Source organism: Marmota monax, unplaced genomic scaffold (assembly GCF_021218885.2).
Source record: "Marmota monax isolate L192 unplaced genomic scaffold, Marmota_monax_Labrador192_F-V1.1 WCK01_AAM20220418_F8-fsc00086, whole genome shotgun sequence".
Taxonomy (NCBI): domain Eukaryota; kingdom Metazoa; phylum Chordata; class Mammalia; order Rodentia; family Sciuridae; genus Marmota; species Marmota monax.
This window is the reverse complement of record NW_026693086.1, coordinates 970854-1114712: the sequence shown is the minus strand read 5'-3', so window position 1 is coordinate 1114712 and position 143859 is coordinate 970854. Positions and strand designations below refer to the sequence as shown.

Genomic DNA, 143859 nt, shown 5'->3' with positions numbered 1-143859 from the left:
AATGGAGAAGTTGATTTTTTTCTGCCTATTTGAGCTAATGGTCTTCTCTTGTCCTTAGACTGCAACTTGAAGATTGGTGTCCCTGGTTCTTAAGCCTTCAGACTTGGGCTGGAACTTAAACTATTAATTCTCCTGAGACTTGGATAAAAACTATACCCCAGCTTTCCTCCAACTTCCAGCAGATCCTGGGCTTCTCAGCCTCTCATCACGTGAACCAATTCCTAACACTAAATCCCAACGCTCCTGTTCTGCCCTCAGGGAACCAATTATATGCACATTTATCCCTCCAATCTCTTCTCCAGTCTGCTTATCTTTTATCTTTCTCCCTCATTCCTTCTCTCTGGGCTTTACAAGAACTTCTTGATCTTTTCTTTGGATCCACTGACTTGATTTTATGGAGCAGTCTTCTAACTCTATCTACTGCCCTTTTGGACTCAATAGATAACATTTTTTATGCTCTGGGATAATTTTCTATTCGACATTGCTTTAGAGATGCAGTAGCTTCAGGTCTTGTAACTACCATTAGAAATTCCTCTTACATTTTGTCCCCTGAGCCTTAAGGGTGACTTATCCAGAGACTTTTGCTCTCGTTCCTCCTATCAGTATCCTTTGACCCGCTAGATCTTTGCATATATCCATTATTCTCTGTTTGCCCATTTTTTTACAGGAGGAGGCCCATGTTTGCTCAATGTTGGGTGTTCAGATGGATTAAAGAGTCTGTTTAAATTTTTTTGACTCAGCCAAAGAAAGGAGGGAAAAGTTTATGTTTACTGTACCTTTACTTTGTACTATTGGAGAGTCAGCAACGCATGGAGATAGGGAGGCAGCTTCAATGAGGTGGGGTATTTCTTCTTTGTGCCAATTGTCCTCGGTCACCTTCATGGGGGTGTTGTAGGAATCAGATTTAAATGGGGGAAATTAAAAAAATAAAACTCTTTTTTTTTTTGGTACCAGGGATTGAACCCAGGGGTGCCTTACCACTGAGCCACTTCCCCAGCATTTTTTTATGTTTTATTTAGAGACAGGGTCTCATTGAGTTGCTTGGGGCCTCGCTAAGTTGCTGAGGCTGGCTTTGAACTCAGAATCCTCCCACCTCAGCCTCCTGAGCTGCTGGGAATGACAGGTGTGTGCCATCATGCTCAGCCCCCAAATCACTTTTGACCTGACCCTGTTGTCATTGGGGCTTGCTCTTGGGGTTGTACGCTCTATGGGTTTGGATAAATGGCCCTTATTGCTTGGGTGTGACCCTGCTCGACCTCTCACAGCTCCTGGCTTTAAGGCATTTGTGGGTACTCTGGCAGGCCCAAGCTTTGCTTCTCCATAAACCACACCCCTGACCTCCTCTGTCCCCCTTGGAGCTGGCAGCGATCACAGGGCTACTTGGATCCCCTCTGCTGCTTCCTGCCTGACATGAATCATGGCCTGGTAGTCCCTGCCCTCACCTGGTTTGAGCTCAGTGTATGTTGCAGACATCTGCATTTCTGTTCCTGTCTGCTGGACGTGGCACCTCCTACCCTGCTTTCTGTCCGTCCGTCCGTGGGGTGGAGTGAGTTTTTCTGTTAATGAACCTTGCTCTCCTGGCCTCATCCTCGGATTGGCTGGTCAGCTCATGCCTTAGGCTCTACCTCAAACCTGACTTCCTCTGTGGGGGGGAGTGTTCCAGGAAGATCCCCAAACTAGAAACACTCTGAGGAGCTCTCAGAAATTCCTGCATTCTGCCTGCCCAGGAGCGCGTCTCCTGGCGCCCCAGCTCTGGCCGCTGAGCTGTCTGCCCCTGTAGTCCACAGAGCCTGGGCAGCGCCCGTTTATCCACTCGGGAAGCATTGATGGAGCGCCAGGTCGATGCCAGGCACAGTGCTGGGCCGTTCTCGCCTCGGCACAGCGTCTGCCACAGCTTCAGGGAACCAGGCCTGAGACAGCGAGGGATGAGGAGGACAGGGGGCTGGAACAGCACAGGGCGGGCCGTCGCCGTGGCCCCAGGGACAGGCATGAGGGGAAACTGAGCTTTTGTAGCCTGGGCTGTGCCCTGAGTGTGGCCAGCAGTGGGAAGCGCCTCACAGGGGCAGGGGGTGAGCCAGGGCCGGGCAGTGCCATGCTAAGAAATAAGAAATCTCAGACAGACCAAGGAAGGCAGTGTGTGTGTGTGTGTGTGTGTGTGTGTGTGTGTGTGTGACTTCTCCATGGGCTAGAATTTGCACAGATGAGCTACGAGGCTGGAGTGCAGAGAAGTGTTTGTTTATCCATTTAGGAGTTTATTTATCTATTCAGTCATCTTGATTGCTTCCAGATTTTCGCAATGATGAATAAAGCTGTTATAAATATCTTTATGTAGTTTTTTTTTAAGCGTTTAACCTTTATTTATTTACTTATTTATTTATTTTAATGTGGTGCTGAGGATTGAACCCAGGTCCTCATCCACCCTAGGTAAGCATCCTCCCACTGAACCATAACCCCAGCCCTGTATGTAGGGTTTTGTGTGAACCTAAGGTCTTATTTCCTTTGGGCAATATATATATATATATATATATATATATATATTTTTTTTTTTTTTTTTTTTAAACTTACCAAATAGGCAGGGATGGAAACACTTCATTGTGTGGTGGAGAGGATGTAGGGAAGAAAGGAACTCCAAAATAGGAGATACACGCCCTTGGGTGTATTCATTCCTTTTCTAGGAATCTGTTGGACCGGTGTGCTTGTACACACGCACACAAGTTTGCACAGGATATTCATCTCCGCAGTATTTGTTATAGCAAAGGGTTGGAAACAACTGAAATGTCCATCAACAGGGGACCTGCAGAATAAGCTATGGAACATCATTTCAGTGGACCACACGGGGCGGTCAAAACACACAAGGGAGATAAATACGGATGTGGAACAATATCTAAGATATCTGAAGTGAAGTAGGTCAGTTCTGGGATAGAACAGGGTAGACGATCATTTAGGTAAGTGAGCAGGGGTGTGGCTTTGGAGCCAGACGGCCTTGGCTTAGATCCCGGCTCCACCACTTTCTAGCTATGTAATCGGGGGACCGTTGCTGGTGCCTCGGTTTTCCCAGCTGTCACACTCAAAGATTAACAAGGATAGGAAGGCGACGTTCTTTTCCCTTTTGACCTTTTGAATGTTTTAAAACCATGCAACTGTGTTACCCTATATATTATATAAACTTGTGATCCTCCTGGTCTCAGACCTCCAAGTTGCTGGGATTACAAGAATGTGCCACCATACCTGGCTCAAGTTCTTAAATGAAATATTTTAAACTAAAATTCGCAAATTCGGACATGGAAAAGATGCTGAACATCATCAACATGAAGGATATAGACACTAAAACTCCAATGAGATCCCTGTTAGTCTAGCTAAAATGGTAAAGACTGGCAATACCAAGTGCCAGTGACGATACCGAACAGCTGGAAATCTTGCACACCCCCATGGGAATGGAACGTGCTACAACTATTTTGGAAAACAAGATAGCAGCTTCTTCAAAAGCTAAACATCTATCTGTGTGGTGACCCGCAGACCCAGTCTTGAGAATTTACCCAAGAGAAATAAAAACGTATGTTTACAAAAAGACTTATACGTGCTGGGCACATTGGCACATGCCTGTCATCTCGGCATACTACGTACTCTGATGCAGGAGGATTGTGAGTTCAAAGCCAGCCTCAGCCACTTAGTGAGGCCCTAAGCAACTCAGTGAGACCCTGTCTCTAAATAAAATATTTTAAAAGGCTGGGGATGTGTCTCAGTGGTTAAGCACCCATTGGTCCAAATCCCTGGATTTAAAATATATATATATATATACATATACATATATACTTGAATGTTTTTAAAAGTTTGTTCAAAATATCCCCCATCTGGAAGCAACCTCAAAGTCTAATAATAACTTGGGAATGGATAGCAAACTGGTAAATCCACACAATGGAACCAAAAGGAACCAACCACAGTTATCCCCACAGTGGTGAACCGTCAAAACATTAGCTAAGTGAAAGAACATAGAAATTAGAAAATAAAACAAATACCACATGATTCCATTTATTAAAAAAAATTTTAGAAAAGGCAAAATTAAAAACATAAAAAGGAGGTGAGCGGTTGCCAAGGAACAGAGGCGGAGAGGGACTGTCAGCAAAGAGACACAGGGAACCCTGGGGTGACGGAAAGAGTCTCTAATGTGATCTTGGTGGTAGTTACGTGACTTTAGGTGTTTGCCAAAACTTCAACTGGATGTGTAAAATTGTAAGTTCTATAAACAAAGCTAGATTTAACAAAAACAGGCTCAGTCTAGCCACGGTAGTTTTTTTTTTTTTAAAAGGATGAGCTGGTCTATAATGTTCAGTGACAGGAAAATTCAACAGGATGAGGACCGAAAGGGCCAGTCTGTCTAGTTAGCAGGTTTTGCTGGGGGTGTCTTGGCAGGGGAGGAACAGAGTGAATTCCAGATGAATTCAGGAGTTGAGAGTCAGTGGAGAGTGAAGTAGAGGTAACCAACGTCATCTTCCAAGAAATTTGCCTGTTAACAGACAGGGGATACACAGGAACCGACCTTTCTGGTTCCAAACAGAATGCAGATTAAAATGATAATACTGTGGTTCATCTGCTAAGTACAGCCTGGTAACCTGGGTGTGCCCATAGGTAGGAAATGGTGCCTAATCTTTGCAGAAAGCAACTTGAAAAGCCCCCTCCCCCATCCCCCCTCCCTCACCCCCTGCCCCACAAAGCATAAACGCTTTGACCTGACCCATAGGAATTTATTCTAAGGAAATAATTAGCTGGGCAACGGACGTGCCCAAAATATCGATGTTAAATTAGTGCCATTTATTTATTTAAAAAAAATGGACACACCCTAAATATTGAGTAATCAAGGTATGGCTGAGGAAAATGATTTATTCATCCCAGAATTTGCTTTTTGGCCTCTAACATTTTTTTCAGATCTTCAAAATATGGTAGGAAATAAAAGAATTGAGCATCTAGAAAATAGGGGTGAAAGAGAAATTTTGGCTACATACTCTTTCCTGACTTTTAAATATTGCACCTTGTGAATTTATCACCTGTCAAAAAGTTAAAATAGAGCTGAGCATTGGTGGCTCAGGCCTGTAATACGGGCGACTAGAGAGGCTGAGGCAGGAGGATTGAGAGTTTGAGGCCAGTCTTAGCAACTAAGCAAAGTCCTGATTAACTTAGTGAGACCTTGTCTCAAAAAATAATAGGGGCTGGGAAATGTGGCTCAGTGGTTAAGGTCCCCTGGGATCAATCCTCAGTACCAATAAAAAGTTAAGATAGAAATTTAAATTACAAAAATATGAGCTATAACTGCTAACATGGAAGACATTATAGTACTTAATGGGAAAATTAGATTGAAAGGCAGAATGAGTGCAATACATGTTACATATATTTTATGTTATATGTACATATACATATATTAAAAACATGGATATATCATCATAAGAGAAACAATAAAATTCCAACTGTAATTTCATATAGATGATGGGTTTTGGTGAATTTTTTTTCTCTTTTTATAACCACGCTTTTTAACTTTTTAAAAGAATGATGAATAGGCATTGTATAACTAAGAACATTTTTTTTTTTGGACATTTAGTGGTGCAACTGAATAAAATCTGGAGTTCACTGCATGGCGTTTTACCAATGCTAATTTCTTCATTTTGACAAACACACCGCGGTTCTTTGAGACAGTTCAATCGAAGGAAACTGGGTGGGTGAAAGGTGTATGGGAACCCTCCAGATTATTTTTGCCATTCATCTGTAAATGCTGAACTGAGAATGGAAACATAAACTGATATATACACATAACAGGACAAAAAGGAAAAAAAAGAACTCTTGATAATCAGCATTGGTGGCTTTTCAAAACATTATGCTAAGTGAAAGAATCCAGAAATTTAAAAAAAATCAAATTTGGTTTATAAATAATTCCATTTATTAAAAAAAAAATTGAGGGGGTTGGGGTTGTGGCTCAGCAGTAGAGCGCTCGCCTAGCATGTGTGAGGCCCTGAGTGTGATCCTCAGCAGCACATAAAAGTAAATAAATAAAATAAAGGTATTGTGTCCAACTATAACTGAAAAAATAAATATTTAAAAAAAATTGAGGAAAGGCAGACTTACAGAGAGAAAAGGCAGATTAGTGGTTGCCTGTTTAATGAAATCTAAACTTATTTCAGGAAAGAAAAGGCTTTTTTTTTTTACAAAATTTTTAAAAATGTGCCTATAACGTTGTAGGATATATATAGAGATGCAACCCGTCCCCCCCAAAAAAAGAAAGAAAAAAAAAAAAGGTTGGTGAAGGGATTAGAGAGAGAAGGTATAAGAAGAGGGAGATTTTAGGACAAGATGAGTTTGAACAGGCAGAGAAGGGGCCAGGAGGGTGGGAGAGGTGGGTGACAAAAGGGAGATGCCACTTAGGGGCTGAGAAAGGAGAGTTGAATGGGTCAAGATGGAGGAGGGTCCTTTTTCTCCAAGACCAGAGGGAAATGGACACAGAGGGACGTAAGTGGAGCTTATAGGCCGAAGAGTTTGTTCCTGCTGATCCACTTGAGTTTTCTATGCAAAGTAGAGACCAGCTCATTGGCTGAGAGTTAGGGGATGAGGGAAGGGTAGAGTTGGTGGCCCACAGAGAAGGACCGGAAGCCAAAGTGAGTCATGCAAACCAAACAGAAGAAGAGAAGAGTGTTTCTCAATCATCCTGAGAGATAAGGGCCATTTGGAACTTGTTAAAATTACATATCCTCTTGGCATCCAACCTAGACCTTCTGAATCTGAAATTCCACGGAAGATTTCCAAAGATCTTTAGGTTTAACAAGTGTCCCCGCTGGGTGTCACCTCAAGGATCTCCTGAAGAACACGTGGGTAAAGGAACGGCAAACCCTACGGGTTCCAGGTGTGCAAGGACAGGCAGCTTCAGCCTTACCTGGGAGCTGGTTAGAACTGCACGTCTCCTTCCTGATCTCACAAATCAGAACCTGCATTCCAAATTTGAAACAGGTGATTCCCGTGCACGTTGAAGTTTGGAAAGCACGAGGCTAAGTCACCATAGTTACCATAAGGATGTGACTTAGGTCAATTGGCACCATTACATGATTGTCCCCAAAGTGATTGGTGAGCCCACTAGCAGGAAGAGAAAATAACTCTCATTTGGACTGATCCAAGGTGGTGGGGTGGAAAGGTAAGGTGTTAAGAGGAGGGTAGTTGGAGTGTTTGAACACTGGGTGGAGGAGGGAGTGAAGATAGGTAGAAAGCTGATAAGTTGGGAGTTTAGGGAAGGCTGAGGGGCTCTGGAGATTATTGAGAATGAGTCAAGAACGAGGGTCAGGAAGGAGAGAGAGAGAGAGAGAGAGAGAGAGAGAGAGAGAGAGAGAGGAAGTGACTGCAGGAAGACGGATCCTTCCAGAACACAGCCCCAGGGACCCACCTCCTGCAGCCCTAGAGTTACTTCCAACCCAGTCCATTCAAACTAGGATGGACTGATTAGGTCAGAGCTCTCACAATCCAATCGCTTCACCTCTGAACATTTCTGCACTAACATGGGGACCTCACATCCAAACTGTACAATCAAGGGACTGTGAGATCTCCTGATGGAGAGTGTTGTTCAAAGTTCAAGTTCAATTTGCTCCAGACGAGGACCTCTGCTTACTTGTTCAGTCACTATGCTTTGGGGATCCACGTGACTTGGGTGGAACTCAAGTCAAGGATGGGCAGGTGACCTGGCCACGACCAATGAGAGTACACCATCTTCTGACTGCTGTGGTTGGTTCAGAGTTGGGCATGTGACTCAGGCAGGACCAATTAGAATCCCCGGCTGAGTTTGATCCATGTATGCTGCTGAGAAGAAGATCTCTCTCTCTCTCTCTCTCTCTCTCTCTCTCTCTCTCTTTTGGTCATGAATGAGCTAAAAAAAATCATAGAGACTGGAGGGAGGGGGGTGTCTCCCTCCCCCGTGGAGAGAAGCAGTCTGAGAATAAAGGCAAGATCAGGGAAATGGGGCAGGGGACAGGGATGGCACCCATGACTGAGGGACACCTGGGTCCATCATGCTTAGTGCTAGATGCACCTGCAAGTTACACAGAGGTGAGTGACAACACCCCCTCCCCGCTCCTCTGCAAAGCCAGGGTGAGCTGGGGTGCCTGCCACCCCTGATAAAGCATGGGTTCGTGAGGAAATCAGGGAGTAAGGGATGAGAGTGGGCCACGCAAGCAAGGCCGGGTGCCTGATCTGGCAGGACCCTTGAAGGAGGAGGGCTGTAAATAGTGGAATGGAGGTGGCCCGGAAGGTCCCGGAGACGGCCAAGCCCACCCGCAGGAGTGCTCATGGGCAAAGAAGCATCCTGACAGTGAGGGCCAGGCCACCGACTGGGCCCTGGATCCTGAGCACAGATGGTCCTGATGCTGCCTGGGCCAGGCCCTTTTCTGGACATATGCTGACACTCGACTCAGGCCCCTGCCAAACTCAGATCCTGTCCCTGTCAGAGTCAGTATAGAGTCAGAGCTGGCTGTTCCCGGGTGACCACAGCAGTCAGAAGATGGTGTACTCTCATTGGTCGTGGCCAGGTCACCTGCCCATCCTTGACTTGAGTTCCACCCAAGTCACGTAGTCTCTCCTGATTTCATAAGCTGCACGCTTCAATCACTCTTGGAAGCCTGGGACCAAGATCTCAGGCTATGGCCCAGAAAGCCAAGTCCGATTTTCTGTCTGGAGAATGAGTATGACTTCCCAAACACTGCTCTCTTTCCCTGGTGAGGGACACTGATGAGGACACTCTCTTGGCCCCCACTCTCTTGGTCTGTAAGCCCAGGAAATTCCACAATTGTTTGTAGGGGTGGGCTGGCTTTGTTTCTGTGCCACTTCCTAGATCTACAGTGACACAGGAGCTCCCCTGATGTCTAGGTGGTGATTTATCAGGTGTCCAGCCTTAAGCTAGGAAGTTTTAGTAATGCCAGACCCCAGACCACTGCCTTGACCCAAAGGAGTTGCAAAGCATGAGCTGCCTTTATTATTATTTTTAAAAATTAAATATAAGCTTTTTTAAAATGAGGAAGTCCCAGAGGACATATCTTGGTGGTCCTAAAAGCTCTTACAGTCAGAATCTGCCTCTAGGATAGCAGAGAGAAAAAAATCGTAGCTGGCAGTACTTGCCCAACATAGCCCACTCAGCTACCTGGACGTGGCCTTCATATGGTAAATATCTAAGGTTGGGAAAATAACAACGAACATTCAAGACTAGAATACTCTGTTGAGAATCTTACCTGAGCCCTGCTCTCAACAAAGCACTTGGGATCTCCCTTAATCTCATTTTATCCTCAAAACGATCTTATGTAGTAACAACTGAGGCACAGATGGGTTGAGTAACTAGCTCAGAGTCACACAGATAATAAGAGTTGGGACTTGGATTTGAACCAGGTGGTCTAATTTCAGAGCTTAAAAGGTAATTATTGAATAAGTGAGTGGTTGGTTGAATAGATGAATGGATGCATGATGGATGAGCACATTGATGAGCGATAGATGAATGGCCGAGGGTGAAATTTCAAGAAGGCATAAATTTGCTCAGGGGTTGGCAGGGATCTGGGGATTGACTGGCTCGTGAGGTTGACAGGGAACCATGGATTATCAGCCTTACTAACTCACTAAAGCACTGTTTGCTTTTCTTCTCTTTCTCATGTTTGCACTTGAATCATTTCACATTCTTGGGAAATCCCCTGCTGAATTGAATGCTCCAATTATGAAAGATGGCCTAGATGACGTATCAAGGAAGCCTGTCATTGTGGAATAATGGCAGGTCTTTATTTTGTTATTTATATCTTTCTGAAAATTTCCAATTTTCTGGTGGACAGGACATATCTATTATTTGGGGTAAATGCTGATGACACTTGGGCAATTGCTTTGTACCCCACTCTCTTTTTAAATATTTATTTATTTTTTATTTGTAGTTGGACACAATACCTCTATTTCACTTATTTTTACGTGGTGCTGAGGATCGAACCCAGGGTCTTGCACGTGCCAGGCGAGCGCTCTACCGCTGAGCCACAACCCCAGCCCCCTCCACTCTCTTTTGACGTGGCTCTTGAGAAGTGGGCTGCTCCATCAATTCTAAAATAAACACACAACCCAGACCTGACCTGTTACCATTTTGTCCCTTTGGCCACAGCAATTGGTTCAAGGAAAGAACCATGACCCATGTATGTTGAATGCAAGTTTATTATTATAATTCGGGGTTTGGGAATAATTTTAAGTGAAGCCCTCCCTTTCTTTTGGGATACTAAGGCATAGGATCTGGGACCTCTAGTATCTGTTCCATACACTGTAGGGCGAGAGTGACTGGAGATAACGTAAAGGAAAGCACAGGTGAGCAGTGGGTAATCAGAGTTCTTATCGTTTGAGTCCCTGGATCCCAAAGCTCCCTGCCTACCTAAAGCTAGAGACCCATGGATTTCTCAGTCACATGAGCCTGAGTATTTATTTATTTCTTAATCCAAGATGCATTTTTTTTTTTGCTACTTGTAGACAAGATTCCTAATACAATATTTATTATTTTGTGTGTAAATACAATAAAAATGCATTTAATCCTGTTATTAAAAAGAACAAAAGACAGTTGTCAGATTCCCCAGCGCACGCCGCCGTCAGCTAGCAGAGTTGACGGACAACAGAGTGTGTCAGATCAACACCTTGCAGGTCTGGCTGGAGGCAGGAGCCCTCAGCGAGGCTGGGAAGATTTCTCCCGGTCTGTTCCTGGAGGAGGCGAGGGAGCCTTTGAACAATTGGGTCTGTCTCACTCCACCTCCTGCTCCCTGGAGCTTCCAGCCGGGCACAGTGAGGCTCCTTCAGCCTGCAGCCTGCAGTTAGAGCACGTGTCTCAAGAATCCTGATGATCCAGGTCCTTCTCCACCCTGGGCTGGTCCTGCCTTGGGACAGAAGGAGCTGGAATGGCTCCTGAGTTTGCTAGGAGGTGACTAAGCGAGGCAGAGCTGGGCCAGGCAGGAGAGGTTCCCTGGGCACCCACCCTGGGGGATGCAGAGCCTGCCCCTTCATGTGGCTGCTTCAGGGGAGGAGGGAGAGGACAGAGCCAGAGACAGAGAGATGCACCTCGAGGGCGTCTCCTTGAGGGTCAGTTCATTGTGGTATGTCAGGTTGCTTTTAGGGTCCACATGATCTTATCTTGCCATCACTTTATTTTTTTAATTCTAATTTGTTATATAGGACAGCCGAATGCAATTCCATTCATAGTACACATCTAGAGCACAATTTTTCATGTCTCTGGTTGTACACAAAGAAGAGTCACACCATTTGCCTCTTCATGCATGTACTTAGGGTAATGATGTCCATCTCATTCCAACGTCTTTCCTACCCCCCCTCCCTTCTCCTCCCTCCCCTCTGCCCTATCTAGAGTTCGTCTATTCCTCCCATGCTCCGCCCCCATCCCCGTTATGAATCAGCCTCCTTATATCAACGAAAACATTTGGCATTTGGTTTTCTGGGATTGGCTGACTTCACTTAGCATTATATTCTCCAACTCTGTTCATTTACCTGCAAATGCCATGATTTTATTCTCTTTTAATGCTGAGTAATATTCCATTGTGTATATATACACCACATTTTCTTTATCCATTCAATCATTTTATTTCTTTTCTGAGGATTTTTTAAAAATCATGCACAAGAGACATATATGTGATCTTAAAAAACAGGGACTCACACACCGGCGTCTGTGCCATCACTCATGAGAAACAGCCCTTTGCCAGTCAGTCTTCTAAATGTCCTGGGTGCCCCTGACCACCTCTTTCCCCTGCCCATCCCAGAAGCTCCCACGATCCTAACTTCTATGATCAGTGTATCTTGTTTTTCTTTATAGTTTCACCTATTGCTTTTCTTTAAATCAACTCACCCTTCCCATTTAAATAATGTTTTGGAATGCTTTTCTTTTGGAAATGGAACCTCCCTATGTCGCCCAGGCTGGTCTTGACATTCTGGACTTAAGGAATCCTCTTGCCTCATCCTCCTGGTTTGCTGGGACTGCAGGTATGCACCACCGGCCCCAGCTTGGAAATTTTTTTACAGAGATACAGTTCATACAAGGTAAAATTAACCATTTTAGAGTATAATGTTGAACGGCATTTAGTACATTCACAGTACTATATGAGCACTACCTGGACCTAGTTCCAAAACACAAACCACCCTCAAATGGAAACCATACCTATCAAGCAATCAACACCTGTTTTCCCTGCCTCCAGCCCTAAGTCTGCATTCTGTCTCTATGGATTTGCCTATTTTGGGACTTTCAAATGGAATCACACAGTGTATGGCCTTTTTTGTCTCCTGGCTTCTTTCATTTAGCATAATAATGTTTTGGAGGTTCATCTATGTCAGTACTTTGTTCCTTTTGATGGCTGAGTAGTATTCTATCAGAAACTTATTCTGAAAGAAAACTTTTTAGCTGGATGCAGTGGCCCACACCTGTAATCCTGGATTGGGCCTCCGTTTTTGCACGGTGGAAAACAGAAAGGTTTGCTTATTCTGTCAGTGATTTGTAGTACTCCAACTTGCTGGGAAAGGAAAACCTATAGTAAGGGGTTTTTTTTAATTCTTTTTTTTTAATCTTTATTTTTTAGTTGGACACATATCTTTATTTATTTTTATGTGGTGCTGAGGATGGAACCCAGGGCGTCGCACATGCTAGGCGAGCGCTCTACCGCTGAGCCACAACCCCAGCCCTATAGTAAGGCTTTTATTTTTATTTTCTTCCCCCTAGTGCTGAGGATCAAATCCAAGTCTCGGTGCATGCTAGGCAAGAGCTTTACCATGGAGACATCCCCCCAGCCAAGGGAACACTGTATACAGAGATAGCGACATTTGTACCTGGTCTGGAAGGATAAGTGAGTGAGCGGAGAATGAGTGGAGGGGCCCACTAGTCACCAGTGGTGTGGCTATGTGGATTCTCTCTGCCTCAGTTTCTTTATTTGCAAGAATACCAAGCTGTCGGCTGGGTGCAGTGGCACACGCCGGTAATCCCAGCGGCTCTGGAGGCTGAGGCAGGAGGATCATGAGTTCAAAGCCAGCCTCAGCAAAAGTGAGGCCCTAAGCAACTCAGTGAGACCCTGTCTCTAAATAAAATACAAAATACAGCTGGGGATGTGGCTCAGTGTTTGGGTGCCCCTGGGTTCAATCCCTGGTACCAAAAAAAAAAAAAAAGCCCCAAAACAAAACAAAACAAAAAACCCAAGCTGTCAGAGTTCCATGAGCTGATGTGTGTGGAGTGAAACAGCAGAATCCTCAGCAAACAATAAGAACTCAATGAATATGCCCTTTTATTGTTTTCATTAACTCTACAAACTTTTCCTAGATGCCAACAGTTCTGTCCCAGTCTGGAGGCAGAGAGATAAAACCCCATTCCTGTCCTCTCGGAGCACGTGGTCTCTGAGGAAGAGACAGCCAAGTGGATACAATATTGTTTCTGGGGTGAAAATTTTAAAATGGTGGAAGTTCCACTTTGGGAGGGTGAAAGGTGACTCTGCAGAGGTGATAACGTCTGCCTCTGACCTGGACAGGCGAGGGGAGGAGAAAGGGCAGCGTGGGGCTTTGTTGGAGCCAGGCAGGGACACAGCCGGCTGGAGCCAGGGGGTGTCCCCGCCCGAGTGCTAAGGGACAGCCGAACCAGATGCTGACGGCCCTACCTGGGACACTCCCAGCAGCAAACCCAGCCTTGCTGGAAGTGTTCCCACGGGTGACATCATGCCCAGGCTGGTCAATTCCATGAATCTGAGGGCACAGCTAACTCCTCTGCTGGCCCCGGGGGTGGAGGAGGAAGCTCCTCTCTGGGTAGCACCCAGGTGAGCATCCGCTGCAAGTTCCCTGTCGGCACCGGCTGCGGCCACTCCTGCCCAGCCTGGACAGGAGCCAGCCAGCCGGGAGCCCTCTGTCATCTGGTGCTGACCTGCATCAGCCCTGGCTTCTGAGCCCCCTCAAGGGAGGGCTCTCCAGCCCAAGGTCACCATGACCTCCTCTCTGCTGACTGGTTTGACTCCTGACCACGGCATCTAGTGCACCCTGGCTGGTTGGGTTCCTGGCCAGGGTTACATCCCTGAGGACCAGGGGAACACCACATGGAGCAGAGGTTGCTATTGCAGCCACAGGCCTGGGGGTGGCTGGACCAGGAGTCCCCGGGTCCTCACAGCTGCTCTTCCACAAAGACTCAGGACTGTACTAGCAGCCATCCCTGTGCCGTGATTAGTCCTGAAATTAGTCCTCCATTCATGGTTGAAGGACCCCCTTCTGCCTGAAGAAATGCTGTAGACTCGGCTGGCTTTGCGGGTTCGTGATGTAACCCCTCAGCTCTGCCGTGGGAACCCACACGGCGGCCATAAGCAACGTGTAAGCAAACAGGTGTGGCTGTGTGCCAATAAAACTTTATTTATGGACACTGAGATTCAAATCTCATATCACTGTCATGAGAAACCCAGTATTCTTCTTTTGATATATTTTTTCCAGCTCTTTGAAAAGTAAAAACAATAGCCATGCATTCTCAGTTCATGAGCAAAACCAGGATTTGGCTTGTGGGGTGGAGTTTTGCTGTCCCCTTGGCTAATTTATAGAAGGGCTGAGAACAGTGCCCGGCCTCCTGTTCTCGGGCTGACTCTGCAGCTGGAGGGTGTGAATGCAAGCTGTTGTGTGGCTGGCAAGACATTGGAAGTGGCATTGGTCGTTCTGGCCTAGGGTGGTGCTGAGTCAGTCCAAAGCAAGAGTAGCTGAAGAAGGGTCAGGACACCACAGGACAGCAGTGTCCAGCTCTGCCCTTTAACTAGCCGGTCTCTGGGAAGGGCCCTGGGACCTGCCTTAGCTGCCCAGAGCAAGGCCCCAGCCCCAACCCCAGAGTAGACCATCCTACCACACCCTCCATTGCACCCCTCCCTACACACACTCCCAGGGCTGGGGCCAGCTCTCTGCCCTGGGGCCCAGAGGACACCTTGCCCCAGTGTTGGTGACCGAGGATCATGTATTTGCCAACAGCCCGACTCCAGGACTGGTGCTTCCTCCTGTCTTTGGTCATTGGTCGGTAGCCGTCCAGCCTTGCTACCTAAGGTTACAACCTCGGGCCCCAGCCCAGGACAGGGGAGCAGATGAAACCCTGGGCTTGGGGCTTAAAGGTGTCCTTCTCTCTCAAGACCCGGTGAAGAGCTCCCTTCTGGCCTTCACCTGGGCCAGCACGGTTTCCTCAGCCCTGTCTCTTGGTTCGGGCGTGGGATCTAGCACATTCTGGCTGGTAGTGTTACTGGGCAGGGTCCAACAGGTCCTCCTGCACCTGCCCAAGCCCTCTCTTATTCACAGAAGGCTTTCAGTCAGTGTCTCAAAAGCCCAGAGCGGGGGAGCAGGAGGGCCCCCTCTGTGTCTGGGAGACAGGGACTAAGTCCTCACACCACGACTAGCTCTTTCTTCCCATTCCCGCCTCAGGGCTCCTCAGGCACCTCGGTGTCTGACAGCTGGCTGGAGAAGGCCCTCTCCAAGCGCAGGGTATTGTATCTGGGGGGTGGTGTGCCAGGCACCTGGGCCCCCAGGGCTGGAGGCAGGCGTAATGCAGAGGTGAAAGTGGGCAGGTCATCGTCTATATCGAGGGCCGGATTGTCCTGGCCCTGCTGCCTAGGGGGAGGAGCCTCGGAACAGGAGGGTCCCTGCTTCCGGGCCCACCATTCCTTCGCTTTCTGCCATTGGCGACGGGCAATGATGGAGAAGGAGTCAATGAAGAACACCTCAATGATCTCGATGACGCAGACGACGGAGCAGCTCATCCACAGGCCCAGCTGGCCACCAAAGTTGGACAGAAGCATCTCGATCTGCAAGGGAGGGCATGCCCCACCATCAAGATGGACCCTACCCTTAGTTGGCCTCCCACAGGGATTCTGCTCCGGGCCTAGAGCTCCCTCCTGGTCTTTGGCTTCAGGAGGTAGCTGTACAGCCTTGCTTCTCAAGGTCATGTCCCAAAGACTCTGAACAAGCTTGGGGGAAGCAGCAGAGAGGCCTCCTGTCCCTTCTCTCTCTGCTGGTTTGTTCTGTCTTGGGGGCTTGGCTGGCTTCTCGGGGCCTCAGTCATTCAGGTGAGATCCCCATAAACTGACTCTGCTCCCTAAGGCCAGGAAGACGGGCACCTTTGTAGACCCAGGACAGGTCCCAGAAGGACACCACTCACACTATTGGCCGGGCTCTCCATGATGGATCTCTGGTTCAGGTCTTTGTAGAATATCAGGAGTTTGGCCAAATCCGTCCTGCAGAAATTCCAACAGGTAGGGCACACGCAGGTGGGTTGGCAGCCTTGGCATTCTCCCAGATGCCCAGCCCCTCCTGCCCTGGCCCTCAGCTTGGCCCAGGCTCTGAGCCCCCTGGGGATGTCAGAACCTGGTCCGTGGGGCCTTCTGGTATATCCCAGTGTGTATCTGCAGCATGGATCTGCTCCCAGACCATTCATTCACTCAAAAGCTATTTCCCAGTCTCCAGATTAAGTTGGTCCCTCCAGCCACACTCCCATGGCACCCTGTTCTCCATTCAGCTTTGACATTGGTGATTGTTTAATTGCAATCTCAAATACATAGAGGAAGACGAGCAAGTAATGTAAATGAATGAGTTACTGTGTTGCCAGGCACTGTCGTTAAGAACTTTATGTGAATTAACTCAAATCTCACGGTATCTCTATGAGGCAGGGAGGTATGTTTTAACCATCCCCCACTTTACAGATGTGGAAACTCAGACACAGATTAACTGACTTGCCCAAGACTGCACAGCTAATCCTGGTCTAAGCCAGTATTCAAACCCACACAGATCTGGCTTCAAGTTCATGTTTTGTTTTTGTTTTGTACCAGGGATTGAACCCAGAGGTGCTTATCCACTGAGCCACATCTCCAGACCTTTTTAAAATATTTTATTTAGAGACAGGATCTCACTGAGTTGCTTAGCACCTCACTAAATTGCTGAGGCTGGCTTTGAACTCGCAATCCTCCTGCCTCAGCCTCCGGAGTTGCTAGGATTATAGGCATGCACCACGACACCTGTCGGCTTGAATTCATGCTCTTAGCCACTGATCTAAGTTGTCCCTTGATAAGACTGCTGAACTGGAAGATTCCTGCTCTTTTAAAAGAAGCAGCTATTACCTAGCCATATGGTGCTAAGCAAGAATGGAGATTCACTGTTGCCAGAATTTTTTATCTTTCAGGAAAAGCTAGAAATAATGGGGTACTTGTATAGGGCTAGATTTGGCCTAGGGGGCATTGGTGTGCGATGCTTTGTTTAATGGTTTGGAAATGCTTGTTCTAAGCCTATCACTAGACTGAAAACCCCCTAGTGGCAGAAACCGTGGCTTCGTGGTCTCCAGATTGTTGGGGGCCAAGGGAGCAGACCCAGAGCTGGGCACTGGGAGGCAGTGACAACCCAGGGACATGTGAGATCACAGGGCCTGAGTGACAGAAGTGAGCTGATCTCTCTCCCTTCTTTATCTCCATCTGCTGAGGCCCCTGGACCCTGGCCTGGCTGATTTTTGCTAAAGCTCCCTCAGAAATGATGTGTGTGTGTGTGTGTGTTCAAATCAAAAAGAATTAGAAGTCACAAGCTTCCAAGGAATGCTTTTCCAAGTGGGTCGGAATACATTGGTAAGCCACGAAATAAATGTGTGGGGCTGTGACCAATACCTTTTACAAACTAAAGACAATGGGAAACATCAGAATGCATTCAAAGGAATGTTCAAAATATTTGCCAACTGAGATACATAAGACTTAAAGAATCAGATTAGCACACTGTGACCAATTGGGATGGAAATACTCTTGGCCTTCCCTCTGAATCTGTGGGTTCTGAATCTGAGTAGTCCATCAATCACGGGTGGAAATTTTCAGAAAAAAAAATTGCATTTGGATTGAAATGTACAGACAATTTTCTGTGGTCATTATTTTTCCAAACAATACAATAGAACAACTATTTACATAGCATTGACAGTGGATTAGGCCCGACAAGTAGTCCAGAGATACTTCAGTGTACAGGAGAATGCGGTGGACCATATGCAACTACTATGCCATTTTACATAAAGCACTTGAGCATCCCAGGATTTGGGGATCTACGGAGGCAGTGGGGGTCCTGGAGCCAATCCCCAGAGGGTACAGAAAGAGGACTGTAATAATTGGTTCGGCCACACCACTGTGTATCATCTGAAATCCAGCCCAAGGGCTTCCTAGAGCATAAGGAAGCTGTCTTTATTTCAGCGATATGTTCAATGAGCCACACTGCAAAAAAAAAAAAGTCTTTCATACCCGGGATCACGGTCCAACAAAAGTTTGAGCAGGGCCTGGTTCATGATATGAGCTTAACAAATATTTGTTGAATAAGTGATTGAGTGAATGAAAAGCAGAGGGCTTGGCCAGGAGGAAGGCAGCCAAGAAGCTTGTGCCCTCGGCCGACCGACAGAGGCAGAGGAAACCGGGTGGAGGTCAACTTACTTGTTGAACTTTTTGTTTATTTGTTGGCTTTGATCCCAGTTGAGGACAGGCAGCAACCATTTCTGTGTTGGAGAAAGAAAGAGTGGCTCTTGGGGATGCTTAGCTTGCCCCTTCCCTTCTCAGAAATCCCCCTTTCCCTAGACTCAGCGAGACAGCTCTCCCCCAAGTCACCCCCCAACCCCCCCCGCCGTCCCAGACCATAGCAGTGTGGATAGCAGGGAGGCTAAGAGTAGGCAGTGGGATTCACCTCTGAAACCTCTGATGGCCATTGTGCCAGGCTGGTGGTCAGGGTCCATTCCTTAAAGCTTAGGGGAGGAAGGGACAGAGTGAGCGTGGGTGGCCCCGGTCCACTTGCCCATCCCATCCCTCCGGGTAGGTCCACTCACCTGCAGGTTTCTCTACACACCGACTGGCAGCCCAGCTCTTCTTGGACAAAGGCCTGGTACAGCTGGTAGTAACAGTACACTAAGGGACAGGGTAGAAAACGGCATGAACTTTGGGGGCCACAGGGCCCTTCCTGGGGTCTTTGAGTTGCCCACGGAGTTCCCACAGTCTCACGTGGATTGTTTGATTATTTCGTTTGGTCCTTAATTGGGAAGCATAATGTCAGTCAAGCTTGACAACAAGAACTAAAACTTCAGTTTAAACATCGACTACTTCCCTCGAGCATAAGGCAGCGGGGCGGGGAGCGTCTCGGGGCAGGTGGGCGCAGGGCTGGGGTGTGCGAGACTGGGGTGGGTCACACTCACTCCAGTTAGGGTGCTGCTGGTAGTTGCAGTAGCTGGCAGCCGGAGGCAGGGGCTTGCTGTACTGGGCACACCCACATTTCTCCACCATCTTTGTCTGGAAGCAGGAGTAAAGGCAGATCTGAAAGAGGAGACCCAGAGACCCCTGAAACTCCCTGCATGTTGGACGCCAGGGGGCTCCCTCCTCACCTCATCGCTCATCCTAGAGGATCAGCCTCCCGCACCCGTGACCGACTGTGTGGATGTACCCTCTCGGGCCAACTGGGCCAGGGGTGGATCCCTGACTCCACAGGGACTGAGCCTGGGACATTTACTGGGAATTTGGAATGAGACACGGAAACCAGGTAAATGTGGGAACTGGAGCCGTTGCCAAGGAACAGAGAGAAACAAACACAGTCCGAGCATGTCCCATCCCAGGTCCAACCTCTTTCCACGCTGGATCTTTGGGGATCATAAGTTACCACAACATCCAGGAAGTGTGTAATATAAAGGCTGGCGTCAGGGGCTGGGAAGCCAGGCTTTTATTTGAGTTCAGGTCCTAGTTTTGCTACCTACCTGCTGTGTGGCCCTGGGCAAATCACTTGACCTCTCTCTGGTACTTTGCTTTCAGGTATACAATAATACCTACCCCGTGAGATTATTATGAAATGAATCAATCAGATAAAGTGTTGGTACACAGTTGCTTATCATTAAATATTATCCAGGAACATCTTTCCAATGAGCTCACCATTTTTTATTGTTGCTGCTGTTTTGCCTTAAAGTCCATTGGATTGCGTTTCTGTTTCTTTAGCCGGTGCCAGGGATTGAGCCCAGGGGTGCTTAAACACTTGAGCTATGTCCCCAGCCCATTTTTAATTTTTTTAAGACAGAGTCTCACTAAGTTGCTTGGGGTCTCCCTTAAGTTGCTGAGGCTGGCTTTGAACTTGCAATCCTCCTGCCTCAGCCTCCCGAACCACTGGAATTACAGGTGTGTGTGCCACCACACCCAGTGTCTCCACCACCTCTCATCTCCGTCCTGACGGAAGCTGTGTGGGGGGTGACTGGTCCTCTAGTTCTACCAGGATGATTTCCACGGACCTTCTAAGTATCCCAGTAAGAGGCCGATTGCAGACTCCCTGGATGGGAGATGAGGCCACACACGTCACTGCTGTCACACTTAAGAGTCGGCAACCTTAATGCCTGCAGAGGTCAGTGATGTTCCTAATACACTAGAGGGGGTGAGAGCTGCTGAGCCCAGATAATGCCCGGCTCCTTTAACAAGGCTCCCCCACTTTCTATGCTGCAGGAATATGGGCTCGGTGCTGCCAGATTGCCTCATTTCCAAGGTCAAGTGCACAGCTTGGAGGGCTTGGGAGCTGCCCATCAGGCGCCTCAATCTGACCCAACCTTCTGCAGTGAGCGAGAGACACCAGTGGGCCCGGAAGCCTAGCTGTTGACTCCTCAGCCACTGTGACCCCCAAACAGTTCCCCCCCTGTCCCTCACTTGCACGGCCCCTCTGGGAAGCAGGCCCGTCTGGCCTGTACACCGTGTTCCTCCCAACCTCAGTGAATCAATTAAGCTCCAGTTACGGACACACCGAAGAGGACTGGAACTAGCCGGCATCATTTGCTCCTGAGGTCTTTGGACCAACCCCAGGTGTCCTCATTGTATATAGTTCCTGGTCCCAGACACACCCCAACCTCGATTTAACTTTGTCCCTTGGGTCCAGGCCACAATCCAGGGCTGGGCGCCCCCGCCAAGCCCTACCTGGAGGGAGTAGGCAGCGTTGTAGATGTTTCTGACTGGCACGTCACCCCCGTCCTCTGTGCACTGGCTGTAGGGCTCGCTCAGCTTGAAGGACTCCGTCTGCAATCACAGAGACCCAGACGGGGCTTGGCTGGCTGCTTCCTGGGATCCGAACAGCCATCTGGTCGTTCCCAAGACGGAAACGTCCTGAGAGCACCTAGTAGGTGCGTGGGGCCAATGTAGACACGGGGGACACACAGCCATCAAGAAGACAATTCCCTACCCCATGCAGCTGACGTTCTAGAAGGGTAGACAAGTGGTTAATAAGCAAATAAATCACGAGCGGGTTTTGGATGTTGATCAACAAAACTGGACAGGGAGACGGCAGAGCCGGAGCAGGGGTAGGGGACACAGTCTTTCCCATAAAGGGATTAGAGAAAGTGTCTCAAAAAGGGACCTTTATGATGTTGTCAGCTCAATGTGAAATGATGACAAGAAAAAACTGGCCTTGTCAAGAAATGGGAGAAGAAGCCCGGTGTGGTGGCTCATGCCTGTCATCCCAGTGACTTGGGAGGCTGAGGCAGGAGGATTGTGAGTTCAAAGCCAGCCTCAGCAATTTAGCAAGGCCCCAAGCAACTCATATATAAATATTATAAAAATATATTTTATATTTTGTAAAATATAAATCAGGGCTGGAGATGTGGCTCAGTGGTTAAGCACCCCTGGGTTCAATCCCTGGAACCAAAAAAAAAAAAAAAAAAAAAAGTCAACAACCCAAACCTATCCATTATAATTTATTGTGGTTCACTGAGTTTGACTCTAGCTTCATATTTGGCACTGCAAATAAACAATCCAGGCAAGCCGAAAAGGGAAAGCAAATAACACAACAGGGTAGGGGATGGCTTCTCTGAAGGGGGAGAAAACACAAATATAGATGGTGCCCGGGCGGTGGCGAGGGTCTAGGCTGTGCGTGTGCACAGCGTTTCCTTGTTTGGAGACGAGAGGGAGGAGGGGTAAAGGAAAGAGGATGGCGGATTCGTAGGTGGGAAGAAAATGCTTTTCTCTATGAAGAAAGAATGATGATTAGGCAAAACCAGGAGAGAAGGCGTCTGACCCAGGTGGAAACAGACATCTGAAGAGGCCGGGATCTGGTTCTGTGTTTGCCTTGTAATTCATCTGCTGACCCATTAGTCTCCCTCAATTAACTGCAAGGGCCTCAAGGGCAATTGAGAGTGCTCATTTTGAAATGTTTAAATAACAAACAGAAGCCAGGAGGAAAGAAGCTGGCTGGCCTCTCTGCCTTCCCAGGGTCCCCGAGGTTGGATAGAAACAGGCAAACGTTCACCCGTTCACTCTCCCTTGCAATCTGTCCTTTTTGCTACCGATAACCAGCTTCTTTCCAGGCCAGTAAGGAACACACAGATTGAATCGCTGGGTAGCAAACCCATTGAGAGCTTCTCGTGGGCCAGGGCTGGGCTGGGAACAAAGATGCTGAGATGCAGAGATGCAGAGATGCAGAGCAGGGGCTTCCCCCCACCAGGGCACCTCGGTTCCTCCCTTGACCCCGAGAACCAGCTCAGGGACCACTGCCCAGAAACCGTCTGAAAAAAAAAAATCATTTCAATTTCTGTTTTCCAAGGACTCATTGGCCTTTGACTCTACAGTGATGCTTTTGGAACTTGGAGGTCATGGGTGGTTCAGGTTGAGGTAACCAAGGGTGGGTCAAAAGGGGACAGAGGGGGCTGGGGATGTAGCTCAGTTGGTAGAGTGCTTGCCTTGTATGCACAAGGCCCTGGGTTCAATCCCCAGCACCACCACCACCAAAAAAATAAATAAATAAATAAATAAAGAGGAGGTGGGGACAGAGCTTTTCTGGGTGGGAGAGAGGTCTTTAACTCCTCAAAGACTCCACTGAATGAACTCTCCAGAGCCTGGGACACTCCCACCTCCAACTCTCTGTTTTCCATAAATGCTAGTTTGCGGAAGGCGGGGCAATGTTTTGGCTTCTGCCCTGACCCCTAGGGGCATTAAGTCAAGAATAGGTGTATATGAATATGCACAAATTAATTGTGTATACATGTGTATTTATGTGCATCTGCACATGTCTATGTGGGAGTGTGTATTTGCACACGTGTGTGGTGGATGAGAAGGTATTTGTGCATATACACATGTGAGAATATGTGTGGATATATGCGGGGCGTAGGATCCATTTTTATCAAATCGAGTCCTAAGGAGAGAGAGACAGTTGCCCGGGAATCCTTAGCTCTCCTCTTTGAAGACAGAGGATAGGGCTGTGTTGGGGGCAGCACAAAGCCGGAGGAGTGGGGCAGCGGAGGGTGAGCAGGGTGGGAGAGCCTCCTCCTGCCTTCCCACAACCTTGAGGGACCACTGAACAGCATGCCGCTCCCTCTTCTGGGAGGTGGGCAGCTCAGCCAGGCTCCTCTCAGACAGGGAAGCCATCGGACTATTGTTTTTATCTCTTGGTGGTAACCACCATCCCCACCATCTCCAAGTATGCCTCTCCACAGCCCAGAGGTCCTCAAGCTGTTCCATCTCCATCCTGGTTTAGGGCTCACAGAGGTCTGAGCTGTGAGCAGGCTGCTCTCCCAGGCTCAGACCAGAGCACACCCGCATTTCTGTTCCCACCAAGTATATTTCCAAGCAAGACTCCCTTTGAGTGCAAGACCCTCCTAACAGCATAAAGGACACCTTTGCTCCTTCCAGCCCCTGAGGGCATGACAGAGATGCCTACTGACCCTAGTCAAAAGGCCAAAAAGGTGACCTGAGCTGTCCTAGCAGCAGGAGCCCTGGTCTTGCTCTGAATGCAGATGTAGATGCCTTGATGGTCACAGCCTGGCTGCTTCTGACAGCAGCGATAGTGGGGCTGGGGAGGGAGCAGGTGGGTGGTCTCCACCTGTACAGGCCTGGGAGGGACGCATTATTGAGAAGGCTCTGACTGCTTTAGGTCTCCAGTCTCAGGGGCATCTCCTGTGGTTCCATCCTGTCTCCTCTGACCATAGGGAGTTGGATTCTGAGCTCTCCTAAAGAGAGCTCTGGAAGATCCACGTCATGGTCAGTGTTATAGTCAATGGTCAATGGCAACAGGACAAGCAAAGTAGCTAAGGAGTCAGAAATACAGGAGGAGGCTGAGTGCAGAGGTGCACACCTGTAATCCCCCAGGAGGCCGAGGCAGAAGGAATGCAAATTGGAGACCAGCGTCAGCAATTTAGCGAGGCCCTAAGCAACTTAGTGAGGCCGTGTCTCAAAATAAAAAAAAAAAAAAAGAACTGAGGATGTAGCTCTGTGGTAGGGCGCCGCTGAGTTCAATTCTCAGTATAAAAATAATGATGAAAATAATAATACACAGGGCTGGGGCTGGGGCTCGATGGTAGAGCATGTTCCTCACATGTGCGAGACCCTGGGTTCGATCCTCAGCACCACGTAAAAATAAATAAGTGAAATAAAGGTATCGTGTCCAATTACAACTAAAATAAATAAATAAATAAATATTTTTAAAAATTAATAATACAGGTTGTGCCTTCAAATAATTCAGTCGCATGGAGCTGCCTTTGATCAGATTACTTGGCCCGCCTGAGCTTCCGTTTCTCAAGAACCACCATGAATCCTGATTGAACACTTACAATGTTCTTATGATAAGTATCTTACATATATCGACTCATTAAACCTCAGTGGCAGGTCTACTTTACGGGAGAGGAACATGAGACACAGAGAGATAAGATAACCTGCTCAAGGCAATAATGGCTGGTGAGAGAGAGAGCTGGGATTCAAACCCAAGAGGTCCCCCTCTCAACTTTTCTGCACCCTAAGCACGACTGTGAGGATCCTTTGAGCCTCATGCCTGAGAAGTGCTTAGCACGGGGTCTAGCCCAAAGCAAGCACCCTATGGAGGTTCATCTTAATTTTTAAAATAGGTGTATCTTCCACTCCTGCCCTCATGCACTCCCAATAGAGCAACTTGAATGACGGATGTCCCCAAGTCTGTCCTCCAGCCAGAGTCTTCCTGTTGAGACCCAACTGACCACTGGTCATTTTTTTTTTACTTCGGTGGTTCATGCATGCCTTAAACACACCAAACTCCATGGGCATTTGCAAAAGTAACCAGATTCTGTGATTCCATAAAAGTCTAGTTTCTACCACTTGAGTCTGGACTCGTCCTATGACTTTGACTGCTGAACTATTAAGAAATAAACCCTTGAAAAGTGCCTGCTCATTGGAACTTGCCTTCCCTTACAGGATATGGACCAGCATGAACAGGCCTGAGCCAGCAGGTTGGGGTGAGAGACCTGGTGGAGGAGATGCAAGGTGGCCCCCAGACACAGAGATAGACCTCACACGCCACCCTGAGTGAGCACTGGTCGAGATCGGCTGAGCCTGGTCCAGATCAGAAAACCCGGCCAGACGAACCAGCCCACGTGGCTGGCCTACAGATCGGGAGTTAATAAATGGTTGTTGTTTGAAGCCATTTAGTTTTGGAGGTGGCTTGTACCCAGCAAAAGCTAACCAACGTGATGTCTAAAACCGGACTCACCTAAAACCTCCTCCACCCACCACCAACCTGCTCCATCTCCTGTGTTTCTCACATTAGCTGATGACACCCCGATCGAACCAGTTGTCCAAGCCACACACCTGAGCACCATTCTAGAAATTTCTCTCCTTCCTTCTATTTAGTCATCAAGAGATGCTTAGGAGGTGTAACCCGTCCTCTCTCGCCCGGACCTTGGAAGGCTCCCAGTTGCTTCGGGGCCTCACACTTTCCCTTCCTCAGCATCTCCTCCACCCCCACCACTCACCCGTCTGAATCACAAGTCAGCTCCTATCACTAACTCCTCACTTCCTGGTGATTCAAGTTCAAAAGCACCAGCCCAGCCCTCCATCCCAGCTCCCCAGCTGGCCTCTGTCTATGTTTCAAGTTCCACCTCCCACTTGATTAATTCAGTCCAACAGATACTGTCCTGGTTCAATAATGGGAGGCCCTGTGTTACAGAGAAAGTATACAGTCGGCTCTCGGCATCTACAGATTCAACCAGTCGTGGATCAAAATATTTTTTAAAAAATTGCATTCCTATTTGTACAGATTTCTCTCTGACCATTATCCCCTAAACAATCAGTGCAACAACTATTTATTTACAGAGCATTCATATGGCATAGATATTATAAGTAATTAAAACATGATTTAAAATATACAGAATATATGCAAATATAACAGTGGTCACTTTATGCTTTGAATACGCCCTTCCTACTCTGCCACTGCAATTTATTTTTAAATGGATGTGTTTCTTTTTCTTCCTCTCTCCTTGATCCTCCCTAATCTCTCCCACTCCCTAAATCTCAGTGGAAACAGGATTTCCTTTCTTCCCCAACCTACAGAGAGTATACACCCACTGTAGGACTGTCCCTGAGTACACACCCACCATAGGATTGAGGTAATCCAGACTTTGGGGATGGCACTAGAGATCTCAGAAATGACTATCTCCCAAATTAACAAGTGAATGACAACTCCAACAGAGAACAGGTGGAATGTAGCCTTTGAATCACCTCTTTAAAAGCCCCCTGTTCCTGCTGATGGGAAGAAGAATCACAGCCTTTGGGACAGGAGCCCCCTGTGTTTCTCCTTGGCTAGCAAAGCAATAAACCTTCTTTTTCCTTTTTCTCAAAACTGTGTCCTTGCCAGGCGCACACAGCTATAATCCCAGCGGCTCAGGAGGCTGAGACTGGAGGATCACTCCAAAGCCAGCCTCCGCAATTTAGTGAGGTCCAAAGCAACTCAGTGAGACCCTGTCTCTAAATAAAATAGGGATGAGGATGTGGCTGAGTGCCCCTGAGTTCAATCCCTGGTACCCAAAACAAACAAAACAAAAACAACTGTGTCCTTATTATTGGATTGGCATCGAGGACAAGGACTGAGCTTTCAGCAACACAAATACTATGCTACTTTATTTAAGGAACTTGAGCATCCATGGATTTTGGTATCCACAGGGTGGTGGGGTTGGGGTACTAGAAGCAATTCTGCCTCTAATATCAAGGAAAATCTGTAAACTATAAGAACTTAGTATATGGCAATGAACTCTACATTTGTAGAACAAAATTGAACATTGCCATCAAAATTGGGACTGTGAAAGATGACTTAATGCCATGGAAATATGTCAATGATATATTTTGAAGGAGGAAACTGGCAGATTACAGAGGGGTATGCTCAGCAGATTTCCATTTTCATAACAAAACAAAAACAAATACATTTTAAAAATTAGAAGAGACTGGAAAGACTTGGCCCTACATGGGGTTATGGTGAGATAGTATTTTTTCTTTTGTTTTATAATACATTATAGATGTTATTTGTGTATGATAAAGTTTGCACTCCTGATCTATGGTGAGGATAAAAAAGGAATTACAAATAAATGAAGTTAGGACAATTTCTTAGCTATTAGGAGAAAGAATTAAATTCAATCTCTACGTCACACCTTGCAGAAAAGAAATCTAATGGGCTAAAGTATTAAATGAAGTAACAAAATAACTAGAAGAAAACTTATTTTAGTATCTGACCTCTAAAAGGGAAAAAAATTCCTCAATAAACATAATAATAAAAGAAGAAAACAAAGACTTGGACTATGTAAACACTTGAATTTTGCATATAATTAAAAAAAAACCTCTAGGGGGCTGGGGATATAGCTCAGTTGATAGAGTGCTTGCCTAGCATGCACAAGGTCCTGGGTTCAATCCCTAGTATCACCAAAAGAAAAAAAAATCTTTAAAGAAAACTAAAAAAGGAAACTCAAATTGGGAAATATTTTTAATGCATATGGCAAATATAGATTATTTATACATTTTATTTATATATATCTCCAATTCATAAAAGACAGGACCATGAGGTTGGGCACGGCAGCTCTGCCTGTAATCCCAGCGACCTGGGAAGCTTAGGCAGGGGGATCACAGGTTCAAAGCCAGCCTCAGCAACTTGGCAAGACCTTGCTCAAAATAATTAATTTTTAAAAAGTGCTAGGGATGTAGCTTGCTGATACAGTGTCCTTGGGTTCAATCTCCAGTACAGGGGGGGAAAAAAGGTACCAGAAAAGACAGGGGCTGGGAATGTAACTCAGTGACATACTGCAAAGAAAAAAGGGAAAAAAAGAAAAAATTTCCCTAATTCCTCTTTTAGTTCCCTTCAAACATTTCCCCTTCCCTTCACATTGCTTTCCTCAAAAGAGAGAGAGAGAGAGAGAGAGAACCAGTAATCTCTGAGCACTTACTACATGCCAACCACTTTCCTAAGTGCTTCACATGCATCAACTGAATTCTCACTAGCCATGAAGCGTCCCCATTTTACAGATGAGGTAACTAAGGCATAGAGATTACATAACCAAAGCACACAGCTGAGGTGTAAGATAGAAATGCACTGTTGGGTTTGCAAGGACAGAGGAACCGCCCTCTTCTCTGAGCCTCGACCCCACCCCCTAGAGTGACCGGCCCACCCCTGCTCACTTCCTCATCTCCCATTTACCATTCAACCCATTGTCCTTTGGTTTCTGTTCCACTCCTTCCACTGAAAACCTCTCTGACAAAGAATACCAGCGATCTCTTGGTTGCCAAACCTGGAGAACACCTTTTGCCCTTGATCTTGCTTGACCTCTCAACCACCGTTGGCACTGTGGTCAAACCTTCCTTGAATTCCCCTTCCTTGATTTATCTGATGCCAACTCTTTTGGGACTTCTGATGCTAATTCTCTGCCTCGATTTCTCTCTTCTTTCTGCTCATCTCTTCCACATTTGCGTGTTGAGGGCTGTTTGGGGTCTTGGGTGATGGTCTATATTTAAAAGTCTAGAATTTTCTAGAAAGTCCCAGATTTTTCTCCTGAGTTCCAGGTTCACAGCATCTAATTACTGGACGTTTTATTTTCATCTTGTTTTCCCAAAGGCACGACAAATTGGGTGTGACCTAAACTGAAGTGGTCACCATCTCTCCCTTCTTGGACTCCCTAACTCTGAGCCTGACATCCACCCCGCTGCCCACACCAGGACTTAAAAGTCCATCTGACTTTCCCTGACTCTGTTTGATAACAACTTTTCAAACCCTGATATTCATACCCACAGCCACTGCCCCAGCACTTCATCATTTCTTGATAGAATTCCTATAAATGTGCTGCCTCCAGTGTATTGATTACATTTCAACCAAAGTGGTTTTTCCAAAAATTTCAGTACATGGCTTTGCATCCTTTCTCTGGCCCTTTTATACTTGCTGTGCCCTTTGTCTAGGCTCGATCTTCCTGGCATTATTTGCCTGATACTTGTCCCTCAAGAATTCATCATTTAGGAAGCTTTCTCTGATAGTTTCTGTCTAATCATCCATCCACCTATCCATCCATCCATCCATCCATCCATCCATCCATCCATCCAATATTAATGAGGATATACTATGTTGTAAAAACTGAGTACAAAGTCTTTGTTTCCACAGAGACAAAAACTATTTTGCAAACGTGTGTTTTTTATCTTCCCCTCCGAAAGGCAAGCTGTTGGAAGGAAGGAGCTTGCTGTGTTCATCTTTGAATATGCAGTGCTTTGAACACACGGCCCCATGAAATAAGGAAGGTTAACCGACTTATGACTATGCCTAACAGCTTAACATGCCTATCAAAAATAAATAAATAAATAAAAGTTAAAGCAATACAAAAAATCGGAAGGAAGTCTAGTTTGTTTGGACTTGTTCTTAGTGACCCTCTGCTGACCCCTTAGTAATCCCTGCTTTTTTTGGTTGTTGTTGTTCTACATGCTCATAAATCACATCTAGAGCTGACTGACCCTGCTCTGTGGCTTTGATTCTCTACATCCCAAATTGGTGTGGCAGAAATCTCGCCCGGGTCTGTTTACTCGCCATTCGTGAAGGCGATATTTGCTCAACAATGTGGGTAGGGATGTCCAAGTTCAGAGCAAAAAGTCAGAGGGCAGAATTCGCTCATTCTTGAACTTTTGCAAGCTCTACTCTCAGATGCTTCGAGAGGTAGACGGCAGGGAGAGGGCAGAAGGGTAAGGGGTGGATGGGCTGCAAAACCCAGTAGCTGAGGCAGGAGGATCGCGAATTCAAAACCAGCCTCAGCAAAAGCAAGGCTCCAAGCAACTCAGTGAGACCCTGTCTCTAAAAAATATAAAATAGGGCTGAGGATGTGGCTCAGTGGTTGAGTGCTCCTGAGTTCAACCCCTGGTACCCACTCCCCCCACCAAACAAACAAACAAAAAAACCCAGGTCCTTCTTCCCAGTGCAGTTGAGACACTATGGGAAACCAGGCATCAAAACATCACTGTTGTCTTCTGGGAATTTCATGACTTCCCAGTGAACAGAGGTATTGGTGGTCTGTCTTTAGAAGTCTTTTGGAGTCCCAGTCTGAGCAGGTTGGGGGGCTCAGGACATTTTTCCCTATAGGAAATCAGCATCCACACAGCCCAAGCCGGTACATAACTTCTCTCCCGCATTAAAACAAAGTTCCTCCATGACATGCCTCTGGGAGCATCTGCCCTACCAGACAGCCATCCTGAGGATCTCCCAGTATCTAGCACATGGGAAACACTCAGAAATAATAACTGTTGAATGGGTAGTGATGGATGGCTATTTGAGCCCCCAATGCCCGCCACATTGCTTCAGAACCCAATCCAGAGCCATCCACAGCTGAGCAAGGTGGCATAGCTTTGGCTTCACTTTTACTGGAGTTTGAAGCCAATATAGATCCTTGTGCTTGTCTCCCAGAGATTCCGGTTTAGCAGATGTGAGCCTCGTGAGCTACTGGGTTTGGAAACCACTGCTCTGGAGGAAAAATTTGTGAGGGATGAAGGCTAGGAAGTTTAACATGGTGCATTAAGTTCAGATACAAATCAAGGCATGAATGAAGAGTCCACAGAGAAAATGCTTGAGGGATTTTTTTTTCCCTCCCACAAATGTTAAAATACCACCAAGAAGAAATGAAAAGTAAAATTATAATGGATGCTGTTTTTTTTTTCCTTGACAGATTAGAAAAGATTAAAAGTTGAATAATAGGGTGGGTGTGTGGTGGTGCATGCCTGTAATCCCAGTGGCTTGGGAGGCTGAGGCAGGAGGACCACAAGTTCAAGGGCAGCTTTAGCAACTTACAGAGGCCCTAAGCGACTTTGCAAGACCTTGTCTCAAAATATAAAGGGCTGGGGATGTGGCTCAGTGGTTAAGTGCCCCTGCTTTCAATCCCTGGTACTAAAAAAAAAAAAAAGTTGAATAATAAATCATGTTGGTTGGACTCCTCAGCCCAGATGTGCTCGTATTGATAGTGTTGAGCTTTGTTGCAATTCATTCTCCAGGATTTAGAGGGTTTTAAATCAGTGTGTCTCCACCCTGTTTGGAGAGTGTCTCAAAATTAAAAAAAAAAAAAAATATATATATATATATATATATATATATATATATATATATATATATATATATATATAAAGGGCTGGGGATGTGGCTCAGTGGTTAAGTGCCCCTGCATTGAGTATTCTCAGCACTCAGTGAGGTCAGAGGTCACAGACTTGGAGAAAGAAGAGATTCTAGATAAAGGTTAAATTGATGGGAGTCTGAGGGGCTGAAACAGAATTTGAATAGCCCAGTGGCTTTTAACTGGTCTTTAAATAGTTGTTTTCATGCCCTCACAGGATTCTAGAATCCTAGAAAGGAGGATGTTAATCTGCTCTATTTGTATAATTGACAAATATATAATTAGTGTCTGGCACTTTGCTTCTATCAAGTTCCATAAATGCTAGGGCTTTGGGGGGAGGGGGTTGGAGGGAACAAGGGAGGTTCCTTAAATTCTTAAAATGACATCCTGCCTTGTTCATCCCTAGAGAAGATGCAAAGAGAACCTCTGTGTATCTACCAGAATGACCGTTGGGGGGGTGACCACTAGAAAATACAGAACCGCGCTCCCTTTGAAATAAGCACCCTTTTTCCATAAGCTGTGCCTCACGTGGGTTACCCTTGCAAAAAAGCTGTCCTCCTCCCCAAGTATGTGGAACTCGGAGTAGTCTCTTACCAGATGCATTCCAATGGAGGTTGACATTGCGGTCTCGATCTCGGTTCCCACGTCTTCAATGAAGGGATATTCATCCTGCCGATGGATGAGCACCTTAGCCCCCGTGGAGGACACAAGGAAGGGGTTGTACTCTTCTTCGTTTATGTACAGGATGACCTGCAGCCCTGAAAAGATAAGGTTCTGTGGTCAAGAGTCCATAAAGCCTTCCCTGGCGGGGGGGGGGAGCGGACCCCCTCAGTGGTTTGGTAGGCTCAAATCCAAGGCCCAGCAGGCTAGATGGGAGGCAGGCTAGACCAGAAGCTAGACCGGAAGCTGTGTGAGAGCAGGAGCTGTGCCTGGCTTGCTCACCGCTGTGTCCTCAGGGCTCAGCCCCACGTAGGGGCTCAAACGCAGGAACACTGTCACAAGTCTTGCTCAGCACAAGTTCTTGCCGAGCATGAAGGAATGGCTGCTCTGACTGAGGCACACCAATCCACGTGGTCCCTTGAGATGAGAAGTTTGGCTGGACATCTAAAGGGACATGCAGAGCCATGGCTACTGACTGACACCCTCAGGGGATCACCCAGGGAAGAGAGAACCAAAAACGGGCGCATGATTGTTGGCTTAACTCCCCTCCTGGTCCCTGTCCTTGCTCTCTGCAATCTATTATTCTGCGCCCAGTAGCCATAAGGACCTATGGAAATTGGGAGTCGGATCAGATCAAGCCCTGGCCTGAGACCCCCCCACTCCCCAGGAGCAACTCACTGGAGCTGGATACAAGGCGTGCCAGAGAATCAACCCACTGTGACTGACAAGGCTGTGATAACGGAGCCCACCCACCTCTCCCTCCTCGTCCTCTGTCACTCTTCCCTTCAATCAGCTCCAAGCACACCGGTTTTGATTTCTGTTTCTAGAAACACAACCCATTCATTTGATTCTCAGAGCCTTTGTGTTTGCTAGACCCTGGAATTCTCTCTCGTGTGGACCTTCTCATCCTTAAATAGGATGACCTCTCCACGAGGACTTTCCTGAACCTCCTTTTCCTCCTCAAACCCCATCCTGACCCCAGCTCCTCTGTCTTCCCCTTTCTGCTTTCTTCTTCACATTCCACTCGTTAGTACTTGCAACCAGATAATGTCTATGTATGTGCTTGTCCCTTGCTTCAGAAGGCCGAGGGGGCACCTGTCTTGTTCACCGCTGCATCTCTGCTACCTAGAGGAGCACCTTGCGCAGAGCAGATATCAAACCAGTCAATGAATGAGTGTATGATCAGAGTCCATCAGAGGATACACAAACTGAAAGAAGATAACTTAAGAGTTATTCTGACATCTTCTGTTTATGTACAAAGGAACGAAAGCCCAGAGAGAGAGAGACAGTGATCAGCTAGAGGTCACAAAGCCCTGTGCAGTAGAGCCAGAACTCTGCACGTCTCCACGGTCAGTACCCAGATAGCTTCTTCCTCTGAAGATGGTGGAAGAATCCACAGAATCCCACTGTGTGCTCTGAACCAGAGTTTCTTGCAGTCTGGGTGAGAATACAGATTATACAATGACAAAGGTCTGGATTCCAAATGTGGACTTCCTGTATGACGGGATCTTGCCTTTCCTGGTGGGCGCATTATTTATCAAATCATGTTGCACAGGACCCTTCAATAATTCCTTTTGTGGGTAAGCCAGGCCAACTAGTTGGGGTTCCTAACTTTTCTACAAAAGGAGTAGAGATTGTAGTATTGGCAGGAGCAATGGCAGCATAGGTGGCAGTGGTCTTGTAGTCTTGGTACTAGGAAGTAATGACAGCAGCTAGCATTTATTGTGCATATGGTGTGTGTGTATGGCTGAATGGTCTCCTGCCTCCCCAAGTTCATAGGTCTTTAGCCTTAACCCCCAACGTGAGGGTATTTGGAAACAGGACTTCATTAAGGTCCAATGACATCTAAAAGGGTGTGGCTCTAATCTGAGAGGGTTGGGGTTCTTTGAAGACAAGGGAGAGACATCATAGCACTCTCTCCACTTGCAACGGAGGCAAGGTCACTGGGGATCCAGACAGAAGACAGCCATCTACAACCCGAGGAGCAAAGCCTTGCCAGAAACCAGATTTGCGTGATCTTGGAATCCCCAGCCTCCAGAACTGTGAGAAATAAATGTCTGTGGTGCAAACCACCCGGTCTACAGCATCTTGTTAGGGTAGCCTGAGCACATTCAGAGAGTGTGCAGCAGATTTCTCTGCGGGAGATACTATCATTAGTCTCACTTTACAGATGAAGGGCAGTCACGTGCCCAAGGTCACACAATGAGAGGTAGAGCTGGGTTCTGGCTCCAGAATCTGTCATCTTCACTAAGATAAAGGCGTGTCTACCTCCTTAATCTCCTACTCAGCACCTCCAGGTTGAACTCCATCGAGAAGCCACCTGCCCGGCATTACTCACCCCAGCCACAAGCTTAAACCAGAAAGGCGTCTCCTCAGCAGGAAGCCTGCGGTGTGTCCCTTGTGCCTCTCTCAAGGGTAAAGAAGAGAAGTCAAAAAAAAAAAAAAGAAGAAGACAAGAGACACCCAGATTGAAGAAAGTAGGCAACATGGGTGCTGATGGAGATGCTGGACGGATGGGGAAATTAGTGTCTGGTTTGGGGCCAGGTGGAGAGATCTGTATTTCTGGAAGCCCCAGCACCCCCGGGTTATCCTGCTGCCACCACACTCGCTGTCAGGGGGCCTGGGGGTCTCCTTACCGTACTCACTGCCCCCCATGGAGGTGCTGAGGATGCTCTCGTTTTCTCTGTTGTTGAACGTGTAGCAATTCCCATACATGGGATGGTGGAAGAGTGTGAAGTTCCTATAGATGGAGCAGATGGGTCAGAAAGGGCTGGGCTGGGGACTCCCCCGTGTGCCTCTCAGCTAAAGTCTGGAAGGGCAATGTTCATGGGGCCACCTCTCTCTGAGAACAATGGATGATAGCCCCCGACCCCCTTCCCATGAGTTTCCTCGGCTAAAGGGAACCCCTCAAGTCAGGTTCGTTAGACTCCGGTTTCCATGCTCCTCCTTAGCCCTTTAGCCAGCTTCTCTGTTCTGATGTGGCAGTCCCTGTGTCCCATGTTTGCTGAAAATTCCTCCACTCTTGAATTTCTCAGCCAACATGTGCACTTTTTTTTTTCCATTCAAATTCCCGATCCTAGGAAATGCTCCCCAGAGAAGAAATCCCTTATGGGATTTATGGGACTTATGGGACATAAAGAACCCATCCTTCAGAGAACTCTCATTCCAATCACTCTGTGTATTTTTCAGGGACCAATATGTCCCCTAACATATAGACAGGTGGCAGAGGTTTAGTGTTAAAAAAAAATGAGACAAACCCATAGGACAAGCAGGACCCCTCAGAATGTCCCATCTACTCCCGGTCACCACCAGGAATCTGAGTGTGATCTTCCAAGGGGAAAGGTTGGAAGGCTCACAAATGTGAACATAGGCTTTTCTTTATTCCCTCCCTCCCTCCTTGTCTCCCTTCCTTCCTCCGTAGGAGAGCGTTGGCTCTCAAACACTGGTCCGCATCCTAGTAACATGCAAAGTTATACACGCACACTCTCAACCACTCCAGGTCATGATAAGTAATTTCATGAGTTTAAAGCTAGTGTGAGCCCATGCCATGTACTCAACTCCCTGATTCTAGAACCGTCTCCTGTGTGCGTGCAAGGAGCCTGGCTCAGAGCTGCCTGCATCCAGAGGCTGAGAGAACTGCCTCCCCCGCTGACCTGGCATTGCAGGACATCCCATCAAAGAAGCAGGTGACCAGCAGCTCCTCTGCAGAGTAGCTCATGTTGATCTTCTTCTCCAGAGGCACCTGGGCCATGATGTTCATGTAATGCAGCTTGTACCACTCCTGGATGGCGTTGATGCCCGAGCTGAAGGTGTAGGTGGCACAGTCCGAGGTGTCGTTGGAACACTGTAAATAAGAGGAGAAGCCCGGCTATTACCAGGAGATCTGCTACCTTTTGGAAGGACCTTAAGGATGAGTAATTGAAACTTCGGGTCAGATACTCAGGGGAACGAGAGAGAAGCCTGGGATAAGAATGGTTTTCCTGCCAGGCAGGGTGATGCAAGCCTGTCATCCCAGCAGCTAAGGAGGCCGAGGCAGGAGGATCACGGGTTCAAAGCCAGCCTCAGCAACAGCAAGGCACTAAGCAACTCAGTGAGACCCTGTCTCTAAATAAAATACAAAATAGGGCTGGGGATGGGGCTCAGTGGTCGAGTGCCCCTGAGTTCAACCCCCTGTACCCTTCCCCCCTTTACTTCTGGCCTTCAGGATAGGAAAGAGGTTAGTGAAGAAGGACACTGAGTCCCACTCTTATGACTCCCTACTTCTGTCTGCCACAGGTAAGAAGCCAAACTACCTTTTTTTTTGGTTCCCTAGATATTTGGGGTTTGGCTCAAATGCTTCTGAGTTCCTACACAATCCATCCTGCTTCCTGCTACATAAACAGTTTAGAAACCTGGATTCTAGCCCAGAATCTGATACTACTTCTCTGCAGGATCTTAGGTGAGGCATTATGCATCCATTCTGCCACTTACAAAATATTGACCGAACTATCATCCTCACCAACCACACAGAGTGGCGGAGAGGACCCACGTCTGAATGATACGATAATGAGGACTTTATAAGGAAATCATGGTACATTCCTGGTGTTTTCTTCAGGGCTTGGAAAGTCTTTGGAAAGGATAGATATCAAGGAATTGACTAGAATATCCAAGAGAATCTTATGACTATCCTATGAATGATCTTAGTGATTTTTTTTGAATAGGGACCATTTTTTTTTTTCAGGATTTGACCCTCTTGATAAGGAAGTATCAAACAATTCAGGCTATAAAATATAGAAGCATCTCTGTCCTCAAGCGGTGGATGGAGCACGGGGTGAGATGGAGATGGAATTTATTTTCAGTGAGTTAATGCTTCCCAAAAGTCTCTCAAATGGGACCAGAAAGGGAGGTGACCAATCCGGCCACAGCACCTCATGAAGACCAGCAGTACCGGGGCACTGGTGTTTTGTAGTGATCTTACCTATTTTTTTTCCCTTTGGGTGTTTGCACTCTGATTTTGCTTTGTAGGAATTTTCTTTCCCCCCTTTGATACAGTCCTTGATTATCCTTCAAGATGTCCTGCCTTCCATTATTAGCCAAGAGGACATCAGGGTGACCCAAGCATGGCCAACCAGGTGGTCCCAGGATGGAATTTGTATGTTAAGCAATAATAAAAAGCCTGAAAGTAACTTCTTTTATTCAGCAGCAGTTTCTGAAATGATCTCATCCTTCCTTCCCATCTAGATTCCCAAATCATCTCTCATTTCTCTCTATTTGGGAGGCCCCCATGAGCTACGGGTCACCTCCTAGGACATTTCCCCCGTGTTCTAGGATTGCCTGAGTCAGATTCACTCGCTGGTAGTCCACTCACCCTCACCAGGTATATTTCTTCCAGGGGTCCTCCAGGAGCAAACGGCCTAGGAGAAGAGACCCTGGGCCCACCAGCCCCAGCACCTTCCATGCCCCCAAACTGCGAGCCAGCGAGTCTTACCAGTTGGAACCCCACCACCTCCTTGGAGTCGTGGACATGCACGACGTTGGAAGCCTTGTGAATGATTTTCCCGCTCACTTTCCGCTTCCGGCCTGTGATGAAGTCCCTGGCCTTGCCCCTCTCCTCCTCGTTGAAGACCAGCAGCGGGACCACGTTGAGGAATTTGGGCTGGATGCCTTCCCAGGGTTCTGCCTCCCGACGTTTCCGAGAGTTCACCTCTGAAAAGCCAAATAGGGACTTCAAGGCCTCTCTGGTCTCCTTGTCCAGGTCAGCCAGAAGGTCACGCACGGCACTGTACCTGCCAGGGACGGGAAGGTAGTGTCCATCAGAGAAGGCAAACCCCTCCGGCAGAATGCCATCCCGGCTCCGTGCTGTGGTCCATCAAGAGGCACCAGCTTCCGCCCCCCCCCCCCCGCCCATCCCTGTGGCCTTCCCCATTAGCTCCATCCGGAGTCACTGTTGCCTCCCACAAAAGGGAAAGGCACATGGGTGACCCTTGCATGACATCTTGTGGCTTCACCCCTGCCACCACTGTCTGCTTGCTCTCGGGGTGTGTTGATGAGTTTGTCCCCAACCAGCATTTCTGGAGTGGTGACCATCAGGTACCTCCCCTAATCCAGCCACAGTGAGGACAAACAAATATCTGCCAACCAGGGGGTCAGGCTCCATCTCCACCCCACACACCCTGCCTCTGCCAACCCGTGACCTCCAACCATAGCTGGGAGGGAGGAGGGCATGCCTGTTACCCTGACAACCCTTGAGAACACAGGGGAATAGTGACAAGTGTCTTCAGGCAGCCTGATGAAGCCATTTAAAACTTTTTTCCCATTGCCAAATATTCCCAGCCTCTCCCTTAACTCTCCCCTCTCTTTCCTCTCCTCCTTGCTCTGTGCATAGGCAACATAGCACAGGGATTCAGAGTACCAGTCCCACAGCTTAACTACCTGAGTTCAGATTTCCCATCCTGGTTCTTACTGGCTGTGTACATAGGAAACACACATATGCATAAAAATAATTTAATGGTTGTGATTATGAGTTAGCATAGGGTAGATATATTTGCACTACAGCATGAGCCAAGGGGTCAAAGACTGTGCGTAGGTTGCTCAATTCTATGCCTCAGAACCTAGGCTAGACAATTTTTAGATGCTGAGTAATTATGGAACTAATAATGGCTGGAAGGAGGGAGAGAGGGAAGGAGAAGGGAGAAATGGAAGAGATAAGGGAGGGAGGAAGAAAAGAAAGAGACTTAAGAGGTAGAGAATAAGTCTTAGACCTGATCTGGATCTTGAGCTTTTCTGACGGTTGATGACTGGCCAAGTCCGCTTCTTTGGTAATCATGATCATCTCCCCCTGCCCTCTGTTCTCTTCACCCCTGACCCCTACCCTGACAAAATTCTGCTGGATTCTGACCCGGCTGGCAGGTCAGTGTTCCATGATCCCAAGGACTCTGATGACCCATTTAGAACAGGTCCTGCAGCTGCCAATGGGGTAGCACCAACGGCTAATCCAGCCTAAAGCCCTGTGGGGCAGGGCTCACTCAAATGAGGCTTAGCAGAGCCGGGATGCTTCTGGAAGTTTCTGAGTCAGCCTTGAGCTTACATTTTGTGGAGATGGAGGGTGTGGATTTGGAAAGTTGGGAAGAGTGGCTAAGCTAAGGGTTTGGTGTCAGCGTTTATGAGGGGAGGGCAGAGGGTGCAAGTTCATTCCAGACCCAACCTCCAAGCTAAGCTGATCCTTGCAACCTCCCCATCTGCTTCCCCTGAGATAGCCCATCCCCAGAAGTAGGGGATAGACTGAAACCTTGGTACACCTTTGGAGCCCCTGGAGAGGGCAGTTCACCAATGTTGCCAATGAATTCAAATTCCTAAAAGCACATCTACAGGCTGCAGGGGCTTTGGCACCCGCGGGAGTCATGAGCTCCACGCCTTGACCCCTGCTCGCGCCTCTTACTTGTAGGGGTTCATGTTGCAGATGGTGACAGCGGGGAAATCCAGCTTCTGGAAGTGGACCTTGATGGAGACGGAGACAGTGTAGAAAGAGCACACGAGGAGCGCGCACTGCCAGATAATGAGGGCCACCGCCATCAGCGTGATCCCGATCCAGATGAGGCGGCGGAGGCGGCCGCGGGACACCACGATGCGGCGGCAGCCGTGGGTGTTGGTGTTGAGGCAGTACCACCGCATCAGGTCCTTGATGGTGGGTGCCTGAGGGCCTCTCACGGGCAGATTCTTCTTGATTTTGGCTTTGATCTTCTCTCCGGGAGCCATGGCGAGGATGGGACTTGGCGAGCAGGCCACTTACTGGAGGGACAGAGAAGAGCAGGTGAGCTCGTGCAAGCAAGCTGGCTGCTGGTAAGTCCCTGGAGGCGAGGGACCTCAGTGACCTCCTTCCACTTTTCCTCCGTGGGCTGGACAGTCTCCATCCTGAGGCCTTGGCCCCCTCTCCAGGATATTTGTTCTTGGCCACCACAGCTGCCAGAGAGGCTGCCTCCTCCTCTTAGGGCCCCCAGGCCTAGCCCTGTGAGGGCTGGGCCAGGTGGAACCCGCGGAGACTGGCCCGACTAGCCCAAGGACCTTTCGCCTGGGTTTCTGGGGCAGCAGCCCTCAGTGCAACCCAATCAGCTCCTGTCTTATCAGGTGGGGGTACTGCAACGTGCCTTATCGCTCCCACTCACCTGCCCTCCTGGAGGGCAGCCTTCCTACCCCAATAGGCCCCCTGGTGCTCAGGACAGTGTCTGGCACAGAGCGAGCGCTCAGCAAGGTGTTTCTGACAGATGAAATCAGCCAAGGGAGTTTTCTGGCAGCCCCTTCGATCACGTTCCTGGCCCCATTTCTTCCAGCTCATTTCCCTACTGCTTTCTTGAAAGTGAAATGATTTCTGATTAATTTCTTCTCTTTACAGACAAGCTCTTAGCGCTTCAGAGTCCCTGATATAGACGTTAGAAAACAATAGTCTACAACTGACAGCCACCTAATATTTGCAGAGCACTGTGCCACATTTTTTTTGTGTATTTATTTAAAGCTACCATTCATTTGGAGAATGCATCTTGATTTAATAACAGCTTCTGGGGAGAGTGTTGGAAAGCAAATTATTAGATTCATCAACAGACACGATCATCTCAGTCACAGAAACGTTACGGCGTGAAATGATATTCATTTTATAAATATACTAATATACTATACAGTGTATATAATATATACATATACTATGTGTGTGTATATAGTCATCTCATATTTATAATATATACATATGAGATGATTATATACATTTATAATATATACATATTGTCTCTTAAGTCTCATAAATTTATAGTCTCTATATTAACACACATAGTCTCTCTCTCTCTCTCTCTCTCTCTCTATATATATATATATATATATATATATATATTTCACCTCATGTTTCAACAATTCCACAAAGTAAACGTACTATTATCATCTCCATGCTACAGAGGAGGAGAATGAGCTCAGAGAATCAACTTGTATAAGATTGTACAGGAATCTTGCAGCCTTAACCACCATAGTCTATGTCTTTGAGGGGCCTGGTGTTGTACCGGGGACTGCTACGCCCCCTCATTAAAGCAAGAAGCTGGTTAATAGTACTCGAGACTAAAGGTAGAAAGAAAGAGAAAGAATCTTGAGGTATTTAGTTTCTAAATACTCTGGATAGTAAATAGTAACTATTTCTCAAGACTCATGAATACCAGTATAGGGGGAGGGGTATATGCAAACTCTGTCCCCTGTGTGTTCTACAGCACCAAAGCCAAATTAGGACATGCTCTGATTTGGAGGTATACAGAGTGGGCTCCATGTCCTCAGAGGTCCCTTGTCTAATACAAGGACTTAGGTGTGTCCCCATTAAGTTCTTTAGTCAGGATTCTGAACTTGTGGAATTACTTTTTTTTTTCCATTATGAATCCATGGAATAGAGTCCAAAATTAGGAGCTGGACCAAAGCTGGGGTCTTTCAAAATTAACAACACTAGTGGGTTTTAAGGCTTACAATGCAAAAGAAATAGAGTGTTGGGGATAGAGGTAAGATATCCAGAGTCAGCCAAACTGTTTCAGAGACTTCTGTGATTTTTCTGGGATGGAGAAAACCATCTATAATATCCCAAATTATGCTATTAGCCTCTTGGCAAGAGAAATAAAATTTATTTTAGTTTATTATTTGTTTATTTATTGCAGAATTGGGAATTGAACACAAGAGCGTTCTACTTCTGAGCTAAAGTTTTAGCCTTTTATAAAATTTAAAAATTTTTTTTAAAATATTTTTTAGTTGTCAATGGACCTTCATTTTATATACTTAAATGTGGTACTGAGAATCGAACCCAGTGCCTCACATATGCTAGGCAAGCACTCTACCACTAAGCCACAACCCCAGCCCCCTTTTTTACTTTATTTTATTTTGAGACAGGGTTCCATGAAGTTGGTGAGGCTCACCTTGAACCTATGATCCTTCTGCCTCAGCCTCTGGGCTTGTAGCATCACTTATTTTATAATTTTCAATATTACTCATCCTCACCTTTTCCTGTACAGCAATCCCAAACCAAAAAAGAAAGAATGTAACAATTGTTTTTTAAATCGAGGCCCAGGTTCAATGTCCTGCTAAATAATGCTGCAGCCCAGGAGAAATTTCCTACTCTGCAAATGTTTGCCAGAAGCTGTGATTCTGGAAACTTCTGTCCCCCATCTCATTCTTCCCACTAAAGACAAGACCTAGGGTCCCTCTGCCCATCAGTCCCTTCCCTGGGCCTGACCCTGACCCCAGCAGAGCAGAGGAGCCCCACCAATGCTCCCACAAATATTTCAAGTTCAAGGCAAAACAACTTTGGAGCTACTACTGGATTGTGTCACCTTTGAGGAAGAATTAGCTGCAGACGCCCTTCAAAGTGCTTTACAGGTATTACCTCATTCAATTTTCACAACAATCTTCTCCGGTAGGAATCAGAATCTCCCCCATGATACAAATGAAACGGAGACACCAAGGTTAAGTAGTTTGCCCAATGTCACATTGGAAAGTGGCTGAGCTGGGATTTGAATCCAGAAGTCCCTACTTTTATCTACCTGCTCTACTGCTCCTGAAATGACAGTGACAGTGGCAGTAGAAAATAATGACTGTCATTTATCAATCCCTAACTGTGTCCCGGCACCCTACTTAGTTCTTTTTACATATTACCTAATAAAATTCTCACTACAAATTATATGAGATATGATAGATCCCCATTTCACAGAGGAGGAAACGGAGGTGTAGAGAGGTAAGATAATCTGCCTTAGGTCACAAAGGTAGGAAGGATTGCAAGGATCCCCCCCCCCAAAAAAAAAAAAATTCCAGGGTCCTGATTCATGAGAGCAAGTCCCTAATGCACACCCCGGACTACCACTAAGCTCTCCTATTCCCCATGTCACAGTGAAGGAACCTGGGGAGGGGTGAGAAATTTGCTCCATGTCTTGGGCAGGGTTGGTCGCAGAACTTGGAAGCGACCAGGGACCTAAGCTGATGCGCGCCCCTGCTGCATGGAGATCCCTTGAGCCTCGGACCCGTCCCGAGCTCCTCGTGGGAGCCGCTGCAAGTCCTGCCCGCCCTTGCGCGGAGCGACTGGGCGCTGTCCTGTGGCCAAAGCCCCCTCTGTCCCCGGGCTGCTGCAGGACAGCTCAGGCCGAGTCCGCCCGCCCAAGAGAGCAGCCAGCCCGCTTCAAGTGTTTGCTTCTTTCTGCAACAAGAGTCCACCTCCAAAAAAAGCATTCCAGAGCGTAAAAGGAGCAGCCACGGTCCAGTCCACGCGCTTCACCGAGGCGGGGAAGGGGGGTCGGGGGAGGGTAGCTCAGGAATGACCATCGCCCAGCCCTGTGACCCGAGCCACTGCGCGAATAGACAAGAGAGCTGCATCGATCGCCCCGGGAAAGTGTCCCTGCATCCTGGTCACCGGCTAGCAGCCGCAGTGATGCCGGCAGGGCCACCGACCCACCGGGCTATCCGCGCGTCCGGGAGGCCACCGCGTACCGCGGCACTCTGGTGCCTGAAACCCTTGCCGGTCCGACCCAGCCCGGCTAGCTCACCTCTCAGCTCCGAAGGATGGGGGTTCGCGTGTGCACCATCCGGGTACGCTCCTTTTCTGCTCTCCTCACCAGGCAAGCATCCCCAGTTGGCGCGCCCCAGGGCTCTTGTGGGAGGGCCTGGGCCCCTCCTCTAGAGCCCAGCCCCCTCAGGTTCTGTCCCCTCCTACCAGCCCAGGTGTGTTCCCGAGCCCGCCGAGAACTGGCGACCAGCCCAGAGCAGGCCACGACTCCGCAGCGCCACCTGCCGTCCCGAAGCAAGCTCTGCGCCCCAGCTGGGCTGGTCCTGAGCCGTTCTAGGTGGCAAAGCGAGGGCCTGCTGCCGCCCGAAGGCCACCCTGAACCTTGCATTCCCCTGGGTCTCGGTAGCACCTCCCACAAGGCACCTCGCAACCCCTCCTGCTGCTCTGTTACTGACCCGGGCCTTTCCTTCTGCTCCAGATCACAGGTGCCTTCCTGCCCCAGCACCAGCAGGAATCTCACTCAGTCTTTTGTCCCCCATCCCCTGAGCATTGCTCCTGACTTGCACCGTGAGGCTGCTTTAACCAGGCCACCCATCCTTTGGTCTGATCAAGTGCCTTTTTGTAAGGGACTCAGGCAGATAACCAACAGAAATGAGTTTGAAAATTGCAACTGGGAGGAACCACATTGAGATCCTTCGGCCACTGTCCCTTTTGAGTCGGGAAGAATTGAGACCCCAGGAGGGGAAGGGGTCTGTTCTCACAGAGAGCTTCTCAGATGCACGGTCACCTACTGATGTCTTGTTAAAATGCAGGGGTAGGGTGGTTCTTGAGAGTCTGGGTGTCTGACTTCCCAGGAGATGCCTCTGTTGACTGCCCAAGATGACACTTGGAGCCGCAAGGGTTACTTACTGGCCACTGGGGGTGGAAACAAGCCCAGCATTACTGGAGGGCAGCTTAAAGAAAATCTTTAAAAACTCCACCGTTTTTTCTTACAATATATGCTCATTGTGAAAAATTTAAATGGTAATCCACATCCCCCACTAAATAAGCACTGTTAACAGTAAAGTTATTATTTTGTATATATACCTACACACATGTATACTGTATGTATATATGAATGCGTGTGTGTTAAAGATAGGATTTTGAAATATATGTTGTTCCTAAATTTCTGAAGTTTGTTTTGAAGATTATACATCATATTTTTCCTCAATGTAAAATGAAGTCTGTTTTTTCACCTCATGATACATTATAGGCAACTTTTCCTTACTTAAAATGTACATTTGCTTAAGTATTCCATTCACATAATTGAATCGATTTATTAATACATGTATTGCCTCCAGTTTTTACCAATATATTCTCTGCATAAAATCTTCATTTATATCTCTAATTGTTTTCTTGGGATACATTCTCACTGGTGGGATTTTTTTCCCCCTGGTCAGTATACTTACTCAGTTTGATCTGCAAAACAAAAAAGTACAGTTGAGAAAAAGGCCAAACAGTATATAGACTAGAAAATAATAGATTATGTATGTGGTGTCTTTCTCTATATGCTTACATACAGTTTTTAAAAGAGGTCATCTCTTGGGATGGGTTTACATGGGATTTTTACTGATCTCTGTTGTTGTTGTTGAACAGATATGTTCTGTACCATAAAAATAATGTTTATGAAAGGTAACAAGCTAGTTGATACATTATAGGATACAATGAACTTAGGCTTGACCGATCTCTTTTTAAAAATCCACTTAAAATTGACATAGTGAAATGTTTGAAGGGTACAATTCAATGAGTTCTGGAAATTGTATATTCTTATATGACCATCCCCATAACAGACACAGAGATGGGCAACATCTCAGCACGTTTCCTTAACCCCTTTCTACTCCGTTCTGGTTCTTGGGTACAGAGTGGTGTTGTGTCTACACCACTCCTGCCATCATAAGCCTCTTGTCAATCCCACATCTTACCGGGGATCACCTGAAACACTCCACTTTTGGTACCTAGTTCTAATTCAGGCAGGACCATGTTTATTTCAAGAATCGAAAATAACCTTGAACTAGCTTAGCTAAGTTGAAGAATGAAACAGTTTAGCTTACGTATTGGGAAGTTTGACCTCAGGCTCTGCTTTAAGCTGGAGTTCCAAAGGTAACCAGGACCTAATTTCTCTATGCTTGAGTCTCTGAGTCTCTGCTTTGCTTTCTTGGTGTTTATGTCATTCTCTGACCCATGAAGTCATAAGATGGCTCTGCTGGTTCCAGCCTGCACATGTACTGAGCTCAGAGTCTAGTAGGACTGATGGATCAAGTGTAGCCTGTAGGATCCAGTCTGAGCAACACTTATTGGGTTTTACTGTGTTGCTTGAAGCTTGTTCTAACCCCTAATTGAACAATACCATGAGAGAGGGGGGATGTGTTGACCTGTATCTTAGCCCATATTTTACTGCTATAAGAAAATACCATATCTGGGTAATTAATGCAGAGAATGAATTTACTTCTCACAGTTCTGGATTTGGGAAGTCTGATAATCAGGAGGTCAGGATCTGCTTTTGTACTCCATCATCCCATGGCAGAAAGGCAAAGCATGCCTGAACAGAGTTTATCTAACACACATATTTTCATAGGAAGGCACATAGTAAGGCAGAGGAGAAAAAGAGATCAAACTCACAGCTTCAAGCCCTTTTATATCAGCATTCTCCATGCATGAGAGCAGAAGCCTCAGGTTCTAATCACCTCTTGCCAGTGTGTTTTGGAGATTTACTTTTTAACATATGCTTTGTGTGAGGCGGGGGGCACATTCTAGTCCTAGCAATTGGCTTAGGTTTGGATTACATGCTTCACTTCTGGGTAGAATCAGCTTCGTTTAACACATGTGGGCTAAAAATGGGGGTGGGGTGGTTCTCCAAAGTCAGAGTCAGAGTCAATTCTGGGTTTCAAAAGCATCCAGTCTACACAATTCCTTTCCTTTCACCTTCTTTGGCACTCAGAACTGGTGATTGTCTTGGTGAAACACCTTCTTCTCTTGGCTTCTCTGACGCATTGCTTTCTCTACAATTTACTTAATACTCTTTGTAACTTTTTGCAGCATCTCTCTGTAAAAACCTAGAGTTCCTGTGTTGTCAAGGATTAGTATTGGGGTTCAGGGTCTCAGGAGGCTAGTCATGAGAAATAATAGGAGATCTTGAAACTTCTAGAAAGTAGGAGATCAAAAGTGTCCAAAGTGGATCTGAAGACTTGGTTAAACTGAAATAAGGGCTGAGATCTAGTTTGTGGACCAGTGGGAATAAATAGCTTTGCTGTAAGGTTTGATTCTTTCCAGGATTCCTGAAGCTCTAGAATGATGTCCTTCCGTTCATGTGATTCCCTCCACCAGGATGGGATCAAGGCTGTTATTTCACATTGCTCATTGAGTTAGAAACCTACTATCCTAGGTCATTAGGGAGTAGGAACCGGGGTGTTTAGATTCACTTGTGTAAGTTTCATAATCATTTTTCTGATGCTGCTTCTCTTGCAGGAAGTTGGCTGCAGACGATCAGCACCGTGGACAGCAGCCAAAGATGGTCATGGTTTCTTTCCCCTTCCCTGTAGGTCTCTGGTGGAATGCACATTCCCTCAAAATGTCACTTGCAATTTGGGGATGGACACATTGGAAAGGATGAAGGAGTGAAAGTGTTACCCTCACCCAGCCGAGTCAGCCTGTACCCCGATAGAGATCACAGTCAGAATGCTGTTACAACTAGAAACGTAAGGTCAGCTCTTGCTATTCATGATAGCTATGTTCTATAGAGTTGCCTTGAACACTGAATCAGCCACTATTGACTGGCTGTGTCTAGGCAAAATGCAGGGTTAAGTTCTCAAGAGCCTCTGGTCTCATTTTCACTAACCAATCCATACATATCTTTGTCCCTTTCGTGTTTCTGTTTAAAGCCACTTCATTGAAAATACAGTTGATTTGTTGACATTGAACTCATGGCCAACAGCATTATAAGGCATGCCGAATAGAGTTTATCTAACACACATATTTTTCATAGTGAGGCACAGTACTGTGTTTGAGAAGCACTTCAGCATTATACCTGCGGGGTGCTGTTATCAACAGCAGACTCACCAACAATGTACAGACATGGGTAAACTATGAAAAGGGGCAATTGTTTGTAGTGAGAGCTAAAACAATAAGGCAGCTAGGAATTGAATGTCGAACAGCACATTTTTGTTGTTCTGTGCACGCCCATAAAAACACCTTGAGTCATGATTTTAGAGTTACAAATGAATTTTAGTGAGTAGATGAATTTGCAAATATGCAGCTTATGAATACTGAATGTTGACTATTATTTATTTTTCTTTATGCCAATTTGGGCTGGTTCATTTGGGCTGGTTCATTTCCTTGGGTCTCAAATTATAGAAGCCAGAGTCCTTACAATGGCCCACGAGGCCCTACATGATTTAATTTGCTCTTCCTTTTCTTGTGTCTGAATTAGGTTATTCATTTGAGATCAATCTTTCTTTCTTTCTTATTGGACATTGGACTCTATTGCCATCTCCTTTCTTGGTTTTATTTTTTCTTCAAAGCAGTTAGCAGGAGCTGAAATTATGTTAAATATTTATGTATTTCTTTATTTTCTGTTGCCTGCCACTAAAATGGAAAACACTTTGTATTTTCCCAGCTGAATCCCCAGAGTCCTGAGCAGGTGCCTATCACACATTGAGCACTCCAATGCTCATGCCAGGTTGAACCTCACAAGTTTCCTATTTGGGCAGAAAAACGTTAGAGGTTTGATGATTTCTTTCCACTGAGTTCTGGCGTCACTCTGTGTTAGTCAGCTTTTCGTTGCTGTGATCAAAAGACCTAAGAAGAACAACTTGGAGGAGGAAAAGTTTATGGTGGCTATTGGTTTCAGAGGTCTCAGTTTGTGATGGGCAGACTCCATATCTCGGAGCCTGATTGTGGAGGGAAGCTGCTCAGTTCTTGGCAGCCAAAGGAATTGGGATGGGGGGAGATAGAGATGAGATGAGGAGAGAGAGAGAGAAAGAGAGAGAGAGAGAGAGAGAGAGAGAGAGAGAGAGAGAGAGAGAGAGAGAGAGAGAAGCTAAAGACAAAATACATAATCCCTAAGGCATGCCCCCTATGACCCACTGCCTCCAGCCACACCCTAGTTGCCTACAGTTACCACCCAGAAATCCACTTAAATTATTAATCCATGAAATGCATTAACCCAATGAGTAGGTTATGACTCAAAATCTAATCATTTCACCTCTTGAATTAACATAGGAGCTTATAGCGGGGAATAGATCATATTGAAACCCTAACACACTCAGACCTCTGGAATTCCCTCAGATCTTTGGAAGCCATCTTGGGTGGTACCAACGTCTCTTTTCCATCATTCCTGGCTCCTTCTAAGATGGCCTTAGGTTTCCCAGAAAAATTATGTCCTTGTTGTGGGTTGGATATGAAGTGCTCCACAGAAGCTCACCCGTGAGACAATGCAAGAATGTTCAGAGGTGAAATGACCAGATTATGAGAAATATAACCCAGTCAGAGGATTAATCCACTGGAATGTATTAACTGGGTAACTGTAGGCGGGTAGGGTATGGCTGTAGGAAGCAGGTGACTAGGGACATACCTTTGGGGTTTATCTTTTGTCCTTGGTGAGCAGATCCCCTGCTCTCCTCTCTGGTTGCCATGTTCTGAGCTGCTTTCTTTGGCCACATCATTCCGCCATGATGTTCTGCCTCATCTTGGGCCCAGAGCTGTGGAGTTGGCCCACCATGGACTGAACCTCTGGAACCGTGAGCCAAAATAAACCTTTCCTTCTCTAAGTTGTTCTTGTCAGGTCTTTTGGTCACAGTACAGAAAGTTGACCTAAAAGAGTCTTTGTGACATGAGTGAGGGTCATCAGAGTCCCCTCCTCAGAGTCCTGAAAACGGAGACCTGACTGCATGCCCTTGTACCAAATAAGGGGGTCAGTTGATTCTCAAGGTGCCCAAATGTGACGTCTTCCTCACAGGTGTTTTTTTCACCCATTCTCATGCCATTTTAATAAAATTTGCCTGATGATCATACCATATAATTTAAAAAAAAAAAATCTATCCGTATTAGGCAGATTTTCATCGCTGTGGTCCAAATAATATTAGGTAAAACTTGACCCAGGCCATGCCATTTTGAAACATATCCTCTATCTTAGAACTAGAGTCACCTCAAGGTCGCCTTGACTCAACCTGACCTAAACCCCAGACAATACTCCATCATCATGCAAAGCAACCCCAGGCACTCTATCATCATAAGGAAGGAAACAGCTGGGACTGAAATCCTGAAAACACCTAGTTCCTCATGAAGGTGACACCACAGGACCTTTCCCTGACAAACCCCTAGCCATGGCCTAGTTTCCCCTCCCTCATTTCCCTGTGTCTACCCCAGAAGTGGAAGATGGGTGTCAGTCTCCACTGGGCCCCTGTCCAGGTCTGTCCAGGAGAAACCTGGGTTACTATTGAGCTACCTCTTGTCTCTCTTTATTTCCTTCACTCGATTCTTTCCTTACCAACACCTGACAAGAACAACGTAGAGGAGGAAAGGTATATTTAGGCTCATGGTTCCAGAGGATTCCGTGTCTGGTCAGCTGGTTCCGTGGCAGAACATCATGGTAGAAGGGCCTGGTGGAGGAAAGCGCTCGGCTCATGCCAGCCAGGGATGGTGGAGAGGTAGAGGAAGGGGCCGGGGACAAGACAGACCCTTCTAGGAAACACCACCAGGGACCTACTCCCTCCAAGTTGGTGCCACCTCTCGGTAGTTCATTCAGCTACCTGGCGGATTAAAGGACGGAGCAGCTCTCCTGAACCATATCCTTCTGCCATGATGTTCTGCCTCACCTTGGGCCCAGAGCAATGGAATCAGCCGACCATGGTCAGAGACCTCTGATGAGATCAGAACCCTCCTGATCCAGTCATTGCCCAAAAGACCCACCTCTGAACCTTGCTCCACTGGGGACCAGGCTTTCAACACATGAGCTTTTGGGGGACATTCAAGATCCAAACCATAATACTACCTTTCCTTTTAAAAAAAATCTTAAATGTATTTTTAATAAACTTTTTATGTTGGAATGACTTTAGATCTGCAAAGGAGGTGCAAAAAATAATAAAGAGGGTCCTTATCTATATCTATACTTCCTGCAGCTTCCCCTAATGTTAATATTTCACACAACCATGGTTCCATGGTACATTTGTTAAACTAAGAAATCAATGTTCATATAACACTTGTCTTAAGAAAAGAGATTTATTTGGTTCACAATTCTGGTATCTGGGCAGTTCAAATAGCATGGTAGCTGGCATTTGTCAGAAGCCCCTGGTCACAGCAAAGTGGAGAAGAAGAAAGGGAAATAGCAGCAGGGTGCAGAGGGACCAAGTATGTGGTGTGGCCTCACTTTATAACAACCTGCTTTTGTGAGACCTGACCCACTCCCTCCAGACAGATATTAACCCATTCATTAGGGTGGAGCCCCCACCGCTCTTAATCACCTTCCACTAGGCCCCACTGGGTGAGGTGGCAGACACCCATATTCCCAGTGGCTCAGGAGGCTGAGATAGGAGGATGTCAAGTTCAAAACCAGCCTCAGCAACTTAGGGAGGTCCTAAGCAACTCAGTAAGACCATGTCTCTTAAAAAAAAAAATATATGAAAAGGGCTGTGGGATGTGGCTCAGTGGTTAAGCATTGCTGAGTTCAATCCCTAGTACCAAAAAAAAAAAAAAAAAAAAAAAGTTCTACTAACTCTACACCTCTACACTGAGACCAAGCTTCCAGCATATGAAACTGTGGGGGACAAATCATACTCAAAGCATAGCAACATGAACAGCTGAAGTCCAGACTTTGTTTTGTTTTTTTTTTTATCAGGTTTTCACTAATAGTCTTCTTCTGTTGCAGTCCTGGATAATATGTTGATTTAGGCCTTACATATTTCTGGTTTTCTTTGGTATGTGACACAGTTTTTTTCAGTCTATATTTTTTTCCTGACCTCAAGAGATTATGAAAAATGTCCCCAAACTTAGATTTGTCTGATGTCTTTCCTCTTGATTAGACCAGGTTTATGGGTTTGGGTGAAGAATACCACCAAGGTTGAAGCACCATCTTCATTCAATTCTATCAGGGGATGCTTGATATCAATGATGTAGAGCTACTAATGTTAAGCTCGATCTCTTGGTTTAGGTACTGAGAGGTCTCTCTCTACTGTGTAATTGTTATTTTCCCTTAGTTCTTAGGAAGAAAGTCACTAAGTCTAGCCCACGTACCAGAAGTAAATGTGTTTTAAAAGAAAACTTCATATGGTTGCAGCAAGTGGAAAATCAGTATTGCTATAAATAGAGGGCAAATGTAACATTGAATACAGGGGGGGGAAAAACAATGCAATTAAAATCTGTGTAGATACTTGTTCTGGTTATCCAATCCCAAGTAACAAATTATCTTAAAACTTAATGGGTTGAAAATTACACAAAAGTCAATTTTGTCCAAGAATCTGCAATCTGGGCAGGCTCTTGGCAAGGGAGGGCTTGTCTCTGCTGCCTGTGGCACCCCTGGGGTAAATCTATTCGGAGTGGAAAGATTTATTCCCAGGATTCCTCACTCACGCGGCTGGCCAGTTGGTGCTGGTTGTCAACCAGTGCTCAGCCAAGACCTATGGCTTGGTTTCTTTCCATATGGGCCTCTCAGTGTGGCCTGAGCTTCCTCACAACATGGCGACCAGGTTCCAAGGGTGAACATCCTGGAATAGAGATCTGTTCTCAGAATTAAGATCTGTTCTCAGAAGTTACATTGTGTCTCTTCTGCAGAATTTTCTTTGTTGAGACAGACATAAAAGTACACCAAATTTCAAAAAAGAAGGGGACACGGATTCCACCTACTCATTGGGGAGCAGCAAGATTCTTCAAGGGCATCGGTGATGGGAAATACAATCTACTACCGTACTTTTGCCTGCTGAAGGCTATGAGCTTGCTCTATCTGTGGTTTGAAAAGGAGAGAGAGAAAAAAAGTGTTGGAAAGTTTTGCAATCCTACTAGAGAGTTTTCCTCTTATGAAGAGATGAATGGAAAGGGCATTGTTTCATGTTATTCTGAGTCTATACAGCCATTTTGAACTCCTCAAGCTTCCTGGACCCAGGGAGCCTTTTCATATCCCTGGGTTATGGCACATGTTTATTCTCTCTGCTCGAAGTTCCCACACTCCTTTCTCTGCCTACAAAGTTCGTTTCACTTGTCCACCCTCAGCTCCACTCTCCAAGTTAATGACAACATCATCTTGTTTTTCTAGCCCTTGTTTATGCTTTGTGTTTTAATTTCCTGGGGCCCTGTTTGGCTTCCTGGGTGTACTCACTACATGTTGAATTCCTAAAGCCTAGGAACTACATGTTGTTGTTCATGGTGTTTGTTTTTTATTTTAGTGATACTAGAGATTGAACCCTGGGCCTTGTGCATGCTAGGCAAGTGCTCTACATCCCTGGGCCTGGTAAGTTATTTTGTTTTGTTTTGAGATAGGATATCACTCAATTGTGTAGGACGGCTTCAAACTTACAATGCTTCCTGCCTCATCCTCTTGAGTAGCTGGGATTAAGATGTGCACCACCATTCCTAGTTTACATATTATTTTTAATTGTAGGTATTTATTTATTTACTTGGTACCAGGAATTGAACCCAGGGATACTCAATCACTGAGCCACATCCCTAGTCCTTTTTATATTTTATTTAGAGACAGGTTCTTACTGAATTGCCTAAGGCCTTGATATATTTTGCTGAGGCTGCCTTTAAACTCGAGATCCTCCTGCCTCAGCCTCCTGAGCCACTGGGATTACAGGTATGCGCCACCACACCCGGCTCTTTGATCTCCATTTGTAACACCCACCTGCACACTACATATCCTACCTGGCCAACTCCTGTTCATTCTTCAAAACCCAGATTGAGTAACCCTTTCTAAATGAAATAGTTGCCATCTCTTCCTATTTTTCAGTCCATTGAGATGCTATAAAAATAACATAAATTAGTTATAAACAACACAAATCTATTTTTCATAGTTCTGGAGGCTGGGAAGTCCAAGATCAAGGCATTCATAGATTCAGTGTCTGGTGAGTGCACCAACTTCCTGGTTCGGAGAGGGTGCCTTCTTGCATGTACTTGCATGGTGGAAGGAATGAGGGGGTCTCTTTTGAGCCTTTTTTATGATAAGAACATGGTCCCCATGACCTAATCATCTCCCAAAGACCTACCTCCCAATATCACCACCTGGGGGCTTAGAATTTCAACATATGTATTTCGGGGAAATATAAACATTCAGGCCACAGCACCTCCCAACTGAGTTATGACCCTCATCTTTGCTTCTCTCATGGGATTTCATTGGTATCTCTATTACAAGGTCCAGATGTTGTGGTGTGATGTATTAGCTGGTCTGTCAGTCTTCAGAAACACGGGCTAAGTTAAATCCTCTTATAGTGCAGACCCGTTTCCCAGAGCCAGACCCTGAGATAAAAATTCTTGTGTAAGAAGAGTTCTCAGAAGAAATTCCTAAGGGGTGTGTGTTAGTCTGTTTTCCATTACTATAAAAACAAAACAAAATGTCTGAGATTATCAGCTGAAAATGAGGCACGTTTTCGTTGGGCTCACAGTTTTGGAGGTTTCTGTCCTTGGTGAGTTGGCCCCGTGGTGAGGCAGCACATCAGCTGCTTATGGTGCAAAGTCCTAGGGTGGCTGGGCTGGGGGTGGGGTAGAGATGGAAGGGCATCCCACGACCCTCTTCCAGGGCATGCTTCCAGTGACCTAAATCCCCCACTAGCCTCCACCATTTAAAATTCCCACCATCTTCCAACAGAGCCATGATAAGGACCAAGCCTTTGATAGTTGGGCCTTTTGGTGGGACATTTAAATCCAAACTCTAGAAGGACCAGGTGAAGGAAAAGGAAGAATTCAAGCAAGGATGGAGTTTTGGGGAAAGTCTCAGAAAGAGTTCAGCTTCATATTGTGGGAATGTAAGTCACATCTCAGAATCGGTCAGGCCTGGAGGGAAGGAGCTGGCTACCAAACTCCTGCACCCAGAGTCATTGTCTAAGAGCCCTGTAGGAGACAACCCCCAGGCACTTCCCAGGTGTCTGTGTCTATGATGGGGGGTAGTTCCAGGAGTATGCAGGCAGGGAGAGCTGTGGCTATCGTCCTTAGAAGCCAACACACAGGCGCTGGAGACTGGGCACATAAAAAGACAAGGGGTTCTCACAAGGTCTCGGTGGAGCCCCAGTGGTGCTGGCTCTGATGGGGGACAGGGAACGCCAACTCCACACACCTGTGACCATCAAAAGTTGAGGAATTTGTTTAAATCACTTTGTGGCACTGAGTTAGCAGAGACCATAGAACCTTAAGATTTTGTAAGATTTCACTACTGAGTTGGAAAATGTGATTTTCAAGAAAAATAAAAGAACTAAAATTAACCTCAGAGAAGAAAGAAAATCTAGAAACCATTTAGAAACCATTTCGAAGAACTGATTCCCACCCTGACACCAGATCCAGAGAATAAATGAGATGAATTTTTATAACCTTTGGAAACAGGTCGTTTAAATCATTTCAGCGTCCAAAGAAAACAGGGATGTTTCACAGTTGTTGTTTTTTTTTTTTTTTAAAAAAAGGGGCACAAATGAAACCTCACAAGGATAGTACACACACACACACACATGAAGATGGTTTCCTTATAAATCCAAATAGAAACTTATGTATGAAATATCAGCAAAAGCTGGGTGCGGTGGTGCACACCTGTAATCCCAGGGGCTCAGGAGGCTGAGGCAGGGGGATCGAGAGTTCAAAGCCAGCCTCAGCAATGGAGAGGAGCTAAGCAGCTCAGTGAGACCCTGTCTCTAAATAAAATACAAAATAGGGCTGGGGACGTGGCTCAGTGGCCCAATGCTCCTGAGTTCAATCCCTGGTACCCTCCCCCCAAACCAAAAACAATGAAAAGAGAAATATTAGCAAATACATAAATCGATACTTTGAATGCCATCAACAGGACACCACACATGAACAAGTTGGAATGGACATTCGTCCTTTTTCACTATCCAGTACTGAATAGTCTTCCTTTAGGGAAAATCTCAAGGAGGATGGGAGGCAGCTCTCTCTCTCACTGTGGAAGGTGAATGGAGAAGATGGTCCCCACTTCCCAGGTGCTAGTAACCACACATGGAACTTACGCCTAACAAATGTATGCTCTCTCTTCAGTCTTTGAGTGTTGATAGGAAACGTTCAGAGACAATCAGAAGTTACCCAAGAATATTAGTAGTGGCTACAATAGAACCAGGAGCCAAAGAGTGTGTGGCTGCACTGTCCAATGTGGTGCCAACCTGGTGGCAGCAGTGAGTGACCAAGTTCACTGGAGGCACCAACTAGGACATCTTAAGCAGCATTTTCTGGAGCGGAGTCCTGGCTCTGTATTGTCTTCCTTGGTTTTCTCAAGTCTGATTCTGAAGATTTCCTGACAGTTCTGGGAGCCACCCAGTATTACAATGAAATCCTTTGCTGTTCAAATTTGTAACCAAGAACCTTTGATGGGTATACAGCCCAAAGCAGAAAAAAAAAAAAAAAAAGCAGAGGATCATCTTTCTTGATGCCCAGAAGACATTTGATAAAAGTCAAGATCCATTTCTGATAATAATGCTTTCCGAAGTAGGAATAAATGGAATCCACTTTAATGCAATAAATAATATATATCTCGAAGCAAAAGCAAATATCAAGCTTAATGGTGCAGTCTTGGAAGCTCTGCTATTAATGTCAAAAACTTTCCCACCCTCACTACTATTACTAACAGAATTCTGGAAAGGCAATTAGGCAAGAGAAAAAAAACGAGGTATGACTGTAATAAGAGGCAAGATTGTTATCTCATGAATTACCATGAGTTCCTGAAAAACCTAAGAGAATCACCTGAAAATTATGAGAAAGAATTAAAGTTCTTCATGGTGGCAGGTTATAAAAATTATTTAGCCCTATTGACAAACTGCAGAAAATATGAAGGCATAAAAATATCCCATTCATAATAAGCGACGAATAGGAATGAATCTATGAATGTTGTACAAGATTTACAGAAGAAAACCATAATCCACTGAGGGATATTAAAAGCCCCTGTATGATTTTTTAAAAGACATACTTAATCCTCAGATAAGATGAATATTTTGATGATATCAATTTCTCCTAAATTAATCCTATAAATTAAACCCAAAAGGATTAAATTAAATTGAGAGAACAAGCAAATAGCTAATAAAGTACTAGACAGTATTAGCCTATCAAACATTTCAATGTATTGTAAATCTATATGACTCTGGAAGGTAGAGGCATGTCAATGGGATGGAATAATTTATTTTTTAAGTGCCTAAATGTAGGTAGAGTTTAAGAAATGATGAAGTAGCATTTTAAAACAATGAGGAAAAGTTTAGATTTTTTTCCCACATTAAAAATATATATTTTTTAGTTGTCAATGGATATTTTATTTTTTTATTTATATGTGGTGTTGAGGATTGAACCCAGGGCCTCACACATGCCAGGCAAATGCTCTACCACTGAGCCACTACTGCAGCCCCCCCTCCCATTTTTTATTGGTGCATTATAATTGTACATAATGATGGGATTTGTTGTTACATATTTGTACATGCACACAATATAACAATATAATTTGGCCAGTATTACACTTCCCCTTCCACTCCCCTCAGGTTAGATTGTTTTTAAAAATAGTGCTGAGACAGTTGGCTACCCATATAGGGGAGGGAAAAGGCAACATCTTGTCTTAGTCTGTTTTCTGTTGCTATAACGAATACCTAAGATTCAGTGATTTATAAAGAAAAAAGGTTTATTTTGGCTTATGGTTCTGAAGGCTAGAAACTCCGAGGTCTGGTGGCAGCATGCGGTGAGGGCCTTGTATTGCTTCAACACATGGTACAAAGCCGAAGGGCAAGTGGGCCACTTGGAAGAGAAGCACAAGAGAGTGAAGGAAGCTAAACTTGCTTTGTAACAACTTGCTCCTGTGGTAACTAATCCAGCTGTGTTCAGACAAGAAGGCACTCACCTGAGAAGGGCATGAATCCCTTCATGAGGGCTCTGCTCCCTGACCCAAATACCTGCCCCTAGGTTCAGTCTTCAACACTGCCATATAAGGATCAAACCGCAGCATGAGTTTTGTTGGGGACAGATGACATTCAAGCCATAGTAGATTCTTACTGCATTTCTCACACAAAAATAAGTTCCAGACAAAGCAGGGGCAGGCTGTTTGTCTAACCATGCCCAAAAAATCAGAAGCTTCCACTTGACTACATAAAATAACTAAGATTCTATGATATAGAAACAGTGTAAACACGACCAAGTGAAATGGGTAGACCAAGGAGTAATACAATTCATGTATAAAGTGATTTTTATCAGGCAATGTTTATAAAAGGAATACAACAAAAGTAAAAATACAAATTGCTAATAAAAAGACATTGCTAGTCATTTTCTTGATTGCAAACAACAGAAACTGACACCAGTTAGTTTCAGCAATAAAGGAATTTATAAGAAGCCTATCAGATTAGTTCACAGAATAAATAGAGCCGGAGAACAGGCTTGGGCAGAAATGCAGGAAGGCAGATACTGGTCAGAACTTGTCATGAGAGCAGCTAGCCAGAGACTGTTGCCACTGTCCCTGGCCCTGTCCACCACCGCCTGCCACACTGCTGAAAACACTCGCTCATTTATTGCATTATCTCTAAGTAACTTTGTATCTACACTCCCAGAGCCAAAGACCAGGTAGGAGCTTCTGGCTGGTGTTCACTGGCTCACCTTCCTGGTTTCTAGCTAACAGGGGGTGACTGATCAAGTGGGAGGGGAACACCTTCTCTCCATTCTGGCCCAGTTTTTATAACACGAGTTTGGGTTGTCCTCCCTAATTTGGTATCCCTTCTAGACAGGGCGCAGCTTTAAATGTTGGATAGCTCAAAGGCCGGCACACGATATTCAACCTCATTCAATTGAGAAGCAAACCGACATGCCGTCACATTGTTCATCAAATTTGTTCTCGTGTTGAATAAAATCGCACTCTGCCTGCTACTTACCAGCAGGGTACGAGGCACCTGGATATATTATCGGATATACTAATATCCATAAAAATGTGAAGAATCAGGGATGACTCTTTTTCATAGATGAAAAACTGACTCTTGAAGAAATAGGTCATTTTCCTCCAGTCATCTCTCAAGTGTGAAGCAGTGTTAACTTATTCAAACCCAGGCCTTTTGATGACCCAGGCATAATGCCGACATCTGGGTTATTGGTCGTTAAATTTGCTGATGTGAAAAAGACTGTAAAACTCAACACTATCTTGGAGGTGGGAAATGTGTGCTCCTTATTCACTGTTGGCTGGATAAAACATTTCTAGAGGTCAGAGTGACAATAGGTGTCTTGTACGAAATGTGTGTACCCTTTGATCTGAGGTTTCCATCGAAGGATTGAGATGCAGGAGTGGACGAAGCATAGGTCATGATAATATTCCTGCAATGTCACTTTTATTTGTGTTGAATCAATGAATAGCTTAAGAATAAGGGGGAACAGTGGAAAATTTATTATATTGACCCACCTTCCACTCCACCCACCCAGAGAGCTGGGGATGGGACCCAGGGCCTCATGTGTTCTAGGCAAGCACTCTACCACTGAGCTACTGTCCAAGCAGAAGATTTACTACAGAATGTTGTTTGGGGTAAGTCCTACAAGAATGACTGAGTGCTCCAACTAGGAACTCTTTCAAGCCCGTTCTGGCCAATCTCTATGGCTTTGTTGTCCTTGAGGACCAAGAAGCCTAGAAGGGTAGGAGAGGCCAGACTGGGGGGGGGGGTTCTCAGGTGTCCTTCGAAGAGTTCAGATGTCATTTAGATATTGCTTCATAATAGCTATACCTTACAGTATTGGGTATTGAGTAAGATGGGTCTCTTCTGGGTTGAAGCCTGTAACTCAGAGTGAAGGTGACAGATTGCAAGTTGAATTTCAATGTGATCAAGTCAGTGTCATGACTTAGAGGGACCAAGACAGCCTGCAGTAGGGGTTGCAGCTTCCTGGAGGGGTTGATGCCTAAGGTGAGACATTGAGGATGAGGAGAGTTTAGCTAAGTGAAGAATTTCAAGGAGAGATGTTTACAGCAGAGGGAACCCATTGCACAAAGGCTTGGAACAGCAAATGTGTGCAAACCTTGAAGGTCATTGTGTTTTCTTGTAGGATGAGTGATCAGACAGATTTCTTCCTGATGTCCTGATGAGCTGAAGGTGCACAGAGGGACGGATATTTTGACTAAGGGTGGGAATAGAGGTGGTTTGGGCCGCTGCAGAGAACCCCAGGGGTATTACTATGGAACCCTACTTATTGGGAAGAGGTCAAAGACAACAGCCACTTACTTTGAAATGGGCCTAAGATGACCTTCACGTTTTGAAAAGGCAAAGGGTTCTCCGATGATTTTTCTCTTCTTCAGTAACCAGGACTTAGCAAAGAGAATACACACAGAAGAGGTCACAGACCCGTGGCTTTGGGGCTGGAAAGCAGCTTAAATACATACTGTTCTTTCCCCCACCCCCGCACTAATTTTTTTTTCTTTTTAAATTGAACCACCATTTAAAAATAGGATTTCCGCCTTCTCTTTAAAAATCGGATGATCTGGCAACACAGTCATCATTCTTGCATGGAAACAACTGACTATAGAGTTGAGCGGACGCCACTCATTTAAAAGGAAAGATGCTGATTCGTAGTCTGTCCCCATCTTTTCTTATATTCTCCCCAACATTGAGAGCCAACGCACTTTAATTAAATATTATAGGTCAACAGATGATTCTTCACTCGTTGCTGTGAGCTCTCTGGTCACCGTGACAGTTGTGGTCTGTGACCCCTGGATTAGAGATCAAGTTTAGGGATTTGACTCAAACTTGGGTTTAATGGGGGTAATCTCAAAGGCGCTGGATTGAAGATTAAAGATCTACATGCGTGGCATATGGAGGCCATCGTAAGTATTCACCAAGAGTGTAGCTTGCAGGCGGACAGGCAGAAACCATGTTAGTTTCATTCGCCGTCGCATCCCCACCATACAGTGCCTGGCAGGTGCTCAATAATCTGTTGACTGACTAACCGACCGAATGAATGAACGAATGAACGATGGGAGAGCTCAGCGAGGTTTGAAAGGTTGCTCTGAAAAGCAAAGTAATTCTGATAACACCGTTTCGCCGGGACCTCAAGGTACAGCTTGGAAGAAAAGTCCACCGGAATGTGCCCTGCTCCGTGACGGCGTTCGGGTGGTGCGCAGGCAGCAGGGATCTGCAACGTCCCTCGCGAGTCAGGCAGGGCTACCTTGCCCAGGACTGGACAGAGCCACGTCCACTAGCTCTTCCACGGTCTCGTCAGGGGCAGACGTGGAAATCAGGCTGTTCGGTTCCCTGGACCTCTACCATCTGATTAGCAACGACAGAGACCCGCCCGCGGAGGTCCCCCACCCAGCGCAAGTCTAGCCTTCTCCCCTACGCCTGGACCATGCCCACACTAGACATGGCTTCCCTCGGGCTTCACGCCGCAGGACCGCGCCCGGAGCCGCGAGTCCTAGAGTCCGGCTGGAGAGGCGCTCCGTTCCCACAGTCAACATGGCGGCCGGCGCGGCTTCAGCCCCGGGCGGGCGGCGCTGAGAGGCGGTCACGTGAGCGGCCCAGCTGGGCGGACCGCGCGCGCGCCCGCCCGCCCCGCCGGCCGCTGCTCGCTCGCTGGCTGGCTCGGCGGCGCTCTGAGGTGTGTGGGGCGTCGAGCCCCCGGGCCCGGTGAGGCGCGGCGCGGCGGGATGCGCCGGCGGCCGTGGCGGGGTCCCGGGCCGGGCGGGCGGGCGCGGTGATGAGCGTCGGCGGCCGCCGCCATGTCCAAGGTAACGGCGCCCGGGCCCGGGCCGCCGGTGGCGGCGGCGGGCGGGAAGGAGAAGCGCTCCTTCAGCAAGCGGCTGTTCCGGAGCGGCCGCGCGGGCGGCGGCGGCGCGGGGGGCCCCGGGCCGGCCGCGCCCTCCTCGCCCTCTTCGGCGCGTTCCGTGGGCAGCTTCATGAGCCGCGTCCTCAAGACGCTGTCCACGCTCTCGCACCTCAGCTCCGAGGGCGCCGCCCCGGACCGCGGCGGCCTCCGCAGCTGCTTCCCGCCCGGGCCGGCCGCCGCGCCCACGCCGCCGCCCTGCCCGCCGCCGCCCGCCTCGCCCGCGCCGCCCGCCTGCGCCGCCGAGCCGGTGCCGGGAGTGGCGGGGCTCCGCAACCACGGCAACACGTGCTTCATGAACGCCACGCTGCAGTGCCTCAGCAACACCGAGCTCTTCGCCGAGTACCTGGCGCTCGGCCAGTACCGGGCGGGGCGGCCGGAGCCCTCGCCTGACCCCGAGCAGCCCTCGGGACGCGGCGCGCAGGGCCAGGGCGAGGTCACCGAGCAGCTGGCGCACCTGGTGCGCGCCCTCTGGACCCTGGAGTACACCCCGCAGCACAGCCGCGACTTCAAGGTGAGCCGCGCGCCGCGCCGCGCCCCGGGCCCCGGGAGCATCCGCCGCCCGAGTCTTCCCGGGGCTCCTCCGGCCGGCCCACTTCTGCACCGGGTGCTTAGGGCGGTCGGGGCGCGTGACCGTGACCCGCACCCCGATTGCAAGGGAGACTCTTTCGTGCGTTCATCCATCCATCCCATCATCGCTCCCTCCCACCCATCTGTTCATCTGTCCGGCCATCCATCATGGTGTATTGAGAGCCCACTGCGTGTGTGCCAGGTCCTGAGTTAGGCACTGGGGAGGGATTTTTTGCCCTGAGCAAAGCTTTCATGGAACTTGGGAGTTGATAATGGGTCAGGGAATGTTGAACTGGGTTCAAATCCTGGTTCTGCTACTTAGTAGTGGTATGACTCTCAGCAAGTAACTTGCCATCTCTGTGCCACTTATTATTTTTTTTCCCCCCAATCTGGTTACCAATTTATAGCATACTAGTTGATGCGTTAGGTTGGACACTTGGAAATTACCCATTTTTGACTTACAGATTGGTACTTAATAGTAGTCAACCTACCTATGTTAAGTGCTTCAGTTGTTTAGTACCATGCGTTTTTTAAAAAAAGTTATTAAACACTTTAATAAGTTAAGAAGATAATATCAGATAGATAGTGGTTTGAAGAAAGCATCACCTGGTGATGTGATTGATGAGCTGGCAGTCTACTTTAAATTGGGGGAGGTGGCTTTGGGTCCTCTTTGCTGTCTGCTGGTGTGGCTACCCGTATAGTGAGGGGGAGATTTGAGACCTCAGCCATGAGCTTGGCCCAGTTGGTGGAGGGCCATTTAGGCTGCATTATGGAATTAGGCTCTTATTTTAAGCAGAAGGGGAAGATGATTTGCAATTGTGTAAGGGACACTTTTAGGTGGGATGTTGTGGTATTAAATAGAATGAAGTCACATTGTGAGGAAATCAGTTCCTTTTTGTTCTCTTTATATCCTGATCCTGTGGAGGCGAAAGTTGCAGCTTGATATTAGCCTGTTTGTAACACCTCTTCCAATCCCCCATGTCCACCCTTTAAAGATGGAACAACCTTCAAGTTTAGAGGCTTTGGTAGGCAGCGGTAGTTAGATTTAATAAAGTCATCCTTTTATTGGGCTTATTTTTTCATTTGTCTTTTCTATTTATGGCAAGTGGTGCTGGTTTTCCATTGGTTTGATCAAGTTTCTTTCTAAAATACATTTATTAAGTAAATGATTTGATTACAATATAAAATGGTGATCTGGCTGAGGAGTCTGCACTTGGGTAAGGTCCTGCTTTCTTGCTGAGAAGCAGTACTGCTGGTGTGCATCCCTTCCCTTTTAATACTTTTTACTTGTATTTTTTATGTTGCCCAGTAATGTTTTTCTCAAGAAAAAGTGGTTGCTGTTTGATCTTGAAAATTTGAATGGAAATACTTCAGTGAGCTAAGGGCTGGAAAAAAGAGAGTTCTGTATGAGAGATCTCTAGAAGGTAGGAGAATGGCCACCAGCTGGCTATTGTAGTAGGTTCTTTGTGTTTCCTGCTCTTTGCTTAGAGCTGCCTGTAAACAGCCATAGCACTTGAAAGTTTTCAAGGCCAGAGTGTGATGTTAAGTTTGGTTTTCTGGTCTTTTTCAAAATGTGAAAGTCAGTTTCTACAGCATCTTAGCATGTGAAGATTTTCATTGCCTTTTATAATACGGTGTTCATTTTTTTTAATCCATGAAGCTGTGAGCAGAAGTGGGTTAATAAGTCTGCAAGTGCAGGGACTGATTAATGGCAACTTTGGCAAAGTTGGATGGATTCTTGGAGGTCATTTCCATTACTTTTTATGAGGTCATGTTCACTTTTTTATCCATTAAGCTATGAACAGAAATGGGTCAATAATTCTAAAAGTGCAGAGACTTCATAGTCATGCTTTGGCAAAGTAGAGCAGATTCTTAGAGGACCTGTATTTTTTAAAAAACGTCATCTTCTGAACCTTTACATTTTACTCGGCATTCATTTATTCACCTCCCATTTACTGAAGTTTTACTCCATCAGTTGGGAATGCATTCTGCACAAGATAGAACAGTCCCCAGTGAGAGTGCCTTAGCAGTAGAAATGCTCAATTAGCTCATGTGGGAGTTCTGGGGTGGATGGTTCTGAGGTGGTTCAATGGACCTGCACCATTTCTGTTTTCCCACCCTATTGTTCTTAGATATTATTGGCTTTTTAGTCTCATGCCTGTCCCTCATGGTTGCCTGATGATGGCAGCTACAATACCCTACATTCTACCCAGGAAGGCAGGAAGTCATTAGGGTAATAGAAGTTGTTCCAGAAGCCCCTGCAGCAGGCTTCTGCTGCATCTCACTGACTATAACCGTGACTCCACAGAGGCTGGAATGTGGGCATTTGAGTTTCCCTGCCTTCGTGGAGGAGATGAGTGGAGGAAGCGCTTGCCTCTTATGCATCCCATGAGAGAGCCTCACCTGATGTGTGCCAGGCACCATCTTTTGAGGAAGACACAGTACCTGTCTCTGAGGAGTGGATTCATGAACGCCACACTAAAGTGCCTCAGCAGCACTGAGCCCAGGGCTGGCAAATTCCCTGAGATAGCACTTCTTACACTTTAACTTGCACAACTCACACTCGTAATTTACATGGGGATTTAGTAGAACTAGAGCGGGGCCTGGGAATCTGCATTTATTTCTAACCAGCCCTGGGGTGATGCGGATACTGATAGTGCGGCCCAAGGACCATACTTTGAATAGCAGGCTCAGAGGAAAAGTAAACAGTACAGAAAAGGTGACTGGAACAGTGTTCTGAAGGATGACTAGAAACTTGCTGGGCAGAGAAGTGGTGGGGCTGGCCTAGAAGAGCGTGTATTTTGGGGGGAAACATGTTTAATGGCTGGTTGTATCATGGAGAGCCGTGGGGTGCAGAAAGCTCCCTCCATGTTATAAGGGGTTGTGAGTGGCTGTGTAGGCTGGTTTTATCATTTGGAAGTTGAGAATCCAGAGCCGATTTTTTTTTTATTAACATTTTATTTTTTAGTTTTCGGTGGACACAACATCTTTGTTGGTATGTGGTGCTGAGAATCGAACCCAGGCCGCATGCATGCCAGGGGAGCGCACTACCGCTTGAGCCACATCCCCAGCCCCAAAGGGTAGTCTTATTAGTTGGAAATAGGGCGTTATTTCAGACCTGGATTCAGTATAGACAGGTGATAATTCCAGTGCCTAGTGGCCAGAGGCTGAAGGCCAGGCCCTTGGGGGAAACTAAACTGAGAGGAGGAGAGAGAGGAACTATTGAAGGGGGAGACCGAGGTAGGAGGGAAAGGCAGAAGGCAGAGTCGGGAGACCTGGATCACCTCACAGTGTGACTACATGCTTTTAGGCCTGAATACTGTGTGGAGCTGCAGAAATGTCAGTTTATACCTTTAAGAATCAAAATTCATGTTGGTGTCATAGCCAAGAAATCATTGCCAAATCCAGCTAAATCCAATGTCATGATGTTTTCCCTGTCTTAAGAATTTTATAGTTTAGTTTCTTATGTTTAGGCTTTCAGGTCTTTTTTTTTTAGGTAGGGCTGGGGATCAAACCCAGGACTTGGTGTATGCTGGCGAGTGTTCTACTATTGAGCTATATTCCCAGCCTCCTTTTGATCCATTTCGAATAAATTTTTGTAGGTAGTATAATGATCCAACCTAATCCTTTTGCCTGTGGCTATGAGGTTTTTCTCAAGACCTTGGATAAAAAGTCTTTCCTATCTTTACACAATGATCTTGGCACCCTTGTTGAAAATCAGTTGATTATGTGAGGCTTCACTTCTGAGCTCCGTGTTCTATTCTGTTAGTCTGTATGTCTGTCTTAATGCCAGCACTGCCCTGTTTTGATTACCAAAGTTATTTGTGTAGTAAGTTTTGATATCAGGTATGACTCCTCCAACTTTTTCTTTTTTCAAGATCATTTTGGCTTAAGAATCTCTTGAGATTCTACAGGAATTTAATGATGGATTTTCTAAGAAAACGCTGTTAGGATTTTGATGGGAATTGCATTCAGTCTTAGATTTCTTTGGGTCGTAGGTCGTAGTGTCATCTTAACACTATTAAGTCTTCCAGCCCAGGAACAGGGGGTGTCTCTCCATTTATGTCTTTAATTTCTTTCAGCTTTGTTTTGTAGTTTTCTGTGTATTGTTGTCCTCCCCAACTTCTTGATTAAATTTATTTCTAAGTAATTCATTCTTGTTGATGCTATGTAAATGAATAGGTGTGTGTGTGTGTGTTGCGCGCGCTAGATGTGAGCATGCTTAAGCAGACTCTCTAACACTGAGCTACACCTTCAGCCCTATAAATGGAATTGTTAATTTTCTTTTTGGATTGTTCATTGCTAGTGTATAAATGAAAGTGATTTTGCATGTTGATTCTGTACCCTCAGCTTTGTTAAATTCATTTATTAGCTCTAACAGAATTTTCTGGAATCTTTGGGGTTTTCTGTGTACAGGATCATGTCATTTTTAAACAGAAATAATCTTAACATTTTTCTTTCCAGTTTTCATGCTTTTTGTTCCCTTTTCTTGCCTGATTGCTTTGGCTAGAACTTTCAGTGTTATGTGAATTAGAAGAGGCAAAGTGGGCATCCTGGAGGACAGGCCTTCTGCCTTTCCCCATAGTGTTTGGTGTTGGCTGAGGATTTCTGCATATGGGCTTTATCATGTTGAGGAAGTTTCCATCTGTTCCTAGTTTGTTGAATGTGTGTGGGGTGTGTGTGTGCGGGTGTGTGTGTGTGTGTGTTTAAGTCATGAAAGATGTTGTCAGATGTTTCTTTCTGCATCATCTGAGATGATCATGTGTTTAGGTTTTTCCCAGTTCATTCTGTTAATGTATGTTTATTACATTGCTTGATTTTTTTGTATGTTGAACCGCTTTTTATTCCAGGAATAAATCCTACTTGGTCATGGTGTCTCTTGAGATGTTGAAACCTCCTCACTTTCTTTCTGTCTTCTCCATTTCATCTTTGTATAGTGTATGTGTGTGTAAGTAACAACTTCATTAAACATGTGATACATTTGACATGAATTTCTTAGCCAGGTTCCATAGCGCATATACCCATTTTCCATCCCAGCAAACGTGGGAAGCTAAGGCATGAGGATTACACATTTGAAGCCAGCCAGTTTAGCCATTCCTAACTAACCTAAAGAGACCCTGTTTCAAAATAGAAAAAGGGAGGTAGCTCATTGGTAAAGCACCCAAGGGTTTGATCCCCAGTACCCAAAACAAAACAACAAAAAATATGGGTCTATTTCCTTCAGTCTCCTATTTTTCAATTTTAGTTTGGTATATTTGTATATTATAGAAAGTTTATATTTTTCAACCTGTCCCTTTTCCATAATTGCTGTTATTACTATATAGCTGAAAAAGTTACTCTTGCTTATAGGATAATTTTTTTTCCTTTTTTTTTTTTTTCTATTATGTTCTAAATTCTCTCTCTCTCTCTCTAGTACTTTGGAGTTGACTTTGGTGCTTGTGTAAAGTGGGTGTTTATCCTAAGGTTTGGCATTTCCTATCTTGTATGGAATGGTGAGTGGTTGAGAGCTAGGCCACACTGCCCATGTGTGAATCCCACTGCATTGCTTCCTTGGAACCATGGAGCTGAACTCTCTGGGCTCCCTTTCCTCATCTTCAAACAGAGATAAGAGTATATCTACTTCATAAGCCTGTTTTGAAAACAAACAAGAGAAGGACTTGGTCAGGGCCTGGCTCAGATGATGATGTTATCATTACTACCCAACCTTATTATCACCTTGCTGTACACAAAAAGTTTCTCCCTGTTTAGGATTTCTGAATTTTGTATCGTTTCAATGTTTTTGTTGGTACCATGTAGTATTATTATTGCTTCTTACTCTTTCTCATGTTGTTCTTTAAAAGTTCTCCAAATTTTAGGTCATTTTGCTAAGTTTCAAAAAACCCCCAAAGTATATTGTGTGAATTTTAATGTTAGATACCTTTGAGACAGATAACCATGTCTACCGAATGCCTGCAGCCATTGATAAAATCAGTATCTACCAACAAAACATTAATAATGTTACAGTGAGAAAATCTGAATCAACTGATAACTGAGAAAGGAATTCAGAGTGAATAAAGAAATGCTTGTTCCCCAAAGGAACAGAGTTGTGTGAATTTACTCTTATACTCCTCCAAGGATCAGACAGTCCCCATGTTGTGTGAAACACTTACTCTCAGAATCAAGAGGATTTGGTTTCTTAAACCTACACTCTGTTTCCCCCTCCCCTTGCTGGTGACTGTTATCTTCTTCAGCCTGAGTCTCTGTACTTGGTTTGTGGGAAGTGCACAGCACTTGGCTAATCTGTCTGAAGAGGCCACATCCAAGGACAGCTTCACTCCAGCCTCCTTATAAAGGGGAGGTCTGGTGATGGTGTTCTGACGTACACTTTGGTCAGATCTTAAGAACTGGCCTGATGACTCTTGTTGGACTTTAAGCTTTCAGAGAGGAAGGGAGAAATTGGAAGAGGGAGTGGCAGGCCTCAGGCTATGGGATTTTATGAGCAAGTTGTCTGAAAATCAAATGATCACCTTCCCTTAATGGTAGAGTACCTGTCACTGGACTCCTGCAAGCAGTCTTGGTGACGCCGTAGAGGGAGCCTTGCGCCCCATTGTGGGTTGGGCTGGATTCCGTTTCTTTTCCTTTGCTTGTCTCTTGCTCCTTTCTTCTGATGTTTGAACACCTATAAAATGCCTGCTGGAAGTTGATGGTGTTGGCAGCTTTGATGGGTGGGAAAGAACAAAGAGGAGGAGAAGCCAGGAGATTGAGGTTTTGGAGTAGGAGTCCAGGGGTGATGTTCCTTAGGACTGGAAAACAAAGTGATTAGTGGTTGTGTGTGTGGGGGGGGTAGAGTTCAGTTGTGGAGGCTCCTATGGTAACTGAGCGTTAGAATCCCAGAGAAGCTCTTGGTGAAGCTGTATTTGTTGAATGCTACATTTTCAGGTGTTGTGCAAAGTGAAGCTGAAGTGGTCTAGATAGAGAAGTATCTTCTAAGTCAGGACACAGCTGTGGTAATATAGAGGCTGGTCCTCAGCCAGTTTTAAATTTTCCTTTGGCCTAAAGTTTTTGGTTTGACTCTGCCACTTTTATTTTGTTACTTGTGTGTGGTTTGATGGATTTTTCCTGTCCCCTTCTATACACTGGTCACAATGAGAGGCTATTAAATGGGGCAGTGTTCTCTGTTTGTGTAGTTCCCCACAGCTGTTTCCTATAGTAAAGACTCTGGAAAACAATGACCTCATAGTTTCCATAAAAAAAATCCTTTTATATATAGAGTGGAAAAGAAATCATTCAAAATTGAGTAATTTAAAGTTCTGCCCTCTGTTGCTTCTTCCTTCAAAAATATTCTTGTTTGCTCTGCTCATTAATTGTTCATTGGCTGTTCCTCAAATGACCTTCTGTGTTAACAAACAACAGTTTTGCAGTGGAGCCTATCAGGATGTCTTGTCTTTCATGAAACCGTGATTGTTCGTTGTCTGTTTAGCAGCCATTGTCTTATGTCATGGACTGTGGAGTTCCTAGAGGAATTGGCCAGTCACTGAACATCTGTTGCTTCTTCCCTCCAGTTGTCCAGCTCGGATGGCAGTAAACAGTGTATCCACAAACAAACAGTTCACGTGGTGGAAGATTTCATGGTGCTGTTGGATCTGCTCCTGCTGGGAGGACTTTTAAGCTCATTACCAGATCAGCACATCTTTTTACCTTTAACTTTTGGTGTTTTTCTAATCTTTTAAGAGCAGGACAAAGCTCTCTGATCTTTTCAGGAGATTTTAAAAACAATAATATTCATAATACTGAAAACCCCATTCATTTATGTAGAGCCAGATTATTTACAAGATAACTTCAAATTCATATGAAGTTTCAAAATTTAATTTTCACAACAACTCTGTGAAGAAGCACTGATAACTCTCTAATTTTTTTCCTTTAAGGGTACCTAGGATTTAACCCTGGGGGCAATTTACCAATGAATCACATTCCCAGTTTTTTTAAAAAAAATTAATTTGTTTTAGTTAGTTATACATGACAGTTGAATGCATTTATGCACTTTGATATACATAGATGGGATATAATTCCTCATTTTTTCTGAGTATACATGTTGCAGAATCATATTGGTCATGCAATCACATATATACATAAAATAATAATGTCTGTTTCATTCTATCTTTTTTTTTTTTTTAAATTTTGAGAAAGGGTTTTCACTAAATTGCTTTTAAAGTTTGGAAGTTAGAATTCACTGCAAGTGAGTAGCAGAGGTAGGACCGCAATCCTGCATGTTTTTTTTTGAGCATGAAATGAGAAGATGTAAGTAAGGGTTCATTGTTGAAACTAGTAAGATGGATGGGCCACATGCAGGCACGCGTTCTCAACTTAAGGCCATCTGAGTATCCTTGCCTTTTCCTCAAGTAACCAAAGCCCTGAAAAACAAGCAAGTCGATGATGTGATTCTTCACACTCTGTGTGGTTCTGTCGAGTTCTGGGGCAACTCATTATGACCCTTGTTTTCCTGACCTGATCCTTTCAGTGCTATGGTTCTCTATTGACATTGCAGATTTTCATGTATCATCCTATTTGTAAAAATATTTTTGCTAGCGAATTGCATGAGGACCTAACAGGTGTATTACTTCAATTTGTAAATGTTCTACAGCATACAATTTATATTCAAAGTTACACGGTACATGAAAATTAATAGCTGACATAGAATGCCATATCTTGCATTGGGGTTAACAAATGCACTACCCATAGTTCCTTTACATAGGGTCTGTTTTCGGTTCCTTTCAAAGAAGTGTCATGATCTGGGGAGGTGATAGTGCTGTTCTGGTCAGACCACACCTTAGATTTTATGTTTCATGCTGGGACATTACAGTGTTGTCTAATTCTGGGAGTGACAGCTGCATTGTGTCTGGATGGTGGTGCAGGAGCAGGGAAGTAGAGCTCCTGTTTGCCTCCCAGGGGGGTGTCCTCTAGTGGTGAGGGAGCTTCCTGGCACATAATTCCAACTCTTCTAGTTCCAGCCATCATGTCCCAGGTATACATCTGCATTAGCCTTCCAGCCTCTCCCTGTTTCTAAACTTTCTGTTCCAACTGATGGTTTTTATTGCTGCCAGGTTAATCTTCTTAAAGCTTACCTGTAGTTATATTATTTTTCTTCTTAAAAATTGCCAATACTTTTCCTTTTATATACAAAATGTAGGGTGAATGTGTTGGCTTGCCATTTAAACTTCCCATGATGTGGCCCACCTTCTGCCTACCCAGAGAGGCAGCGGACATGGGGAGAGCTGAAGACTCAGACTTGGGTCCAGATCCTGAGATCTGAGGCAAATAACTTCCTTCTCTTAGCTGTTTCCTCTTTTATATGTTGCTTTCTTCATAGGATTGATATCAGGAATAGGAGAAATACAGTGCTAGGCACAGAGGAATCTGTTAGTGTTGTTATTCGTGGCCACCTGACCATCCTGCAGCTTTTTAAATGCTCCATACTTCTCTGTCTTGCTTTCTCTCTTTCTTCTTCCTGGGCCCAGGGTACAAACATTCTTCAAGACCTACTTTAAAAACCACTCCTGTGCAAAAGTTCCCTTTAACTCCCGTGCTTGGAAGTAATAGCTGCCTCATTTGAAAGCAGGTAGCATTTTTTATGAATTTTCTAGTGCTACTAGTACGTCTATCTCTCATATAGTTATGTTTGAACAATAACAGTAATAGCTAGGTATTCAGAAAACTATGAAAATTTCATGTCCCTCTCAACCAGTGTCAACAATTACTTATTTGTAGGTAACCTTACTCCATTTGTTTTACTGTTGCCTTTCTTCCTTAAAACCTTTGAAGCAAATTTCCAATGTGTTTCATCCATAAATATTTCAGTATATCTCTTTAACAGCTAAGGATGCTTTAAAAAATCATCTATTTTCCACCTAAGGAAAGCTAACATTAATTTCTTATTATCAGTTATCCACTATTGTTCACATTTTTCTGATTGTCTCACATTCATTTAGTCATGCACAATAGAGATTGTGTGTGTGTGTGTGTGTGTGTGTGTATTACAGTTTGTGTATATTAGGACTCAAGTCATAAATTTTCAATGGATTGATAAATCATTTAAGACTCTCATAATCTGTCCTTTTTTATTTTAGTTTTTTTCTCTTGTAATTTATTTGTTGAATGAATTGGGTGTTTGTCTTAAAATTTCCAATCTCTTGTAAACTGATCATAAAATCCAATGTAAATGATTACGTAAAAAGTGAAATAAAAAGGCATATGTAAGACCAGCTCCATTAAAAACAATTGTCAGGTTCATTAGATATAAAGGTACTGTTTAATCTGTAGATGTTTTAAAAGGCATAGTCTCCTTTTCTATATGTATCTTGTCATGGACCAATGACAAAGAGTTCACCTCTTGTTGGGTCATATTTTGAAGAGCTCTGACAGATTGTATGATTTTTTTGTGCAGCTTCATTTAAAATGTGGTAGTTATATATAAAGTGGTAGTTATATCTCAAAAGTTTAACAAAATTAAAGTTGAAAGTTTTCCCTCCTTTTTTTGGGGTGAAACTGTGTTGTGTGGGTGGCATTGTAAATTTCCATCAGGAAATTCTGTCTGGTTGTATCTCTTGTAATGTCAATAGTCATTGACGATTATTCTCTAATCTGTTAATTCATTAAGGGTCAGAAAGTGGTAACATTATAATTCTAAAATTCACTCTTCATTAGCTAGAATACTGAAGATATTCTTGCCCTCATCAATTATTTGGTTACCCTAAAGCAAATTTGTAGAAAGTCTAGATAAATGTTTGGGTCCCTCTCTTTATTTTCCAGTTCTCACAATAATTATTTGATTTCAGATGTGGCTAGTTTTGGTAACCTATGAACTCAAGAGTTTAAGTGTATTTGATTGTTCAGTCAATTATAGTTATTAACCTTTTTTTTTTTTTGGGCGGGGGGTGTAGTTCTTGTTATGTTGTCTCAGACTGATCTGATACTCCTGGGGTCAAGCTACCTCCTGCCTTGGATCTGCTCAGTGCTAGGGCTGCGGGCTAGTACCAACATACTTTGCTGTTAACCTTTTTTTTTTTTTTTTTTTTTTTTGGTGGTGCTAGGGATTGAACCCAGGGCCTTGTGCATGCAAGGCAAGCATTCTGCCAACTGAACTATATCCCTAGCCCTTTGCTGTTAACCTTTTTGTTGCTCCAAATTTTGATCATTTGGAACAGGTTGCCTTCCAAGTCCTTTTGACACAATACTTGTATTCTGTGCTGTTAAACCAGAGTGGAAGGAAGCCAAGGTGTTCTAAGCAATCTTACATTTCTTGTACTAGGTTTGGAATCTCTTTAAGGAGCTCTGGTTCTTTGGTGGTAAATGGTATTGAGAGACCAAATCTGGGCATTAGGGTTATGCATAGTTTCCAAGAAATGGATAATTTCTTTTAAAGTTAAATCATGATTTCATATTCATAATTCCAGTTCTGGGTTTCAGAGGTTTTATTTACCTCATTGGTCTTATATCTGTGTCTCCTTTCTCCCAAGCTGAAAATCCTATTTGTAACACCCGTTTAAATTCTTACTTGCCTTATGTCATCATTCACTGACAAGTCACAGAATGATAAGCCCAACACTACCACAAATAGTGTGAATATTCAAAAGTGGTTTAAGATTATTTGTAAGTTTTTGTTTCTTTTTTGTCTATAATAAGGTATATCCTACTAAGTTTGTACAAGTTACAGTGTCTTAAAGCCTCTGTGGTTCTGTCATCAACTGGATATAAAATTCAAATAATTTGTTTCTCTTGATTTTGAGGGATTGCTGTTTAAAATTTAACTTTGTTGCATAATTGTGCAAAAAATAGAATATGTGGCCCAGAGACAACTCTGCAAAGCAAAATCTGTTCAAAAAGTCTAGCTTTGTCTGATTTTTGTACCCTATTTCTATTCTTCCCAATTTTGTGATTTAGTCTTTGTTTAAATGTAAGCAGATATGTATGAGTATATGTGTGTGTGTATGGTGGGTATTCATATTCTCCCTTTTATTTGCATAAATAGTAGCAGACTATGCATGTTTTTCTCCATCTCTTTTTCATGTAACTAACATAGGAGTGCTTACCATATGCTGTGCACAGTGGATTATTGTATTTAATCTTTATAGTGTTGCAAGGTAGACACACAGATTGTTATTTGTTTTCAGATGAAGAAAGGGACATCTCTGCACAGACTTTTAATTCCAGGATTCTCCTTATCCCCTGTAGTAACTAGTCCTGTTCTTTGTGTGCATATTCATGAGTACATGAGCAAGGAACTCCCTATTCTGCTTTAATTTGAGTAGTGATTGGGGCTGGGGGGCAGCAAAGACAGGCTTTGTTTAAACTGTAGGGAAAGACATTCAACCCTGTCTTTATTTGAGGGCCTTGGTTTTCAGTAGCTGGAGAAGAATAATAGTTAAGGTCCTCTTGCCTGCCCAGAGTTGCCCCCAGCTGTTAAAAGATGCATTAAGTTGAAATGTACTTTAATCTTACCTTAACGTAAGAGTCCCTTTTTAACAGTTTAGTGACTCCTTGGTAAATCTCCCTTGTGTTAGTCTTTAATTCATGGAAGTTATAATAAACTAGAGTAATTAAAGAAAAGACAACTCCTCCAACAGCAGCTGCCCACGGCAGATAGCTACTCGTTAATGATATCAGGATTTTACAGAGGACACGGCAGCTTTTTATCCTGCATCCTGCAGTAGGAGGGTTACTTACCCTTCTGGCTCTACTGTGGTATGGCAGCTTGGTTGGGCTGCTGTGACCGATGCCATCTCTGGATATATGGATCTCCTAGGCTTCAGGCTGTCAGCATCAGAGGACAGTGTTGGGAGGAAGTGAGGGTTAGGGCCGGCAAGGTTTGGGGTCTCCTCATTTCCTTTTGAAAATCTGTGAACCCAGGAATTTTGAATTTAGTCAGAATTCTGGTGCGGCTGTGTTGGCTGCACCGTGTTTCCTTATTTTCCTTTTCATTGCCATATAACATCAGCCTTATAGATATGGCATTGAACAGCTGTGGGTTCCTTTACATCTGAGTGATGAAAACATTTTAGCAGGAAAAACCAGCCTATGAGAGCAAGCCTGTGACACACGAGAGGGACTCTGGCAGGACAGAGGTGTGGAGATTCCTGCAAAAGGCCACTGTATGAGATGCTGAGGAGGAATAATGCTCTGCCTCAGAGTCTTCTCCAGGTCTGGCCTGGCAGCCATAACGGATGGCTTCCCTTGGTGCAGCTGTGCTCAGGGCTCTGGCCCTAGGATTGCAGACAGTAACGGCCCCATGCTACAGTGCTGGGTGACCCACGGCGGGGTAATCCTCAGCAGGGTATGTTCTGTGCCATCGTACTGTCATTGTATCATCTTTTGAAAAAACATGGTGATACTCCATTCATCTGACCTTTTGGGAAGTTCATTTTTTACATTTTATTTTTCAGATAAATTTTTTGAACATCAGATCTTAAAATTTTAACTTTTTTTTGAGTGGGTTTTAGATGGATAAGCCACATGCTGTACACTCCCCCAGGGAGAGAATCCTAGACACACTTATGCTTTCCTTTATTTGAGTCTCTGATGTGACCATGCTCTCTGAGTTCCATTCTGTTTTGTGGAGTTTTCTTTTGGGGCCAGTTGGACAACACAGGGCCTTGTAGGTGTCGGGTCTGGATCGCTGCATTGTTTGGGTTCTTGTTTGGTTTTGTGTGTTCTCCTCCACCGCTTCCCACGTCTTCCTCCATGTTGTGTTCTCTTGCTTCATCCTCCTCCTGGGAGCCTACACCTTCTTCCTCACTTCTCTGTTTTACAGTTTCTAATCTGCTTTTAGTTAAGTAACTAGATAAATAGAATTGGCTCTAAATAAGATGAATTGTGGTCTAAGAGTCTGGCTAGATTTTAGTGTGTTTCTTTTTAGAAGACAACATTTTCTTTCAAATTTCTAAGTAAAGTATGGCATATACATACAGAAAAATGCATAAGCCATTAGTGTACAGCTTGATGAATTGTCCTAAAGTAATAATTTATCACCTCGATCAAGAAATAGGGCATCACCAACACTCCAGAGGCTCTGTGCACTCTCCCTTCCCCACGCCACCCTCCCTGTCCTGCCCAGAGGAGACTACTCTCCTGGCTTCCAGCACCGTCAGTCAGCTTTGTCTATTTTTGAACTTTGTTATATGTTAAATAATAAGTGTTTACTTTAAAAAACAGCTTTATTGAGATAGTTTGCTTAGCATATAATTCACCTATCAAAGTGTACATTTCAGTGGTTTTCAGTTTATTCTCGGGTTGTGCAACCATCACTGCGATTTTAGAAAAATTGTATTATTCCCTAAAGATACTAGTGCTCATTAGCAGTCACTCTCCGTTCCACCCTCCCTGCCCTGGGCCACTACTAATCTACATTTCATATAAATGGAATCTTACAGTAAGTGGCCTTTTGTTTCTGGCTCCATTCACTTGGCATTGGGGTTCAAGGCTTATCATGTTGTGGCATGCATCATGCTTCAATCCTTTTTGCACCCAAAAAATCCATTTTACGAATATTTATATTTTGCTTATCCATTGATGGACATGTGAGTTGTTTCTATTCTTGGCTGTTATGAATAAATTCTGTGGGACACCTGAGTATAAATTTTTGTGTGGGCACAATTTTTTCATTTCCCTTGGGTATAGGAATAGAATTGCTGGGTCATATAATAATTATGTTTAATTGTTTGAGGAGCTGGCAGACTCTTTGCCAACATGCCTGTACCATTTTATACTCCCACCATCAATGTGTGAGGATTCTAATTCTTCCTTATCCTTATCAATACTTGTTAATTTTTTATTATTATAACCATCGTAGTGTGAAGTGTTATCTCATCGTGGTTTTGTATGTATGCATCAAGTATGTATTTTTTGTGTCTGGTTTCTTTCCTAAGATTTGTTATAATATCCATTTCAATAAGGGGTAGTATTCAAATTATTGTAGAAAACTTAGAAAGTATATAAAAGTTAAATGAATAAAATGAAAAAAATATAAGTTATTTGGCGTGTTGCTTTCTTGCCTTCTGCTGTATTTAACCTAGTTTAGACCACGCACTATATGTGTATATAGTTTTGCATTTATTTCATATTGTATTTTGAGAGATTTTTGTCGTAAAAATTTTCAAATTATTGCATGAGATAGTACAGTCTATTTTTTTTTTAATTTTTTATTGTGGGTTGTTCAAAACATTACAAATTTCTTGACATATCATATTCCACACTTTGATTCAAGTGGGTTATGAACTCCCACCTTCACCCCATACACAGATTGCAGAATCACATCAGTTACACATCCATTGATTTACATATTGCCATACTAGTGTCTGTTGTGCTCCGCTGCCTTTCCCATCCTCCACCCTCCCCCCTCCCCACCTCTCCCCTCCCCTCCCCTCCTCTCTCTCTACCCCCTCCACTGTATAACCCTGAGGGTCTCCTTCCATTTCCATGCAATTTCCCTTCTCTCTCCCTTTCCCTCCCACCTCTCATCCCTGTTAAATGTTAATAATCTTCTCCTGCTCTTCGTCCCTACTCTGATCTTAGTTACTCTCCTTATATCAAAGAAGACATTTGGCATTTGTTTTTTAGGGATTGGCTAGCTTCACTTAGCATAATCTGCTCTAATGCCATCCATTTCCCTGCAAATTCTATGATTTTGTCATTTTTTAATGCAGAGTAATACTCCATTGTGTATAAATGCCACATTTTTTTTTATCCATTCGTCTATTGAAGGGCATCTAGGTTGGTTCCACAGTCTTGCTATTGTGAACTGTGCTGCTATGAACATCGATGTAGCAGTGTCCCTGTAGCATGCTCTTTTTAGGTCTTTAGGGATGAGATAGTACAGTCTATTTTTGAGTACTTAGATGACTTCTGGTTTTGATGAACCTCTTTTTTTTTTCTACATAAATCTTTCACTTTTGATCATTTCTTTAGGCTGTAGGAGTGAAATTCCTGATAGTAGGTGCCTGTTTTGAAGGCTAATGAAATCATATTCTTACCTTATTTTACAGAAGGATTGACTACTAGCAGTGAGTAAGGATAACTATAGTATACCACTGTTGGAATAATAAAAAAAAAAGAAATCTTCTAATTAATCTCTACGTGAAACATAGCATTCTGCTGGTTTAACAGATTCTTAGTGCATTTCTTTGATGAGTAGTAGGTCGGAAAGTTTGATCTGATCTTTAAAGGGGAAGTATACCTACAGGATAGTAACATGTTGCTTAGGGAATGACACTATTCTGATTTCACAGAATTTCTCTTGGCTACCTATGTATTTGTACATTCTTGCATTTAGCATCCCCCTAAGGGAGATGATCCAGGCCTCCACTGACTGGAATTTGGTCAAGATGGGGCCAGGTCAGGCCTAGGCTGGGAAAGTTCTAAATTGTACTTTGCTAGGAAAATACTGGAGCCAGGATGAGCTGGAGACTCCACGTTGGTGCTGGTTTTTATGGAATTTCATTCTTGTGGCAAAGGTTGAAGGAATAGTCGGAAGCTGTGAGGGATTTGGGGACCACGCCTGTCTTGCTGAGTATCAGCCTGGCTTGACTGTGGAGCCTGGACCTAGCACTGGGCATGGAGAGCGGGTGCAGGGCCCAGGATTGAAAAGCATCTCCAGCCAATTAAGATTTATTGGGAGCACCTGGGGTTTATGGTACTGTGCATAATGTGCAGTGAAACTCACGGAATCTGCTTGTGAGTAGTGCCTCTTAGTTACTACTAATTGATGATTCAGTCATAAAAGAGCAATAGCAGAATAATGATTCAAAGCAAGGCTGTTTTCAGAATATTTTGGATCTAATTATAAAACCTGTTCAGTGAAAAAATATCAATAACTAAGAGGACATCCACTTTTCCTGTTTGTGTGTAGAAGATATACACAGTCTTGTGTTTTTTTGTGTTTAGAGAAGAAACAATTCATCCTGTTATCTTCAGGTTCTCTGCCCACGGATTTTACCAGCTGCCCATGGGGAGGGGATTGCATCTGTACTGACCCTTTATGAACTTCTCTTCCTGTCACCATTCTTCCTGTCACAGCTCTCTCCATAGCATTATGTGGTACTGGGTTTTCTGTAATCGGGAGAGGACTTAAAGTATGCGAGGATGTGCAGGTTACATGCAGGTGCATGGTGGCTGGAGGCCTCGCTGCCTCCTTTCTGCTCCATGTTCCACGTCTCACTTCACTTCCACCCCAGGGAGAAGTGACCCTCAACCAGGAGGTTGATTGGCTCCTGGGCTGCCTTCTCAAGTCCTTGGGTCTCCCCTACTTCCTACCACTTGATCAGGAAGCCAGCTGGTGCCTCTCTTCTGTTTTCTCTTGCTAGTGCTAAGCTTTCCTCTCCCACCACCTGGCAAATGAGGATGGCCTGAAAACTCTTTTTCCTCTCTCCTTACCTCATTTTTCTTTGATGCGGGAGGCTGTCAACCTTTTTCTCCCCCAGAGGTTGACATGGACTTTGGATTTAGCATTGATATAACTAGAAAACTTTGGTTTAAGACTCCATAGATCTGTTAGGTTGAAAAAAAAAAAAAACAGCTTTATTGAAATGTTATTGATATTTTAAAGTTGTAAATATTTAAGGTGTACAGCATGATTCTTTAAAAACTCTCAAACATTTGTAAAGTTGGAAGTACATAAAAATTTCTTAGATATTTAGATGGATTTCCCAGTTTTCACTTTTAGCTTTTAAGATTTTATATTTACTTTAGGATGACCTTTTAGTTGTATAAGTCCTGGGTGTTTGCTTTGTGATTGTAAACCAAAATTCCCCCGCCTTCTTCCTTTCACAAAGAAAAAAAGAAAAGGCGTTGTTTTACCATAACTGGGAAGAACCGTAGATTGTGCTGGGAAATGACAAGGAGACTGAGAAGAAGATAATTTTGAGTTACTTAATTGGATACATAAACACGCTTTGGTGACCTGGGCTGACTTTACACTTGGAATTAACTAGTGGTTGCCCTCAGAGTGTGCTGGGAAGGAGGGCAGATCTCCACCAGAGGGGGTGGGCACCCCAAGGTGAAGAGCACAGCCCTTCACCTTAGCGGCTGAGACACCGAGTTGCGCAGAGCCAGAGCTCTGTCTCCTCTGTTGGCTTTCTCTAGCAAACTCCAGCTGGACGGTTCTTCACAGGCTGTAATATGACCTTTCTACATAGTCCGCATTCCTCCTTATTCCTCAAATAATAACATCTCAATTAGATAAGCGGCATTTTTGTTTCTAGGCCATATTGTAGTCATAGGAAAAATGCAAATTACAACAAAACAAAAACTGATTAACAAGGATTTGTTTAAGAGCAAATAAACTCTTAGAAGCCTGGGGTTGGAGCAGCTGTAGTTGAGTCTCCAACATGTGTTTTATATCCACGTTGAGAATTGATACTTGGAATGAAGAACCTCACGCCCTGCGTAATCTTGAGTTGTATTAGGGGGAAAACATTGTGAGTTGCTTTGTTTATTGAAGGAGGATTATGGACAAAAATGTTTTAAGGCTTTTGTAAACAGTCGAGGTTGAGGAGTAGTGTAGTGGTAACTTTGGACAAATTATATCCCTTCCGAGTCCAAGTTTTTTTTCTACTGTAAACAATAATGTAGCATGGAGAATTTCCTAAGGGTGAATTTTGTAGGAAATAAAACCCGTAACCACTTAGTATAATGTTTGATACAGTACAAGCACTCAGTCATAACTTATTATTGTTACTCTTTGTGCCAAATATTGTATTTGGAAGGAGCCAGGGAAATAATAATGAATGAAGAATCACTCCTGATCCCTGATCCAGAGGTGAAGATGCACACCGGGTTATCTGTCTTGGTAGTCCCAGGGCCATCAGTAAGACCCAGGGCCATCAGTGACTCAGTGCAGGTGTGGCTGAGGACTCTTTTAATGCTTTTGGAAGTGAAACTCTAGAGCTTTTCCAGGGTGGCCAGGTTTTTTCTGCCTTCACATTAGAAATACGATCATTTCAAAAGAAAATCACAGGGCTGAGGTTGTGGCTCAGCGGTGGAGCACTTGCCTAGCATGCGCGAGACCCGGGTTCCACATAAAAATAAATAAATAAAATAAAGATCCTGTGTTCAATTACAATTAAAAAAAAAAGAAAATCACACTTTTTTTCTTTTTAAATTTATTTCTTACATACACGACAATAGTGGAATGCATTACATTCATAATTATCCATTCACAGCACCATTTTTCATAACTCTGTATATAAAGTATGTTCATCAGTGCTCAAATCCTACCCATAGATTTGAGTCAGCATCTTTGGGCTCTTGTCAGGACATGGTTTTTATTTGTTTGTTTGTTTTTAAGGTTTCCCAGGTGATTCTGATGTGCAGCCAGAGGGAAGAACCAGTGCTTTCAGTATTTTCTCCTTTTCTTTCTCTTTGACATTTTCCAGTATTATTCCTTTCTCTTTTCTTGATTTTTTAAAAACTTACATAATAGCATCTGTGTAGAGTTTTGGAGTTTATAAGATCATTTATGTTCTCACTAAAGCCTCACATTAATCTTTTTATTATCATCCCCATTTTGTAGAAAAGATAGTTGAGGCTCAGAAAATTTGCTTTAAGTAAAGCTATTACAATGAAGACGTGGATCTGGGTATTCATAATCCTGACTTTTTGCTTCTGCATTTGTAGCAGAAAGGGTCAACTGCTATTTCAGTACTCAGGCCTTCTCTTGCTGCTGTATTTTCTACCTGTGTAGCTTTCTGATCTCTTGGGAAAGCTTTGCTCATTGTTCATCTGGCCACACCATTGTAGGATATCTTTTTGGTATTTGCCCCTTTTATCCTGGCCCTTGACTGTACTTTGACCCTTAGTTTTGTGGTTTCACGTACTGGTTATAATTTCTTGAAATTCAAGATTTGTTTTCAGGTAAGCCCTCTTTTGTATCTTTTTTCTTTGGTAAGGTATAATTCCTTCTCTAGTTTTAATTTCAACAGTGGGTTCCTGTTACCAAGGGTTTGTGGTGCATATCTGTTTTTTGTTGACCTTTTCAAACATTGTTGTTATTATAATCGGTGGCACATATTAACTTCATAGATTAATGGGATTCACTGTGATATTTCCATATGTCGTGCGTTGATCATGTCCACCTACCCTTCCTCTGCCCTCTTTGCCCTCCTTTCCTTCCTTCTACCTCCTAGCATATTTCTCAGTCTCTAGATGTCCCTTTTAATTTTTCTGTCCCCTCTTCCTCCTTTCCCTGTCTCAAGCAACCACCAATCCATTTAGTAATTGTACCAGGCTGACATTGTTTCCCATAAATGAGTAAAGATGTGGTATTTGTCTTTATGTTTGGCATGTTTTATGCCACATAATCTCTGGTTCCATCCATGTTGCTGCAGATGACAGGATTTCATTCTTTGTTTTATGCCTGAGTAGTACTTCATTGTGTAAAATATACACGTTTTGTTTATCCATGCATCCACTGGAGGGCATCTGAATTGATGATTCCCTAATTCAGCTGTTGTGAATGGTGCTGCAAACGTGGTGGTGCAGTGTCTCTTTAGTAAGGAGTTTTCTTCTCCTTTGGGTATATGCCCAGTACAGGGGAATTATTCTTAAAATAGTGCAAGTATCTTTTGCAATCCATATCTGTTTGGTTCCTGAATTTGGATCCTGGGAATTCGGGGGGGGGGGGGGGAGGGACACCTGTACTTGAATTGCCCTGTGTTAGGCCATTGTGTCTGGAAGGATGAAGGAGCTGTGCACCTTCTCCTGTGGCCAGGCAGGAGCACGGAGTCCTGCAGGTGGCGTTCCCTAGCATTCTCATGTGGTTGTCTTTCCATCCTTGATGGAAGCTTCCTCCCTTTTCTCTCTCCTCTCTCCCACCAGGGCTCTGCTTCATCCTGCTGAGGAAGGGGAGTGACAGTGGCTTGGTGGCTGGTGGAGGGCAGTCTAGTCCTAGGGAAAGAATGTGTGAAAGTTGAGGAGCCTGTTGTTGCCATGACCAGCTGATGCCAGGGCCTCTCAGCTGAATTTGTGCCGTTAGGTTAAAAGGCCTCCCCACCAGAGTGAAGAGGGGAGAAGCCCTCCAAGGGCACAGAGCCGTGTCTGCTGGGGCTGCTTTCTGTACCTGGGCTGGCATAGTGCTGCATAGATACTTTGTCTCTATTATTATCTTTTTCCATGGGTCATATTGTTTTTATAGTATTCATTCATTTGTACAGATTTCATCCCTTAAATTTTAGTTAATTATTGTTTGTCAACCTAGTAGGTAGCTTAAAAATCAGATTCATAAATGAAACTTTTCTCAAAACAAGTACTTACCACTCTTTCTAGCAGGAGTCTGAGAACCAGATTTTACTTTTAGATACCAGCAATGAACTTAGTTGTTGACATTTCATCTTTCTATTTCTTTCTCTAAAATTGTAAATATAAAAAAATACATTTTTTTCCTTTAAGGGAAAATAAATAAATAAATAAAAGTTCTCTGTTTGAAGTGTAAAGTGAAATGTTATATATATTCCTTATCTGAAATGCTTGGGACAAGAAGTGTTTCAGACTTTTTTGGATTTTGGAATATTTGCACATATGTAATGAGATATTTGGGGGATGGTATCCAACTCTAAACATGGAATTCATTTATGTTCCATATACACCTTACTCACAAAGCCTGAAGCTAATTTTATACAACATTTTTAGTGCACCTGTGTTTTGAATGCAATCCATCACATGAGGTTAACAGTGGAATTTTCCACTAGTGGTGTCATGTCTGTGCTCAGAATGTTTTGGATTTGAAGTATTTCAGATTTTAGATTTTTAGAGTAGGGTTGCTGAGCTTGTACTGTTCTCCTCCCAGGTTCTTCTGTTTCTTACTTAGAATCACTGGAAATAAATTCCATATTTCTTCTGAGAAAGAAAGTGGATAGTGATTGGGTTTGATGAGTCTTGCAAATTGTCTTCTCCCCACAAGAGTAGCCCAACTCCTGATCAGTCATGTCAGGTGGTTATTGCCACATTAATTCCCTATGAGAGGAAGTCACCACTTCCTGGGGCCTTCTTCCTGGGACCAGGTAAAGAATGTTTTGGACTCCTTAGTGTCTTTCCCTGGAGCCTGGATACTTTTGCCTCCTTGCTAGGGCTCTGTGGGAACAGTGGACCTCATGTGTGGTTGTGTAGTTCCAATTGTAGAGACTGCATTTTTTTTTTCTCTTAACCATGTTTCCAACCAGGTTTTTTTCCCCCACTTTAAGGGAAAATAAATAAATAAATAAAAGTTCTCTGTTTGAAGTATAAGGTGAAATGTTATGACACTTAAAAACCCTGCAAGCATTTTGACTTTTTACTTTATTATTTAGTAAGTGATTGCTAAGGATCATCAACTGAGGGGACTGGCATAATGGCCAAATTTATTTATGGTAGAATGTATAGGATTCAAGCCACATGACTCAATATATTTTCTCGGACAGAAGCATTATGTCCAAATTCTCTAAAACAGACACAAATATGGAAGGTTAATTTTAACAAGGTTCACAAAGAAGCAACATATTTGAATAATTTCAATTCTTGAATATTTGAATAATAGCATTGCTGCTATTTACAGATGACAGTGACAATCAACTTTTTAAAAACTGCAAAAAAATACAGAATGATTAATTTTAGGACTTCAAATAAACTGAAGTTTAATAATGAAAAAAAATCATAAAAGGTAAACCAAAGCAGCATTAGTTATGACTCAAAAGATGAACCAAGGTGAAGGTTTGGAGTGCCAGGGGTCTCCATGAACCATGAATCCCAATGGCTGGCGCCAGAGCTGGGGCTTCCTGACTCCCACTGTTCTTTTCTGTGACATCAGCTAAAGGATTGACCATGAGATTATTCTCTGATTTGTTTTGTCTGGGGAAGAGGTAAAGATAAACAGACCCCTGGTTATCTGCATTGGGAAGAAGCCACCTCTGTGAGGGGTTAAAAGAGGCGGAAGGAGGAGCATTTGTGTTTGTGTGTGAGTGCTGAGATTTTCTTTTCCTTAAGTTTCCCAGGTAGTGATTTAGGGTGGGGCTGACCCAGAGCGGTTTGTGCCCTGTTAGGGCACAAACTGGAAAAGCAGAAGCCTTTCTGCTTGTCGAGTCGTGCCCAACAAAAATCTTGTTGAGCAGCCTTTTCACAGCACCTTAGCACGTGGTGATTGGTGAATCGCTCTGGAGTTGAAATGATAGTAGTGAGGAACCTAGATACATTTAATTCAGCCCTGATAAAGAATGAAATATTGGTCTACTCTGAATTTGAATGGATGCTGTGAATAAAATATGTTTTGCTGGGTGCAGTGGCACATGCCTGTAATCCCAGCTACCTGGGAGGCTGAGGCAAGAGGATGGCAAGATTAAGGCCGGTTTGGGCATCTGAGCAAGAACTCAGATAAAAAATGAAAAAAGGACTGGGGATGTAGTTTAGTGGGAGTGTGCCCCTGTGTTCCATCCCCAGGACTGCCAAACAATTAATAATAGTGAAAAGAACAGTCTGTTTTGATGCATACTGCAGGTTTGATTTCAGTTAATTTGTTTTTGGGGGATGCATAGCTGATAAACTTCTTTCATTTTTTTCCTTTGGGAGAACATAAGAGCATTTGGAACGAAGTTTGCTATGCCTATGACAGTTTGTGGCGGCCAGCTAACGTGTCAAGAGATTTATTGTCACCTTTGCTATACCTAGGACTTCCTCTGGGCAGTTGTCCCTTGCTTCCTCCACAAAGCACAGAAGCGCAGGATACAAAACAAGTTCAGGAAAACAGGTTCCCTGCCTTCCTGTAGTTGCTTATCTGAGTCGAGGCCTCTCCTACGCCCTTATCTCCCTCATCTTCGTGGCCCAGTCTGTTTAAGGTGGATTCCTCTAGTTTTTCCAGCCCTCCTCCTCCCCAGGCTGAAGAATCATCTTTGTCAGGTTTCTTCTTCCCCGGGGCTGCTTCTCGCAGCGTGTCCTTCGGGCAGTCACAGCATCTTTCCTCCTTCCTTGTAAGCCTCGGCTGCTTGGACATGGCCATCACTCAGTCTCCTTACCTTTTCTTCTCTTCTAACCCTCTCTGACCAATATTCTGCTTCCCTGAGCGCGCACAGGCAGGAGGCCTCGGCTCTGCCCCAGAGCCCTGTTGGTGCCCTCACTCCTGAGCAGTCGCATTGTTGCCTCATCCCCTGGGGCTTTCCCTCCCTCAGCTGCTGCGGGCCTCGTCGCCCGGCCACTGCCTCTTGTTTTCTTCATGGGCTCCTTTTCTGTGACTTGTCCCAGGATTCCTCAGCATTCTGCCCTGGTTGCCTCCTTTTCTCACAAGGTGTCCCCTGGATCACCTTTCTCCGTCCATAAGACAGGCATAGGCCTCTCAGGTTTAAATTCCTGCCTAGTTCTCTTTCCCGAGTAGCAGACTTAATTTCACTTGGTTTTGGGTAGGTGCCTCAAACTCAGCTTATTCAAAACTCTGTAGTTCCCACTCCCTTCCTCTGCTCCTGATTTCATTATTCACCTAAGTCAGAAACAGAAAATTTTTGTGTCATCCCTGGTTTTCTCTTGCTCTGGTGACAATATAATAGTGTCATCACTTACCTGTTTCTCTTCTATTCTGAGTTAGCCACAGGGTTAATTGCTAATGCTGATGTGTGTGTGTGTGTGTGTATGTGTGTATGTGAGCGAGCGCGTACAAGTGTGTAGCATATAGCTAATGATGTATATGAATATATGTATATATGTATTCTTTTTGTTTATTGATCCATTTTTTAAAACTAGGAAATCCTTTCTGTAGCTCTCATTTTTCTAGTATATTTACCAATGGCTTAGGTTTTGATGCTCTTAAATGAGGGAAACATAAGACCACAAGCCAAATTATTTTAAAATTGAAAAATAAGTCTAGTGTATAAAATGTGACAGGGAAATTCAAGAAATCAGACTGAGAAGGAGAAGATTTGCTTTTCATTCAGATGGCATCTCCCTGTGTCTGGGGGAGGTTGTGGAGTAAAGACCTTCCCACATCTGCTCCTCCTGCATGCCTGGTCTGAGTTGGGACCCCATGGCATCTTTCCAGCATTTGGAACCTTGTTTATTATCAGGGTCCTTCTTCTCCCTTGTTTTAGTTTATTAAGTTAGAGAATTTTGCCAGTGTCACCTCCATTTCTAATATTCTTTTATCCCGAATCCAAATCTCAGGATGTTTAATGAATCAGCTTGTCATTCCCATCTGATTGACCATTGAGCTGTGATGGTTCTTTCTCAAATTACAGGTCTGTTCCTTTCATCTCCATTATCATTATCTAAATTGGAAATATAGCCCACAGTTTTTGTTTGGCCTGCTTTATCATTCTTCAACTTTAATGCTGTTTTCCAACCTTTCCTTTGTACAACTCTCTTTACTTAACTCTCGGGTCTTCATTTTCCATTTTCTTGCCACATCTTTGATCTCTTTTTAGCGCCCCCCCCCCCCCAAAAAAAAAATAGGTGTCCTCTGGATTCTACCCTCTGGATTCTGCCCTCTGGATTCTACCCTCTGGATTCTGCCCTCTGGATTCTGCCCTCTGGATTCTGCCCTCTGGCTTGTGGTCTCTCAGGATTCTGTCTGGGCACTCTCAGCCACACTCATGATTTCAGCTTCCACCATCTGTTGACTCCAGAATCCTTGTCCTTGGTGCAGACTCTTTTGCTGAGCCCTAGATCTGTGTCATTCAGTTGTCTACCAGAACATTTTCTGGAGGTCTGCAGAACTTCAAATAGAGTAGATTTGACAGATAACACATCACCTTCTGTCTCAGACTTCATCCTTCTTTGTTTTGTCTTGATGTAGTTCACCACCAGTTGTCCATCATCCAGCGGAGACACCGGGATCACATTAAGGCCTGCTTCCTCACCCTCCACTTTCACTGTGTCACACAGAAATTCTGTCGATTTTTTTAAAAAAATCATCTTTTATTTTTTTTATTTTTGTGGTACTGGGATTGAACCCACTGGGCGCTCTACCCCCAAGCTACATCACCAGCTATATTCATCTATTTATTTATTTTTATTTTGAGAAAAGATCTCACTAAATTGTCAAGACTGACTTTGAACTTGTGATCATCCTGCCTCAGCATCTGAGTTGCTAGGATTCCAGGCATTTGCTGGGGTTCCAGGAATGTGTTTGTGCACCGGACTCCTGAATTCTATTGATTCTACTGCTTAAATTCTGAACTCTCAAATCTGCCTTCACATTTTGGTCTCACTGCTAAGCCTGGATCTTTGTTGTTTCTTGTCTGATCATTTTACTGTTTCCTAATTACTCTCCTATTGTGTAGATCCCCCCCCCCTTTTCTCCCTGCTTCCTAATATAACACCCACAGCTACAATTGGAGTGCTTACTATGTCTCAAATTTTACATGTAAAACATTTTGCATACATTCCCATCTCACAACCACAGGGAATAATTATAATCCTTGTACACTGGCCTCACAAATAGCAAGTGGGGGAACAGTTTCTTGGTCAGCTTTTTTGTCACTGTGACCAAAAGACTTGACAAAAACAATTAGAGGAGGAAAAGTTTATTTGGGGGCTTTCAGTTTCAGTCTCAGTCCATGGACGGCTGGCTCCATTCCTTGAGGCTTGAGATGAGGCAGAACTCATGATGGAAGGGCGTGGCAGAGGAGAGAGGCTCAGGACATCCCGTCAGGAAGCCGAGAACTAGCTCCACTCAACAAGGAAGGACACCCCTGTGACCCCCCCTCCTCCAGCCACACCTTACCAGCCTGCAGTCACCACTCAGTTAAGCTCTTTTGGGGATTAATTCACTAATTGGGTAAAGGCTCTCATAAGCGAATCCTTTCACCTCTAACTCTTCTTACATTGTCTCACATGAGCCTTTGGGGGCACCTCACATCTAAGACATAACGAGCAGGGACTTAGGTCGGCGGTGTGCTGCAGAACCCCATAGCTCACTCACAGCCTCTGCGTGGCCTTCGAACCCCCCCCCCCCCCCCCCCAGCCAGCCTCTACCTTACTTTTTCATTGCCTCCTACTCTGCCTGAGTGGACCTAGAATTTTGGTCCTTTGGAACTTCTTGGTCTTCCTTAAAGGTGTCATACTTTCTTATACCTTTGTGTGTTGGGACATGTTGCTTCCTCTGCCTTGAGATCCTGCCTTTATCCTTCAAGGCCCAGCTTAAGTGACATTTCCTTTTGGAATGTCATCACTGTCCTGTTCCTTAGTTTGCTCCTGTTTTGTTCCCATGACACCCAGTATGCACAACTGCTATCTTTATATTTATAAATATATATATATATATAATCATATTTAAGTAAAAATTTAAATTTTAGGATAGTTTTAAAGTTAAAGGAACATTGGCAAAGGTGGCATAAAGAGTACCCGGAAAGTCCACACACCCCGTGTCCTTGTTGTTAATGGCCTGTGTCATTGTAGTGCAACTAGAAAACGAATATTGGCATGTTGCTCTTGACTAAATTTCATACTTCAGTGGGATTTTACCAGTTGTTCCCTTGGCCCAAGACCCCATGTGTGCGAGCACACTGCATTTGGTTGTAGTGTCTCTAGTTTCTTCTCATCTGTGACAATTTTTCAGATTTGCCTTTTCTTTAATGACCCTGGTAGTTTTGAGAAGCACCAGTTAATTTTATTTTCATATATCCCTCAATTTGGGTTTTGTCTGATTTTTATTTAATTTTTTTATGATTAGATGAGGCTGTGGGTTTCTGGAAAGAAGCCACAGGAGTGAAGTGCTCTCCCATTACATCATATCAAGGGCGCACGCAGCAGCAGGACCTGCCACTAATGATGCCGACCTTTCGCAGGACTAGCTGGGTCCTGACTGTCAGCTTCCTTCCTACCCCTCTTTCCATACTCAAGTCTTTGGAGGCAAGTTGCAGTTACAGCCGACCCCTAGTAGGGGGTGGTAAACTCCACCTGTGGAGGAGAGATTATCAACATAAATTAATTGCAGTTCCTTTGTTAGGAGGAATTATTTATTCATTTAATTATATCAGTATAGATTCATTTATGTTATGCTTTGGATTATAATCACTGTTATTTATTTTGTTGCTCAAATTGTTCCAACTTTGGCCATTGGGGGCTCTTTGGGTTGGTTCCTGCATCCCTGTAACATGCCCATCTCAGCCCTAGAAGCAACCATTTCTCCAAGAAACCCTAGTGTTTTTTTTTTTAAATTAGAGAATGACATTGGGAGGCAGTCTAGGTGCTGGTTGTACAGGTGTTGTGAGGGCATAGCTGCTCCTGTGCCTTTCCAGTGACAGAGCTAGGAAGTACACACGGAGACCCATCCAAGCGTAGAGCATGAGTTCACGCAGCACCTCTGACTGTGTTGCCCCCTCCTCGCTGCACCAGCACATGCACGTCATGCTGTACTTTAAGCTTTGACTTTGTCCTGTCTCCCTCACCAGGCTGTAGGTACTTGGCCATCTGTGTTGAATGAGTGATGAATCTTGAAAATGTAATATCTTACAAAAAAGTTTATTTAGCATTTTAGAAAAGTCAATTTAAATACATCTTACTCTAAAGTTTGAAGCAAAAAAGTAATATCTGTAAACATTGGCTATTCTAAACCCTGATGAATGTCAGCATAGTTTTGGCATGCTGTTTCAGTTGTTTTCTTTAAATGTATTCTAAAAGTAGAATTGCTGGTTAAGGTGCATTTTAAAGTTCTTGGTTATATTTCTGGGATGAGGTTTTTACATTTAAGCATCTGATTTTACAGTACTGCCCTTCTGGGATGTAATCTTCAGCATCTTTGGGCTCTTGCATTCCTCTTTTGAAATTATGATAAATAGTTTTCTCTTTAAAGCCAGGAGCTTACACCTGTTCATGCTGATTTATTTCCTTGTGTAGAGTATTGTGTCAAAGAACGCGCTGCAGTATCGGGGGAATTCCCAGCATGATGCCCAGGAGTTTCTGCTGTGGCTTTTGGACCGAGTTCATGAAGACCTCAATCATGCTGTAAAGCAGAGTGGCCAGCCTCCTCTGAAGGTGAGGACCTGCGCTCTCCCTGCTTCAGTTGGGGAGCAGTGCAACCTTTTCTCCCCAACCTCCACTGAGGACTTGTTGCATTTAGTTAATAAAATGAAATTGACTAAATGCTGGGTGAGTATAAAATTAAGTGGATCCTTTCATGAATATTCCATCTTATTTGCTACTGTGTGGCAGTGTAAGGCACAAGAGATGTGGTCTCTGCTCACATCCTTGTTTAATGAGAGTGGAAACATTTGCTCTCCAATAAAACTTACTCGGCATCATTAGGATGAACACACAATCCAAAAGGAAATGTATGGAAGCTGTTGGAATTGGCTTTGAGCATAGGAACTGAACCTCCAGAATGGTCTTACTAGAAACATGACGGTTGTACTCCTTTTTTTATACACGTAGCCTTAATATGATAGGTATTATGATGTATATAATGGAAACAGTTTAAGACTAAAGAGATACTTTCCAAAGCAACTTTTAAAAGTTTTTGCTAATTTTGCTCTGTTTTAAATTTCAAATTTCTAGTTTTGGTAGGTTATTAAATTATTCTGATCAAGATCCCTTTGTGCCTACACACTCTAGGCTGTCATATGACTTTATGCATGTTGCTGACTCTCCCACCAAATTGAGACCTCCTCAAGGTCACTGTGTCTTATTTACATTTTTGTCCTGAGGTTCTGTACAGTGCTCTGCATGTGGTAGTAAATGCTCAATAGCTAGTCCTTAGGTGGAGGGACATGAAAAGTAGAATGTGATTAGACTTCAGAATGAATAGCCCAGCTAATAGCTGCAGTAGAATTTAGGCATGTGGAGAACTGTCCTTTCAAAGTGTTTGAGCTTTTTTTCTTGGAAGAGGTTGCGGGGTTGGGGTGCTTTGAGAGTTGGAGGGAGATTGGAGCATCCTGGGGAAGAAGAGCTGCCCCATCCCTGAATGGGCTGGAGGTGGAAAAACCTGGTCTGTCTGAGGAGATGGGTCCATGTGACTTACACGCTGTTTGCTATTCTTTGGTTCCTTTAGCAGGTGCCTGTCACTGAAGTATCTGGACATGATATGTAGCTTATAAAAGAAATTAAGGCAATTATGACTTTTTAGATTAATCTTCAATAAAAAATTGGTACTTCTAGTCTATGAATTGTATTTTTCTTTTTTAGCCTCCATCAGAGACTGATGGCATGCCTGAGGGACCATCTTTTCCTGTGTGTAGCACTTTTGTACAAGAACTTTTTCAAGCCCAGTACAGGTATGAACAAAGCAAATGTTCCCTCATATTTTGACATAGTTCAAGGTGATCTTAATGTGAATATCTTACGTTTTTGTTTTCAAAGATCTTCTTTGACATGTCCTCATTGTCAGAAACAGAGCAACACTTTTGATCCTTTCCTCTGCATTTCTTTGCCAATTCCTCTACCCCATACAAGGTAAGAATAGATTTGTAAAATTAAGACTGTACACTCTGATAGTATACCTTTTCCTCTGTAAACTACTATTACATCTTTTACTTATTTAGGCGAGTAATAAATTTAATGATAATTTTAATACATGCTTTATTAATTCCTTAAAGAAATAAGTACCTGTCTAAGTTTGCAGGTGAGCCTCAGGTTCAGCTTGTCATTCGCAGACAGTATGGGGAAGGAGGAGGAATGTTGATTGACTTCTAAATTCTCTGGAGACTTTGCATTGTCCTTGTAATTAGGACAGTGTTCCTCAAAACTTCCAGGAGTTAGGTTGTTTCAAAGGAAATACAAAAGACAGAATCAAGCCTTGTTCAGTTTTGTTTTATGAATATTGCCTTTTCCAAATTGCCAATATTGCCTTCTCTCTCTCTCTTTTTAAGGTACTGGGGATTGAACCCAGGGACGCTTAACCACTGAGCCACATTCTCAGCCCTTTTTTAATACTTTATTTAGAGACAAGGTCTTGCTGAATTGCTTAGGGCCTCACTAAATTGCTGAGGCTAGCTTTGAACATGCAGTCCTCCTGTCTCAGCCTCCGAAGCTGCTGGGATTGCAGGCATGTGCCACTGCTTCTGGCTCTCCAAAGATCTCTTGATTGTTGTTTTGATAGTTCTACTTAGGTCCAAATGAACTTTTTAAATTCGGTTTCTAAAAAGAAGTAGGGATTGCTTCAGTTTTTGGGTAGATTTCAGATCAGGTCTATTTTATTTCTATTTTTAGTTAAAATAAGTGACTAATGAGAAGATCTGACTTTGATCTGTACAGGCCTCTCTATGTCACTGTAGTGTATCAAGGGAAATGTTCTCACTGCATGAGGATTGGTGTGGCTGTGCCTCTGTCTGGGACTGTTGCCAGACTTCGGGAAGCAGTGTCTGTGGAAACAAAGATCCCCACTGATCAGGTAATAATGCTGCCAAGACCCACTGCATGTGAGCCACAAAGGTGCTGATTCTGTTTCTCTGAAATTTTTTATAATTCTTTGCCAAATATGGTCACTTAGATATTTAAAACCAGTTACATGTAGTCTGAGGGGAAAAAGAAATCAAGACCCATAAGAATAAAATGTATAGAAAACTTTTCATCCTTCATTTAATCACACACACACACACACACACACACATACACACACATATGTGTATGTGTATGTATATTTGTGTGTTTGTATATTTGAAAGGAAAGGCTTATATTTTACATCAAGACCTTCTTGTAGCTTTGTTCATATAGTATAATTACTTAATCCCTCCTAAATTCTTACGGTTGTGTATGTGAACAATAGAAGAACATTACTGTGATGTTTGATAATCAAATAGGCTTAGAGAACTCTAGAACACCTCTTCCCATTATGGTGATGAGAATGGACATCTTGCTAGTATCATGTCTTGCTCACAGTACATACTCAGTGTGTTTCACCCCACCCCCACCCCCGCCAAATCCTGGTGTTGAACCCGGGGCCTCCTGCATGCTGGACAAAGTGCTTTACCAATGAGCTACTCCTTCAACCCTATTTTGTATTCTTATTATAACTGGACCAGAGTCTCTTACTTGTTGAAATAAGGGAAAGTTGTGATTCTGTTTTTGGGGGAGTGGATCTTTGATAAGTAGTTAAAGTTTAAATGACCTAAAATGTTTTGGCCTCTTTGTGACTTGACATGTTTTTACATACAGTTTTTATTCAGTTCACTTATTATTTCATTTGGAAAAACATCCCTTATTTAAGATTTGACTTCATAGCTAAACAACTTTTCCCTAGATAGCTTCTGGAAGCCACTATGTAATTACTTGAACAATAAAGGTGTTTTGTAGTCTGGCCTCATGTGGCCTTGGTTGGGAAGTTAACCACAGTAAAACAAACACAACCAGCAGTGTGGCCGCAATATAGCAAATCTCTCATATTTTCATAGGCCTCGCACTGGCACATTGATAAAATGTTCATATTCTTCCTTACTCTGAAGAGCTCATTGATTCTTTTTTCCCCTCCAGGATGAGGGAAAGACGGAGAGGGAGGGAGAGAGACTTTGGTGGAGTCCAGAGAAAATCTGGTTGCATCTTTAAAGCTTCAGTGCTGTCTGGCTCTTTGTGCATGTGGTTCAAATTGGTGAAATAATTACAGTTTGCATTGACCTCGGCTTGCTGGGGAGAGGGAATTATATTTGCGTGTTCACCAGCAGAAAAACAGCATGGCCAAGAATTCATTAGAAGGAAACCCGCCAGGAACATTTTCCCTGGGCTATTTGTAGAATAGGTCACCAGCTCCTTTCACTTCATAGACTGAAGAACGTTAATGCTGATGGGGGACCTTAGGGGTGCAGTGCAACCTCCCCCCTGCCCCTTTTGAAGGAGGCCAAGAGAAACCATGTGATTTCTGCAAAGTCACAGGGCTGGTTGGTGGCAGGCTGGGACAGGAACCTTCTCTTGCCCAACCCAGTGCTTTTTTACCAGACAATGATGCTGAGCCTGTAACGAGGCACTAAATGTCTTCATTGTTTTCCCCTTATCTTTTGTTTTTCTGTTTCACTGTAAAATACTTAACCATTTCAGAAGTATAACTTAGAAAGTGGAAGTATCCCAATACTAAATATTTTCCTGTATTGTACTAACTTTAGTACTGTTACATAGTGTTCATTCAGATTTTTTATGTGCATACGCTACATTATTTTATAAAAACATTGTTTATACATAACTTTTTTTTAACCTTACTTTTTTCCTTGTTAGTGCAAATATACTTTTTTTAACCTTACTTCTCGTTAGTGCAAATATATGTGCTCATTCTTTTTTAAATAGCTTTATAATTCTAGTAGAACTATAATATATTTCATTAGTGACTGTTATTGGACATTTGAGTTGATTTCATTTCCCCCCGGATGTCCGTGATTATTTGGCATTTTCAATCTGAAAAGGGGGAAATTTAATGATGAGGGAGCAGATGCTACAGTCAGTTGTGAACTCTGTTCTTGGCATGAGACGGAATAGTTGTGCATCCTTAGGTGGGTTTCTCAGCCTCTCTTTCCTCTGTAAAACCAGAGGGTTAGACGTAGAGTCTCCTGGTTCTCTTTTGCACCAAAACCTAAAGGAACTCTGGGTTAATGCCATAGATTTCTGAAACGGTGTACATTGTTACGCAATCATAGGTGATATTGTGCTTCTAAGATTCTCTCACTGAAAGCAACAATGAGGGCCTGCGGAATATTTCAGAGCCTTTTTAGAGCGCTGCCAAGTCTTGATGGTCCAGAGAAGTTCATGGTGGAATTAGAAGATCATTTTGTATTGAATTTCCAGCTATCCAACTATTTTTATTTTCCCCACATTTCAGATTGTGTTGACAGAAATGTACTATGATGGGTTCCACCGTTCCTTTTGTGATACAGACGACCTGGAGACAGTCCATGAGAGTGACTGCATTTTTGCCTTTGAGACTCCAGAAATATTTCGGCCTGAAGGAATTCTCAGTCAGAGAGGTAAAGGAGCACCTGTTTCCATGCCGTTACCTGAGCTCTCAGGCTTGACAACTGTCTCCCCTTTCAGATATAATATCATGATATAAATATTTTTTAATTATGAGAAAGTGCACACAATGCTGTCCACTCAGATTTTCTTTATCTTTTGCCTGACAGTTGTTTTTCTTGCTTTCAGTCAAATCCCTATTTCTCTGCCAATAATCTTTCTGAACCCCAGACCTTATTCCTCTTCATTGAACATCTGACTCCTCAACTGCCTGTTGCACAAAGTTTTCCACACTCCTCTATGGTGCCCTGCCTCACCAGCTTTCTCTCCCCACTGGTGCAGATTTACTTTAAGCTACTTGTAGTCTCTAATTGTCTATGCATGAGTGTTTTAATATTTCTGTTCTATTTAAAGGCTATGTTATGCACCTTTTAAAAATTTGTTTTCTTAACTTACTCAGAGAACATAGATGCACCATGTTACATACCTTTTTAAGATTTGTCTTCATACTTATTCAGAAATCACTTCTTGTGTTACCACCAGACCTAATGTTGTTCTGTATCTCATTGCAACAGGAATTTGTGTTCCTCAGTGATACATAAGAGTATTAATAAGTAGTGGTTCTGAATATTAGGTGGTAAGCTCTTTTCACTGCCAGCTTAGTATTTAATTTTGTCTGGCCCACTGATGTTTCTCTCTCCCTCTCTCTCTTTTTATATATATTTATTTTTTAGTTTTAGTGGGACACAATACCTTTATTTATTTCTTTATTTTTATGTGGTGCTGAGGATCGAACCCAGTGCCTTACACATGCCAGATGAGTGCACTACCACTGAGCCACAACCCTAGCCCCTGCTTATTTTATTTTCAGGTACTCTGTTATTTCAGTTTTCATTCTTCTTTGACCCAGGAACTTTCTTTTCTTCCAGTTGTTGCATTTTCATTCATATGCTTTCGTTTACTTAAATTATTTTCTAATTTTATTACATTACAGTAAAAACACCCAGTCATCACCTGTTCAGAAAGCCTTCTGAAAGTTCTGTCCTCTGACCCCAAGGCTGGCTAACTCCCGCTTTTCTGTGCTCCATTGCTTCTGCTATCTCTTAAGCTAGCGTGTGTGTGGAAATGATCTGTTTTCTCCTCTCTTTCCCATCATCTCTTTCCCAGTATGATGAATTATAAGAATTCTTACAAATTCTTATAATTCAACCCCAAAACTACAATGTGACTTACGAGAGTTGTGACCACTCTTTGCTTCATTTTTTAATACACAGCAATTCCTAATATGTAGCAAAAGCCCAGCTAATGATTGTTCAACTGAACATTTTCCCAAATTCCCTTTCTCATCCCCAGTTGTTTAGGATTAACACTATGTGTCTATTCTGAAGTGAATTTGGTAAGTCCAAATTTATCACGTGTGTTTTGGCTTCTGATCTAAAGACCTTATGAATGTTTGGCCCAGCACATGTGAGGCATCCGCTTTCTTCACTCTGCTTAGGAGGGGGCTGTGGCTGAGAGCAGTGAACTAACTGGCCCCAGGTCACATGGCTGTAGGAGATGGGTCCATAATTTGAACACCCAGTTTGATTTCTGTTTAGTTGAGTGGCATTCCCTTATCTCATTAGGGTTCTGACCGCTTCTAGTGACCTAAGTCTTCCCGCCCTGACCTCTGTCAAGAACCTGGGAAAGGAGGTCATTCATTGTTTCAAATTCAGATTTATAATATCTTTTATTCTCATACCAAAGTTCACGATGGTTATGAAGTGAAATCAACTCTTGTTTCTTTTGGGATTTCTTTATGGTGTCATCACCTGTTCAGAAAGCAATGGGAGCACAGAAAAGCGGGAGTTAGCCCACCTTGGGGTCAGGGGACAGAACTTTCAGAAGCCTAAAAAGTTTTCTTCCCTCTAATAGCTTGATAAAGATTCAACTTTTCTTTATTTCTAGTGTCTGTGATTTTTTTTTTGTCATCCTGTTATTTTGGTATTAATTATGTAGTCATAATTTCAAATTGCTATCATGCTAATATATCTTCAACAGCATCTTGTATTGCTGGATATTTAAGTTACTATCAGAATTCTGCTATGAATAATTTTGTGCAGCCATTTGAATTTTATTCTTCTGATGGTAGTGCTATTATTTATGATGGTGGTGGGAGGGGCTTCTTTATCATTTTACTAGACTCTATACTTCCAACGGATTAAAGAAATGAACTGATATTTAGTCAGTATTTATTGACCTGCTGCAGGGCCTTGTGCTGGATAGCTCTAATTGACAGGGAGGTCTGCTTTAGGACCTTGTGGAGACTAGTACTGTGTCTGCCATATAGCTATTTTTGTTAACTTTAATGTGAGTTGATTCAGTCCAGTTGATTTTGTTAAAGTTGGCATGTTCTTATCATTATGAGAATCTTGTTTCTTGTAATAATCAGGAACGACTTTGGGTCTTGTTTCTTGTACTAATCAGGGATGAGAAACTGCGGTTGGGCTGGGCACAGTGGCACGTGCCTGTAATCCCAGAGGCTTGGGAGGCTGAGGCAGGAGGATCTCAAGTTCAAACCCAGTCTTAGCAATGGAGAGGAACTACCAGTGAGACCGTGTCTGTAAATAAAATACAAACTAGGGCTGGGGATGTAGCTTACAAAATAGTGGTTCAGTGCCCTTGAATTCAATCCCCAGTACCTTGCCCCCCCACCAAATAAAAGAAACTGATATTGGAACGTTATAGACCATTTCAAATGTTCTTGTCTTTATTATTATTTTTTAAAATTTATTTGGTTGCTGGGGCTCAAGTTTAAATTTTATTGCTGGATTATCTCTGCAAATTTATTCTTCTGAAATTGTATCTAACATTTATTGAAGTGGAGAATTTTGATTTTCAGCTTTTAAGATAGGTAAGGCTAATTTAAAGAAAATAATAGATGCTAAAATTTTTTCCTTAAAGGCTACCAGAGTAATTTCATAGGAGAGTATTTGTTCCTATTTTCAATTGTAGTTTAAATTAGTTTTTTTTGAAAGTATTGGGGATTGAACCCAGGGGCACTGAGTTCATCCTTTAGCCTTTTTAATTTAATTTTATTTTTTTGAGACAGGGTCTCACTAAGTTGCTTAGGACTTCACTAAGTTACTGAGGCTGACCTTGAACTTGCAATTTAAAATGACATTTTTTTTTCTGTTGGGTAAATATCTTTGTAATGCATGAGTGAATGAAAATAATTTTGAAGAGATAAAAAGAGTAGTTTTTATTCTGTTTCAGGAATTCACTTAAACAACAATCTCAATCACTTGAAGTTTGGCTTGGATCATCATAGACTGTCTTCCTCTACACAAACAGCAGCAAAGCAAGGGGAAATGGACCTGCCCACCAACAGAGCAGGCAGTGACAAGATTGTCGTGCTGGTGTGTAACCGAGCCTGCACCGGGCAGCAGGGGAGGAGGTGAGGCCAGCTTAATTTCCAATAAGTGCTGAAGCTTTCAAGTTTGCTGCTTTTAAGTGTTTGAAAAAGCAGGGTGAGAAGCCTTACATTTAGCAGGAGTATATGTGTAAGTCGACCTGATTCAGTGGGAGGGGGAGTAAAAGATTATGATGTGAGTTAGGAAGCCTGTTACAGCTCATCTGGTTTTGAAGGGTTATATGAATATTTTAGTTCAGACTCTCTTAGGACGCTGGACCTGTATCCAGATTGATCCATGCTGTCCTTTCCTTTTTAGTTGGTACATGATAATTGTGGAAAGCAGTAGGTTCATTATGATGTACCTATGCACGCACATAACAGAATTTGGTCAGTTTTGTTGCCCAGCACCTCCCTTTCCCTCTCCTCCTTCCCTCGATCCCCACCTTCTCGTCCACTGGTCTCCTTTCTATTTTCATAAAATTTTTTTCCTTCCTTTTTTTCTAGCTTCCACATATGAGAGAAAACACATGACCCTGACTTTCTGAGTCTGGCTTATTTTGTGTCCAATTCTATCGATTTTCCTGAAAATAACATAATTTTGTTCTTTTATGGCTGCATAAAACTTCATATATATACACACACCATATTTTCTTTATCTATTTATTGATAGGCACACAGGCTGGTTCCGAAACTTGGCCATTGTGAATTGTGCTGCTAGACGTGGGTGTGCATGTATGATTATAGTTACTGACTTTAATTCCTTTGGATAAATACTGAGGGGTGGGATAGCTGGGTCTATGGTGGTTCCATTCCTAGGTTTTTGAGAAACCTCTGTGCTCATTTGCATAGTGGTTTATAATCCCACCAGCAGTGTGTGAGTGTTTCTTTCCCATCTCATCCTCACCAGCATTTGTTATTATTTATATTCCTGATGACTGTCATTCTGACTAGAGTGAAATGAAATCTCAGTGTAGTTTTGATTCACATTTCCCTGATTGCTAATGATGTTGAACATTATTTCATAGCTTTACTGGCCAGTTGCAGTTCTGCTTTCTTAATAGTTTTTTAAAAAAAACAACCCTTAATTTATCTAGTTTGGTAGTGCCTGCCTCCCAGTCTTAGGTCTCAAGCTGAGCATTTTATCTTTCCCTATGATACTGGTCCTCCAGTATCTCCTGTTGTGGCAGATGGCACAATTGTTCACTCAGCTTTGCAAATCAGAAATTTGGAACTCAGAAATCTCCCTCAGATTTCTTTTGCTGCCCTAAGAATTTATGGGAACTTTAGACTATCTTTTAAAGTAGCTTTGTCCCAGTAAGGTAAGTACCTTGGATGGTAAATACCACTGATGTGAAATGTGCTAATGTGTATATTTATCGTATTCATTAACAAAGGTGTTAGTGTTAGTGTCAGGCGCTGTTCCAAACGCTAGGAATCCAGCGGAGAGCAACACAGACAGGGCTGTGTCCTCAGGGAGCTTGCACTCCCAGGGCCAGGCTGGCCTTAAGCAAGTGAACAACACATTAAGCTTGAGACAGTTAGCACCGTGTTGAAGACATCAGCGCAGGTTAGAGTGAGAGGGTGTGAGTGAGGAGAGGCCGCAGCTCTGCACTGGAAAGGCAGCTGGGAGGTGGCCCCAGGAGGCCATAGCTGAGCCGAGTCCCTGTGAGGAGGAGCAGGCTGTGTGAACGTCCTGTGTGGCAGGAACACCCTGAGTGGACACTGTAGGAGGCTGTTTAAAGCTTGGGAGAAAAGGCAGCTCCCCATAATGGAGTTTCTTGGAGCCCATTTCACACTACAGTCGTTTTCAGGAGGGTAGGTTCACTGTTAAGTACTATGCGGGTAAACAGCTCCATGACTGTTAGGAATGAGTTTCCCAATGATCTTTTATCTCTGCTTCAGCCTTGGCCTTAGAGCTCCCCTGGTAACTAGGTTGATTGATCATTCCTTAATTCATCATCTGCTATTTTTTAGGCATGGTTGGTTTAGGTTACTAAGGCAAATCAATAACAGTTCTTGTTGTCAGATAACTCAGTCCATTGGTGGAGGCGGAAACACAGTATTTACAGCATAGTGTAGTTAGTGCTATGGCACACATAGGGAGAAAATAACCAGGGTGCTACCTGGAGAAGGGTGTGTTCATGGGTATGAGTAGGAGACAGCCTAGAGAAGGGTGGGAAGGGTGTTCCAAGCTGGGGAGTGGCCTGCACAGAGACCTGGACATATGGAGCTGGACACAGTCAGGGATCAGCACATAGGTTTGCATGACTCTGGATGTAGGTGAAAGTTGAGGCTGGGCCAGTGACCTTCAACTTCAGCTGCATATTAGAACCACCTGGGAAACTTCCGAGAAAATCTCAGTGTTTGGGGCCACATTCCAGACTGATGTCATCAGAATCTCTGTGGGCTGGACTTAGGCATAGTTATTTTTTGATACTCCTTTGGTGATTTCACTGTGCATCTGAGGCTGAGAACCACAGAGCTGCCTTTGATTCTCCAGGACACAAAACCTGGCAGAGGCCAAGTGGTGTCTAGCCTAAAGTGGGTGCTGACTTTCAGTGTGGCTTGCTGGCCAGTGCCTCGCTTGTTGTCAGAGGCTACCAGGACATGGCTGCCTGCCTGTTGGGCCTTCCAGCCCTGCCTGCTCCTCTGGCACCTCCTTGTAGGCTTGACCCACACTGTTTGCCAGATTCTTGTTCATTCCCATCCCCTTTCTCACCATCCCTGCCAACCCTGTCCCTTGTTGCCTGGTAGCCCAGCATCATGCTTCCCTGGAGTCACTTGGCATGGAGGCTGTTGAGTTTTCTTAGAAATCGAGGCTGCACTTCTGACTTTGTCATCTTCTCTTTATGACAGTTACTGTTGACTTGTCTGTTCTGATTTGAGAACTGTCCTAAAACCAATTTATGTTGTCATTCCATTTTAAAAGATGAAGAATAAGGAGTTAGACCATTAAAGGAATTGCCATACTTTTAAGGTGATGCCAGTATTTCTGTGTGGTAGATTTGGACTGCCTTTTGTGCTGCACTTAGAGAAGACGATAGCATGGGACCTTCTGCAGAAGGAAATCCTGGAGAAGATGAAGTATTTCCTGAGGCCTACTGTTTGCATTCAGGTTTGTGGGCATTTTGATATTCTAGCAGAGTGTGCATGTCTACACAGTGAAGAAACAGTCATTAAAATGGAATTTGAATTTGTTTTGTTCAGATTTTCAAGACTGAGAACTTATTTCTCATTTTATGAATGGAGTTGCTCACTGCAAGCTTTCCTGAATTGCTGTATATTCCTTTATAAAATTTATTTAATAAAGTTTGGAGAAGTTGCATAACCATCTGTATATTTTAAAAATGATTACTATGTTCAGGCACCCATGGAAGACCATTAAGTTAATGTTCAGCGAGAGCAGTGTATTATTTGTCTTGTATGACATTTGGTATATAAATTGCATTTGGTTAAATCATATTTAATAGTGTATTTGAGTGGCTCAACAGCCTAACAGAATGTCATAGAGAAGCATTTTGCAAAACAGTTTGCTGTACCTCTAATCTGTTTGGAAATGCCACTGTAAAACATGCCTGTGAAGAGAAAGTCATCCTAATTTTCATTTAATATTTGACGCAGGTGTGTCCGTTCAGTTTGCGAGTGGTCAGTGTTGTAGGAATTACATACTTGCTGCCCCAGGAGGAGCAGCCCCTGTGCCACCCAACAGTAGAAAGGTAAAGAGGAAAAAAAATTCACCTTCCATAATTTCACCTATGCTCACATGTGATGTTTGGTATAATCCCATGTTATGTTCTTTAAGCTCACTAAGAAACTGTGTACTTATTTCAGTTCTGATTCACACGTGAGTATGAAACATTTTATGGATCTTCCTTAAAATAAGAAAAGCCACAGAATATTCATGTTAGGAAAACAAATTACACTTTCCTATTCACCAAGACTGAAGTTTTCCAAAATAGTGTGCTGGTCACACCTCGTTCCTCCTTGAAGCCCTTCAGTGGTGACTTGTGGCCTACGAGGTGAAGGCTGGCTTCCACCGGATGCCAGATTCTCCACAGCCAGGACTCTGAGGACCTCTGTTTTGTGGGTCCTGCTCTTCCTTTCCCTTCCACCCCAAGCCTTCCTCAGTATCAGAGTACCGAGGAGCATTTGCGCACGCAGCACCATGCTGTGTGTGTCCCTTCTCAAGTGTGACTTCCGCTGTCCATAGTGCCTTTTCTTTAAAGTTTCTTTATGCTGTTCCTTTTTCTCTTAGTCGCTGTTCCATGCTGTTTCTGTACTTTCTACATCCTTCTATTATGTTTACAGTAGTCTACTAATAAAATAATGGATATGTGAATACACCATATACATATGGATATATAAATATGAAAACTCACATTCTCTTTATTATCATTTCTTTCAACAAAGAAATTGTGCCTACATTTCAAGATTTTCAAAAGGTACATAACATATTGCTGTTTGAAGGCTCCCTGTTGGTTTTAGAGAATGGGAACTAATAGATAAGATAATAATCAAAAATATTGAACAATATAAAAAAAGATTTGTTGAGTGATTTTAACAGTGACGGCTGAAAGAGTTTCTCAGGAGGTGGCCGAGTCCAGTGAACTGGGGTAGTGGCTTTATGAAGGAGGGAAGAAGGCGGCACAGGGTAGGCACATGGTGTGGAGCAGGTGGAGAGGTGCAAGGTCAGCTCTCCCTGAGTTGGTGGGGAGTCAGGCAAGAGCTGGACAGGTCACATAGAATGTCCGAGAGTAATTGCAACAGCCTTATAGTGTGTTACTAAATATCTTCTAATCTATTTCTTCCATTATTTCTGTATTGGATATTTTAAAGATTTTTTTTTTTTTTTTTAGCCCACTTGTAAACTATTTACTAAACCTATGGTTGTAATGGAGTCACTAAAATCTTTTTCTTCTGGGGGAACTATGAAGATTTTCAGCAATTTTATGATTGTAGATAGGCCATAATCATATTTAAGTAAAATAATTTCTTTTTAAAGATAGAAACATGGAGCTTCTTCTCTCCCCCATTCTATAGGGCATTAAAATCTTGTGGACCAGGTGGCACTGCTCATGTGAAGTTAGTGGTAGAATGGGACAAGGAGACAAAAGATTTGTGAGTATTCTTTTACTTAATATTTATAGAATTGTTTTACTTTAGGAGCACCCCATTGATCTTCCAAATTAGCTAAAATACAGAGCTTTCTTCTCTTCAGTATCTAAGCATATTGTTAATCCTTTATTTAAGCAGCTTAATATTTCTTTCTTATACATTTTTCCCAACCTTAAAGTCTTTGAACATTTGTTTACTACTGAGAGAGAAGCCATATATTCATTAACTACTGTATAGGTCCAATTTGATTTTTATTAGAAGTCCCTCTGCCCTAATAAGCTTTATCGAATGCTTGCCCTTAGAGATGAAGGACAAGAATACATGATTTAATGGCACAAGTCATGGACAGCCCCAGAAAAACTAACTCCAACTTAGTTCCTAAAATAACTTGCAGATGGAGAACTTTTCAAGAACACTTTGGGACATAGAAGAATTAGATGACCTCCTTTGCTTTCTTACACCTGGATCTTCATGGTTATGAATTCATAGCCACTTTGTAAAACTGTAATAATTGTACTTTTGTGTCCGTGTTTTAAGACATTCTGTGATAATGTCTTTCCCTTTAATTGTAGCTTATTTGTAAACACTGAAGATGAGTATATCCCAGATGCAGAAAGTGTCCGCCTGCAGAGGGAGCGGCATCATCAACCTCAGACCTGCACTTTATCCCAGTGTTTCCAACTCTACACCAAAGAGGAACGAGTAAGAGCCAGGCAGCATTTCTTGGGTACTGAGTTGGTAGGAAGGGGGAATGGCAAGATAACAGTAAAGAAACAGATTCTGCCCCTCAAAATCCCTAGGATTTTACATTTTCCTAGTTTTGAACATGCATTGAGTATTCTGTTCCTTTTAGGACTTCAACAAAAAGAAGTTTAAATTTTCGATTAATTGGAATGCTCTTGAAATGAACCTTTATAATTCTTTTTTTTTTTTTTTTTTTAAATCGGGCTCATTTTTTTTGGTTGTTTTTGTTTTACTTTAGAAGTTTTAAGTTGTTTTCCTTTGTAATGAAAACGGTGTTTCTCATTGTAGTACCTGTATGCTAAGAATGTAGTATCAGGACCTATTTAAATTAATTAAAGTAAAATGAAAAATTCAGTTCTTTTGTTGCACAAGCATCATTTTAGGTGCTCTGCCACAGTCTGGCTGGGCACAAAATAACTGAGCCGCCATGAGGCACTTGTAGGTACAAACAGGAACTCCTTTACTGACCGAACTCCACCAGCACTCCACGCGCACTCCTCGGGAATCCCCTGTTCTCCATGGGGCTCCGTGCAAACTCAGCGGGGAACCCCGTGAGAACTCAACGGGAACTCCAAAGGGGGGGGGGCGCCCAGGCAGCAGGAGCCACCCTATTGCCGGATTGCAGGGTCCATATACAACTCAATACATAGCCTGTTTCAATCCAGCATCATCCAGTCACAGCACTCCTTCTGGCAAAATGCCATGTGCCATCCCGACTTGGCTATGGCTCTCAACAGTGCTCAATAGACCCACATGGATGGCGCCTGAACAGAGCAGATGTAGAGTTCTGTTGGGCAGCAGTGCTTTGCACTGTTTAGCACAGTGCTCTGCAGATAGTAGGACTCAATAAATATTGAAACAAACAGATGGACACATAAGACTCTGTGGGAGGGAGCCAGCCTTGTGTGGTTTCTATGTGACTTTGGAAACCTAGACCAGAGCACATGGAGTTCATTTGATCTTATGTTGATACTTAGGATCATAATTTTGATCATTAGTTTCTAGTCTTTACTCCTGTACTTAGGGAATATTGCAATTTCAGGCTCAGAGGGAACTTTAAAGCACCTTTTTTCTAATGGTTTAATTATTCCACGTACTTTAAAATGGGTGACTGTCCAGCCTGTGTTTGAATGCTTTCTGTAATGAAGGGTTTGCCTGCTCAAGACTTGACATATCATTTCCTCTCTGGATAGCTCAAATGGTGACCCCATTGATCTTCCTAATTAGCTAGAATATGCTCTCATGAAATATGCCCCATATGAAATATGCCCCCATCTTAGTACCACCAAAAGAGGTGTTCTCTCTCTTGAGTTTAAGACTTGAAAGTCATAACTTTCTTGTACTTTTCTTCAAATATTTGAAAACAATTTTCATCTTCTCACAAATAGTTCATAGCTAGTTCCTTTAACAATAGTTTTTCACAAGACATGTTTTATCGGTCTTGGGCTTAATTATAAAATAGCTTTGAAACTGGTTGATTGCAGATTCTATGTGACACACTGTTCTATTTAGTTCTTTTTGTAAAAAATTGAGCTGAGAGCTGGGAGTGGTGGTGCACACCTGTAATCCTAGCAGCTCAGGAGCCTGAGGCAGGAGGATGGTGAGTTCAAAGCCAGCCTTAACAATTAGGGAGCGAGGCCCTAAGCAACTTAGCAAGACACTGTCTCTAAATAAAATATAAAAAGGGATGGGGACATGGCTTAGTGGTTAAGTGTCCCTAGGTTCAATCCTTTGTACCCTCCCCCCCCCCCAAAAAAAAAAAAAAAAAAGGTTTATCTGAGAGATGTTTGAGAATGGCACAAAGCTTAGGGGTGAGCAGATCTGCTAGATGATAGTATTGGTATCTACAAAACATTGCACAGACCTACAGTGATGAGTTCATACTAGCAAGATGTTTTTCTTGGGGTTTGTTCATTTAGATGTATTGAATATACCTGCTATGTGCTGGCTGCTGCGCTAGTCAGGGGATACACATGTCAAGACAGACATCCTGCTATCATGCTGAGGGGATAATTAATAAAGGAAGCAAAGGTCCTGGGGTAGGAGGGAGATTGGCATGGTAGAAAAACAGAAATGAGACCAGTGTAGCTGGAATACAAGAGGTAAGGGAGAGAGAATTAAGACAGTGTGAGCTCTATCTGGCTTTCACTAAATAATCTTGGTATCTAGAACAGTGCTTGGCACATAAGAAGTGTTCGATAAATACATCTTTGAATACATGAGTGGTACTTGGACCCCAGAATCCAGTACAAATACAGACGTAAAGGCGGTGGGACTTAGAATTAGGCTTTGTGGTGGTAGCTGTGGGGTCCAGTTGTCTGCAGCTCAGATCGATCAGCAGCACCACATAGGCGTAGGCCACTGTCGTGCTGCCGTATGGATACCCAGAACTCTGATAGGGACAGTGCTGCTCTCTTCCTCATATTAAATGTTCCCTGGTAGGAGGATGGCAAACTGGGACACATCCAGAGAGAGCTGGTGGGCTAGCACTGGAGGTCCTGTAGTGGCTGAGCACATCCTCCTTAAGGACCTGATAGTTATTTTCAGGCACTTGAAGGACTATCCTGTGCATGAGGGAGTGGACTTCCCTTTATATAAACAGCAGAATCTAAAGATTGGGAAGGGAACTTAGCAGAGAGTGATGTTATTTTCATGTCAGGAAGACTGGAAAGTAGACTTGCTGCCTACTGCCCTGTCCCCTCCCCACTGCCAGGCGGTGTCAGCTGGATCAGTGATGCTCAGAATGTTGTCTGCAGGTCGGGAACTCTTCAGCCACGTGAGATCATTACAGAACCAGGGAAAGATCGGGAACTCTCAGAGAAATTAGATGGTGTCATGCCATTCTCACTGTGTTTTACAAAAGTATGTTTGTAACATACTGTGATTTAAACAAGAAAACCCTGTTTACTTACTACCAACATTGGGCTGGATGGCCAGGTATGGGGAGTGTAAAATGTCACAGAGAGATGAAGGCTTTCCAGATGACACTGGGTCTGATTTTCTGATTTACTCTCCTCTCTCCAAACTTCTGTCCCTTCCCAGTTTTCCTTGTGATGGGAAAAAACCTTCCTTAATTCTGCTTCCTTCTCAGGTTCGCCCCAGTCTTCCTCCCGCTGTGTTCTGCTGAATTTACCACCAGTGGTTCCCCTCTCCCCATTCACTTGCTCCTTCCCTCCTCCCTCCCTCCCTGCCAAGACTCTCTCTTGTCCGACTTGCATTTTGGACCTGGGCCTGGGCGTTCTTGTGGCTCCTTGTGTGCCTCACTCAGCAGCCTCAGCTCAGGCTTCCTTTGACCCCCGTGTAGTTCATGCCCCTATGACCACCTGTTCTCTTTTCATGGAATGTGGAGAGGAAATGCTTCTGACTTGCCTGTTTTTTTTTTTTTTTTTTAACTGTATCTTCAGGCCTGGTGGCTTCTGAGTTTGAGTACTTCCTTTAAAAATATGCATCCCCCAAGATTCTGACCTTGGCGCCTTTATCTTCCAAACCCATGGGAACTGTCATCCATTCCCAAGGCTTCCCGTACCTCACACATTGATGAAACCAGATCTATCTTCTGAACTCCAGAGCATATTACAATTTCTCACATTATGGCACCTGTAAATGAATGTCTTCATCGTGAAATTTTTCCGTACAGAGATGACATGTGGATTTGGGGCCTCAGGTTGATGTTTAGAAGGATCTTGCTGGTAGCAGGAGGGGTGGCTTGTTTGGAGCAGGTCAGAGGTTGTGGGGGAGAACAGGAGACGTGAAGAAGTCTAGGTGAGAGTAGGTGAGGACTTGGAACCAAGGTGGTTCCAGTGGGGGTGGAGAGGAGGAGGCACGAGAAATGGCAGAGAGAGAATTACTTTGGATGGACGTGGACAAGAGGAGGAGGGAAATGGGAAGGTTCTAGAGTTTGGAATGAACCCATGTTCCATCTTTGGTGGGCAGTACTGGTGTTGCTGAAGTAGGACATACAGGAGCAGGAGGAAAGGTCCATGTTCATCATAAGATGAAGATTTGCGTTTGGAGCTCTGCTTAGTTGGGGTGCATTTGTGACATCTACAACCTCTCTGTGGCATTTACTAGTTTGATTATTTCTCCTTGAAGGATAATCTCAGCACTTGTTCGGGTGCCAACTCTAGCCAGGTACCAGCTGTGATTGTGTTACTCCATTGTGCAGTGTCTAGAGAGATTGTGCGTCGTGCCGTGCGCTGGACAAGAAGTTAGTACTTCTGTCTCCATAACCAAGTCATGGCGTTAAGGGGTCTGGAACTGAAGTCACGCTCCTTGTTTTCAGCTGGCCCCAGATGATGCCTGGCGTTGCCCACACTGCAAGCAGCTGCAGCAGGGGAGCATCACGCTGAGCCTGTGGACTCTGCCTGACGTGCTCATCATACACCTCAAGAGGTTTCGACAGGTAAGGGGAATGCAGCCGGGACCAAGTTTCTTACACCCCCTGTGGGTGCTGTAGGTGGGTTCTTTGGTGTTCCTGTTGATCCCCTGACCCTGTCTGGATGGTAGACATATATTTACCCCTATTTGGGTTTGTGTTTTGTTCTTTCTCAAAGCAAAATTTGAGCATCCTGTGACCCTTTAAATCTTGAATATTTTAGTTCATATTGCAGATATTTTACTTTGTTCTCGAGGTTTGCTTTAGACTTGTGAATGTTATGCTTAAATGTTGTTATGTTTTCTTTAGTATTTAAGGGGAAAAACGTAAGTAGAGATCTCTTCTGGGGGAGGTAGGATTGTGCGTCGTGCCGTGCACTGGACAGCCCTTCCCACTTCCCTCCTCTTCTTGTCCATGTCCTTCCAAAGTAACTTGTCCTGCTCCCAAGGAGCTATTGTATAGTTGGGGAGATGAGTCAAAAATATAAATATATACAAAGAAGCTCTGCTGTTTATTGTATTACTTCGTGATTCATCTTTTCCAAAAAGGCTATTCCCTGAGTCCAGGATTGCTCTAGTCAGCCCCACTGTAGGAGAGGTAAATGGGAGGTGAGCATTGGCAGAATCTGTGAGGCCGGCTTTAAGGTTTGCCCCTGAGAGATGAGCAGGTGTTTTCCAGGTGAGAGGAAAGCAGGGGTTCACACCTGTAGTGGCAGAAGGAGCAGTGTGTGCAGAGCCTGGGCCCAAAGGAGCGCAGCACTTGGAGGGGCTGAAAGTGGGCCAGCGGGGCTGCGCTGCGGAGCATGGGATGGTGGTGAGAACTGGGATAGGAGCAGGGCTTCTTGTCCAAACAGACCCTTAGAGGCAGTGTCGCATTCTGGCGAGGTCTTTGAGCAGAGAAGCAGCACTACTCAGTGTTTGTTTTTAAAAGATCAAGAGAAGCCGCAAGAATGAAGGCAGGGAGGCCTGGAGGAGGCCCCTGCAGTCATCCCGGAAGGCCATTGCTGGCTTCAGGTGGAGTCTTGGCCCGGAGATGGGAGGTGTGAATAGATGGAGAGGTGTTGGGCTCCGAGGAGACAGAGAGGAAGAGGTGACATGCGCTGGGTCCCCATGGCTGGGGTTTTCCCACCAAGGCTCAGAGTTGAATTCCTGTGGTAGAGAAGGATGACATTTCCCTGCTTACTACTGGGCTCTGCAGGTGGGAGCCTGGTTGAGGGTTTGGACCCCAGCCTTTTCTGACTCCCTGCTCCTTTGCTGTTGTTTCCCTTGACGTCATATCTACGTCCTTTCAGAAACCCAGACCCAGAAACGCAGCAGCGTCTTTCACTTCTTTCTGGGCCTTCTCCTCTAGGCAGGCACTTCTGTGTGGCTGTGGTTGTCTCCCCCTGACTCCTGATGTGTCTCCTTGTACCACCTGTCACCCTGCCAGCGTAGATGCTTTGCTACTCTCCAGTGGTCTCAGTTGCAGTGTCTTTGGGTTGATTTCTTGATTGTCGCCACTCTGCCCCTGTAACTCGTTCTATGTGCTGCTCACACAGTTCTTCACCCATGAGTTGGGAGACATCTCCTCCCTCATAAAAGCCTCAGCATGTCCCTTTAGCTACAGAATAAGGCCCACATTCCTCAGCCTGGCCTTCCTGGCTCTCAGGACCCTCTCTCCCTTTCGCTTGTGAGCGCTTTCCTTTCCTTGGTAGAGTTGAGCTCCTTGGGAGAGGCGTATCTAGGCCTGGTTAGTTTTAAAGTTCCTATGGACACAGGACACATGCAGTAAATGTCTGTTCAACTAGTGGTTGGTGTCAGGGGGATTTTCCATGGGCTTAATGGAAAGTGCAGGTTGACCAGCTGTCAACTAACTGAACATGTCAAACTAAGTCAGCATGAACTTTTAATGCACTTGTTGGAGGAGGTGGGGAAGAAAGGGATGCTGCTTATTGACTCTTCTGTGCAAGGTCCTGGGTCTTATCCTTCAAGTGGTTGTCACTGTTGATTTTCATGCCTCTGACAGGTATTAGGGTGAATCTTGTGAAATTATCAATTTTTTTGTAAGGAAAAAAACCTAAAAACCCTTAGTAGATAAGGAAATGAAGACTCACGGAGGCTCATTTACCCCCAGTGGTTAGGCTACTTTTAGTTGTGTTAAAACTGGTTCTTCCAACTGCTTAAAACTGTTCATCTATTATCCTATTTTATCCGTGTCTTGGGAACTACGTCAGTGATTAGGGTCCACATTCCATGCTCACCTGATTTGCCATGTGCTTATATTAAAATATCATCAGAACTTGTTTTTCTTCTTGCAACAGGAAGGAGACAGGCGTGTGAAACTTCAGAACATGGTCAAGTTCCCCTTGACTGGCCTGGACATGACTCCTCATGTGGTCAAGAGAAGCCAGAGCAGCTGGAGTTTGCCATCCCATTGGTCCCCGTGGAGGCGGCCCTATGGACTCGGGAGGGACCCTGAGGACTACATCTATGACCTGTATGCTGTGTGCAATCACCATGGCACCATGCAAGGGGGGCACTACACAGGTCTGCAGTGCGAGAGGCCCGCGTGTCTGTGCTCACGGCTCCTTCAGGCGGGTGTTGCTTGTGACAGGGTGACGTGGCTTTAGAACCTCCCTTTCTTTTCCTGTGGGCAGGGTGCCTCTGTGAGGGCAGTTTCATGCCACAGGTCTCTCCCCAGAACTCTTCCTCTTCCTCCTGAGCTGAAAGGCGCAGCAGCTACCAGGCCTGAGTGGCAAGCATGTGTCCTAGCACCGTCCGTCCGCTCTGCCGAGGAACTGCCCTCGCGCCCTGGCTCGCACTCCCCAGTTTAGGTTTTGCTCTTCTTCTGAGGTCCTAGCTTCTCCCTCACTTAGGGTGATTGTGAACTGCTCTTACAGTGTCTTCATTTACTTACCTTTCATTTATAAAAGCAGCCGTGTTCATCATGTGAAATTTAGAGACTAGAAAGAACACTATCATCTGTGGGTTGATCCCTTAAGCAACCCTTGCTAACATTTTAAAAACTGTGAAATGTGCATAACAAAATTTACTGTGTTAGCCATTTTCAGCATACAGTTGGGTGGCATTAAATACACCCACATTGTTGTACAGCCATCGTCACTGTCCTTCTCCAGGACTTGTTTCATCTTTCCAGCTGAAACTCTTGTCCTGTTATATAGTACTTTCCATTCTCCCCTCCCTGGCCCTGACAGCCCCCACACTCACTTGTCTCTTGAATTTGACTGTCATAACTACCTCCCGCAAGTGGATTTATACAGTGTTTGTCCTTTTGTGGACTGGTTCGTCTGTGTTGTAGCCTGTATCAGAATTTCCCTCCTTTTTCACATTGATTAGTGTTCTAGTGTGAGCAGGAGCCCCCTCACACATGGCAGCTGTGTTTTCCAGGGAGTTGGTGCTGTTATTCTACACTGGTGTGTGCGGTTCAGTCGAACGTTAATTAAACACCTCATATTTAGCTTGCAGTGAGCTCTATTACACTAGAAATGAGTAGGTCCCAACCTCCATCTTCCAGGAGTGTCATCAAACAGGGGAAGATGTAGAGACAAAAAAAACTTTTAAAAGAGCCATAACATATCCAGGCACAGTGGTGCATGCTTGTAATTCCAGTGGTTTCAAGAGGCTAAGGCAGGAGGATTTCAAGTTCAAAGATAGCCTCAGCCATTTAGTGAGTCCTGAACAACTTAATGAGATGCTGTCTCAAAATAGAAATAAAAAAGGATGTGACTCAGTGGGTAAGCACCCCTGGGTTCAATCCCTGGTACCCACCTCCAACCCCCTCACTTCCTGCAAAGAAAAGGAGCCATCACGTATAGTAGGTTCTGTGGTAAAGGTGTGTTCTGTGGTGAGCAGTGGGCTGAGGTGGGGTGCAGGAGCTGCACGTACCACAGTGGCCCCATATGTTTGTATCATTTAATGATGTCAGAGTTGTCTTTGTGGAACTAGGTTTCCAGGATGTTCAGACGACAGAATTGCCTAGTGTGTTTCTTGGAACATATTCCTGTCGTTCAGCAGCACATGACTGTATGGTCATCCCCCATTGCTGAGCATCTATATTATTTCTGGCTTTTAACCTTTAATCTAATAAGATGGACATCTTTCTGTATATGCACTTTTTCTGAATTTTAATTCTGTGTTTCCTTGAGATTGAGTCTCAGAAGTGGAAGTGCTGGGCTAAAAGCATGCATGAACCATGTGGAGGCCAGGCAGACCGTAGGGCTTCTTGTTTGGACATCTGTTTGTGTGAAGGTTGAAATGAGGGTGATTTGTTCATTTGGTATAGCTGGATATGGTTTCCAAGACTCAGATTTCTGCATTCTTTATACTTGTTGTATTTCACCCATACTTCTCAGGGATTTTATTTCTTCATCAACTCTGTCGTTTATGTTACAGTTGCCTACCTTGATTTTTAAAGGTAGTGGAGATGAAGGCAGGTTGGTCTCTTCCAATTGGTATTTTAAATCCCCGAGACTCTCCCTAGCAGCCCACCCTCCCTCCCGTCAGCATGGTGGAAGCAGGTCCTCTCATGTTCCTTTCTTCAGCCTGCTTTCCCCCCCAGCGGAAGGGTAGGAGGTCAGGAGAATGACTGGATGCAAGAGACTTCTTGTTGTTTGATTTTACTTTTTTGGGGGAACTGGAGATTGAACCCAGGCTTCGCACATGGTGAGCAAGTGCTGTGCTACTGAGCTCCATCCTCAGCCCTGCAGTCTCTTGTTCTTGAAACCTGTTTAGTTCAAGTTCTTTAACTATTTCAATATTGTAGGCAGCAGTTGTTTGTGAGAGGACTGTTCCCAACTTAGTGAGATGCTGTCTCATGATGGAGTGGTTTGAATTGCCTTGAAGCACTTGCAGGGAGAAACAGAAGGTAGGGAAGTTCCAGTCAAGCAAAATGTTAGTTAAATGCTTAAATGTATTTTACCTTTGTATTTTGGCTTAAGCCCAATTTAAATTGTGATGTTTTATTTGGTGTCTTGCATGTTTTGGGTTTCTGTTTCATGGGGGCCCCCTCTGTTAAGGTTGTGTTGAGTTGAATCGTTTCTCTTGTGGCATTACTGTAATATCTGTGTTCTTGGACACTGAGCTGTGGAATCATAGATTCATGGATCTTGAAACAGAGAGGGACTTAGAGGTGATTTAACTTTACTAATTACCTGATGTAGTCATGTCTTTGCCAACATCCCTGATTGCTGTTCATCCAACTTCAGCTTTGGTAAAGATGCCGTCTTCCATTTAGAGCACTGTTTATCAGGAAAATGTCGACTGGCTTGTTAGCATGCTTTCTAGCAAGAAATTATTGGGAAAAATAGGACAGTGATAGATTTTATCACATCGTGTTGCTCTTTACATAGAACAGACTTTGGAAAATGCCTGAAAAACCTAGAGGCAGTATAGTTTAATGAAAGCAGTTCTGGTTGGAAGCTGGACCCATCTTCCCAGCTCTGTGGCCTTGGCTATGTAGCCTACTCTGACTTGGGGACCACGGTGGGACCACGGTGGTGTGCAGGACGCAGGCCTGTCTTTCTCACAGGACGTGTTCCCTGGGAGGTGCTCAGATATTTTTGTTATTTCCCCTTTCCCATGCCTAAGCCACATTGTTGCTCTCCTGGTATACAGAATGTTAGAGTACATCTCAAATACCCCAGCACTGTGGGTTAAGGGCATTCTTTTGTTAAGTTTTCATTTGGAGTGTCTGTTCTGATGTGTTTTTGGTTTTGCACTGGGTCTAGCTGTAATTATGTGGTTTGTGTGTGGCTAACTTGTGCAAGGATCTAGAACAGAGCTTCTCAAATCATCTGCGATAAAGACCTTGTTTTTTCTATTTTAAAATTCCAATCCTTCACAAGCCAGCTCTTTTTGTAAAAATATAGCAAAACACTATGGCAGTACTGGATTGCTATGAAAGTTTTTGAATGCTTCTCCATTTTGGGGACAGCACCAATCTCCTGCCACAATTTGAGTAGCACTGGCCTAGGAAACACCTCAGAAGGTAGGGCTAGGAAGAAAAGCAAGTAGAATTATTTTGTAAATAACATTGTTTTCTCATTAGTGAGTTATTGTGCTGCCTTAGTTTCCACACCGTGATGCAGAGTAGACCAGAATTAGAGCACAGTTATCTGTCCCCTTCTCTTGGATGTCTCCCCACTCCTTACAGTTCTAACTCCCACTTATCGCCACCTCACCAGTGGGTGATGTATATATCAGGCCTGACCTGACACCACGTGAATGCTGTTTTTATAGCTGTTTGCTGCGTGTATCTTCATTTCTCTCCTCTTCTGGGTCTTGATGAGTTCACAGCTGCAGAGGACTTTCTTCCCCACATTTATAAATTCTTCCTCTGCTCTTCATTTGAGGACCTGTTTGGTATAGTAACCCTTCCCTCTCTGGGTCCCTTTCATCTCTTATAGTGCCATACTTAGAAAAGTGTGTGGCCTGTTAAGGGTTTACTCCTGGCGCCTCTCAGGACCTTAGGTGCCCTGTCCTTGGGTATACTAAGTCTGTTTCAGCATCCAGCTAAATGTTCTGGCACTCATTTATTCTCGCTCCAGTAAACGGATATTTTTAGGAAATGTGATAACAACGTGCCTTTTTGGATCAAGCTTATAAGATCCTTTGATATATCCTTTCAGGATAACTTGGTTTTGAGAATTTATTTTATTTTATTTTATTTTTTTTGGTGCAGGGGTTGGAACCCAAGCCTTGTGCATGCTATGCATGCACTCTACCTCTCAGCTACAGCCCCGGCACCAAACTCTTTCAAGTTTTTGTTTTTTCTTGCTGGTACTTGAACGCGCTTTATTTCTACCTGAGCTTGGGATTTGAGCTGGGAGAGGGCCTTGTGCCTTCATGAGCTTGTGTATTCTCAATTTGCCAGGGACCCTCTGTGGAGCGCTGTTGTGTTGCCCCCTAGGGAGGCAAGGCAGGGCAGGGGCTGAAGCTCAGGCTCCAGTATCATATAAACCTGAACTGAAGTTGGCTCTGTACTTCAGCAAATGCATGCGGGTGGATGTGCTGGGTAGTCTTTTTAAGCCTCTATAAAATTGGGAGTAATAGTAAAACAAATCTCAGGATTAAATGAAGTTCTTGGTTTACAAATGTTGAATATTAGATACTGGGTTAGTAGTAGTATTTCTCTTAATATTATTTTATATCTCTCATAAACACGAAATATTGTAATATGCTTATGTCAAGATTTTTTTAAAAAAATATTTGTTTTAGTTATACATGGACACAATATATTTATTTATTTTTATGTGGTACTGAGGATCGAACCCAGGGTCTCATATGTGCGAGGCGAGCGCTCTACCGCTGAGCCACAACCCCAGCCCCTTATGTCAAGATTTTTAACCCTGGAACTATTGACATTTTGGCTGGGTACTTCTGTGGTGGGGTGCTGTCCTGTACATTGTTGATAATTAGCAGCATCCCCAGATGCTGGGCACCTGCCCACCAGGTGCTGGGCACTTCCCCCATCCCTCTTCAGTTGTGACAGTCAGAATGTCTCCATTCTTGGCTAAATGTCTCCTGTAGGGCAAAATTGTTCCTGGTTGAGACCCAGTAGTTTAAATAAATAAGTTTATTGTGTTTTCTAAGGTGAAATAGAACTATATGAAATAATTCGGAATTTCTTTAAACATTGTTTGAGTGTGATATGGAATTTGGATTTATTAAAAGGTTTCTTTCTGTGTTACTACGTGCAGACTTAAAAAGTTCTTGAATTAGTTGTATAAGCCAAAGTAATGGTTTCTGGATGGAATGGAACAGCTGGCATGGTCTCCTCTGGTATTGACCATGGTCTCTTTTTGGCAGCATACTGTAAGAACTCTGTGGATGGCCTCTGGTATTGCTTCGATGACAGTGATGTGCAGCAGCTGTCGGAGGACGAGGTGTGCACACAGACAGCCTATATCCTCTTCTACCAAAGGCGGACAGCCATCCCGTCGTGGTCGGCTAACAGCTCAGTAGCCGGTAAGGCTGACTGTTGTTCTTGGGCAAGTTTTTCTAGAGCAGAAGATTGTAGTTCATGGTCTAGGGGATGTCTTAGAGACTTCATGACCGTCAGTTTGATCAAGTTAATCTTCACATTTCTCTTAGTCTGGAAACCAGCTTGATTGCAATTAAGGAAGTGGGATGGACTGTGTGGCAGCCATGGACCAGCACAGTCCACGCAGTGGTGGGCAGAGCCTGGCTCAGACAGCCTGCGCCTGTGCCTGTGGGATAAATGCACGGGGGAGTGGGTCAGTAGCCTGGCTGCTGCTTTCAGACCTTCTCCTGGGTTACCTTGGAGCATGGCCCACCTGAGCCACATGGTCATCACCCAGCATGGGTGTAATAGTCATAGTCCTCCCTCATTGGATCATTGCTTGCATTAAATTAGGTAATGGATGTGAGAACACTTTGTAAAGGGTCGATGAGTACCATTAGAAATAGTTCTTTTTTCCAATAAGATTGACTTGTTCTCTTTGGGAAGGGATTGATGATTGTAACAGATGGCTTGGATTTAGCCCGTAGGATCTAGCCTGTTATGTTAATAAGCATAGGAACCAGCACCCACCCACAAGACACATGCAGACACAAGACATAATCCAAACAAGGGCACATGTGCTTCCTGCTGTAAAGTTTGACTTTAAGAGAATGTGGCAGAGGACAAAACATGATACTGTGTTGACAAGGTAGGGTAAGGAATGGTGACCACTGATTGTCTCCAAGCCTGGGAGAGGTGAGTTCAAAGAGGCTGAAAAGATGCCTTCCTCAAGTACAATGAGCCCTGCTGAGCCAAACTCCACGCAGTGTGTAGCTGCTCACTTCCTTGACAGGAAGTGGGAACTCAGTTGCTCTGAGGCTTCCCTGGGTGCTCTACCAGAGTCAGAGATGCTCAGAAATGACATGCTCTTGTCTGCTGAGCCAGTAGTGCTGCTTCATGTAGTCAACCTCAAGAGCACTTTCTGTTGCACTATTGTATATTGAAGGGCATTTCTGGAACAAATAGGAGATAGGACTGATGGACCTGAAAGGACATGTGTGTGTGTTATTAATATGATAACATGGTTAACAATTTCTGTAAGGCGGTGAAGCTAAGAATAGTGCACATTGCTCCCTTTCTTCTCTGAGTCAAATCTTTCTACAGGTGCTCAGAATAGTTGCATGCTCTGTAGATGCTTAATCCATATTTGTAGAATGAACAGACATGAATTACTGTCTACATCCCCTCTTTTTGCCAACTCTTACGGGTCACATACTGCGTTCTGAAGTGGTCATCCCTGTGCTTGCATTTCATTCCTGTCTGTGTGCAGGAGCTGACTTCTGTTCTTCATCTTCATTGGGGTAATCAGCTCTGGGAGTTCACGGTGTCCTTAGGACACCAGATGTCCCCAGCTTGGCTTGCAGCATGTCCATGAGGGCGTGGGCAGTGCAGGCTGGCCACAGGACCCTGGCTGACCTCAGCTCCCATCTCCTTTTCTACAGGCTCCACAAGTTCTTCCCTGTGCGAGCACTGGGTGAGCCGGCTTCCAGGGAGCAAGCAAGCCAGTGTGACTTCAGCGGCCTCCTCCAGACGCACCTCCCTGGCCTCACTCTCCGAGTCCGTGGAGATGACTGGGGAAAGGAGTGAAGATGATGGTGGGTGTGGGTTTTGCTGATGGGTTTTCAAAACAGCAACATACAGACACAGTGCAGGGGGCCTCAGGGTTAGGAACAAAGTCCCACGGAGATCGTGGGAGAACTCAAAGTGGGTAGGAGTGGGGCTGCCTAGCTGCAGTTATGATTGTAAGAAGTAACATTGTTTATGGACATGGTCACTGGCTTTTCCTCTATGACCCAAGACTTTATACCACATCGTTATTTTCCACTTTTATGGTCTAGTGTGAGGCTGAAGCTTTAACTGTATGATAATGTACACATTTTTTTTTCAAAGTGCTTTTATAATTTTCAGAATGGCTGTAAGGGCTCAGTGAAGTTGTGCTTGCTCAGGACCTGGTGAGTCCTAGCCTGGCAATGAGGCCCCTGACAACTTCAGCTCCAGATTTCTTTCTCTGAGCGTAATCACAATATAAAAACTGGGCAAATCTGATTAAAAACTCAACTCTGAAGCCTTCACTTACCACTTGAGTAATGACAGGATAGACCTTGGTCCTAACAGGGACCCCAGGTGGTGTGGGAAAGATCAGGCAGCCACTGCACTGAGAGCTGGAAGGAGCAGAGGGTGAGCTCAGCCTCTGTAATGAGGGCGGTGACTCATCCTCCAGCGAGTCTCACTCTGCGGCCAGCATTTCGATCGCCATAATCTGTCTCTAGTGATGATGGATAATTCTGAGAAAATGAAATGGAGCTCAAAGTGCAGGAGGTTGGAAGAAGGTGGCAGACTAGGAGATCTGTGTCAGGGTTTCAGCTCTGCCATTTCATCTGGCTTACCGCTGTTTTATTTGTAAAATAAGAATATTGGACTATAATTGCTAAGCTCTTTCTAGCTCCTGACATTTTGTGAAAAGCCAACTAGTGAGCCTTTGCTTGTTTAGGTGGAGGTTATATTCAACATAACTTGTAAACTTAGAATTCACTGTCACTTTAATGATAAGTCTAGATATGGGTTGCCTCGATCTATTTTTAAACAGTGTAGTTGGTGGAATCAATATCCTCTTAAGCATTATCATCATTTAATGGTTCTGGATAGTGCCCACAGAACAGAGGCTGCCTCTTAGGAATTTATGCAGTTTCTTAAATGCCACAGCTACAGTATCAAGTATGTATAAAATTCAATTTAGAATATTTTCTTTAGAAGTTTTAAGACACTGCAAACTAACATATTGTTCTAATTATGAGGGTTTTCTTTGAAAGTGTTAGGTCCCTTAGGTTTGGTGCGGATTGTATCCAAGTTTCTAGTTCTTTCCATTGAAATCTCTAGCTCTTCTCCACTTTACTAGTCAACGATTGCAGACTAACTTACAGGTGGTATTTGAGCCAAGGGGTGAGGGGTTCTGGTATTAGCTCTGCCTTTAATTATTTGTGTAATCTTGGGCAGGACTTGCCTCTGTGAACCCCAGTTGTGCTTCAGGAGGAGGAGGAAGCTGGATGAGCAGCTTCCATTTCATGAGCATCTGAAGTGCCAGGTCTTCTGCCGGACACAGGACTTCTGAGATTTTCTTTAATCCTTGCAGTAGACCAGTGGTCAGCACACAGCATCCTGCAGCCGACGGGCCCTGCGGCCTGCTGCCTTTTTTCTGTAAAGTTTTTTAGAACACAGCCACGCCATTTTTTTGTTACCTGTGTGGTTGCTTTTGTGCTGTGGTGGCAGAGTTGAGCGGTCATCCATGCAACCTAACATACTTCTGGTGGGCCTTTACCGGAAGTATGCTGACCTGGAGGGAGAGCCAGGAGGTACGGAGAATGGTTTGCTTACCCCTGAGCTAGAAGGTTCCTCTTTTATAGATAAGGGAACTGGGCTTCAGAAGGTTGAAGTCACATGGCTGTGACCTCAGACAGGTGACACTGAGAGTGATACTCCCGTCGTTACATGTGGCCTGCTTTGGGTCCACCTTTACCTTCTTAAGATGTTACAGGAATGTTTTTGTGGGTTTAGCTTAACAGAATTCTCTCTGCCATGTTTAGGTGGCTTTTCAACTCGGCCATTTGTGAGGAGTGTCCAGCGCCAGAGCTTGTCCTCCAGATCGTCTGTGACCAGCCCCTTGGCTGTTAATGAAAATTGCATGAGACCTTCTTGGTCCCTGTCTGCGAAGCTGCAGATGCGCTCCAATTCTCCTTCCCGCTTCTCAGGGGACTCTCCAATTCACAGCTCTGCCTCCACCTTAGAGAAGATCGGGGAGGCAGTGGATGACAAGGTCTCCATCTCTTGCTTTGGCAGCTTGAGGAACCTGTCCAGCAGTTATCAGGAAGTAAGTGATAGTCACAGTCGACGAGAACACAAGGCTGTGGGCCGAGCCCCCCTGGCTGTCATGGAAGGCGTGTTCAGAGACGAGTCAGATACCCGCAAATTGAACTCCAGTGTTGTAGATACACAGAGCAAAAACTTAGCACAAGGGGATCGCTTACCTTCTGTCTCCGATGCATTTGATAACAATAACCAGATTGCTTACGTGGATCAGAGTGATTCTGTGGACAGCTCTCCAGTCAAAGAAGTGAAACCCCCAGGCCACCCAGGCTCGCTCACAAAGAAACCAGAGAGCACAACCAAGAGGTCCCCCAGCTCCAAAGGCACTTCTGAGCCAGATAAAAGCTTGCGGAAGGGGAGAGCAGCCTTGGCAAGCCAAGAATCATCTCTTTCAAGTACATCTCCTTCTTCTCCTGTTCCTGTCAAAGTTTCTCTAAAGCCTTCTCGCTCTCGAAGCAAAGCGGATTCTTCCAGGGCCAGTGGAAGGCATTCATCCCCTGCTCCTGCCCAGCCCAAAAAGGAGTCGGTCCCCAAGTCCCATGATTCCACATCGTCTCCCTCGCCACAGAAGCAGAAGTCGGCTTCTGCCCTCGCTTACACTGCTTCCTCTACATCTGCCAAAAAAGCCTCAGGCTCTGCCACCAGGGGCCCCTACCCTCCTGGGAAGAACAGGACTTCAGACCGGACCTTGAGTAGGGAGGGCTCCAGACAAAGCCTGGGATCCGACAGAGCCAGTGTCACCTCCATCTCCAAACCCAGCTCCCCTCGGGTGAGCCAGGCCAGAGCCGGGGAGGGCAGAGGTGACAGCAAGCACGTGCGCAGCTCCTCCATGGCCAGCCTGCGCTCCCCCAGCACGAGCGTGCGGTCTGGTCTGAAGAGGGACAGCAAGTCTGAGGATAAGGGGCTGTCCTTCTTCAAATCAGCCTTGAGACAGAAGGAAACTAGGCGGTCGACGGACCTTGGCAAGACAACCTTGCTGTCTAAAAAGACAGGGGGCAGCTCTGTCAAGTCAGACAGTAAGAGTGCCAGGGATGACAAGGCCGAGAAAGGCCACCAGCCTCCAGGCCCCCAGCAGCCAAATGCACATGCAGTTGGAAAGGAGCAGCTTGTCTCTAAGGACCCTGCCTCCGCTAAACATTCCCTGCTCTCTGCTCACAAGTCCAAGTCTTCCCAGCTGGATTCCGGACTTCCCTCATCTCCCAGTGGCAAGCAGCCTGCTGAGAAAGCCTCCAAAAAGTTACCTTCTAGCATGCAGACCTCTGCACGGCCTTCTCAGAAACCTCAGTGACGTTCCGCAGCCTAAGTGTTCTGTCTGTAAAGATGTTTATTTATTTAGCACCCCTCCTCTCCCACCAAAGCCCTCTGTGCTTTTGTTTTGTTATTTTTGGGGTCATGTGCCTGATTGTGTGTGCCTGTGCGTGCGTGAGTGTGTGTTTGTATGCAAGGAGAAGTCAGTTGTAAATTGTCAAAAGCGTCGCCTTATTCTGCCATTGAACCAAATAACAGCCATAGGCAAAGCATTGATACCAGGCTAACTGGAGTAATTATAGACAATACCCGGAGAGTCCCTTTAGCAATTGTATATATTTCTTTCTAGAGAACTCTAATGACTTTCATTGGACACTAGGGTCTTGAAACCTGTGAACCAGTTAAGCTATCATTAGTGTGTGGAAGGGTGAATTATTTGACTTGGGTTTCATCTGAGCAGGATTTGTCCACACTGTGGATTGTCGAGTGGCACCAGGAGCTCTAAAAACTGTGACAATAACATATGAAACAAACCGAGATAAAACTGTTGCTTTCTGCACTTGTGCCCCATTTACCAGTCTTTGTAAAGGGCAATATTTTAACACTAATGTTTCTCAGGTATCTATACTCAGCTAGTCCAGGATGGATGTGCACAGTAAATGGATTAAAGAGGAAGGTGACATGTGGGTGACTGTGTCATTTCTCCTACTGCCACAGAGACATTACAGAGGTAGAAGCAAAGTCTTAGACTACTTTTATCTCTGCAGAGGTGTGCAGCACCCTCACCTGTCTTAACTCTTGAGATGTGTTCCAAGAGGTAGCAAATTGGATAGCCAGGATCCAGTCACTAATTAAATTTTTTTCCTTCTACGTTTGCTAGCTAAGTCCATTTGGATTTTGAACTGTAGCAGAGCAGTTAACACCTTTGAAAGATTCCTGGAAAAAAATGCTTTCTAAACTGGAGGCATGAATCCTACCATTCTCCTGTGGTATTGCTTTTTCTGTTAGAAGCTGAAGGCTCCATGCTGCCCCCATCTGCATACTTGTGTCCCCTCATCTCATAGCTTGAAAAGGAAAGAAGTTGCTTCCTGCCAAGAGTCAGTGATGGTGTGTGGAAGCAGTGTGTGACACAGTATTACAGATGCACTTTGGATCCCGCTTGTCAGTTTTCGTTCTGACTGCTTTTCAGTAACTCATTTATATCTTCTTTGTGCTGAAGATGTAATCGCACGCCCAGACCTCACAAGCGGGGTTTGGAGTGCGTTCCATCTGGCAGTGTCAGTGCAAACTGCATTTCTTATATAGAAAAAGGAGCACCTCATAGAAATAGCACAGAAAAGCAAATCTATAGTTTTTCAAGCTCTCTGGAGGTCTCCTGGTAATCATTTCCTGCTTCAATTTTAGCTTTTGTTTTATTTGCTTTTTAAATATAAGGAGAATCATAATCCTGATTCTCCTTGAATAGCATTTGTCACTTTGCCATAAAATATAGAATGCTAAGTTTATGTTGTTATTTTTTTTTTATTATTGTTGTTGTTATTATTTTGGTCATAGACTATTCAGGTTCTTCCTGAACTCATGGTGCACAGATTTGTTGATAGCCTTCCTTTTCAGTATTGCTGTGTATGAAGTAACGACAACACATATGCATGCATAGCTGTGAATTCTGCCCTCTTTTTTTTCTTTCTTTTATTTTTTTCCATGAATACCTCTTGGGAACTGTTTCCAGGAGGTTACTTAACTTTATTTTGCTGCTAATTTGAGCATTAGCTGGTAACTTGCAAGGAGCCATTATGTTGAGGGTAGCTGGAATTTTCGACCCTTGCAGTGGTGAAGACTTGCTTATTCCACTCGTGAAGGTTACCGTAGTGCTCCATGTGACTCATTTAGCATGAGCCGTCACCCTGGCACCGAGCCCTGTACTAGACACTTCACTGGGTGTTGTCCTTGTGCTGTGTGGATTCAGTGGTTTCCCGAGCAGCGTTGTCCTGTGCTGTGGTCTGACTGTGGGGCTGGCTGCCTTTGATACCACCTCACCAACAGCCCCGCCCGTGTCAGCCACTGCTCTGGTTTTCCTGTATTGCTTTTATTTCCTGAAAAAGATGCACAAATGTGGGATCATCAATATCAGGAATTGAATGTTTGTCTAATTTGAACCTGTTGTCTTTGTTAGCAGGTAGATTTCATTTGAAATCTATCAGAAGCTCTAAAGCAGTCTTAGAATTATATTTTGGTTAGGCAGAGGGTTTTAATAACACTTTTTTTCCATAGTTAAGCATTAATAGAAACTAGTTTGATTCTTACAATGGTAAATATTTTTATTCGTGAGTCCTATAGGAATGGATTTTCCATTATGTGTAATGCCTTTAAGGAAAAAAAAACCTCTACAAATCTCTTTAATTTTCCATGGGATCTAGAAATAAAGTTTCTATAATATAATAAAATCTATAAACTATATGTCTATGGAATTTAGTCCTTGCTTCAGGTTTAATTAAATAGAAAAAAATGCCAGGAATATTATGGCATTGGCCAGGCATCGTTAAGCTTTCTATTTCCAGGGTTGGTAAACAATGAAAATTTCATTATTCCTAACGACTAGTTACAACTTTAAGCCACAGAAAAGGAAATTTTTCCCCAAAGTTTGAAGGTGCTCTTTCAGGTGGGAGTATTGTTACTTGGTTCAATTTAGTTCTTTGTTAGGGTCAAGGACTTAGTGTTTCTTTCTTTCTTTCTTTCTTTCTTTCTTTTTAATTCTCAGTGATATTTGGCACAGTGATCATTATGTGCTTTGGGGTTAAAATCATCTGCTAAGGGTCGTGGGTCTGGGTTTCTGGTTGACACCTCGATGGGCCTGATGACAGAAGTCCTTTCCTTGTAGGCACCACGTAGTCACCAACAGTAGGGTTGCATTGGGAATGTTTGCTTATTTTAAAAAATTATTCTTGATTTCTCTTTCTGTAAACATCCAGTGCACTGGGCTGTCTCAATTCTTAAGACAGCCCTGTGCCTCACCTTTGTTAACCCCCTAGAGAATATGGAAGCACAAGGAAACTGAGGAGCCCTTCCTGGTAGGCCCTCTCCTGCCTTTTGTATTTTCTCATCCTAAAAGCAGCCAAACTGAAAGTACGTCGTAGCACGCTGGCCCGGTAGCAGTGGAATTGGTTGGTTGTGGTGTGCTGAAATGCTGTAATTGTCTGTGAGGCTGCCCGAGCTCTTTTGTAATCCTTCTTTCCAGCCTTCATTCATTCTGCAAATGTTCACTGAGGGCCTGTTTTGTGTTTAAAGACCTGCTGAAGCTTCAGGAATTTGCTGTAGCCAAAGAGCCCTGCCAGCACAGCTCATGAGGCTGGGAAGGCTGGCGTGGGACGGAATTGCAGTCCTCTCGACAAAAAGATCTGTTGGATTCTGGCTCTGGCTAAGGCTCATGGTCCTCTTGAGCATGTTTGTTTTGTCTGGAAACCAAAAGTGCCCTTCATCTCTGCAGACATCCTGTTCTTCGATTTGCTGGTTCAGGCTGAGCTGCCTCTGCTATTGGAGGACTTGAAAATCCAAGTCACTTTGCATTAGAATTTGGTCATCCATTTGTCTTGAGGTGGATATTGGGATTTTTCTCTGGGTTTGGGGAATTGTCATCCCTCTAAATGAACTATCATGAAAACGTCAGGAACAGTAGTGGCAGCTTAGGGCAAGTGGAGCAGAGAACAGTGAACAAAGCTTATTTATTTCAGAGAAACACGTTTTTAGAAGTAGATAGACATCTGATGTTACATTTCATTCTGACAAATTCTGAACAGCTGAAGTTATTGTTTCCTAGGTAAGTTGTTATTGGTTACGAAGGTAGTGTTTCTGGGTTGAATTTTTGAAATAGTATGCAAATCATAAGCACAGTTTAAAATGTATTCTGAAGGCACATTGAAGCTTATATTATTTGGAATTGAGAAGGGTGAAATTTGTTGACAAACCAGTGCCTGTTGTAAACACAAACACAGACAGACATAGCTGTGAGTGTGCACGCTGTCTTTGTCTTTAATTTCATGAAGGCAACATCATTGTTAAACCTGAGTGCCTTTTTTCTTTTTTTTGGGCAGGGGAGTCCAATGCCTTTATTTAACAGAACGCCCAGTGTCGCCCAGTGTCTCACGCTGTCTTTGGATCAACTCCCCAAGTGTTTGTTTTTGCAGCCACATTTTGGGCATGATCACTCATGATTCCCCCAGTAATGGAAAAGGTCTTGCATGCCCTCCATCTAATCCAGAAAGCATGCTCTTATTACCTATGCAAGCAACCAACAAAGAAAGACTACACTAAATGTTAAGCATTAAAAAAAAAAAAAAAGCAACTCTTAGATTATGGAGCTCTATTTTTGAATTTGTAATTTTTCAAATGTGGCTTAATCCTCAGTGTAGATGAGCATGAATGTGATCTCTTGGTTTGCTTCGCATCTATTTCTCTTTGCCAATTTTTTTTATTATTGGTGAGATTGTATGTAAAGTAATAAGTATTTTGGAAGCAGGAGTGGAATTGGAGATACTGAACATACACTGGTGTATATACTGTATTTAGCCTGAAGACTTTCCTAAAGTATTTTGTTCTAAAAATAACCTGCCATTTTCTATAGATTTTAATTTTTTATATCTTCTAGGGTTCTATCGTGGTCACAAGGAAAGAATGTGGCTTCAAATAGTGCTAACAATTTTAAAATGCTTTTGTAGAGACTTGGAGCTGTTTTGGAAAGCTGTGGAGCTTCCCACCCACTGGTCCCAGTGAGAACAAGGCTGTGGAATTTATGATAGTGTTGTGCAGTGGATTCTGATCTAGATCCATCTCATATTCATTTAAAAGCAGTGTTTCCCAGTGTGGAGGAGAAAGGGGTTTATGGCAGACTTGAGAGCCACTTCTGAATGACTCATCTGAGATTGTGATACCCAGTATTTACTAGAATCATCTAAAGAACTTTTAAGCCTGGGACTCCTCCCGAGCTTTTGATCTAGGTAGTGTAGGAGCCTGTCCCAGGAACCACCATTACAGCTCGTAGGTGTTTCTGATTTGTAGTTGGAATTGAGAACCACTGCGATACACCCTCCGTTTGCCTAGAATTATGGTGATAATCACTGCCATATGAAGTCTCAGGAGTGATACCAGTTGCTCAGTTGTGTTAGGGAGGAAAATATCAACCTCCTGTTTGGAATATGAGGCCTTTCTGATTCCAGGCCTGATTCGGGAGGTGGACGGCTTGGCATTTCCCAGCCTGGTGGGAATTGGTGGTCTTGGGGTCTGCATCTTTCTCCAAAGTCTCCCCACCAGATTTCATGGTGGATCAGAAACCAACCCACTGAGGAGAAGGGAAGTTCCTCCAAGTGAGAATATTTGGGAGAATTAAAAACACACATACACAAAAACAACCTTTCTAGCCTTGGAAGACCTGTCCCTGCTTTTGATAGAACGGTTGCCTTTTTGTAGTAATTGAAATAGCAAACCCCAGGCTGCTGTACTCAGCTCATTCTCTATTGTAGCTCGCTCTTACCCAGAACGTAGTTTCAGGAATTCTTTTTAGTTTGAAAATGAATGTGAAACATTTTACTTGGAATTTTTTAATTTTTGTAACCCTCATTGCAATTTTTTTCGTGTAACTCAAGAAATACTCATCCAAAAACTTGGCAGTATGTTACCTATGGAGGCATATGACATTTAGTTTTAATCTGCGGTGAGCTGAATGCACTACAACATCTTCAAAATAATCTGCTGGGCTCGGGTGGTTTCATCCTGTCAAGCATTATGCTGCCTACAAAACGAAAAGAAACATAATTTACCTGGTATTTTCAGCATTTCAAGGAGTAAAGATAACAAGGAAATGTTTCTTTAGAAAGGCCTCCCAGAGGAGTGAGCTCTGTGGCAATTGGTAAGACGCAATATGAAATTTCCTAGGTGCTATTCTACACGTTGAGGTTTCATTAAACCAAGGGGAAAGGCAATTACGGTATTACCCAAGTTGAAGTTCTCTTTGAAGGCCTTTCAGGTATGCATTTGTGTTCAGGTATGGATTTGCCCACCAACTGTGCCTCTCACCACTGGTTAAAACTGAATTCAAGTCTCATTACCAGAGTAGTTACTTGGTTGAACTTTTCCATATTTACGCTGTAAAATCTGCATGTATATCACTGTACACAAAATGCTTCGGTATTGTTCACGCACCGTCCATAGTTCTGTGTAATTTTCTTTAGTTATACAGAAAAATGTAAGGCAGGATGTCTTTCCTAGAGGCTGGAAGAAAAGTGTATCATACATTTTAAATTATTTTAGGCCAGTGCATGAGATGTGTCACTGACTTCTGTTATTTATTTGTATGTTTTATTATTCAAGGTGTATGCACTTTTAAGAAGCAAAATTTATATTTTTATGTTTAAAACGTTTTATTTCTGAAACAGGAGTTGATTATATAGTATACAGTTGGAATTAAGAGAAAAGTGGAAAATGTAACAAAATATAATAAATTTATTACGTGATGCCCTCTTCAAGCCACATTCCTCTTTTCTCCCCCTTGCCAACCAGTATCTATTTGGTGTTGACTAATGATATTTGCACTACATCAGTCTATACAAAATGCCTCAAAATTGCCATGTTAAATGTCCAAAAGCATGTTACAGGATACGTACAAAGACCCTCTAAGTAAAATTACAAGAAAAGGCGCACATCCACGAGGATATAATCTGCAAAGTGATTGTTATTCCCGTTTCCTCCCCGATGATCTGAGGTGTTTTGTCCTGGGCCAGGGAGCTAGACCAGAAGGAACTCACCTTCTGACTCTGTTCCAACAGACTTTTCAAAGTTTCCTATTGTTTTTTCTCTCCTACCAGATGTTTATGATAGGAAGAAATGGCAGCATAAAAGCGACCATCCATTTCTTGGTCCTCTCCTACTCCCATGTGTTTAGAATCTTGGTTTTTTCACTATCCTGCTCTGAGGATGTGTCCTTCCTATCCTTCCAGACAGAACTCCTTGCTGAGGATGTCACATCACTTATGACCACTTGGGGGCAGTAGAGATCACCATTGTCAAATGTATTTAAAAATCCCAGTCTGCAGGTGCTTAGCCTCTGTTCTCTGAGTGTGGCAATGCTAATTCCATATGAAATGAGAAAAGCAGCATCAGTGAGCAGGATTTCCCTTCGGGTGAGTACCAGCCATCCCATGTTCCTAGAAACTGGTGAATACAGATCATAGAGCAGATCTTGTTTTCCTAAAGACGTTATTATGGTTTAGGGTAGGAACGGGGAGATGGTATTTCTAACCAAGGACTAGTGTGAGCCACATCTGAAAACCAGAGGTATAGATGGCACTTACAGCTTCTCTTGTTTTAAATGAGGCAATTTTACTTTAGGTTTTGTTAGTTTAACCCCACAGTACAATGATTATTCAGGAGGCTTCACTATGCCTAAAAGTGTTCACATGTCACAAAATATATAGATTTGATAGTTATACAGATATTCGAGGATCACTTTGTATGTCTCCTTAGGACTTGGAGGGGTACTTTCAAATACTTGGTGTCTCTGAACACTTCTGTGCCTTTCAGTTCTTCAAGAAAGGTGTGACAAAGCCCCTTGCCCTGGACCCAAGTTTCTGAGTGTTCAAGTGCCCCAGGAGTGATCTGAGGCCTGACTCGGCTGGAATGGCTGGAGGTCTGTCCCCAGCCCCGGCACCTGCTCCCTGTCCCTAGACAGACTCCACGGATCTTGGGATCGGGGGGTTATCTTGCTTTTCCTCTGTGGCCCATTCCTCTCAGCATCTCCACATGGCCCTGATGGTTGGCCTCTGGGTAGGTTGCACCCCCTCAGCAGAATCCTTTGGGATTCAGTCTTGATTTGGTCTGGTCTTGGCCATCCAAGTTTTTCGCACTCTGCCAACATTTGCTGCACAAAGTGGGGACAAGGGTTCTTTTTACCCAACGTGATGAAATTTGGCACATGCAACCCAGTGGCCTTGCACCCCGTTTTCAGGGGTACGTTAGGCCTGCTCTTTGGATTTATAGCAGCCCTATTTTTCTTGAGTGTGGGAAAGTGGTATAAATGAGACCACAGTGATTAGTCCAAGTCAGGCCTCCCTGCCTCTGGTGGAACCTTGGGCATGTGACATCCTCTCTCTCTCTCTCTCTCTCTCTCTCTCTCTCTCTCTCTCTCTCTCTCTCGTGCCTTCCCTTTGTTTAGGAAGGACCCATAGCGCCTGCAGTATACGTATCCAGTTCAAGGGACATGGTGACGGTGTCAATTATATCTGTCCTCTTGAGGGGCATGGAAGGCATTGGGGATGGAGCAGTGTGACTGAAGATGGACTGTACCGGCCTTGGGTTCTGAGTCCACAAAAGTTTGCACAGAGAAGGTGTCAATTTGCTATCACACCCAGAATTGAGTCCAGGCCCAGAGTGGTTCCTTAGTAAATGTTCACATTTGCTCAATCAGTGGGTTGACTGCTTAACCCTTTTGCGTTGACCTTCCTGTCTGGAAGATGGAGAATAAAGGTACTTGCATCATCTGGTTGTGAAAAGCTTCAGTGGGAATGAGGCTTAAAGGATGGAGCACGGTGCTGAGCTCCGAGGCAGGGCTGGGGAGTGGAGGAGAGGGCAGTGGAGAATGACTCATATTCCAGGCAGGAAAAAGTGCTATGCTTTCTGGAAACCTGCTAGAATGCAGGGCAGGAAGCAGCGAATGAAATGGGTGCAGGAGGGACATTTTATGACCTGCTACATTTGTTCTGAAGTAAATGACAATCCAGGGTGAGATTTTAATTTAGGAGAGAGACGATATCCATTTTATGCCATAGCATGGTTACCATGACAACAACATGGTGTCACCAGAGAGCCTGGTTAGCAGTGTGTGCCAGAAATCTGGGTGCAGGGTAGGAAGGCAGACGTAGAGCCTGTTTCTCAAACACTGGGCCCACTGCTGCTAGAGCAGTGGGCAGGCGATGTGCTCACCTAACGTGCATACCGCTGGTCACCAGGCCTGTGACCTTGACTTGTTGGCTGGACAATCAGGACAGGTTACTCAACTTCTCTGTGCCTCAAAACCTGCACCTGTAAAAGGATATCTTTGTGACCATTGTGCAGCTTAATTGGGGAGGTTGGTTTATTTATATTTAATGTAGTTTTGAATGTATTTGGTTTTATCTACATATTTATCCATACTATATTAGAATTGTTTATTATTTTAATAGTACTTCTCAGCCTCTGAAATTCATTCTTTGGTTCGTCATCCCTCTCCCCCAGTGTAACGTAGTAGTTCCCATGACAGCAGAGTCTTTGGTCTGTCTTTCCTCCCATATGAGTCTTGTTCTGAAGGCTTTCAGCTCTGCCTAACAGAATGTCCAACCAGAGCTGGCGCCCTGTTTCAGTTTTGCACGTATGTATACCAAGGTCCGGAGAATAAATAACCTACCTCTAAATCGCACAGTAATGAATGGAAATCTTGGGTATGGACTATGAACTTGGGCCTATTTTACTTCACAGCTTGTATTTTGTAACTTATTCCTCCAACACCCTACACTAGATTAACAGGAAAATTTAATAATGAACATAGCCAACTGCACTTGGTAATACAGTTATAGGAAGGGGGCCCCCTTGGATTGGATATAATCTTTTTCTTTGCAGTCCCTGAGTAAGGTGTACTGCTGCAATTCAGAAAGTGGTGAAATTTCTACATTTTGGTAATGGAATTTCAGAGCGCCTCCTTGGCTCGAATTTTTTTTAAAAAAATATACAGAAGGGCTGGGGTTGTGACTCAGTGGTGGAGTGCTTGCCTAGCATGCATGAGGCACTGGGTTTGATCCTTGGTGCCACATACAAATAAACAAATAAAATAAAGGTATCGTGTCCATCTGCAACTAAAAAAAAAATTTTTAAAAATGTACAGAAAATTCGCAAAAACAATTTCAGTGAATTCCCATACGCCCTTCAGCCACCTTCCCCGAGTAACAGCAGCTTGTAGCACAGTGATCAAAACCAGAAACTAAGTCAGAACAGTACAGATGATGTGGATCTTACCCATTTCTCCATTTAGGTCTTTTCTGTCTCAGAATCCAATCTCAGATCCCACACTGCATTTAGTTGTCTTCATAACTCCTCCAGCTCCTCCGTCGTTTGTGACCTTGACACTTCCAAAGAGTACCAGCTGCTTACATAGGACGTCCTTCCATTTTGGGTCTGTCTCATGTATTCTCATGAATTGATTGAGGTTTTGCTTTTTTTTTTTTTTCCTTCGGGCAAGAGTACCACAAAAGCAATGTGCCCTTCTCGGTGCTTCAGGGGGAAGGAGGCGTCGATAATGACTCTGCTGGTGATCTTGACCTTGATGGCTTGGCTAAGGTGGGTTTCACCGCTGCGGAAAGTTGCTCTTTTTTTCATCACTATATGATCTGGCAGAGATCCTTTTTTTAGGCCATGCAAATATCCTGTTTCTCAAACACTGGGCCCACTAATTTTAGCATCTATCAATGTGGACCTCACCTGCAATGATGTTTATTACTGTGGCTTTCTCATAGTGAAAGCTATTTTAAAATACCCACTTGGTGAAAAGTCCAGAGTCAGGGCAGGTGCAGAGGTCAGCTCAGTCCTTCAGGGGGTGTCATCTAGGACCATGGCTCTTTCCCTTCTCTCCGCCACCCTTGGCACACTGATTGTCCTCAGATTTGGCCTTCTGTGACCGATAAAGTTCTGCAAATGTGACAACATCCAACTGAAGAAGGTGGGACCTTTCTCTACCCAGGTCTTTTTTCACCAGAAAGCAAACTGGTTCCCAGAACCACCTCTGCTCTCTGAAAACCTTCCTGCAGATCCCACCGAGCAGAATCTGGGTCACCAGCCCATGGCCAAGGGGCATGGAAGGTGAAGGAGGTATCTGGTGCTCCCAACTGGGATGGGGGAGGGGACCCCGGCACAGATGACCCACGGGACCGTGAGTCTTGTGGAGGCAGCCACACGGCGCCATCCTGGCTCCTAGGGCAGTGCCTGCCTCTGCCAGGGCTCAGCAAATCTTGGTGGAGTGCATGGGGTTCTTCTCTGCTGCCTGGAGTTTTGGGATCTACGGTTACCCAGGAGCATCAGAGCTCTTGACTGTGGAATCCAGAAGACAGCAAGTAGGAGAATGGATCAGGGGACTGGAGAGGAAAGAGCGACAGCCCTGGTGGCCAGGGTGGGTCCCTGGTGGGACAGTTCCCAGCTCCACAGTGCCCTGGGTTTCGTGGTGCCTGGGTCTCCAGCACAGTACTGCACCTCTGGTCTTTCAGTGCTTCTACCAAAGCCCTAGAGAGACCTCAGGTGGCATTTTGGAAGGAAGGAAAGCAGTTCTATGCCCAACCACCCTGCTCCCAAGGTTGACCAGAGGGAGCGGGCGACGGGAGGGCTGTGCCCCATGCACTCGTGAGTCTTGCTCTGGGGGCCTCCAACACAGCCTGGTAGCTTGTTTGGTAAATAATGACATTGTTATAAATATTTAATAAGTCAAGGGACTGCAGTGCATGAAAAATTGATGAGGTCCCTGGGTGGGAAACGCAGGCTTTTCTGTACGTATGCTCTAGAGGAGGTAGTTAGAGTCTGACGTCCGCCCGAGCTGACACCTGTATTTGTGGTAGGGCTGATGAATGGCCAGAGAAATAGTCTCCATGTTTAGGAAGCATCAATCCATCATGCTGGAGTTTAGGCTGAGGGAGGAATTCGCAGCCATCCATATTCCCCATGTTTATTAAGCACCGCGTGCTGCGGGAGACAGCGGGCCCGCACTGGTCTTGGGAGCAGCGCCTGCGGAAAGGGCACGGAGCTCGTTGATGAATGACTTTAATAAGCAGCAGATTGGAAGTACCTTCAAGTAAGAAACTAATAACAATAATTAGATGTTTCTTAATCATTTATTTATTTTATAATGTATGCCCTGCCTGCTTCTGGATAAAAGAATGGAAGTGGCTTGCCATGGAGACACATCTACCCGGGACGGTTCAAATGAAGATAAACAAGAGATCAGAAACCACATGGAGGGAGTGAATTTTTCTTAATCAACTTTCCTGCGACCAGCTGAGAATATGGTATTCCTTTTCCATCTGCAGCCACAGAAGCAGATGTAGAGCAGAGGCGCGGCTGTGTCGCGGGGACAGGAGGACGAGGCGGAGTATGATGTGGCCTGTAGCCTCGGCATCTTGGTGCTGGGGCTTCAAGCCACATTTGCACTTCATTTGTCATCGCTCCAAACCAGTCTGTGTGTCTGCAGCACAACGGCATGAAAAATTAATGCCCCTGTGTCAGGCACAGCTTGTCAGGGGGACGGTGCAGAAGGAAAGAGCAGAAGGTACTTTCTACTTGACAACCACTCTTGTGTTCCTGAGTGCCTTCTCCTGAGCCTGCGTGTTGGGACTGATGGACTTCAGCAGAGAGCCCATCTCTGGGGGCAGTGGCTCTGTCTGTGTGTCAGGAGCTTGCCTTCCTCCGCCCAGTGAGATCAAAAGTACCTGTGGTCAGAGCAGAGTGACCTGAACCATCCTGGGCACAGAGGAGGCGAGGGATCATCAGAGGCTCCTCAGAAAGCAGTCTAGGGCAGAGACGTCCCCAAGGCGCCCGTGCAATTCTGGGGGAGGGCGTGGAAGACTGAGCTTCTATCTGTTGCTTTATTCCCCTCTTGAGAGGTGTGTGAAGACTTCCTAGCACCTTTAGATGCTCAGCAAATCCTTGTTCCGTGTGACCCAATATTGGCTTCTTACTATTTTTAAGTAGAAATCACTCCCTCTTCCTTGCCTCGAATGCTCTGGTGGGATGATCAGAGACACGGATCCTGGGGCCAATCTGCCTGGGTTCAGATCCCAGCTTTGCCACTTTGTGACCTGGGGCAAATTGTTTGACAATTTTGTGCTTTGTTTTCATCTATGTAAAGTACATAGAAAAATGTGATGTGCTTATTATTATGTATTATGGGTTTATGGTATTATGGTATTTATGGTATTATGGGTTTACTATTAGTCCCCTTGGTCTTCATCCAGTGTGAATGGACCAGGAAGGGCTATGGGACACAGTGACCCAGCCTTGCACCTCACCAAAGAAATGAGCTGACCAGAGCTTTGGAACCAGATTTGGGGTTTTGCCGACTTGCTCAGTGGCTTGGGAAAAGTCTACATCTTCTGTCTTGTTGAGCCACTGGAAAAAAAAAAAAAAAAGAAGTCCCTCTTGCCTCTCTTCTCCAAATACAAGCAAACAATGAGAGAAACCACCCCCACCCGCTAGTGCCCAGCAAGACACTCTTTTACACAGTAGAAAGAGACAACCCTTTTCTGCCCTTTGTGGAGACTGAGTGGTATTTCTGAATGTGAGGGCACTGGGTTTCTTTGCTCTTACACATTAGATTCCCCTTGGGAATTGATTTTGAAAAATTCCAGAACCCTTCCCTAGAGATTCTGATCCAATCAGTTTCCAGTGAGAGCTGGATAACGGGGTGTTATGGTTCCTGGCTAAGAGCCTTTAGTTTTCTCTGATAATTGCAATATTTAATTCTGGAATATATTTCCCTGTTAAACAGAGAATGAAATGATAAAAGAGCCAGGAGTATCTGCTGGAGGTGCGTAGGATGATAAGGTCCTGAAGAGGCTCTAGACCTCTGATCTAAGGGCTACAACCTGATTTTGCATGGGACGTGGATGATAAATATGGTAAAAATGGTTAACAGTGGGGGCTGGGGTTATGGCTCAGTGGTAGAGCGCTTACCTAGTACGTGTGAGGCACTGGGTTCGATCCTCAGCACCGCATAAAAAGGTGAACTAATTATTTTATTAGTTTAAACAAGTTTTAAAACAAAAATGGTAAAAGTGGTTCTGAAGTGGCTGGTCAAACGCTGTGGTTGGGGCTGTTCGGCCGTCAGAGGCTGACTCCCACCATGTAATAGGAACTTCCATCCATGCTTAGCAGGTGCTGAGGCATTGAGAGATACATTGATCTCTCTGGATTAATGGTCTTGTCTCTGCAGTAGAACCTGCTAATTGTCCACTACCATCATTCTTCTCTATTTGGCTAGAGGGTACATTTCCCAGACTCCCACTTAGTCAGTATGATCACATGAATAAACGCTGGCCAGTGGGGCCTAAGGGGAAATGATATGTGCAACTTGCAGATTGCATCTTTAAAAGGAAAGCAAGTGCACCTCCACTTTCCGTCTTTCCGTCTCCTTGCTGGCTGGGAAATTGGCAATGCCTGGGATCAGCCAGCCGCTGCCTGAGACCTAGAAATGGAGGGCGACACAGTTCTGCAGCTCTGCACTGTCATCCTAGGACATGTGAGGGAAAGTCAAGGCAGCTGTTTTATCTAAGTTAACATGTTGTTGTTTCAGTAGCATAGACTATACCCTAGTTAATACATGCTTCATTTGGTGCTAATTTTGTTGCCTTCCAGAATTCCAGGAAGAAGACTGGGAAAGAAGAGGGACAAGAAGAAGAGGGGGCAGAAGGAATGAGTAGGAGATTTTTGTCACCTACCGGATCTGCTATTTGTCTCAAGTACCAGAAAAGTCTTCCCTGATTCTGTGACTAGGTCTATCACCCTCTGAGTCCCTTATCACTATGTTGCTTTAATCCCATCGTCCCCTGATTTGCAGCCTGTTTCACGACTGTGATTTTACACACTCCTTTGGCTCTTGTGCCACCTGCAGATTTGCTCTAACCTGGCACAGGTTCTAAGTAGGTTGTCCAAGCCTTGCCAGAGTAGGAGGAAGAGCACATTAATCTTTGACTCCTTGAGCCTTTGCCTGCTGGGACTCTCTGCCCTGTTCCTGTGGTCGAAACATGGTTCTGCTGTTCCAGCCAAAAGCCCAACATTTCAACGTAGATTCTGCCCAGCTGCCCAGGATTTTGCTCAAGATTTGCTCATTTATTCAAGAGAGGCTTACTGGATGCCCACTCTGTCAGCCGTGGCCCACTAGACACTGGGGATATGGTGCTGAGCAGATGTGACATGTTCTCTGCTTTAATGTAGTTTACAGTTAAGTGGAGAGAAAGGGTTGTTAATTGAATAACCCCGTTGACCCACATTATCCACAGAAAAATGTTTGTGTTTTTCTACCTTGTTTGGTTCTATTGGAAAAATAAGAGAAGAACAATAGCCATCAGTAATCATTCTTTTGGTAAAGGGGAAGAACTCTAGTGTCATTTTGATTCTTAGGATTTAGGTTTTTCCCCTCTGATGGGACAGAAAATAAATAAGCCGGAGAAAAGGCTTTTATAGTTCACACGACAATTTAAAGCCACATTTCTAGCTCTTTCTCTCTTTCACTATCCCATTGAAGTGGTCCAGCTTAAACAAAAGGGAAGCTCTAAGCAGCTGCTGGAGGTCTGGTGTAGTCTGTCCACACCTAGAACCTCAAAAGAAGCCAGTGGAATGCTTATAGTCAGGGGAGGCAGCAGCCTGCTGAAATTCATTGCCTTGAGAAGATAACTTGCTGCTATGTTTGGATGTGACGTGTCACCCTAAAGCTCCTGTTAATGCAGAAATTCCCAGGGGAAATGATTGGATTACAAGAGCTGGAACTTAATCAGTCCATCCTAGTTTGAATGGACCGACTGGGTGGTAACTGTAGGCAGGTGGGGAGTGGCTCCAGGAGGTGGGTCACAGGGGCATGTCCTGGAAGGGTACATCTTTCCCTGTGGCTTCTTCGCCCCCACCTCCCCAGCCCCCCAGCTCCCTGACTCCACCATGAGCTTCCCTCTCCTGGGCCTTTCCCCCATGATAGGCTGCTGTATCTTGGGCCCAGAGCAATGGAGTCCGCTGTCTATGGACTGAGAACTCTGAAACTGAGAGCCCCAGATAAACTTCCCCTCCTCTAAGTTGTTCTTGTCAGGTATTTGATCACAGTAATGAAAAACTGGCTAAAACACCGCCCCCCCCCTCAAAAAAAAGTGGTAAATGGATTCCCTCAGTTTCAACCTCCCTAAACCCCTTAGCATCTGACAAATCAGTGAAGGAAGGAGACAAGGAGCAGAAGTGCAGAACAACTGGGGGACACGTCCTGCATGTCAGCCATGGAGGAAGGTTCCAGGGAATGGGGGTTCCCAGCATTGCCTAGAGGGTTACAGAGTGGGGACCCTGATGGAGGGGAGAGTCACCAAGTCAATGCACACATAAAACAAGAGAAGGCTTTTCATAGACAGAGGATGAGACTGTGCTATATAGGAACACATGGTCACCCCAGTCTTCTGTGACTGAGGTCAGTTAGGTATATAACCCAGTGATCAAAACCAGAATTTTCTTCTCTCTTGGTCTCGCAATCCACCAACAGGAGGGGTTGTTAATGAAGCTCACTCTCAGCTATTGGCATCAAACTGTCTTGGCCTTATTTTGTGAAAATCTGCAGGAACACGTAGAAATTTATCAGAGTGCAATAGGGAAAGTGCTCTGAGGACTCATAATATGTTGTGAAGTCAGGCTGCTCCAGTGAGATTTAGGAGGATGAGGTCTTGGAAAGAGCAAAGGCAAGGGTGCTGTGAAACTGTGCCGTCAGAGAAACAGGGAGTTTGCAAAGTGTGATGGGAAAATAATTGAATAGTACGATCAGTTTGAAGGAATGAAAAGGTTTTGTCAAGAAACTCCTAGAACTTAGGGGAAAAAAGACAAAGAAATAAAAATCATGAAAGACAAAGATATGAGACTAGATCAAATGAAATACACACACACACACACACACACACACACATATATATATATGAACTTTTTTATAAATATATATAAAACTTTATAATACAAATATAAATATATATAACTTTATTGATCTGAATATTTGAATCTTTATGCCAAAGGGGCTCCCTGATTGATGTTCAGGATTAATAGAAAGAAGGTCTGTACTTGGACATGTTTTGTAGATTTTTTTATAAATTCTGAGTTGAGAAAATATTAAAATCAGGGGGAAAAAACAGTGAAAGTTAGTTGGCTAAGTAATGTTGGCGTGGTTGTTAAATCTATTACAACTGATAAAAATTTGGTAGAAATGTGGTTATTTTAAAAAGGAACAAAACTACAGTAGGACTGTATAATATGGCATTAATATGCAAAGCTGTTAGAAAGTAATGGTAAGAGTTCTCAGGAGAAAGGATTGTGACCCCAGAATTCTATACTCTCCAAAATTATTGTGTTTGTGTAAGGATAAAAGAAAAATTGTTTCAGATGTTCAAGAGCTAATAAAAGACAGCAAACACATACACAAAATAAGTTGGAAGTAAAAGGTTGGCAAAATATGTAGCATGCAAATAGCAACCATTAGGAAGCTGGAGTGACTAGACTAATAGATGAAATAGACTTTCAAACTAAAACAGATACTGAAGAACACTTATGATGTTAAAAGGATTACTACATCAGGAAGATGCACCAATTATATATTCACCTGACAGCAGCACCCCAAAATACTTGAAAGAGAAAAGGCCAAAACTGAGGGTAGAATTGATAATCCAATAAAATAGGGGGAGACTTTAAATAATCTCATTTTCTTTTTTAAGTTTTATTTTGATTGTCACATAATTGTACTAAGAGTATACAGTGAAGTTCCAGTATAATGTCTATACATTGTGTGCTGCTCAAATGAAAGTAATAGGCATATCATCAATATACCCATTTTGATGATAGATGAAACAAGTAGATCTAAAAGGAAACAGAAGATCTTAAATCAAAAATATAATCTTCCAATGGATGTGGTGACACATACCTGTATCTCAGTGACTGGGGAGGCCGAGACAGGAGGATTGCAAGTTTGACACCAGCCTCAGCAACTTAGGGAGACCTTTTTGCAATATAATACAAGGGGAGAGGGGCTTGGGGGTGTAGCTCAGTGAAAGCACTCGTGGATTTGATCCCCGTACCCAAGACAAAGAAAATCCCCATAATCCTCCTACTTGATACATGGGAAAAAGAAGAACAAACAAAACCTTAAGCAAACAGAGGGGAATAATAAAGATTTAATCAGAAATTACTGAAATAGAGACTGGAAAAACAATAAAGAAAAATCAACAGAACAAAGTTGGTGCTTTGAATAGTTCAACAAAATTGACAAATATTTTTCTAGAACCACCAAGAAAAAAAGATCCCTTGAATTATTAAAATAAGGAGTGAAAGAGAACACATTACCATTGATCTTACAGAAATAAAAAGGTTCATAAGAGAATACTATAAATATTGTGTGCCAAAAAGATAACTTAAGTTGAATGGGCAAATATTTAGAAGACATTAACAAAACTGACTCTAGAAGAAGTTGAACATCTAAATAGACTTTTAAAAAGTAGAGACTGATCCAAATCAAACTGATCTAAAACAAAGCAAAAGAACAATAAAAAACCCTAAATTGCCCACAAAGTAAAGCCCAGGCTCAGATGGTTTCATTTAAAAATTCTATCAAAATTTTAAGAATTAATATCGCCTTCTTTATAGACTCTTTCAAAAAGTAGTAGAGGAGGGATTCGTTTCTAACTCATTTTATGAAACTGGTTTACCCTGATGTCATAACAACATAAGGACAGCACTAGAAAAATAAACTACAGACCAATATTTCTTATGAACATGGATGCAAAAAAAAAATCCTCATCAAAAACTAGTAAAGTGAATCCAGCACATTCAGGGTTACACATCGCCTAGGAATGCAAGGTTGGTTTAACAACAACAACAACAATTAGTTAATTTAAAATCCCTTATGAACAGAATAAAGAACAAAAATCAATAGATGAAGAAAAGGTATTGGCTAATGTTCAATGACCCTTGATTATAAAATTACTCAACAAACTAAGAGTAGAAGGAAATATCTTCAACCTGATAAATGCCACCTGTTTAAAAATAGTGAAAGACTGAAGACTTCTAAGATCAGGAACAGGAAGGATGTCTGTTCTCATCATTTCTATTCTACATTTAGTGGAGGTTTAAGCCAGCACAATTAGTCTAGAGAATGAAATAAAAGGAATCCAGATTGGCAAGGAAGAAATCAATTCATCTCTGTTTTCATAATACATGATCTTAAACCTAGAAAATCCTATGGAACCTATGATTAGAATTCATGAATAAGTCCAGTAAGGTTGCAGGATACAGGGCCAATATACAAGAAAAAAATGATGATAACTTTTTATGACCTTATTATAGGCAATGGTTTCTTAGATAGGACACCAAAAGGACAAACAACAGAAGAAAAATAGAAATCTGAAATCATCGAGATTGAAAACTTTTGTTTCAAAGGTAACATCAAAATTAGAAGACAACATGAAAAATGGGCTATAATTTTTGCAAACCATATATCTGATAAGGAACTTGAATTAATCTAAATAAAGAACTTACAACGTGACAATGCAGAGATGAATGACCCAATTTAAAAATGAGTAAGGAATCTGAATAGACAATTCCCTAAAGAAGATAAATCTATGGCCAATAAAGCTCATGAGAAGAGGTCAACATTATTAACCATCAGGTGAGTACCAATTGAGCCTATAAGGAGACACTGCTTCCCACTCATACACTCAATGGTGTAATGAAAATGGCAGATGATAGCAAGGATTGTAGAGGATATGGAGCAATTGGAACCCTCATAGAGTGTTGGTGGGTGGTAAATGGGTGTTATGGTTTAGATATGAGGTGTCTCCCAAAAGCTCATGTGTGAGACAGTGCAAGAATGTTCAGAAGTGAAATGATCATGAGAGATGTAGCCTAACCAGTGGATTAATCCACTAATCCACTGGGTTAACTGGGTGATAAATGTAGGCAGGTAGAATGTGACTGGAGGAAGGGGGTCACTGGGGGGTGTGCCTTTGGTGTTTATATTTTGTCCCTGGTGAGTGGAGCCCCCTCTCTGCCTCCTGGTTTCCATCCTGAGCTGCTTCCTTCTGCTATGCTTCTCCGCCATGATGTTCTGCCTCACCTCAGGGCCCAGAGCTATGCAGTTGGTTGGCCATGGACTGAACCTCTGAAACCGTGAGATAAAATAAACTCTCCTCCTCTAAGTGGTTCTCATTGGGTGTTTAGAAGAGCAACAAAAACCTGCCTAAAACAATGGGGTCTGGAGAATAGGTGGTTCTTCCTCAAAAGTTGAACATGGAGTAACCACACCACCCAGCAAAGCCACTCCTAGGTGTGTATACCTCAAAGAATTGAAAAATAAGCATCCAAAAAAAAAATCTAACGTAATCACAGATATTCATAACAGCATTATTCATAAAAGCAAAAGATGAAATCAGTCCAACTGTCTTTCTACTAAAAACATATAATATTCAGAAATAAAAAAATGAGGCACTGGGGTTGAGATTATGGCTCAGTGGTAGAGCGTTTGCCTAGCATGTATGAGGCACTGGGTTCGATCTTCGGCACCACATTAAAAAAAATAAATAAAATAAAGTTATTTTAAATAGATAATTAAAAAAAAAAAGAAATGAGGCACTGATGCTGAAGCATGGACAAATTCTGAAAACATATTAAGGAAGCTAGTCATAAAAGGCATATAACAAGGTTATGCTATGTGATTCCAGTATATAATTCTATTTTTATTATTTATTTATTTATTTTGGTGCTTGGGGATTTGAACCCAGGGCCTCATGCATGGCAGGCAATCACTTTATCACTGGGCCACATCCCCAGCCCTACAATTCCATTTATATAAAATGTCCAGAATATGCAGATCCATAGACACATAAGATACATTAGTGGTTGCTGAATGCTGTGGGCAGGGGGAAGGGCACTGGAATCCTTTAATAAGTACAGAGTTCTTGTTAGGGAGGTAAAAATATTCTAAAATAAATTGTGGTGATGGTTGCACAACTTTGTGTATATATTAAAAATTATTGAATTGTATCCTTTTAGCATGTAAATTACATCTCAAATTTTTACAAAAAAAAAAGAACAACAGTGAATCAATAACTTCAGTCAGAGTTAGAGTTGGCTAAGTAATGCTGGTATAGTTGATAAGACTATAATAGTTGACAAAAATATATTTTATTGCAAAAATAGATTCTTTGTAAAGAAAATGAATAATGTAGTCTTATTACAGAATTTTCATATATAAAATAGAAAGTAATGGGTCCCTATTTACCCATCACTCAGCTTCAACAATTATCAAAATTTTGGCAATCTTCTTTCATCTCATAGCATGTTTTTAATACATCTGATAATCCGGAAACATAAACCCTTTTCCATATTTAGAGATGTGTGTTTAGCATTCT

At 44.0% G+C, this 143859-nt stretch overlaps 2 protein-coding genes and 1 non-coding gene across 4 annotated transcripts; 2 read left to right on the top strand and 1 right to left on the bottom strand.

Moving 5' to 3' along the window:
• Positions 1 to 14373: 14373 nt before the first annotated feature.
• Positions 14374 to 43719, bottom strand: Scnn1g (sodium channel epithelial 1 subunit gamma). 2 transcript variants are annotated; one of them, XM_046454625.2, is made up of 13 exons: positions 43561 to 43719; positions 39453 to 39802; positions 37503 to 37800; positions 35689 to 35879; positions 34672 to 34775; positions 31970 to 32133; positions 20949 to 21047; positions 19205 to 19322; positions 18842 to 18920; positions 18703 to 18760; positions 18456 to 18517; positions 16169 to 16244; positions 14374 to 15815 (listed from the first exon to the last, which is right to left on the bottom strand). In XM_046454625.2, the coding sequence occupies exons 2-13, from the start codon at positions 39767 to 39769 to the stop codon at positions 15432 to 15434; spliced, it is 1950 nt and encodes a 649-aa protein (XP_046310581.1). In that variant the 5' UTR covers positions 39770 to 39802; positions 43561 to 43719; the 3' UTR covers positions 14374 to 15431. The 2 variants fall into 2 exon arrangements, with proteins under 2 accessions (XP_046310581.1, XP_046310583.1); XM_046454627.2 differs by having other exon boundaries at positions 19205 to 19298.
• Trnat-ugu (transfer RNA threonine (anticodon UGU)) lies at positions 22672 to 22744 on the top strand. Its single transcript has one exon. It is a non-coding gene; the product is annotated as a tRNA-Thr (tRNA).
• Positions 43720 to 61404: 17685 nt separating the features above from the next.
• On the top strand, positions 61405 to 129189 carry Usp31 (ubiquitin specific peptidase 31). Its single transcript, XM_046454558.1, has 16 exons — positions 61405 to 62022; positions 90891 to 91028; positions 92175 to 92263; positions 92349 to 92441; positions 93243 to 93378; positions 95788 to 95932; positions 99174 to 99354; positions 102316 to 102427; positions 102934 to 103028; positions 104353 to 104430; positions 105000 to 105129; positions 109454 to 109573; positions 111846 to 112071; positions 117352 to 117510; positions 119008 to 119160; positions 121147 to 129189. Exons 1-16 carry the CDS (start codon positions 61405 to 61407, stop codon positions 122712 to 122714), a joined length of 4041 nt encoding a protein of 1346 aa, XP_046310514.1. The 3' UTR covers positions 122715 to 129189.
• Positions 129190 to 143859: the final 14670 nt, after the last annotated feature.

Excerpts from the sequence above, each read along its gene's own strand:
- Scnn1g (XM_046454625.2), bottom strand. The coding sequence starts at position 39,769 with ATGGCTCCCGGAGAGAAGATCAAAGCCAAAATCAAGAAGAATCTGCCC. Across the intron at positions 21,048-31,969 it reads CCTCCATTGGAATGCATCTG|ACGGAGTCCTTCAAGCTGAG; the intron begins GTAAGAGACTAC and ends CTGTGATTGCAG. Across the intron at positions 18,518-18,702 it reads GGCCATCAGAGGTTTCAGAG|AAATGGTTGCTGCCTGTCCT; the intron begins GTGAATCCCACT and ends TCTCCAACACAG.
- Usp31 (XM_046454558.1), top strand. The coding sequence starts at position 61,405 with ATGTCCAAGGTAACGGCGCCCGGGCCCGGGCCGCCGGTGGCGGCGGCG. Across the intron at positions 62,023-90,890 it reads AGCACAGCCGCGACTTCAAG|AGTATTGTGTCAAAGAACGC; the intron begins GTGAGCCGCGCG and ends TTCCTTGTGTAG. Across the intron at positions 92,264-92,348 it reads CTTTTTCAAGCCCAGTACAG|ATCTTCTTTGACATGTCCTC; the intron begins GTATGAACAAAG and ends TTGTTTTCAAAG.